This window comes from Pristiophorus japonicus, chromosome 20, assembly GCF_044704955.1.
Source record: "Pristiophorus japonicus isolate sPriJap1 chromosome 20, sPriJap1.hap1, whole genome shotgun sequence".
NCBI classification, from domain to species: domain Eukaryota; kingdom Metazoa; phylum Chordata; class Chondrichthyes; family Pristiophoridae; genus Pristiophorus; species Pristiophorus japonicus.
The window spans coordinates 34,370,052-34,514,230 of NC_091996.1; the positions used below are offsets into that span (position 1 = coordinate 34,370,052).

The 144,179-nt window shown below is 47.1% G+C and overlaps 1 protein-coding gene across 2 annotated transcripts; it reads right to left on the reverse strand.

Annotated features, from left to right (window-relative positions):
- Positions 1-18,891: 18,891 nt before the first annotated feature.
- LOC139232473 (prostaglandin G/H synthase 1-like) lies at positions 18,892-120,401 on the reverse strand. Of its 2 annotated transcripts, XM_070862720.1 has the most exons (11): positions 120,201-120,401; positions 120,023-120,085; positions 110,661-110,777; positions 108,195-108,338; positions 75,083-75,226; positions 59,506-59,687; positions 56,377-56,460; positions 43,108-43,354; positions 36,760-37,046; positions 25,974-26,121; positions 18,892-22,846 (listed from the first exon to the last, which is right to left on the reverse strand). In XM_070862720.1, exons 1-11 carry the CDS (start codon positions 120,205-120,207, stop codon positions 22,488-22,490), a joined length of 1,782 nt encoding a protein of 593 aa, XP_070718821.1. In that variant the 5' UTR covers positions 120,208-120,401; the 3' UTR covers positions 18,892-22,487. The 2 variants fall into 2 exon arrangements, with proteins under 2 accessions (XP_070718821.1, XP_070718822.1); XM_070862721.1 differs by lacking the exons at positions 120,023-120,085; positions 120,201-120,401 and adding an exon at positions 111,335-111,451.
- Positions 120,402-144,179: the final 23,778 nt, after the last annotated feature.

The window sequence follows — 144,179 nt, forward strand, 5'->3', positions numbered from 1 at the left end:
CGCGAGCCGTCCACAAACAAGGTTTGTTCTGTGGTTTGAAGGGGCGTGTCTTTTATTCTATCCTCTTCCATGTCCATATCCACGTCCCCGCAATCATGGGGCTCTCCCTCTTGCACTATGCCCTCCGCGGGGTTTTCCCCTACATCTCTAATTATAGTTACTGCTTTGTTGGGTGGCAAGAGGACTGCTTCCCACTTTGCTCGTCTCATATTAGAAACGGTTCTCAGTTTTCCTGTGTTTAACATTTCTACCAATGTGTGTTTGGTGTGGAGAATGATGTTTCTGGTCATTACCACGGGCTCGCTTATTTTTACTGCCCAAGCTGCGCAGTCTAGTGCAGCTATACATCTGGATAATCCGGTCACCACCGGACCTTCGGCGGTGGAGTAATAGGCTATAGGTTTCCTTTTATCCCCGTGATCTTGGGTGACCACGGCCGTATAGAACCCATCTTCATTGGTACAGTGGATGTGGAAATCTTTACCCATGTCAGGCAGTCCCAATCCAGGTGCGGAGACTAGTTCTGACTTGAGTTTACTATACGCCTGTTCTTGTTCAGGGCCCCACTCTATAAGGTCTAGGGCCAGTTTTCCTCCCTTTACTAGTCTTTGTATAGGCTCGGCAATCTTTGCAAACTCAGGGATAAAGTTCCGGCTGTAATTAAAGAGACCCAGTACCTTCCTCACACCCCTTACCGTTACTGGTCTAGGCATGTCCTTGACAGCCTTTTTCCTATCCGAGGGCATTTCTTTCAACCCCTTTGAAAGGCAGTACCCTAGGTACAGGACTTGGGTTTTCCCTACCTGGGCTTTCTTGTGGTTGACCTTAAGGCTTGCTGTCTCCAAAGCTCGTAACACCAGGTATAGGGTTGTCTGATGTCCCTCCTTGGTTTCTGAAGCTATTAATATGTCGTCGACATATTGTAAAATACTATTTACTGCCGGTACTTCTATTTGTTTTAGTACATCGCTCATGACTCGGTGGAATATGGCAGGACTATTATGGAACCTTTGTGATAATCGGGTCCAAGTATATTGTTTATCCTCCACCGTGAAGGCGAATTTCTCTTGTGATTCTGGGTCGAGGGGAAGTGCCCAGAAGCCATTGGCTATGTCCAGGACTGTAAAGATTTTATGTTCAGGGGATAATCCATTAAGGATTGTGGAGGGACTGGCTACTATCAGGTATAGTTTGGGGGTGACCTTATTAAGGGCGGTGTAGTCAATGGTTAGTCTATAACTCCCATCTGGCTTCCCTACTGGCCATGTTGGGGAGTTAGTGGTGCTAACAGTTTCTCTTAAGATACCTTTTTCCACTAGTCCCTTTACTATTTCTACAACTGCTGTTCTGGCGTCGGGTCTTATAGGGTATTGCCGGTTTGGTTTATGAGATGGTCCAGGGACCTTAATAGGGTCCATGTCCGCCTTTCCGGTATCCAATTTTGTCTGTGCCCAAACCCCGGGCACAGAGGCACAAATGCCTCCATATCCTCTAGTCTCGGTATGCCAGTTGGTTTTTGTGGCTGTTGCAACACCTAAACTTTCTATATGGTGAGCTATCTGTCCCAAATCTCTCTTACTGCCATCTGCCTTTGGTCATGTTAATTTCCCCTTGCCACAATCAATCAGGGGCTGAAATTCCTTCATTACGTCATTCCCCAATATTGTTCCCTCACGATTCTTGCATATGTAAAATCTCATGGGTATACATAAATTATCAATTTCCACCACTTGGGTAGTGCTTAGGTAGACCGGTGTTGGTCGTCCATCTATTCAGTTTATTAAAGCCTTTTTGTCGGTTTTGGGAAGGGGTAGATTGGTAATGGATATTGAGGCTCCTTCCCCCTTTTGTTGTTTGGTTGTAGTAATTTTACTCCAATTAGTAGGGGCATTACCTAAAACTCGTTGGATCTCGGTTTTAAAAGGGCCAAAGGCCGCCTGTTGACCATTTACTTCGGTGGTTAAAGGTACCACGTGTGTCCAACGTCCCCCTGAAAAGTCGGCATTGGCTGCTACCGCGGCTCCTCCGGCCACTACTCTCCACAGATCTGCCGGGCAAACCACTCGGACTAGTTGGTGGCTATCTCTGAGGTGTAGTTGGTGACCCACCCAAACTGTATCTGCCCAAAATTTGGTATTCGCACACCGGGGTTGTAATTTACCCAGGGATACCAGTATCTGCTGTCTCTCGCCGGGGGTAAATGGTTTATAGGTTACAGTGGGATTCGCTGCAGTTCCTCCCCTGGTGACTGGCGCCGCCAGGAAGGTTTCTAGATCTTCCTGACCCGGGCTGTTGCCTCACCTTGGTAATCTTCGTAAGGGGACAGTGAGGCTGTTTCTCCCTCCCATTGGGAACGGTTCTGAATCTGTTGTTCTAACGCCAGGCATTTCTTTTCCCATTCCCTACATTTTCCTTGTGTCTGACTTAATTGTTTACTTTTCTCTTCCCTTTTCTCCCTAACGTCCTTTACTTGCTCAATTAGTCCTGCTAACTGATGTACTAATAATACTCCGGCCTTTTTGGTTTTATCTTTCTTTTGTTTTGCCATCCAATTTCATTTTTGTTCGAATGTCTGGGATATATCCCAGCCGTCTTTCTGCATTTTTTAAATTAAGACTTGTCGATCGGTCATGTAAGAGTTAATTAGGGACCCGGGCGGTCCACATTTTACTTCCGTTTCCTTACCTGCGATTGAAGATATTTACTCTATGTTCCTGTATTCCCCTCTAGTTTATGGAATTTCCGAACTTAAATACTCACGGCCAAGATTCACCTCGCAGAGACCTCTTGTCTTGCTCGCGAAGATTAACGTGTTTCCTTACCACTGGAGTCCGGCTCTTGATTGGAGTGATCAGCTCCCTTCCGCACCGATTTCTATATCACCTTCTATGAACATTGGACTAAAATAATCAACTCCCGCATCACTAATTACTTTACTTTCAGTCTGCGTTGTACGCCACTACAGTCTGAATTTCTTAACTCTTATCACATACTATCACATACTATCAAGTTATGTCTCTTTCCTCACTTAATCTATTTTATTCGTTTAATACCACTTCGCTGGCCAGCCGCTTCCCCCAGTATAATTTCTGGGTGGTCAGAAATTGACTACTGTCCCGTTCTACTGGGTCATATGACTATCCAGCTCCGCGGTATCCTGTATGTGACGCCAATTTGTTTGTGAAAATAAATTCACATAGACTCTGGTAAAGTAAAAGAGACAACTTTATTGCAAACAGAGCTCTGGGAGAAGAATTGAGGTCCCGCGACCTACGAAGCACCTTCTCCCCGAGTGCCTGGTGCCACGGAGTTATAAGTAGTTTACAGAGGGTGGAATACAATCATTTAAATTCATTTACATACAACCAATCAATCCATATGGCAACGCAATTCATTTACATACAACCAATCATATTGTTGCACAACTTTTTAGCCCTAGTGAAACCTGATAGCATGGCGCGAGTTTGGGGGCCCTTCCTCTGTATCTTCTTTTGTGGTTAGTTATTCTGTTGCAAAGCTTTCTATGAAACAGTGGCCTGCACCTGGCCATGAGTCACTTGTTGCTGCAGAGTTCATTAGGCTTCTTGGTACAAAGTTCATTTAGTGAAAAGGCAGATAGTTGGCTTACCCCATCATGCTTTGCTATGTCCGAAAATCCACTCCAACACACCTTACAACTGAGTGTCTCACTGGGCCATTTCGGAGGGCAGCTAAGAGTCAACCACATTGCTGTGGGTCTGGAGTCACATATAGACTAAACCGGGTAAGGACAACAGATTTCCTTCCCAAAAGGGATAAATATTGACCCCAGGATAGCAGGGATAACTACCTTGCTCTTCTTCAAAATAGTGCCGTGGGATCTTTGACGTCTACCTGAGAGATCAAACGGGGCCTCAGTTTATCATCTTATCCGAAAGACAGCACCTCCGACAGTGCAGCTCTCCCTCAACACGGCACTAGAGTGTCAGCCTAGATTTTTGTGGGTTCAAGTCTGGGGTGAGACTTCTGACTCAGAGGCGAGAGTGCTACCCACTGACACACTGGCTGACACTCTAAACCAACTGATTTGACATCAACCATTCACTGTTCACTTTGTGTAACTCAGCAGTCAATTAACATTCTGCTTTACATAGTATAAACATAGAAACAGAGAAACATAGAAAATAGGTGCAGGAGTAGGCCATCCGGCCCTTTGAGCCTGCACCATCATTCAATAAGATCATGGCTGATCATGTAACTTCAGTACCCCATTCCTGCTTTCTCGCCATACCCCTTGATCCCCTTAGCTGTAAGGGCCACATCTAACTTCCTTTTGAATATATCTAACGAACTGGCCTCAACAACTTTCTGTGGTCGAAAATTTCACAGGTTCACAACACTCTGAGTGAAGAAATTTCTCCTCATCTCGGTCCTAAATGGCTTACCCCTTATCCTTAGACTGTGCCCCCTGGTTCTGGACTTCCCCAACATCGGGAACATTCTTCCTGCATCTAACCTGTTCAATCTGGTCAGAATTTTACATGTTTCTATGAGATCCCCCCTCATTCTTCTAAATTCCAGTGAATATAAGCCTAGTCGATCCAGTCTTTCTTCATATGTCAGACCTGCCATCCCGGGAATCAGTCTGGTGAACCTTCGCTGCACTCGCCCAATAGCAAGAATGTCCTTTCTCAGATTAGGAGAACAAAACTGTACACATGGCTGTAGTGTCGATGTGACAAGTGACATATAGAAGCAAACATCAAGGACTATTTTTGTGCAAAGTTAGAGAGATGTCTGTTTTTCTTTGCTAACCATGAACTACCAGTGAAATTACAGAATGCCCAGTTTTTAAAGTTGCATATTCTGTGTAAAATCTTTGGTGGAATATCAGCCAATCAGATGCACTTTCAGTATTGTCATTTTCAAGCAAAGGAACATTGGAGCAGGAGTCGGCCATTCAGCCCTTCTGGCCTGCTCCGATTAAATTAGATCATGGCTGATTTGTACCTCAACTCTAATTAACCTTCGTCGCTCCATATCCCTTGATACCCTTACCCAACAACAATCTATTCATCTCAGTCTTCAAAGCATCAATTGTCCCAGAATCCACAGAGATTTGGAGAGAATTTGCCACTACTTTTTGGGGGAAAAGTGCTTCCCAATTTCCTTCCTAAATGGCTCAGCTCTAATGTTATTGTGTCCCCTCATAAGAAATAGGAGCAGGAGTCGGCTATCTGGCCCCTCGAGCCTGCTCCGCCATTCAATAAGATCATGGCTGATCTGATCATGGCCTCAACTCTACTTCACTGCCCGCTCCCCATAACCCTTCACTCCCTTATCTCTCAATAGTTTGTCTATCTCCACCTTAAATACATTCAACGACCCAGCTTCCATAGCTCTCTGCAGTATAGAATTCCAAAGATTCACGACCCTCTGAGAGAAGAAATTCCTTCTAATTTCCGTTTTTAAATGGGTGATCCCTTATTCTGAGACTATGCCCCCTAGTTCTAGATTACCGCATGAGAGGAAACATCCTCTCTGCATCTACCCTGTCAAGTCCCCTCAGAATCTTATACGCTTCAATAAGATCACCTCTCAGTCATCTAAACTCCAATGAGTATAGGCCCAACCTTTCTTCATATGACAATCCCTTCATCTCAGGAATCAACGCCGTGAACCTTCTCTGAACTGCCTCCCATGCAAGTATATCCTTTCGTAAATAAGGAGACTAATACTGTACGCAATACTTCAGGTGTGGCCTCGCTAATACCCTCTATAGTTGTAGCAGGACTACCTACCTCTTTGACCAAGCTTTTGGTCACCTGCACTGATATCTCTTTCTGTGGCTCAGTGACAGAAATGTTTTGCTGAAGATGTTCTGGTGAAGCACCTCGGGCTGTTTTGCTATGATAAAGGCAAGTTGTTGTTGTTACATAGAAACATAGAAACATAGAAAATAGGTGCAGGAGTAGGCCATTCGGCCCTTCGAGCCTGCACTACCATTCAATAAGATCATGACTGAGCATTCCCTCAGTACACCTTTCCTGCTTTCTCTCCATACCCCTTGATCCCTTTAGCCGTAATGGCCATACCTAACTCCCTCTTGAAGATATCTAATGAACTGGCATCAACAACTCTCTGCGGTAGGGAATTCCACAGGTTAACAACTCTCTGAGTGAAGAAGTTTCTCCTCATCTCAGTCCTAAATGGCTTACCCCTTATCCGAAGACTGTGTCCCCTGGTTCTGGACTTCCCCAACATCGGGAACATTCTTCCCGCATCTAACCTGTCCAGTCCCGTCAGAATCTTATACGTTTCTATGAGATCCCCTCTCATCCTTATATACTCCAGTGTATAAAGGCCCAGTTGATCCAGTCTCTCCTCATATGTCAGTCCCGCCATCCCGGGAATCAGTCTGGTGAACCTTAGCTACTCTCCCTCAATAGCAAGAACATCCTTCCTCAGATTAGGAGACCAAAACTGAACACAATATTCTAGGTGAGGCCTCACTAAGGCCCTGAACAACTGTAGTAAGACCTCCCTGCTCCTATACTCAAATTCCCTAGCTATGAAGGCCAACATACCATTTGCCTTCTTCACCGCCTGCTGTACCTGCATGCCAACTTTCAATGACTGATGAACCATGACACCCAGGTCTCGTTGCACCTCCTCATTTCCTAATCTTCTGCCATTCAGATAATATTCTGTCTTCGTGTTTTTGCCCCCAAAGTGGATAACCTCACATTTATCCACATTATACTGCATCTACCATGCATTTGCCCACTCACCTAACCTGTCCAGGTCACCCTGCAGCCTCTTAGCATCCTCCTCACAGCTCACACCGCCACACAGTTTAGTGTCATCTGCAAACTTGGAGATATTACACTCAATTCCTTCATCTAAATCATTAATGTATATTGTAAAGAGCTGGGGTCCCAGCACTGAACCTTGCGGTACTCCACTAGTCACTGCCTGCCATTCTGAAAAGGACCCGTTTATCCCTACTCTCTGCTTCCTGTCTTTCAATCAGTTCACTATCCACGTCAGTACATTACCCCCAATACCATATGCTTTAATTTTGCACAACAATTTCTTGTGTGGGACCTTGTCAAAAGCCTTTTGAAAGTCCAAATTCACCACGTCCATTTGTTCTCCCTTGTCCACTCTACTAGTTACATCCACAGAATATTCCAGAAGATTTGTCAAGCCTAATTTCCCTTTCATAAATCCATGCTGACTTGGACTGATCCTCTCACTGCTTTTCAAATGCGCTGCTATTTCATCTTTAATAATTGATTCCAACATTTTCCCCACTACTGATGTCAGGCTAACTGGTCTATAATTCCCCGTTTTCTCTCTCCCTCCTTTTTTAAACAGTGCTGTTACATTAGCTACCCTCCAGTCCATAAGAACTGATCCAGAGTCGATAGACTGTTGGAAATGATCACCAATGCATCCACTATTTCTATGGCCACCTCCTTAAGTACTCTGCGATGCAGACTATTAGGCCCTGGGGATTTATCGTCCTTCCCTAACACAATTTTCCGCTGAATAAGGATATCCTTCAGTTCCTCCTTCTCACTAGACCCTTGGTCCCCTAGTATCTCCGGAAGGTTATTTGTATCTTCCTTTGTGAAAACAGAACCAAAGTATTAGTTGAAATGTCATCGTGACGAAAGGTCACCGACCTGAAACGTTAACTCTGTTTCTCTCGCTGCAGATGCTGCCCGACCCGCTGAGTATTTCCAGCATTATCTGTTTTCATAACAAATTAAAGGTACACGTTCAATATGAGGAACCATTCCTACCGAGCATGACACAGCCCAAATGTGCTAGAATTTAGATAGCAAGAACTCCTTGGTCATTCTATCTCTGCTCTTTTTCAGGTCCCAGACATAAAAACTGTTGGTCCTGATATTAACCGGAGCAGACAAGATTAGTGCGGGATGTAATCGAAGTGGTCACAACCGAGAAAGGGTTTGAAATGGTAACCAAAGGTAGTTTATTTCCACTGGCCAGTGATTCAGTAACAAGCAGGCAAAACTTTAGGATTTAGCAAGAAGCTCATCCAGGACAAAGCAGCCCGCTTGATTGGCACCCCATCCACCACCTTCAACATTCACTCCCTCCATTTCAAGCGCACTGTGGCTGCAGTGTGTATCATCTACAAGATGCACTGCAGCAATTTGCCAAGGCATCTTCAACAGCACCTCCCAAACCCGCGGCCTCTACCACCTAGAAGGACAAGGGCAGCAAGCGCATGGGAACACCATCACCTCCAGGTTCTCCTCCAAGTCACACACCATCCTGACTTGGAAATATATCTCTGTTTCTTCATCGTCACTGGGTCAAAATCCTGGAACTCACTCCCTAACCAACTGTGGGAGCACCTTCACCACATGGACTGCAGCGGTTCAAGAAGGTGGCTCACCACCACCTTCTCAAAGGGCAATAAATGCCGGCCTTGCCAGCGACACCCACATTCCCAGGAACAAATAAAAGAAAATTAGTACTCGGAGATTAGATACATTTTTTTACACACAATTGATTATTACGCTATGGAATGCATTATCGCAAGTGACTATTGAAGTTGTGTCAATCACAACATTTAAGAGGGAATTCGATAACAACTAAAGAAAATAAAGGGTACAGGGAAAAGCATGGAAATGAAATTCGAGTAGATGGTTTCACTGGTACACGGACGATGGGCCAAACTGCTACTTTCTGTACTGAAATTGCAGTTGCTGAATGAATGAGAACAAATGAAGTTTCTTTTAAAAGTGTTAAATCCATTTCTAAAGAAGGATCACAATAAGACACAAGCAATTAGATAAGTTAGCAGAAAGGTGCAGAATCTGTGAAACTAGATGAGAAAAAATGCTTTCCTGTAATTTCAGAAGTCCCGGATTAGAGGAGTGAAGCTTACTAGAAATATATTTTTATAATCTGTGTTCAATCCCCCACTTGGTTCAGAAGATTTCTCACACAATGTGAATTGTTGGGTGTGCTTTTAAAACAACGTATACAAACTTCAGTCACTGTTTTAAGGTGATTGTAAAAGGGAATTCTGTGACAGTTGGGGATTATTTGAAGATAACATTTTGAGAGGAAGACGTTACATGAAAGTCCAAATAGAAAAGATGAAACTGTGCAAACGATGGAAGTACACAGTTGGCCATTCTTTAAAGTGAAAAGACACGTTAATGTTTCAGATGCCAACTGACTTGCTGTGTACGTCCAACATTTTCTGTTCCTGCGGCATAAAAGTCTACCACAGTTAAGTTTAATCAGCTTGTCTAGCCCTGCAGTCAACCAGTTTCCAAACCAACATTCCCAGCAGAAGCAAAAGCTTTCAAAAATTGAGAGAGCCAGTCAGATGAAAGTATTCTTGACTTGCAAATCTTTTAGTTCCATCAAGCAAAGGAACAAGTTGGTTGCAAACGTCACAATTTCCTCTTTGCTTTAGTGATCTTTCTTCACATACAGTTTAAAACATTACAAAACCTATTGCAGCATGGTAGTGATGTACTGAGATAGATCTGCTTATCTGGGTTTCAGAACCTTCAATGCTGTTGTTTAAATCTTGGCTTCATCTTAGTCCTGAATGAATAGTAACGTCCCAAACCTAACAGTTCAATTCATTACTGGCCAACTAACATTTCACTGTTTGATCTGTAAAACTATAAAAATACTGTTTGAAACTTAAGTCCAGGTAATCAGCAGCACTGGGTACTCTTAAAGGCTAATATAATATCCGCCTTGGTCACAAACTCCAACTCTGTTCACTTGAAGGCATTTTCCAATATTGAAAAATAGCCGATTTATTAAAAGAGTAATATGGCATAAGGCTTTTTTTCCACTTGAGAAACTGTTGGATAATATCCTTTGCATTGTTCATCAACAGAGTCTCCCTGTACGTAAAACATTAACATTACATTAATAGCGGTTATCTGAGCATTGACTGATAGAACAGCTGATTGCAAAAGTAGGTTAGCGAAGATCAGGTCAATGAATCAACCCTTCTCACAGGATCAGGGCAATGAATCAGTAAAGCTACAGTGAGTCTGTCATGTATGTAATCACAATGTAACACCACTGTATTACTGTATACACACAACCTAGATGCACACCTTGACCACAAGGGGTGAACTTGTGGGAGACACTGCTTACCTGAGCACCGAGGTATATAAAGGGAGGTCCCACGCAGGGTCATCACTTGTGGAGTGCTGTGAATAAGTGTTAAGGTCACAGAGTGACCTTGTCCCCAGAATGTGCCTCGTGTGGTTTCATGCTGTAGAGTAAGGACTTTACATTGGCGACGAGAAACGGGAAATCACGACCCACGAGAATGGCCACTGGTAGCACAGAGGAACGGTACTGTGTTGGGGAAGACTGGGACAATTTTGTCGAGAGGCTTCAGCAAAGCTTCATTATGAAAGAATGGCTGAGGGATGCAGCGGCCGACAAGCGAAGGGCTCATCTTTTGACCAGCTACGGACCAAAGACTTACGCGCTCATGAAGGACTTACTAGCACCCGAAAAGCCGTCGGACAAAACCTTTGAAGAACTTAGCAAACTGATCGGGGAGCACCTCAAACCGGCGAGTAGCATACATATGGCCCGACACAGATTCTACACCCACCAGCGTCGTGAAGGATAGAGCATACCGGACTTCGTAGCGGACCTCCGTTGTTTGGCCAGCCTCTGTAAGTTCACAGACGCCTGCAAGGGGGAGATGCTAAGGGAGTTCTTTATCTAGGGCATCGGTTATGCGGGAATTTTCTGCAAATTAATTGAGGCCAAGGATTTGACCTTGGAAGCGGTGGTGTTGTTAGCTCAAACTTTCATGGCGGGGGAGGAAGAGATGAAAATAATATATGCGCGCAATTCTGCCTCTAACACGGCGATGGAACAGGGAGTCAACATCATCAATGCGACTCAGAGCCCCGCAGGCAGGCAGGGGCAATCCAACATTCCCCAGACAGCAATAGACCCCAGAGTAGGACTTCAACAGAGACAATGGCAGGCTGAACGGACATTCACGCCATCACAGTGGACAATGCGGCCCGGGATGGGGCCATTGACATCCACTAATAGGGTGCTTAAGAGCAGTCAAAGGAACAGTCACTGCAGAATGCCTGGTCATAGTCCCTTTGTCCCCATCAATGGAAACTTTAACTCATGCTGGAGGTGTGGGGGAAAACACTCAGCCAGAACTTGCAGATTTCAACAGTTTGTCTGCAGAAACTGCAATCTCAGTGGCCAATTAGCTCGAATGTGCAGGAAGCCTGCAACCAGACTAATATATGAGGCGGAGGGACCAGAAGAGGGTCCTTTGAGGCAGGATGACTTTTGGGGCAAATCGATGGACGCCGAGGTTCATTGGGTCCATGCGGCGAACAGTTCATACACCAAAACACCACCAATGATGATGAGGGTTTTATTAAATGGTATCACAGTATGCATGGAGCTCGACACTGGGGCCAGCCAGTCACTCATGGGCATTCAGCAATTTGAGAAGCTATGGCCACTTAAAGCCAGCAGACCCAAATTAGCACGTATTGAGACACAATTACGGACTTACACCAAAGAAATCATTCCGGTGCTAGGCAGTGCAATGTTGGCTGTCACACACAATGTGTTAGTGACTCCGCTGCCGCTCTGGATTGTCCCGAGCAATGGTCCCGCACTGTTGGGGAGGAGCTGGCTAGCCGAGATAAACTGGAAATGGGGAGATGTTCACGCAATGTCATCTGTGGAGCGAAGTTCGTGCTCACAAGTCCTACAACAATTCAATTCACTATTCCAACCTGGCGTCAGGACTTTCAAAGGCACCAAAGTAGGAATACACATCACCCCGGACGCCAGGCCAGTGCACCACAAAGCCAGAGCGGTGCCGTATGTGATGCGGGAAAAAATCGAGAGCGAATTGGACTGGCTGTTGTGAGAGGGTATCATCTCGCCTGTTGAATTCAGCAACTGGCAAGCCCCATCGTTCCCGTCCTAAACGCGGATGGCTCTGTCAGGATCTGTGGCGACTACAAGGCCACCATCAATCGGGTATCCCTACAAGATCAATACGTGCTCCTGAGAGCGGAGGACCTCTTCGCCATGCTGGCAGGCGGCAAGCTGTTCATCAAGTTGGACCTCACTTCAGCCTATATGACCCAGGAACTGGCCAACGAAGCTAAACTACTGACCACCATCGCCACGCACAAGGGCCTGTTCGTTTATAACAGGTGCCTGTTTGGCATTCGATCAGTGGCTGCGATTTTTCAACGAAACATGGAAAGCCTGCTTAAACCCATTCCTGAAATGATCGTATTCCAGGACGACATCCTTATCACGGGTCGAGACACCGAGAAACACCTCCACAACCTGAAGGAGGTGCTACACCGACTGGACCGGGTAGGCCTGCGACTCAAGAAGTCTAAATGTGTGTTTTTAGCTCCTGAGGTTGAATTTCTGGGCAGGAGGGTTGCTGCCGATTGGATTCGGCCCACCAAATCCAAAACAGAGGCGATTCGACGAGCACCCAGGCCCTGCAACACATCGGAGTTGCGTTCATTTCTTGGACTGTTGAACTATTTCGGGAACTTTCTGCCGAACTTGAGCACTTTGTTGGAGCCGCTACACGTGCTCCTGCGTAAGGGTTACGATTGGTTTGGGGGGGAACTGTCAGGAACGGGCTTTTGATCGGGCGCGAAACCTACTTTGTTCAAACAAGTTGTTGACCCTGTACGACCCCTGTAAAAAATTGATTCTGACATGTGATGCATCATACTATGGGGTTGGGTGCATGTTGCAGCAGGGCAATGCTGAGGGTCAACTACAACCTGTGGCTTATGCCTCCAGGTCGCTCTCTCAAGCAGAACGGGATATGGGATAGTCAAGAAAGAAGCGCTTGCATGTGTCTATGGTGTAAAAAAAATGCATCAGTACTTCTTTGGTTAGAAGTTTGAATTAGAGACGGACCACAAGCCATTAGCATCCCTGTTGTCAGACAGCAAGGCTGTCAATGCCAGCGCATCAGCTCGCATACAGCGATGGGCTCTCACGCTGGCTGCTTATGACTACTCCATCCGGCACTGGACCGGCATTGAAAATTGCGCTGATGTGCTCAGCAGGCTTCCACTGGCCACCACCGAGGGGGCAGCGGAGCAAAGCGCCGAGATGGTCATGGCTGTCGATGGCTTTGACAGTGCAAGCTCCCCCATCACAGCCCGCCAGATCAAAATCTGGACAGAGATCCCCTCCTATCCCTGATGAAGAATTGTGTCCTGACTGCGGATTGGGCGCCCGCACACGGAGCATGCCCTGAGGAGGTCAGACCGTTCCACAGATGGATGGATGAACTCTCCATCCAAGCTGACTGCCTACTATGGGGCAGCCGGGTAGTTATGCCCCAGAAGGGCAGGGAGGCATTCATCAGGAAACTCCACAGTGAGCACCCAGGCATTGTGCTGATGAAGGCCATTGCACGGTCACACGTTTGGTGGCCCGGAATTGATTCAGACCTGGAACACTGTGTTCGCAGGTGCACGACGTGTACCCAGCTGGGTAATGCCCCTAGGGAGGCCCCGCTCAGCACGTGGCCCTGGCCCACCAGGCCGTGGTCATGCATTTATGTTGACTACGTGGGCCCATTCATGGGAAAGATGTTCCTTATTGTGGTAGATGCGTACTCGAAATGGATCGAGTGCATCACTCTGAATTCATGTACGTCATCCACCACCGTGGAAAGCCTACGTGCGATCTTTGCAACCCATGGCTTGCCGGACATCCTGGTTAGTGATAATGGCCCATGTTTCACAAGCTACGAATTCTGGGAGTTTATATCGGGCAATGGCATCAACCATGTCAGGACTGCGCCGTTCAAGCCGGTCTCCAATGGCCAGGCAGAACGTGCGGTCCAAATCATTAAGCAAGTTATGCTCAGGATTCAAGGACCCTTCCTACAATGCCGCCTATCGCGCCTCCTGCTGGCCTATAGATCCCGACCGCACTCGCTTACAGGGGTCCCACCCGCAGAGCTACTAATGTAACAGACACTCAAAACCCAGTTGTCCCTCATTCACCCAGTCCTGACCGACATAGTTGAGGGCAAGTGCAAGTCACAAAACGAGTACCATGACCGTAATTCAAGGGGGCGATGTATAGAAATAAATGACCCTGAATTCGTCTTCAATCATGCCATGGGGCCCAAATGGCTTGAGGGCACTGTAATTGGCAAAGAGGGGACTTGGGTCCTCGTGGTAAAACTCAACAATGGTCAAATATGCTGTAAGCATCTGGACCAAGTAAAAAAAAGGTTCAGCATCGACACGGAGGAACCTGAAGAAGACCATGAGATGGAGCTCACACCACCGCCAGTGAACGAGCAACAAGAGCAATCAGAAGAATGCACAGTCCCTGCGGTCAGCCCGGACTCACCACAGATGACAGACACTCACGTCAGTGTCCAACAACCAGAGCCCCAACTGCGGCGCTCCACGAGGGACCGTAGACCACCTGAAAGACTAAACCTATGATCCTAATAAGATTTTGGGGGGGAAGGTGATGTCATGTATGTAACCACAATGTAACACCACTGTATTACTGTATACACACAACCTAGATGCACACCTTGACCACAAGGGGTGAACTTGTGGGAGACACTCCTTACCTGATCACCGAGGTATATAAAGGGAGGTCCCACGCAGGGTCATCACTTGTGGAATGCTGTGAATAAAGAGTTAAGGTCACAGAGTGACCTTGTCCCCAGAATATGCCTTGTGTGGTTTCATGCTGTAGAGTAAGGACTTTACAGAGTCCAAAAGCATTTTTTGCTCCTTTATGTAACGACAAATATAATTTTGTCAAAACGGGGTAAAAATTTGCCTGATGTTGCGAAGGCAGCGGTGCCCGAGGAGCGATGGAAATTGGCCCTCGGCCCTGACCTGAATTTACATGATCAAGGGGCTTAATGCCTGTTTTAGGCATTTGCCCAGCATGCCCAAAAAATAGCTCCCACGAACTTGGTAGCGGAACCAATGGCTGGGCAGATTGGGCACAAATCATCACACTGCAACTGTAAGGGGAGGATAACTGATACCCAAGCTGAATTGTAGGGCTTATCAGTATTAGGAGGTTCTGAGGAATCGGGAGTTCCTCTATCTTTATAGCGATTGTAATTATATGTAAAACTCGCTTATGTATGTAAAGCACACTTATACACGCGCTTGAATGGGTTTTAAAAAGGGGAAGCTCCGAAACTTGCTATGCTGCAAAGCTTGATGGTTAATGAACCATCATAAGTAGCCAACACAGCATTGACTCTGAGCATAGACTGAGTACTGAAGGGCCATGGAGAGTCAACAGCCTGGAAAGATAGCATACCCTGGGAAGCAAGGTCAATTCACATGTCATGAGAAAGTGAGGCAAAGTTGACACCATGGGAGATGGATAGGTGGGGGAGAACCAATCAGAGCCAGTCTAAGCAGTCGACCAATCGGTAGTTTTGTAAGAGAGTCGCACCCCTCGAAAAACTGTATCATTGTAATTGTAAAACCTCTGATCGGGGAAGTGTTCATCGGAGCCTTCCCGAGCATGTTCGATAAAAACCGGTTAACCGAGGATTCGTCTGAGTGATTCCGTGGTCGCTATACAATACGGGCAGGGAGTCTACCTCGAGGAAGAGAAGTCTTTTTACACCAACAGCAACACATACTAATTCCTACTCCAATGTGTGCATCAAAGATGAAGCATAATTCTATAAGAAATAAGCTAGCCGGTTAATAAGAAATGGTTCCTATCTGGGTGATATGAAAGAAGCACTTTTGCCTGTAAAAGAACTCCGATTTGACTCACTTCCTGTTGCTGATTCTACTTACCTCGGCGCTTGTCAGACTGTTTGAAAAATAAATACATTGGATTTCCACGACCACCAGTTGTTTGAGAAAGAATGCTTTATTTTTTTGGGGGGGGAGTGTGCAGGTGAACAAAATATAAAAGAGAAACACAATTTAAGATCGCTCGCCACACGTCAATTAAGATCGAAGCTTGAGTGGAAGGATCCCTCAATAATGAAATGTTCATCCTTTGTTTAAGGAATAAAGGTGCCAGCTTTAATAGTTCAAGTATCGAAGTACAAGCAACAGGCACTGTGCGGCCAGCCCGTAGCTTTCATAATGTTAGCATTAAGGCAATTAAAAAAATCTACATTTAAAAAATAATGTTATAGTTGCGTAGGATTTTCAGCAGAGAAACTGGCCGTTCAGCCCAAAGATCCATGAAGTTCCTAATGGTGGATTACACAGACGCTGTCGGGGAGAGAGTCAACTCTACCAGTACATGGGCCCAAAGATGTTGGCCTGACGTCCGATCGAATTTGGGCCTCAGGCCCCATTTGCAATAAACCGGCGGATCATACGTTAGAATTTTGTCTTCGAATGGGCCATTCCACTAACTCAGACTAACAAATTAAACAAAAGCAAAATACTGCGGAAATCTGAAATTAAAACAGAAAATGCTGGAATTCTGGAATTCTCTCCCTAAACCTCTCCGTCACTGCTTCCTTTAAGATGCTCCTTAAAACTGACCTCTTTGACCAAGCTTTTGGTCACCTGCCTGATAACTCCTCCTGTGGCTCAGTGACAGAAATGTTTTGCTGATGATGTTCTGGTGAAGCGCCTCGGGCCGTTTTGCTACATAAAGGCGCTATATCAATGCAAGTTATTGTTGTTGAAATACTCAGCGGGTCGGGCAGCATCTGTGGAGCGAGAAACAGAGTTAACGATAACTTTTCATCACGAAAGGTCACCAACCTGAAACATTAACTCAGTTTCTCTCTCCTCACAAATGCTGCCCGACCTGCTGAGTATTTCTAGCATTTTCTGTTTTCATTACAAATTAAAGACACACGTTCAATATGAGGAAACATTCTTAACAAGCAATGCACAGCCCAAATTTGCTAGAATTAAAATAGCAAGAACTCCATAGGCATTCTATGGTCATTCTACCTCTGCTCGTTTTCAGGTACCAGGCATAAAAACTGTTGGTCCTGATAGTAACTGGAGCAGACAAGATTAATGGGGGTCTAATCAAAGTGGTCACAACTGAGAAAGGGTTTGAAATGGTAACCAAAGGTAGATTATTTCCAGTAACAAGCAGGCAAAACTTTAGGATTTAGCAAGAAGCTCATCCAGGACAAAGCAGCCCGCTTGATTGGCAGCCCATCCGCCACCTTCAACATTCACTCCCTCCATTTCCGGCGCACTGTGGCTGCAGTGTGTATCATCTACAAGATGCACTGCAGCAATTCGCCAAGGCATCTTCAACAGCACCTCCCAAACCCGCGGCCTCTACCACCTAGAAGGACAAGGGCAGCAAGCACATGGGAACACCATCACCTCCAGGTTCTCCTCTAAGTCACACACCATCCTGACTTGGAAATATATCTCTGTTTCTTCATCGTCACTGGGTCAAAATCCTGGAACTCACTCCCTAACCAACTGTGGGAGCACCTTCACCACATCGACTGCAGCGGTTCAAGAAGGTGGCTCACCACCACCTTCTCAAAGGGCAATTAGGGATGGGCAATAAATTCCGGCCTTGCCAGCGACACCCACATTCTCAGGAACAAATAAAAGAAAATTAGTACTCGGAGATTAGATAAATTTTTTTACACACAATTGATTATTACGCTATGGAATGCATTATCGCAAGTGACTATTGAAGTTGTGTCAATCACAACATTTAAGAGGGAATTCGATAACAACTAAAGAAAATAAAGGGTACAGGGAAAAGCATGGAAATGAAATTCGAGTAGATGGTTCCACTGGTACACGGACGATGGGCCAAACTGCTACTTTCTGTACTGAAATTGCAGTTGCTGAATGAATGAGAACAAATGAAGTTTCTTTTAAAAGTGTTAAATCCATTTCTAAAGAAGGATCACAATAAGACACAAGCAATTAGATAAGTTAGCAGAAAGGTGCAGAATCTGTGAAACTAGATGAGAAAAAATGCTTTCCTGTAATTTCAGAAGTCCCGGATTAGAGGAGTGAAGCTTACTAGAAATATATTTTTATAATCTGTGTTCAATCCCCCACTTGGTTCAGAAGGTTTCTCACACAATGTGAATTGTTGGGTGTGCTTTTCAAACAACGTATACAAACTTCAGTCACTGTTTTAAGGTGATTGTAAAAGGGAATTCTGTGACAGTTGGGGATTATTTGAAGATAACATTTTGACAGGAAGACGTTACACGAAAGTCCAAATAGAAAAGATGAAACTGTGCAAACGATGGAAGTACACAGTTGGCCATTCTTTAAAGTGAAAAGACACGTTAATGTTTCAGATGCCAACTGACTTGCTGTGTACGTCCAACATTTTCTGTTCCTGCGGCATAAAAGTCTATCACAGTTAAGTTTAATCAGCTTGTCTAGCCCTGCAGTCAACCAGTTTCCAAACCAACATTCCCAGCAGAAGAAAAAGCTTTCAAAAATTGAGAGAGCCAGTCAGATGAAAGTATTCTTGACTTGCAAATCTTTTAGTTCCATCAAGCAAAAGAACAAGTTGGTTGCAAACGTCACAATTTCCTCTTTGCTTTAGTGATCTTTCTTCACATACAGTTTAAAACATTACAAAACCTATTGCAGCATGGTAGTGATGTACTGAGATAGATCTGCTTATCTGGGTTTCAGAACCTTCAATGCTGTTGTTTAAATCTTGGCTTCATCTTAGTCCTGAATGAATAGTAACGTCCCAAACCTAACAGTTCAGTTCATTACTGGCCAACTAACATTTCACTGTTTGATCTGTAAAACTATAAAAATGCTGTTTGAAACTTAAGTCCAGGTAATCAGCAGCACTGGGTACTCTTAAAGGCTAATATAATATCCGCCTTGGTCACAAACTCCAACTCTGTTCACTTGAAGGCATTTTCCAATATTGAAAAATAGCCGATTTATTAAAAGAGTAATATGGCATAAGGCTTTTTTTCCACTTGAGAAACTGTTGGATAATATCCTTTGCATTGTTCATCAACAGAGTCTCCCTGTACGTAAAACATTAACATTACATTAATAGCGGTTATCTGAGCATTGACTGATAGAACAGCTGATTGCAAAAGTAGGTTAGCGAAGATCAGGTCAATGAATCAACCCTTCTCACAGGATCAGGGCAATGAATCAGTAAAGCTACAGTGAGTCTGTCATGTATGTAATCACAATGTAACACCACTGTATTACTGTATACACACAACCTAGATGCACATCTTCACCACAAGGGGTGAACTTGTGGGAGACACTCCTTACCTGAGCACCGAGGTATATAAAGGGAGGTCCCACGCAGGGTCATCACTTGTGGAGTGCTGTGAATAAGTGTTAAGGTCACAGAGTGACCTTGTCCCCAGAATGTGCCTCGTGTGGTTTCATGCTGTAGAGTAAGGACTTTACATTGGCGACGAGAAACGGGAAATCACGACCCACGAGAATGGCCACCGGTAGCACAGAGGAACGGTACTGTGTTGGGGAAGACTGGGATGATTTTGTCGAGAGGCTTCAGCAAAGCTTCATTATGAAAGAATGGCTGAGGGATGCAGCGGCCGACAAGCGAAGGGCTCATCTTTTGACCAGCTACGGACCAAAGACTTACGCGCTCATGAAGGACTTACTAGCACCCGAAAAGCCGTCGGACAAAACCTTTGAAGAACTTAGCAAACTGATCGGGGAGCACCTCAAACCGGCGAGTAGCATACATATGGCCCGACACAGATTCTACACCCACCAGCGTCGTGAAGGATAGAGCATACCGGACTTCGTAGCGGACCTCCGTTGTTTGGCCAGCCTCTGTAAGTTCACAGACGCCTGCAGGGGGGAGATGCTAAGGGGCTTCTTTATCTAGGGCATCGGTCATGCGGGAATTTTCTGCAAATTAATTGAGACCAAGGATTTGACCTTGGAAGCGGCGGTGTTGTTAGCTCAAACTTTCATGGCGGGGGAGGAAGAGACGAAAATAATATATGCGCGCAATTCTGCCTCTAACACGCGATGGAACAGGGAGTCAACATCATCAATGCGGCTCAGAGCCCCGCAGGCAGGCAGGGGCAGTCCAACATTCCCCAGATAGCAATAGACCCCAGAGTAGGACTTCAACAGAGACAATGGCAGGCTGAACGGACATTCACGCCATCACAGTGGACAATGCGGCCCGGGATGGGGCCATTGACATCCACTAATAGGATGCTTAAGAGCAGTCAAAGGGACAGTCAGTGCGGAATGCCTGGTCATAGTCCCTTTGTCCCCAACAATGGAAACTTTAACTCATGCTGGAGGTGTGGGGGAAAACACTCAGCCAGAACTTGCAGATTTCAACAGTTTGTCTGCAGAAACTGCAATCTCAGTGGCCAATTAGCTTGAATGTGCAGGAAGCCTGCAACCAGACTAATATATGAGGCGGAGGGACCAGGAGAGGGTCCTTTGAGGCAGGATGACTTTTGGGGCAAATCGGTGGACGCCGAGGTTCAGCGGGTCCATGCGGCGAACAGTGCATACACCAAAACACCACCAATGATGATGAGGGTTTTATTAAACGGTATCACAGTATGCATGGAGCTGCAGTGTGTACCATCTACAAGATGCACTGCAGCAACTCGCCAAGGATTCTTCGGCAGCACCTCCCAAACCTGCGACCTCTACCACCTAGATGGACAAGGGCAGCAGGCGCATGGGAACACCACCACCTCCACGTTCCCAGCCAAGTCACACACCATCCTGATTTGGAAATATATCGGCCGTTCCTTCATCGTCGCTGGGTCAACATCCTGGAACTCCCTCCCTAACAGCACTGTGGGAGCACCTTCACCACACGGACTGCAGCGGTTCAAGAAGGTGGCTCACCACCCCCTTCTCAAAGGGTAATTAGGGATGGGCAATAAATGCCAGCCTTGCCAGCCACGCCCACATCCCAGGAACAAATTTTTAAAAATTAGTACTCGGTGATAAATTTTTTTTCACACAATTGATTATTACGCTATGGAATGCATTCTCACAAGTGGCTATTGAAGTTGTGTTAATCACTACATTGAAGAGGGAATTCGATAACAACTACAGAAAATAATAAAGGGTACAGGGAAATGGAGGGAATTGAAATGTAAGTAGATGGTTCCACTGTGAAGGGGTCACTGGTACACGAATGATGGGCCAAACTCTCTCTCTCTGTACTGAAATTGCAGTTGCTGAATGAATGAGAAGAAATGAGGTTTCTATTAAAGGTGTGAGGCATTAGGCCCCTAATTTACATGATCAAGGGGCTTAATGCCTGTTTTAGGTGTTTGCCCAACATGCCCAAAAACTAGCTCCCACGAATTTGGCAGCAGGACCAATAACTGAGCAGATTGGGCACAAATCATCGTACTGCAACACATGCTAATTCCTACTCCAATGTGTGCATCAAAGATGAAGCACAATTCTATAAGAAATAAGCTATCCGGATATTAAGAAATGGTTCCAATCTGAGTGATATGTTTGAAGTCTAATTGTTTCCAGCCTGTGTTTTATGCTGCCAAACATTGCGTATTGTTTTCCTGTTAAGACCTAATGCAGAGTCTAATACTACTATTGTCACTTGGGAAATATGCCCTTTATAGCTAACTGAACTTAATAGTTCAGAATTGGGACCTGGGGGTACTTATGGATGAAACACAAAAGGATAGTATGCAGGTACAGCAAGTGATCAGGAAGGCCAATGGTATCTTGGCATTCATTGCAAAGGGGATGGAGTATAAAAGCAGGGAAGTCTTGCTACAGCTATATAAGGTATTTGTGAGGCCACACCTGGAATACTGTGTGCAGTTTTGGTTTCCATATTTACGAAAGGATATACTTGCTTTGGAGGCAGTTCATAGAAGGTTCACTAGGTTGATCCCAGGGATGAGGGAGGTTGACTTATGAGGAAAGGTTGAGTAGGTTGGGCCTCTACTCATTGGAATTCAGAAGAATGAGAGGTGATCTTATCAAAATGTATAAGATTATGAGGGGGCTTGACCAGATGGATGCAGAGAGGATGTTTCCACTGATGGGGGAGACTAGAACTAGAGGGCATGATCTTAGAATAAGGGGCCACCCATTTAAAACAGAGCTGAGGAGAAATGTTTTCTCTCAGAGGGTTGTAAATCTGTGGAATTCGCTGCCTCAGAGAGCTGCGAAAGCTGGGACATTGAATAAATTTAAGACAGAAATAGACAGTTTCTTAAACGATAAGGGGATAGGGGGTTATGGGGAGCGGGCAGGGAAATGGAGCTGAGTCCATGATCAGATCAGCCATGATCTTATTGAATGGTGGAGCAGGCTCGAGGGGCCAAATGGCCTACTCCTGTTCTTATTTCTTATGTTCTTATGTTAATTACTAGGAGCGTAATTCCATACAGCATTTTCTTATGTACGACGCTCTATAAATACAAGTTGTTGTTGTTGTTGTACGCAAAACCTCTATTGCCCTGACCCAATATTTTCCCTGGAAGATTACAGCTCAGTAGATGTCTTTCTTTCTTCGCTCTCACCATCATTGTCTACATCATAGGGGACATGGAAACTCACATATGGGCATTTTTTAACATTGAGACAAATTAGCTTTTCAAATGTTGCTGTGTTGACTATGTCAAACCCTGTCTTCCCTCCAAATGTGCTTGGCTTCCAATAATCTGGAGAGCAGATTGGGTTTCCCATGAGTCCTTTGAGGGAAAAGGGAGCACCCATTTCCACCATACTTTCCCCAAAAATGACATTTTTGTGCGGTAGTTCCAGTAATAGCGCAGGGTAAAATTCCAGAGCATCGATGTGTCCGTACAATTTTTCCAGCTTAACTGCTACTTCTGTTTCACCTACAATGAAGGAAAAAAAATCAGATTGAGTTTATTTAGCAAGTTGAGTTTATCGAAAAGTTCTATAAATGAAAAGACACTTTGCATGTTTTTTTGTGTGTCAAATAAAACAAGAACAACTCGCATTTACACAACATACAAACAATGTCGGACAGGTAAAGAACATCTGGACCATTGAGCCTGTCCTACTGCCCACAGCCTGTTGCAGTGCGATGACTCGTGCCCAATCTGCCCAGCCATTGGTCCCGCTGCCAAATTTGTGGAAGCCATTTTTTGGGTATGCTGGGCGAATGTCTAAAAAATGGCATTATGCCTCTAGATTATGTAAATTAGGGGCCTCATGCCTAACACCTTTACCACAGAGAAACTTCCCAAAGTGCCTCACATAGGAATGTGAGGGACAGGAACAGACACTGAACCAAAGGAGAGATTAGGTGGTGTGAGCAAATGCTTGATCAAAGAGGGCCTTAACTGAGAAATAAGAACATAAGAAATAGGAACAGGAGTAGGCCATTCGGCCCCTCGAGTCTGCTCCGCCATTCAATAAGATCATGGCTGATCTGATCATGGACTCAGCTCCACTTCCCCGTCTGCTCCCCATAACTCCTTATCCCCTTATCGCTCAAGAAACTATCTATTTCGGTCTTAAATTTATTCAATGTTCCAGCTTCCACAGCTTTCTGAGGCAGCAAATTCCACAGATTTACAACCCTCTGAGAGAAGAAATTCCTTCTCATCTCTGTTTTAAATGGGCAGCCCCTTATTCTAAGATCATGCCCTCTAGTTCTAGTCGCTTCCATCAATGGAAACATCCTCTCTGCATCCACCTTGTCAAGCTCCCTCATAATCTTATACGTTTCGATAAGGTCACCTCTCATTCTTCTGAACTCCAATGAGTAGAGGCCCAACCCTACTCAACCTTTCCTCATTTGTCAATCCCCTCATCCCTAAATATGGAAACCAAAACTGCACGCAGTATTCCAGGTGTGGCCTCACCAATACCTTGTATAGCTGTAGCAAGACTTCCCTGCTTTTATACTGCACCCCTTTTGCAATAAAGGCCAAGATACCATTGGCCTTCCTGATCACTTGCTGTACCTGAATACTAAACTTTTGTGCTTCATGGACAAGTACCCCCAGGTCCCGCTGTACTGCAGCACTTTGCAATCTTTCTCCATTTAAATAATAATTTTCTCTTTGGTGCTTTCTGCCAAAGTGCATGACCTCACACTTTCCAACATTATACTCCATCTGCGAAATTTTTGCCTGCTCACATAGCCTGTTTATGTCCTTTTGCAGATTTTTTGTGTCCTCCTCACACATTGTTTTTCCTCCCATCTTTCTATCGTCAGCAAACTTGGCTATGTTACACTCAGACCCTTCTTCCAAGTCGTTAATATAGATTGTAAATAGTTGGGGTCCCAGCAATGATCCCTGCGACACCCCACTAGTTATTGGTTGCCAACCAGAGAATGAACCATTTATCCAGACTCTCTGTTTTCTGTTAGTTAGCCAATCCTCTATCCATGCTAATATATTACCCCCAACCTCGTGAACTTTTATCTTGTGCAGTAACCTTTTATGTGGCACCTTGTCAAATGCCTTCTGGAAGTTGAAATACACCACATTCACTGGTTCCCCTTTATCCACCCTGTTCATTACATCCTCAAAGAACTCCTGCAAATTTTCAAACATGACTTTCCCTTCATAAATCCATGCTGACTCTGCCTGACCGAATTTTGCTTATCCAAGCGTCCTGCTACTGCTTCTTTAATAATGAACTCCAACATTTTCCCAACCACAGATGTTAGGCTAACTGGTCTATAGTTTTCTGCTTTTTGTCTGCCTCCTTTTTTAAATAGGGCCGTTACATTTACACTTTTCCAATCTGCTGGGAACTCCCCAGAATCCAGGGAATGTTGGTAAATTACAACCAATGCATCCACAATCCCTGCTGCTACTTCTCTTAGGAGCCTAGGATGTAAGCCATCAGGTCCAGGGGATTTATCTTATCTTTAGTCCCATTATCTTACTGAGTACCACCTCCTTAGTGATTGTGATTGTGTTAAGTTCCTCCCCCACTATAGCCCCTTGAAAGAGGTGGAGAAGTTCAGCAAAGGAATTCCAGAGAGTGGGAAAAAACTATTTGTCTTTTAAGTGAGCTTTTACGAATACAATTAAATATTTGAATAAAAAAATGGTGACTATATTGCATTAAAGTACCATAAAAATGCAAAAGCTTGTTAGCGACATGTCCATTCAGTGTTTGGTCAATGAACTTCCATGCTGTCACTCCAGAGTGTGGCTCAGTGAGTTAGTGCACCAGCACCGACTGCCTTCTAACATGGTACATGAAACTTGATTCAGATACTTCAGCTGTGGCCGGCTGTGGGACGGGAATGGCTATGAATCCTTTCGGTAATGTTGCCTCTGTCTATGATAGTCCAATGAGATGGGTAATGGAGGTGGCATGCATCTGTGGAAAGCAACTCAATGGAGTGGGAGGTTGCGGGGGGTTGGGGAGGAATGGGAGATCGCGATGGGGGACGGTTTGTAGGAGATCGCGGGGAGGGGTGGGAGATCATGGGGGGGGGGGTGTGGTTTGTGGGAGATTGCGGAGGAGGGGTGAGAGATCACGGGGGGAGCGGTTTGTGGGAGATCGTGAGGTGGGTGTGGGAGACGCGGGGAGGAGTGGGAGATCACGGGGGGGAGATAGCAAGGGGGGAGGAGTGCAAGATCGCGGGGGGGAGGGGGGAGATCGCGGGGGGAGGGGGGAGATCGCGGGGGGGATGTGGGAGATCGTGGGGAGGGTGTGTGGGAGATCGTGGGTGGGGTGGGAGGAGGGAGATCGCGGGGGGAGATCGCGGGGGGGGGGGATATGGGAGATCGTGGGGAGGGGGTGTGGGAGATCGTGGGGAGGGGGTGTGGGAGATCGTGGGGGGGGGAGGAGGGAGATCGCGGGGGGTGGGGGGTTGTGTGGGAGATCGTGGGGAGGAGGGGGGAGATGGCGGGGGGAGGGTGATAGGAGATTGCGGGGGTTAAAATGGCGCCCATTGTGTTTATTCGCTACATTCCCACAACACCCCTGGAAACTATGAATGCAACAACTCATTCTTCAGCTCCTTACCCGTTAGCTCCTGGAAGGATTTGTATGGGCTGAGACCAAACTTCTTCCTGTATTCATTAAATGGCTGAAGTCTTAACAACCTCCCATGCTCGATGAGGGCAATCGCGACAGGCAGAAGGCTATGGTGGATATTCCTCCCTCCACCGATCTGTAATAACAATGTTGGTCATTTGTAAACAGGTCCGCTGCTGCTTTCCGGCCTTATTCAGATTCCTTATTTTGTAAAAAGGAAGTAGTTTACATTGAGGATTTAGTGAGGAGTTGTGGGGTCGTGTTGCAGTTTGCAGGGTCACATAGTTTGAGCTGGCCCTCTTGGTAATGAACAGCATGACACTGGGACATTCCACAAAGTGAATTCAGGGATATCACCTCACACTTAGCTCACAGGTATGTTTGAATTACAACCAAAGAAAGGTCTTCATCATCTTCTGTGTTGTTATATATTATGTCCTCATCAATCTATGTCTGACAGGAATTCAGTAATTGTATAAACTGCTCATCACTACAAGTTAGGACCAAGCAAGTCCACGTTTATTATGTCACCAGAACTCACTCTTGTGTAACTGAGAACAGTAAACAAATGATATATTCTGATAAGAGTGCTGGCAGAATTTCTGTATGTTTTTATGACAAAGAAAGACTTGCATTTATATAGCGCCTTTCACGAGGACGTCCCAAAGCGGTTACAGCCAATGAAGTATAGTCACTGTTGTAATGTGGAAAACGCGGCAGCTAATTTGCCCACAGCAAGCTCCCACAAACAGCAATGTGATAATGACCAGATTTTTTCGTCATGTTGATTGAGGGATAAATATTGGCCAGGACACCGGGGATAATTCCCCTGATCTTCTTCGAAATAGTGCCATGGGATCTTTTACATCCACCTGAGAGAGCAGACGGAGGATCGGTTTAATTGAAACACAGCACCTCAACAGTGCAGCATTCCCTCAGTCCTGCCCCTCCGACAGTGCAGCACTCCCTCAGTCCTGCCCCTCCGACAGTGCAGCGCTCCCTCAGTACTGTCCCTCCGACAGTGCAGCACTCCCTCAGCACTGCCCCTCCGACAGTGCGGCACTCGCTTAGTACTGCCCCTCCGACAGTGCAGCACTCCCTCAACACTGCCCCTCCGACAGTGCAGCGCTCCCTCAGTACTGTCCCTCCAACAGTGCAGTGCTCCCTCTGTACTGCCCCTCCGACCGTGCAGCGCTCCCTTAGTACTGCCCCTTCGACAGTGCAGCACTCCCTCAACACTGCCCCTCCGACAGTTCAGCACTCCCTCAGCATTGCCCCTCCAAGAGTGCAGCACTCCCTTAGCACTGCCCCTCCGACAGTGCAGCACTCCCTCAGTTCTGCACCGGAGTGTCAGCCTAGATACATGTACTTAAGTTCCTGGAGTGGAACTTGAACCCACAACCTTCTGACTCCGAGGCTAGTGTGCTAATCACTGACACATGTGACTTTACATTAATAGCATAACAAATATATTGAATTGAAGAAGACGCTGGCTCTGCACAATCACACAGGGAATAAACAAATCCATATATTAACATCTTCACATCTAAAGATTGGTGCTCTGCGCTCTTCCAGTCGCTCCCACCTGTGGCCTAGGCCACTGTTGGAAGATCCAGGCTTGGAATAACAAGTGGAAGGTAACATTTATGTCGCGTAAGCCAAGCGAAGGTCAAGCATCACCCCAGAGACTTCAGCATATAATCTAGCCTGACACTTCAGTGCAGTACTAAAGGAGTGCTGCATTGTTGGAGGTGCCGTCTTTTGGATGAGACGTTAAACCGAGGCCTCGTCTGCCCTCTCAGGTGGACATAAATGATCCCGTGGCACTTTTTGAGGAAGAGCAGTTCTCTCGGTATCCTAGCCAACATTTATCCCGCAGCCAACATCATTAAACAGATTTTCTGGCCACTATCTCATTGCTGTTCATGGGACCAAATTGGCTGTACAGCAGTGACTACACTTTAAAAGTACTTCATTGGCTGTAAAGCACTTTGGGACATCCTGAGCTCATGAAAGGAGCTATTTCTTTTATATACCGCCTTTAAAAACACCTGGGGCCTAGAAATTCAGGGGTTTAGCACTGGCGGTCAACGTCTGCTTTGAAGAAAAAATGGCGGCCTCCTCGCTTGCGCCCGCTTCCGGTGGGTCCCGCGGCGGCTGCTATTTCCGGCAGGTCGGCAGCGCTGCTGTTGCCAGTGCTCGCTGCAGAAATGGAAAGGAGGCAGATTGTGACGTCAGTGTGTGTGCAACGCTGATTCGGTGCACAATCTGCTCTTTCCCCCGTTCCACCTAGTGCCCTCTCTGCATCACGAGCAGCTGAGCAAACGTTCAGCAGGAAGCAGCCTCCAGCAGCGGGAGTTAACGCCATCATCAGCAACTTGCAGCTGACATGGTTTCTCAGTGTGACTGGCTCCGTGTAACTTTCTGAACTCTTGCAGCTTTCTAAACTTGTTTAAAGTTCCTGAGGTGACGGGGAATATTGGTGCAAGTGGAGAAAACCTTCATTCTCACTTAAAGGCTTCTGCTCACAACACTTGCTCACAGTCGTGGGGCTCTACTGGCAAACCCCCTCGTGCTCGAGTACCTTTGGGAGAGGGAGCGGGGAGCGAAGAAGAGAAGATGCTCATAGAGGGATGAGGAAGACCAACAGGGCTCTCAGAAGGAGGCCTTACCCACCTAGAATCTTCCGAGAGCACTTCTCTTATCTCCACTGAAATGAGGCGCAGTGTATTAATTAGGAGGCTCCGCTTCACAGAATTCTGCGACCTCCTGCAACCAGACCTGCAGCCTAAGCAGGGTGACCACGGCTCTCCCAGGAATCCTCAAGACCACTGTGGGACACAGATAATATCCCCCAGTTCGCTATCCATCGCTACATCTGGAAGGTCACGAATACTCTCTACCCGAGGGGAAGGGACTTTATTGTCTTCTCTCTGAACAGGATGAGTGCGCATGCGGCTTTGCCAGGATAGTAAGCTTCCCTATGGTGCAGGGCGCCATTGACTGCACATACATGGCTTTGCAGGCACCGTGTAATAATCCTGAGATGTTCGGTAACCGCAAAGGCTCCCACTCACTTCATGTGCAGTCGGTGTGTGACCAAGCCCAGCGCATCATGATGCGTTTATCTTGCGCCAGCCCGGTGAGCCAGCAATCTTCCAGCCTCCACGTCAAACCCGAGGATGGCTACTCAGAGACAAGTGCTATCCGCTCTTCACCTGGCTCGTGACTCCCCTCCACAACCCCACCACTCATATAATGACAGCCACACTGCCTCCAGGAACGTCATCGAGCAGATCATCGGGCTGCTCAAGCAATGGTACCGCTGCCTTTGACTGCTTGGGAGGAGCCTTCCACTACTTGCCAGAGTGGATGCCCCATGTCGTGGTGGTCTGCTGCATGTTCCACAACTTGGCTCCTTGCCACCATAGACTGCGGGACCACCTCAGGGGGAGGGGGAGGGAGCGGAGGAGGAGGAGGAGGAGAAGGAGGAGGAGGGAGAAGAGGAGGAAGAGGAAAAGGAGGGAGGAAGGAAGAAGGCAGCAAACCTCGGTTACGGACGGGCTGTCCGTGAGCACCTCATCAGACTGTGATTCAAGTGAATGAAAGCCCAGATCCCCATTGCTCACCACTTCTCCATCATACCATCCCTCTGACACTGACCATCATCGCATCCTCCTGGGCACAAAGCTGAAATGAGAGCCATCACAAAACACACACTCCAAACAGAAATCATCAATCCGAATAGAATCAGCATTACTGCAATGTCTGTAAGCTTGTAATGTTTGTAGCCCCACACTGTGGATGTGGACGTATTGTGTACTGCAACCACAGAGTTAATAATTAAACAGAAGCAGGAGGTTCTGGAGACTTCCGAGAACTGCCTGCCATTTAGAAAGCTGTGTTGTGTGCTGGTGCTTTGTGAATATATCATATTTGGTGGCGAGATAGGATTTTTCGAATGATTTAAAGCTGAAATTTTGTTGGTGAAGGATTCACCAGCCGACAGAGAGACTTTGGAAGCTTCTCTGTCTTTGGAAATAGCGACAAAATCCGAGGTAAAAAACAAGCACACTAATTACTGCAGAGTTTAAAATGGCGGCATCCATAGCAGTAATGGAACACTTCGGTGAATATAAACATGACCAGGAAAGGTTTAAAACATATGTGTATCGGTTAGAAATGTATTTCACTGCAAATAACATAATCGAAGTTCCAGAGAATGCAGATCAGAACCGGGCTCTGTTGGAACGGAAGCGAGCTATCTTCTTATCGGAAGCGGGTCCTGAATTGTATGAAACCCTGGTAAATCTATCTATTCACTGTAATTTCGGAAACTTTCAAAACCGAGCATTGCGGGACTGTTTTGTTTGTGGGATGAAAAATGATGCGATCAGAAGAAAGTTATTGACAACGCCTGACTTGATATTGCTTATCAGACAGCGAGGTCGATGGGCATGGCCGACCAATATTCTCGAGAATTTCATAATAATTACGGTTGTCAGTCAACCGAAGTGAATCGCCTGCAGGTTCAAAGTAAAAGGTGGTGGGGGCCCAAAGTCTCAGAAACTGGAAATTCTAACAGAGCACCAAAGTCATGCTTTGGGTGCCTGGGACAACACATTGCTCAAAGTTGTCCATATGCGAAGGCAGAGTGTTTCTTCTGCAGGAAGACTGGACATCTTGCGAAGGCATGCCGACTGAAGGGTAAACCAGCTTTCAAAGCTATGAGACCAGCTTTTAAAGTTATGAGTAGAAATCCCCAGCGACTACATAACATGGAAGAACAACAGGACGAGGAGATGTTAGAGTTAAACGTCATCAGGAGCACGAGGTTAACGGACAGCGATTCGAAAAGTATCAAAATCCACATAGATGTTGCGGGATGCAAGATACCAATAGAAATCGACACTGGTGCATCCGTGAGTGTAGTACCGGAGTCGCTGTACCTTGACAAATTGCGTGATTTCCCATTGGAGAAATCCAAGATAGAGCTGCGCGCTACTCGGGAGAGAAAATTCCTGTAGTAGGTGAAAGGAGACAAGCCTGCCTTACTAGGAAGAAATTGGTTGAGATCAGTGAAGCTGGATTGGAGTGAGATTTTCCGTGATGAAACGAGATTTGCATCAACGGATGATGTTATCAGGAGTTATCCGAAGGTGTTCTGCGAAACGGCAGTCCGATCCAAGGCTTCAAGGCGAGTGTCAGGGTACAGAAGGACGCTAGATCGGTTTACTACAAGCCACGTTCCATACCATATGCACTCAAGGAGAAAGTTGAGCAAGAACTCAAAAGACTAGAGACTAAGAATGTTATTTGTAAGATAGATCGATGTAATTGGGCTACACCCATTGTTGTTGTACCTAAGTCTGATGATAAGGTAAGATTGTGTGGTGATTATAAAGTAACCGTAAACCAGGTTCTAGAGGGTAATGTCCCCAATACATTGCTGAATATAGAAGATTTGTTCACAACACTGACAGGTGATCAGATCTTCTCAAAACTGGATCTTACGAATGCCTACTTACAGCTTGAACTAGATGAGGAGTCCATCTAGATGCTTGACTATAAATACTCATCTAGGCTATATCAATTTAATAGGCTGCTGTGTGGAGTGTCTTCTGCCCCTGCCGTATTCCAAAGGGTGATGAATCAGATTTCCCAAGGTATTGACAAGTAGTATGTTATTTAGATGACATATTTATTTCAGCACCAAACAGGCAAATTCATAATAACATATTGAATGAAGTCCTCAAATGGCTAGAGAAGCACAGAGTACAAGTGTCTGCTGGTAAGTGTGAGTTACTTCAAAACTCAGTGGAGTACTTAGGGTACAGAGTAAACAAAGATGGTTTACATCCAACCAAGGGAAAGCTGGATGCAATCAGAAATGCACCCACTCCCAGGAATGTCATTGAACTGCGTTCATTCTTGGGTCTTTTGAACTATTATGGGAAGTTCCTACCAAATTTGGCTACAGTATTACATCCACTGAATGAACTATTGAAAAAACAGGTCCATTGGTCGTGATCAAAAGAATGCGATACAGCATTCAAGGAGTGTAAAAGCAAATAGGTAGAGAGCACCATGTTAGTTCACTATGACGTATCTAAGGAGATTAAGCTAGCATGTGATGCCTCTCCGTATGGAGTTGGGGCAGTGATCTCTCAGGTATCACGTAGTGGTGAGGAGAGACCAATTGCTTTTGCTTCACGCACTTACAGTGCCAGTGAGAGTAATTATGTGCAAATCAAAAGGGAATCTTTGGCATTAATTTTTGGGGTCAAGAAGTTTCTCAAATACTTGTATGATCGTAAGTTTACCATCATTATGGACCATAAACCCCTAACAGCAATCCTTCATCCAAAGTCCCCAGTTCCAACATTAGCTGTAGCCCGAATGCAGAGATGGGCTTTGATTTTGTCAGCATATACATATGATATTGAATACAGACGATCAGCTGATCACAGTAATGCTAATGCTATGTCTAGATTCCTTCCCCATCAGCCTAATCCAATTTCTAGGCCTTTGTCGATAAAGTTCCACAGAAATGGAATGTGAGTCACCAGCAACATTTTTTGTATTTCTATCGAGATGTGTTTTGGCAATGTGTTGTAGAGGTGGTATCATGACAACTTAAACAGAAGTATTCAAACTGTTAAAATTCTGACGGGATTGGACAGATTAGATGCAGGAAGAATGTTCCCGATGTTGGGGAAGTCCAGAACCAGGGGTCACAGTCTAAGGATAAGGGGTAAGCCATTTAGGACCGAGATGAGGAAAAACTTTTTCACTCAGAGAATTGTGAACCGATGGAATTCTCTTCCACAGAAAGATGTTGAGGCCAGTTCGTTAGATATATTCAAAAGGGAGTTAGATGTGGTCTTTACAGCTAGAGGGATCAAGGGGTATAGAGAGAAAGCTGGAATGGGGTACTGAAGTTGCATGATCAGCCATGATATTATTGAATGGTGGTGCAGGCTCGAAGGGCCGAATGGCCTACTCCTGCACTTATTTTCTATGTTTCTATGTCTCTGTTTCTATGATGTCATTAGTATTTAGATCTTATTAATGGGAGTCTTTTTGTTGGCAAGTCACTATTTATCAGTTGGTCATCCATTTTCTAAAATGTTGTTTTGTTTAAAAATAAATGCAGCCACCTTGTTCCAACCAGGAAAACCAAATAAAACTTGGATGGCAAGTCTCCAAATTCAAATGGGTGCTGTGTAAATAAAGGGGCCTGACATGTTTTAATTGCAACCACAATGTGGATAGAAACATAGAAAATAGTTGCAGGAGTAGGCCATTCGGCCCTTCGAGCCAGCACCACCATTCAATATGATCATGGCTGATCATGCAACTTCAGTATCCCATTCCTGCTTTCTCTCCATACCCCTTGATCCGTTAAGCCGTAAGGGCCACATCTAACTCCCTTTTGAATATATCTAACGAACTGGACACAACAACTCTTTGGTAGAGAATTCCACAGGTTCACAATTCTCTGAGTGAAGAAGTTTCTTCTCATCTCGGTCCTAAATGGCCTACCTCTTATCCTTAGACTGTGACCCCTAGTTCTGGACTTCCCAACATCGGGAACATTCTTCCTGCATCTAACCTGTCCAATCCCATCAGAATTTTATATGTTTCTATGAGATCCCCTCGCATTCTTCTAAATTGCAGTGAATATAAGCCTAGTCGATCCAGCCTTTCTTCATTTGTCAGTCCTGCAATCCCAGGAATAAGTCTGGTGAACCTTCGCTGCACTCCCTCAATAGCAAGAATGTCCTTCCTCAGATTAGGAGACCAAAATTGTACACAATATTCAAGGTGTGGTCTCACCAAGGCCCTGTACAACTGCGGTAAGAACTCTCTGCTCCTATACTCAAATCCTCTCGCTATGAAGGACAACATGCCATTTGCCTTCTTCACCGCCTACTGTACCTGTATGCCAAGTTTCAATGACTGATGTACCATGACACCCAGGTCTCATTGCACTTCCCTTTTTCCTAATCTGTCACCATTCAGATAATATTCTGCCTTCCTGTTTTTGCCACCAAATTGGACAACCTCACATTTATCTACATTATACTGCATCTGCCATGCATTTGCCCGCTCACCTAACCTGTCCCAGTCACCCTGCAGCCTCTTAGCATCCTCTTCACAGCTCTCACTGCCACTCAGCTTAGTGTCATCTGCAAACTGGGAGATATTACATTCAATTCCTTCGTCTAAATCATTAATGTATATTGTAAATAGCTGGGGTACCAGCACTAAACCTTGCAGTACCCCACGAGTCACTGCCTGCCATTCTGAAAAGGATCCATTTATTCCTACTCTTTGCTTCCTGTCTGCCAACCAGTTCTCTATCCACGTCAATACATTACCCCCAATACCATGTGCTTTAATTTTGCATACTAATCTCTTGTGTGGGACCTTGTCAAAAGCCTTTTGAAGTCCAAATACACCACATCCACTGGTTCTCCCTTGTCCACTCTACTAATTACATCCTCAAAAAATTCTAGAAAATTTGTCAAGTATGATTCCTCTTTTATAAAGCCATGCTGACTTGGACTGATCCTGTCACTGCTTTCCAAATGCGCTGCTATTACATCTTTAATAATTGATTCCAACAGTTTCCCTGATGTCAGGCTAACCGGTCTATAATTCCCTATTTTCTCTCTCCCTCCTTTTTTAAAAAGTGGTATTACCTTAGCTACCCTCCAGTCCATAGGAACTGATCCAGAGTCTATAGAATGTTGGAAAATGATGACCAATGCATCCACTATTTCTAGGGCCACTTCCTTAAGTACTCTGGGATGCAGACTATCAGGCACTGGGGATTTATCGGCCTTCAATCCCATCAATTTCCCTAACATAATTTCCTGACTAATAAGGATTTCCTTCAGTTCCTCCTTCTCTCTAGACCCTTGGTCCCCTAGTATTTCCGGAAGGTTATTTGTGTCTTCCTTAGTGAAGACAGAACCAAAGTATTTGTTCAATTGGTCTGCCATTTCTTTGTTCCCTATTATCAATTCACCTGATTCTGACTGCAAGGGAGCTACATTTGTCTTCACTAATCTTTTTCTTTTCACATATCTATCGAAGCTTTTGCAGTCAGTTTTTATGTTCCCGGCAAGCTTACTCTCATACTCTATTTTCCCCCTCTTAATTAAACCCTTTGTCCTTATCTGCTGAATTCTAAATTTCTCCCAGTCCTCAGGTTTGCTGCCTTTTCTGACCAGTTTATATGCCTCTTCCTTGGATTTAACACTATCCCTAATTTCCCTTGTTAGCCACGGTTGAGCCACCTTCCCCGTTTTATTTTTACTCCAGACAGGGATGTACAATTGTTGAAGTTCATCCATGCGATCTTTAAATGTCTGTCATTGCCTATCCACTGTTAACCCTTTTAGTATCATTCGCCAGTCTATCCTAGCCAATTCACGTCTCATACCATCGGAGTTACCCTTCTTTAAGTTCAGGATCCTAGTCTCTGAATTAACTGTGTCACTCTCCATCTTAATGAAGAATTCTACCATATTATGGTCACTGTTCCCCAAGGGGCCTCGCACAACAAGATTGCTAATTAATCCTCCCTCATTACACAACACCCAGTCTAGGATGGCCAGCTCGCTAGTTGGTTCCTCGACATATTGGTTTAGAAAACCATCCCTTATACACTCCAGGAAATCCTCCACTGTATTTCTACCAGTTTGGTTAGCGCAATCTATATGTAGATTAAAGTCACCCATGATAACTGCTGTACCTTTATTGCACGCATCTTTATTTCCTGTTTGATGCCATCCCCAACCTCACTGCTACTGTTTGGTGGTCTGTGCACAACTTCCACTTGTATTTTTTGTCCTTTGATGTTCCGCAGCTCTACCCATCCAGATTCCACATCATCCAAGCTAATGTCCTTCCTTACTATTGCGTTAATCTCCTCTTTAACCAGCAACACTACCCCATCTCCTTTTCCTTTCTGTCTATCCTTCCTTAATATTGAATACCCCTGGATGTTGAATTCCCAGTCTTGTTCACCCTGGAGCCATGTCTCCGTAATCCCAATTACATCATATCCGTTAACAGCTGCCTGCGCAGTTAATTTATCCACCTTGATAAACTCATGGAACAAAATGGCTATGTATTTGAATCTGTCCACACAGGGTGTTCTTTGGTCTAGGTGAGGTTACATTGCAAAAACGTACATTATTGTTCTGTCGTGAGGGATAAATTGCAGCCAGTTATCCACTTGCTCTGTTTTCAGCGCACAACCTGTGGCACTAAATCCAACTGTTGATAATCTTGTGCCTTTGCTCTCGACAGGCAGAAACATTGCGGATATCCTGTCAGAGATGTGGTCAGAATTTTATGGCTTTATGATGAAACTGTGCATAAATCGTAGGAACAGATTTCTGTGCTGTTGGAATGTTGATTATCTGTATGTATCTAACCCTAGTACCTTTTTTTATTTTAGTTTGTCTCAAAATGACAATTTTAATGTTTGTTTTCCATTTAGTTAATTGCAAACATGGTGACAGCCCAACATACAAGTAGTTGCCCTGGAGATATGCTGGGTCTCACCTGTATAATACACATCTTCTCTGGAGCATTAAAGTGCAGTACCATGGAGAACCACGAGTTACTAATGTTTCAGGCTCTGTGCTATGCTTTGACTAATCTACATAATGAGTCAAAGTATATATCCAGTTCAGGATATGTGCATGTCAAGTGTCTTCTATTTCAGTCACTGTTAACAAAAAGACATGTTTACCTGTCCTGCATGCTGTTTCGAAAATGATTCTACTAAAGCCTCCACTCCGAAATTCAGCAGGATTTCTGTGTTGAAAAGAAAGTCTTTGTAGCTGAACTCTTGGTCTTTTACGATGAAGGATTCGGGCATTAGCGGATGCCAGTGGTAGAGGTGGTCAAACTCGACTGCAATCCGGTTGCTGTACTGAAAGTGCTCGGTGAATAAAAGCTCGGGGTTAAACGACAACTTGAAATGATAGCCGCTCAGGTGTTGCACATAGTCCTCGATAACTATTTTGATTGTTTCGCCTGTGAAGCAGAGAAATAGACAGCTGTACAGAATCAAAATCGTAGGTTTACTTAGTCAGGTTCCAAACACTTCATATTGTAACATCAACATTAAAGTATTAATTGTACGCAATTTAACAGCATTGAGCTCGATTGGTTTTCTAATTTGACATGCATATGGTTTTGGATTTTACATTTGCATCCAAATGGCATTGGTTCGAATGGGTAGAAAAAGAAGTCACAGCACTCGCAGCCTATCAGAATATCAGCAAAATCCACGATGGGATTTGACCCATCGGAACTCATCCCTGTGCTGCCTTAGATCTCTTGTTATAACAGCCAGCGCATGATAACGTGCCTTAAATTTAAAATTCGCATCCTCTTGTTTAAATCCATCATCTCCATCACGTTCTTTATCTCTACAACTTCCTCTTCCCTGCAGCCTCTACAAACTCTCTGATCATTTGATCCTGGCCTGTTGTACATTCTCCCACCCCCCTCCTTTCAACCCCACCATTGATGGTTGTGCCTTCAGGGTCTCTCCCGATACCCCTCCAGCTCCCTCTCCTCTTTTAAGACCCTTCTTAAAACATTCTCTTTGACCAAGCCTTTTGTCACCCCTCCTAATGTTCTCTTCTTTGGTTTGGTGTCCAGTTATTGATTACACCTCTGTGAAGAGCTTTACGATGTTACCCTGTGTTAAAGGTGCTATATCATTGCACCTTTATTATTGTTGTAATATTATCTCTGTTTCCCCACCCACTAAATTATTCAAAGCACTTACAACTCATATCTAGGCCACTGCCATCACAGAGTGTGTTTTATTTTTTTGACACCAAAAGGTAACAGGACTAAGGGCTCAAATTTCCCCAGGAATTGCCCCGCTTGTTTTGGAGGAAGTAGCTTTTTTTGGAGTAACTTAAAAATCGCAAATTTCCCCATTTAACTTGCTCCAGTGTAAGTCAGTTAGTTAGTTTTTTTTTTAGTTTCTCCAAAAAGAGGTGTGACCAGCCACTTATGCCTGTTTTGGCCATAGAAGCAAATTTGGCCATCTAAAAGTTACTCCAAACTAACTTAGGCCAGTGTATGTGGCCACTTTTGTCAGCACAAAAAAACCTTACCTACATTTAAGAAATCAGCACAGGAAGCCAGAGATAGGGTGGGGGGCAGGGGAAAGTGAGTTAGAGGATTCTGAAGCACTAAACTCCTTCACAGCATCAGCACAACATCTTCAAAAATAAAAGAAAGATAAATCAGCTACTGAAAATAGAGCAGTCCTGCCTTGCCGACTACAAAATGCACCGGCTAGCCCGCCCGCCAGGGCTAGGGGCGGCAGGCACACATGACTGTAGGGGTGAGGGATGTTTTTTTTTTACAGTTGTTCCTAAATGTGTGGTGATAATGGAACATGATTCAGTCTTAATGCAAAATATCTTTTATTGGAAAGTTTACAATGCACTTCAACAACAACAACAGCAACAAAGAAAGGCTGCACCCATCCCCCACCCATATCTCGGGGAAAGTGCACTTCCTCATAGGGTCGGTGATGGTGGTGCTGGGGGGTTGGGGGCCCGGCTTGGGTCTCACCGGTGGCTGGTGCGTGGATTGAAGTGGGAGTGGCATTTGAGTATCCGGCCTTTGTGCCCTTATTGCAGCAGCTAGCTCCCTCATGGTTTCTGCCATCGTTTGCACACCCTCTGAAATGCCCGCCCTCAGTTCACATCTCAGTGCTGATATTTCTCCCGACAGTGTCGCCATCTCATCACGCACCCCACTGATGGCCTCCACGAGTGATCTTTCGAGGGCATTGGTCTCCTCACCCAATTACATAACCTGATTAACATCTGATGAAGGATGCATTTGAGGAAAGACTGGTCGGCTTCTCCTTCCCCTCGCCATGGGTCTGCCTAGTGGCACCCCTCCAGTGCGAGGCGCAGGCTGGGACGGTGAGGTACTAGGCGTTCCAACATGTATTTCACCCACTGGGACCCGCAACCTCGGAAGGTGTGAAACCATGGAATGTTGCCGAGGAGCTCGTGGAGGTTTCTGGCAGTGTGATGCCCTGTACTATGGAGATCAGCATTCTCCTGTGAACACATTTCCATGGACCCCTCCTCCCCCCACCCTGCCTTGGTCTGGAGTGCCCGTATCGGGATCTTCTAGTGGATCCTCAGAATCTTCAGGATTGTCCTCTTCTTCTGCAAAAGAAACCGGAACAGTCAAATGGTTAGCAGCACAGGAGGGGGCAGGATGGGTGGCATGAGTAATCTCACACGTGGCAGGCCAGTCAGCAGGTTGATTTGAAGGGCGACGATGCATTTTAATGACTCGCCCTCATCCTCGCGTGTGGATCCAGCTTGTGCAGAGCTGATTCTTTTTCTGCTGGTGCGACTCAGCAAGGCAGCAACCCTCTGGTCCAGGGGTGACAGTTAATGCAGGTTTGGAGGACCTCCTCCTGTTCTAAGTCTTTCCCTTTTGTTGTGGGCCAATTTCTTCTGCAAAGATGAAAATATAACTTTTCACACATGGTGCGCTTCTGATGGGTGGGACATATACAGATGGTCATATTTACAATTGCAATCCCATTTAAAGATGAAGATATTACTTACACTCACTACTTGACCAACGTCCTGCCATTTCTTTTTGCACTGGCTTCCCAATCTTGCGGTATTCACCCCAGCGGAGAATTCTTCTGCAACTAGGTTCCATCATCTTCTCATTTCTTTGGGTGGAACTTTTGTGGGACCACTCTTACTGATATCCAGCTCCAGCCATTTCTCCTCAATGACAGTGACTAATTTCTCCACTTCCTCATGGAGGAAATTCTTTGTTCTTGTTGCATACTCTTGTGCCATTCGTCTATTGGACTTACACTCAGGTAATGTTCAAACATCACAGTTCTCACCTTTCTTCCACCTATGCAGCACTCCTTTTCACTCCCTCAGCCACACAAAAATCACTATTCACACCTTACCTTTATATATGGTCCATTGCCAATGCTGCTGAGGCACTGAGGATGCTCTCCCTTTAATTGGCCGATTGACAAGCTTCCTGCTCCATTACCTATGACGCTGAAATGCGCATTGCGCATGCGTGCACGGTTAAACGGACATTGCGCACGCGCACGTTGAAACGCACATTGCGCATCGCTGAAACGCGCAATGCGCATGCTCAAACGGACATTGTGCATGCGTGCATGCTCAAATGCGCACGCGCAAGCTGAAACAGACATGCGTCCCCCTGTCGGCACTCGAGGAGACGCTGGGCCCAAGCCCCACCCCTCTGCCGGCTGCGCTGAGCAACGCGGCTGAAGCTCCAATCCCGCAGTCTCTGCAGCGCCACGCCACGTACCAGAGCGATGAAAGAGCGGCCAAATTGAAAGGTAAATTTTCGGCGCGTTTTTTGCCCCATAAGGTCGGCGTACGATGGATAACTACGCCGCTGGTGAAATTTGACCCCTAAGATCCATGATTGCAATCCATTCCTGATAATCTTGTATTCCTCTTGGGACAAGGTTACAGTTCTTAAAGGACAGCGTGCTAATCCACAGCACCATCTCATTTTCTAAAGTCAAAAATGTATAAAGAGATTAGTTACATCTAGTGAGCGAAAATAGGCAAGGAAACACATTTAACAAGGCTCAAAAAAACATTTTAAAAATGGAAGGAGGGAAAGACCAAGGGGGAGAAGTTCCCCAGCGCCCCGACTGGGTGTGGTATCCGGCTCGGGGCAGGACTTCCTGCTCCACGTAGCGCTGATGCCTTTCCACGGCCCCTCCCAACTCCATTAAAGGGGAGGGGCCACTGCACACTCTGCCGGGCCTGTGATGGCCTCACTGGGCCACCAGGGCGGCGTGGTGCTGAGGCCGCAACCCGCCACCCAAATGGTGTGTCCCGCACCAGGCAACGGAGGCCGAAGTCGGGCCGACCGATGAGCCGGCCAAACCTGCAAACGGATGTCGGCCTGGTTTGGGACCCAGGAGGCTGGTGCTGACACCGCTCACAGCAGCCTGGCAGAGTACGGGCCAATTTCCTCCGTGAGGCGGAAAGTGGTTGACGCACACAGTGATGACATCATCGGCAGTTGTGCGGCGGCCTGGGGCACCAGCGGTGCTAACTCCCGGGCAATTTTGTGGAAGCTGGTAGCATCCCCCTCCACACCTCCCCCCACACCCAGGTGAAAACAGTTTCGCACCCCATTATTTCCCCCAGAGGCGCTAACAGAAGGTGAAAAATGGGGCAATTTCAGCCCCCAAGATAACAACAAACAAGTGCCCAGCAGTCAACCAAATCAGGTAACCCAAGATCAGATGAGAGGACCCTTGAAATCCGAAGAACCATAGACTGTGAAGAGGTTTTCTTGTTGGTGATGTCAAAGATGACATTGAGAACATGAGAATTAGCAGCAGGAGTAGGCCATTCGGCTCCTTGAGCCTGCTCTGCCATTCAATAAAATCTTGGCTGATCTTCTACCTCAACTCCACTTTCCTGCCCGATCTCCATAGCCCTTGATTCCCTTAATATCCAACAATCTATCGATCTCTGTCTTCTGGATTTTTGGCTCATTTGCATCTGGTGGGGCGTTAAATGCTGTTTTTGGGCGTTATGCCGGGCATCCAGGATTTACCGCCCAGCCGGAAGATTCGGCTATTGGTTTGCGCCGGTGCAAAAACTTACCGTCCTGTCCTCCGTTTTTCATGTGATGATGATGTCAACTGTCGTGCAACGCTGCGCTAGTGCCCCGGATGGAACATTCGGCCTTAACGCCTCATTTAACGCCCACCTCAAGAAACGGGTGGTCCCAGGGTGCGGCAGGTGGTATTGGCAGCATTTTTAAATGGAGGGATGAGGATCCTCCATCGCAAGTCATATTGACTACAACGATTGTTCACATAATGCTGCGTGAAGCTCCAGCGTGCAAACTTCACTTTTATCTGACATTACAGTGTCCTTACAACCTCAGTGAGAACATTTAATAGGGGCATTACTAGTTCGCCAGCGTATCATGCTCCGCGCTATTGCCTGGCGGTGTCAAGCTAGAGGAAGGACTCTTGGCCATGTCGGCCCATGGATGATGAGAGGCTGAAGACTTCCCGGGAGGAGGGCTTAACCCCCCCATGGGTTTACAGGCACCAACCTCCAGCTCTCTGAGGAACAGTGTGTGAGAAGGCTGCGATTCCAAAATGAATTGCTGACAGAGCTATGTTATCTCCTACAGGCAGACTGATGCCTGCAACGCTCTGGAGGCAGCCTTCAATACTCCCCTCTTCAGGTTTCCAAATTCATTGTGGTGTGCTGCATGTTGCACAGCTTAGCCACCATGAGGGGCCAGGCATTGTCAATGGGGATTGCAGGCCCACCTCAGGAGGAGAAGGACGATGAAGAGGAGCCTGGCGAGGCCCCCATTGGATAGCTACACCACCCACGGGGGAGGCAGCATGGAGATGCTGCTGGACCAAGAGTTGCATGTCGCCAGCTCGTAATGGACCAGCTCCTAAATGGAGGAAACTGAGGGATGGAGCTAAGCCTGGACACGCGATGTGCCCCCATAAAGGCACATCTCCGGTGAATGTTGGAATGATGCACAAGGCCCTAATGGCAAATGATGAATCCGAAATTTTACTGCAACAAAGTCACAAAAACAACCCCCCACCAAAATAAGCGCATACAATATACAACGTTATGTTGCAGGGCACTAAACAACAATTAAACTTCTTTACCGCCGAAAGTTTCGGCTCGGCGCACAAAGTACGTTGTGTAATGCCTGACTTAACACCAATGCTCCTCCAACTGACATTTTCGCTGAAACTTGCAGTCGGAGGCGCAATCAATTTTCAGGCGCTAACTTTAACGTCCCGCCTCGATTAACGCCCCGAAATCCAAGCAGCCCAAAATCCAGCCCAAGGACTGAGCTCCAAAAATTCACCACCCTCTGAGTGAGAAGCACCTTTAAGAAAACAATCTAAGAGACAATGCTATCTGGAAGCAGTCCGATATTATAACACCAGAGCCCCAGATTTTGGGTACGGAAACCAATGCATGTACAATTTGTTAAAGCGAGAGATAAAATGATAGTTTTATACCTGTAAGTATGAGCCTAGTGGTTTGGAAAAGCTGTTCGTCACTCCAAGTTGGATGCTCTTCTTTCAGGATATCACAGACTCGGTTATGTTCTCGAAGCCAAATGGTAGCATACATCATCAGTCCAGGTATCAAGCCAAATGTATCGTGGCCAATGGCAAGGCGTTTTCCCTCTGGTAAAGTGCTTGGATATTTCATTTCGATGGGTGCATCCTTCACTGAGGGAGGAAAGACCCCTCCATCCAGTACCTTAATGTGCAAATCAAATAATTAAACTTTTCCCTTTTATTCCTTTACCTAGTTGATTTTTAACTCTTCAATGACACTTTAATAAAAACAAAAAGCAAGACAATAAGGTATTTCAGCGATATTAGCAGCACACTGCATCTATACCCGCTGTCGACTAAAAATAAAACCAAGAACAAATTTCGACGTATGAAATACATGGCGTCTTGAACGGTTTTGAAGGCGGTGGGACTGACAATGACATTGTCTGATGCATATTCTGCAGTGTGGGTTCCAGGAGTGTGCTATCTTGAAGGGATATTTGATACTTGGAAAAGGAAATAAGCATTTTCAGTCAAATTTTATCGTATTTACTGGAAATATTTGATACATTATAACATTTTCTAAAATAATCCCCAAAGGGTAAAAGTGGGATTGCTGGGTTGCAGAGGGCCTGCTTGTTTAATCGCTGCCTGATGATTAAAGTCATGTCATGCAACACCTAGACGGTTTCACTTCTGAGAACCAGATGTTTCAGTCTTAAATAACTGTAAAATTTTATAATTGGATTGCATTTGTAGTAAGCTCATAAGTGTCTTTGGATCAAATATATTTGATCCAAAGAGAGTTAGATGTGGCCCTTACGGCTAAAGGGATCGGGGTATGGAGAGAAAGCAGGAATGGGGTGCTGAGGTGAATGATCAGCCATGATCATATTGAATGGTGGCGCAGGCTCGAAGGGCAGAATGGCCTACTCCTGCACCTAGTTCAGCCCTCACACCTACGAGCTCAATGATGGAACTCGATGGAATGCTCGTAGACTGATCCCAACTCACAGGCCAACAGACCAGCAGAATGGAACCGTTCTGTTTCCCAACTGAAAACCTTAATCAAACACCGCAAGCTCCATGCCGGTTGGTCTCAGTGTATCAGAACATGGCCTGGCTATCTCAAGGACTTTGTTCATAGATTGTGTTTTCAGAGGGGGGATATATGTTGTGTTCATACTCTTTTTGTTTGTTACATTGACCATCACTAGACAGGCATTAGGACCCTGCGGGAGCTATTCACACACTGCTGTGAACAAGCTGGTTTATGCTGGTTTTGGGTCACCATTTTGGATGTTGCTATAAAGGACACAGTAAGTTACATTACTCCTGTTTCAGTTAGTCTGTTTATTTACAGACACAACACAATGCATTGAAATGCAACCACGCCACAAAGTTTGAAAGCCACTGGTATTGCTGGTGTTGGGAACGTGGCCTTGCCTGGGCTGGGTTGGGTAGTGGAGGGACAGACCACCTTTTCATACAGTAAGCATCACTGCGTCAAATAATGAATATTAAATTGACGTTGGAAATTACACAATTATCAGCGAGGTCGCCTAGATAGCGATTGAAAGGACGAGTTGTAGAGGGACACAGGGCTGGCAAATTGGCCAAAAGCACCACCGTCACCATGGCTGTGCTGTAAAATGGAACATTTCACCACATTTTATGCCCAAACTGCAGAAGGATTGGATGGGGTGTGTAACGGACGTTCGATCCTCGACCGCTTCGCTTATGTCCCCTTGTTGAAAGTTGAAGTTGTATGTTTTGACCAATGTTATTTTGCAGTTGAGAAGACATATTCTAACACAATATATTGCAATATGTTTGCTCCTACATTATGATGTTTTTATTATCAGAATCTATTAGCGATTGTTCAATGATCCTGAAGGGCCTTTGTCAGTGTAACACACACACATGCATGCCCACCTCAAAACAGCACCAGCCATTTTATTCACTTGTTATTGCTGCACTGTTGTGCACTTCAATCACCAGGATCCAGATTCACTGAGGCCTAATCACGCTCTCTCTCTCGCTCTCTCTCTCTCTCTCTCTCTCTCTCGGCGAACAGTTCAGTTCACTATCGTTATATTAACCTGGATTTGGAGCATTTAATGTTTTCTTTAAACCTCAATGATGTGTTTAGAACGTGATTTTAGCCCTTATACTGTCATGTATGCAAACTCTTTGTATTCACTATGTAACTATGTACAATGTACCACCTGGGGGCGCTGCTGTTGGAGGCCCCAGGGGTTACCTGCCCAGGTGAGCAGGGCATATAAAAGGCGGTCAGCCATGCTGCCCCTCACTCTACAGTCGTATTAAATGGACTGAAGTCACACAGCTCTTACTCACAGTACAAGACCTCGTGGAGTTATTCAATGGTAATTCCAGACATAACATATACGTTCAAATATGTTTCACAGACTGAGTTTTTCAGCCAAAACATGCAGATTTGAAGTGAAGTATATCTATGTTACTGGCAATTATCTGAAGCTCCGATTGAAAAATAATACATTTTAATACCTCCAAGCCCATTGATTCAGATATCGAAACATCTATGCAAAGTTATTAGTAACAAACAATATTTTAGGGGCATTGTTAGTTGTGGGGACTGAAGAGGCGTCTTGTTTGAGTGCATACAGTAATGCAGTGGTGTTACATTGTAATTACAAACATGACAGACTGCAAGATATCTTAAAAGTGCATTCACTGTATTAGTTCATGCAGTGCTAGTGGTGCACATGCTAACAACTTGTTGCTGCCAACAAAATCGTATTCTCAGAAATCCCGTTTCAAGGCCAACCATTCCTGAGATTTCCACGGCAGTTTGTTAATAAGGAGGAAAACAAAGAGGAAAGCTGATCCTAAACATATTCCAAAATAAAATAAAAAATCTGGCATGTTTGTGTGTACACTTATCAGGGTGGGTGATTAATATCAGGAAATTAAACATTTTTTTTGGCATAAAGCATGTTCACTGCTAGGGTTACCATAGTTACCTTGCAGGACAAATCCTAGCACTTGTGTTAATAAACTCGATTGTGCTGACTGGGTTACAGACACCACACATGCTGAATGCTCCGACTTCCTCTGAGACCTGGAGCATCACTGAGGAATGGAGTTGGGGAAACCAAATAAGAACATAAGGATTAGGAGCAGGAGTAGGCCTTACGGCCCCTCGAACCTGCTCCGCCATTCAATAAGGTCACAGATGATCTTCGACCTTTACTCCACTTTCCTGCCCGATCTCCCCTTGACCCCTTTAGAGTCCAAGAATCTATCTATCTCGGCCTTGAAAATACTCAACGACTGAGCACCACTGCCCTTTGGGGCACAAAATTCCAAAGATTCACAACCCTCTGAGTGAAGAAATTCTTCCTCATGTCAGACTTAAAAGGCCAGCCCTTTATCCTGAGATGAGATTCTCCAGCCAGGGGGAAACAATTTCTCAGCATTTACTCTGTCAGTTAACCTCAGAATCATATGTTTCAATGAGATCACCTCTCATTTTTCTAAACTTCAGAGAGTATAGGCCCAATCTACACAATCTCTCCTCATAGAACAACCCTCTCATCCCAGGAATCAATCCAGTGAACCTTTGTTGCACCCCCTCGAAGGCAAGCATATCCTTCCTTAGATAAGGAGACCCAAACTGTGCACAGTACTCCAGGTGTAGTCTCACCAAGGCCTGGTACAATAGCAGCAAGACTTCCTTACTCTTATACTCCAACCCCCAGCAATAAAGGACAACATGCCATTTGCCTTCCTAATTGCTTGCTGTACCTGCATGCTAACTCTGTGTTACCTGTACGAGGGACACCTAAATCTCTCTGAACACCAACATTTAATTCTTTCTCACCATTTAAAAAATATTCTGTTTTTCTATTCTTCCTACCAAAGTGAATAACTTCATATTTCCCCACATTATACTCCATCTGCCACCTTATTGCCCACTCACTTAACCTGTCTATATCCCTTTGCAGGCTCTTTGTGTCCAGCTCACAGCCTACTTTCCCACCTAGCTTTGTATCGTCAGCAAACTTGGATACATTACATTCGGTTCCTTCATCCAAGTCATTAATATGGATTGTAAATAGCTGAGGCCCCAGCACTGATCCTTGCGGTACCCCACTAGTTACAGCCCGCTAACAGGAAAATGAACCATTTATCCCGACTCTCTGTTTTCTGTCCATTAACCAATCCTCTATACATGCTAATATATTACCACCAATCCCATGAGCCCTTATCTTGTGTAATAACCTTTTATATGGCACCTTATCGAATGCCTTTTGAAAATCCAAATATACTACACCCACTGGTTCCCCTTGATCTATCCTGCTATTTCCATCCTCAAGAAACGCTAATAAATTTGTCAAAGACAATTTCCCATTCATAAAACCATGTTGACTCTGCCTAATCATATTATGATTTTGTATGTGCCCTGTTCCCACTTCCTTAATAATGGATTCTAGCATTTTCCTAACAACTGATGTCAGGCTAACTGGCCTGTAGTTCCCTGCTTTCTCTCTCCCCCTTTTCTTGAATAGCGGGGTTACATTTGCTACCTTCCGTTCCACTGGGACTATTCCTGAATCTGGGGAATTATGGAAGATCACCACCAATGTACCCACTATCTCTGCAGCCACCTCTTTTCGAACCTGAGGATGTAGGCCGTCAGGGCCAGGAGATTTGTTGACTTTTAGTCCCATTAATTTCTCAAATATTTTTTCTCTACTGATATTAATTACTTTAAGTTCCTCACCCTTACTAGCCCCCTGGTTCCCCACTATTTTTGTGAAGACAGATACAAAATATTTGTTTAAATTCTGCTATTTCCTTGTTCTCCTATATATTTTCTCCTGTCTCAGCCTCTAAGGGACCAACACTTGCTTTTGCTACTCTCTTCCTTTTTACATATTTGTAGAAGCTCTTGCAATCTGTTTTTATATTTCTTGCTAAATGCAGATCGCTTTGCTGAAATCCTTCGTCGTGAGGGTGGCCGTCGGCTACCTGTAGCTCGTCACTTAACTCTCCTTCCCAATCCCACTCTGACCTCTGTCACTAGCTTCGTACACTGTACAATGTGAGGATCGACATCATGTGGAGGATTGACCCGTTGACTTATCTGTTAAGTCCTGACTCTAATGTACTGACTCACACAAGACACATGCTGAAGTCAAGTTCACTCAGGACCTGCACCTTTAATTCCAGCTCTCCAGTGCTGCACTTGCCTGAGACCTCCCTTTATATAAGTCAGTGGGACAGGTATTTAATGTCTCCTGCAAGTGCACCCCTGGTGGTAAGGTATACTTATTGTTACAGGTTATATCCAGTTACATTCATGTATAGCATGGTAAAATATAGTTATATACAGTAATGTGAGATACATGACATTATCGAAGGTTGTCTGCCTAATTTCAGGCTGACTTTAATTTAGGAAGCTGCAGCTGCCACTGGAAATAGGTGGGGGTCTCATTAATACAAGAAAATCTGGGTAAAATGACTTTGTTAAGAGCCTTGGCGCTATCTTCTCTCTCTCTCTCTGTTGTTGCTGCCAGCTCCTTAATCTGTCCACAGATTATGGCCGTTACAAGTTGGGAGCCAGTGATTCCCAGCAGTATTTAGAAGCATCCTCAGCTGCATTAAGCGACAGCTGGTAGCAGATCTGCAGATTCAACATACTCTGCCATTATAAACCACTGCTCCCTTTCAATCCTGATACTACTGCTGCGCAGCCCGCCAGATGTCTGGCTCACCCAAATGGCGAGCTGGCTATGAAGAGTGCGATTAGTGCTGGCAGCTCCCGGATTCAATGTCAGTGAAGCCCGACTAATATTGATTGGGCCTCCGGCTGACTGCGTCGTGTGGCTGGAGCATGGCACCGCCCACTGCCCGCCTCCAGTGTGTGCAAACTGAAAATCGCCCCCAATATTCCCGGTGAAACCTCGCGCCCGGTTTTTTGACGATATTTCGCCATTTTTGGTGAAAAACGAAGGATCGGGATATTCGGTGAAGTCTTTCGCCGGCGGTTTTTAAATACCGCTGGGGAGCAGACCGCCGGCGTGCAAGACTCGAAAGAGTGCGTTCGGCCGATATTTGGCTCGCAGCACGCCCCTAAATAGGACGAGAAAAAACGCCCGGGAAAAACCTGCATTGCAGCCCCTGGAACAGCGGTAAGGATGAAGACCTGCAAAAAAGGTAAGTTAAAGTTTTTATTTTTTAATTCTTTTGCAGTGATTCGATAGTTAAGTGTCTTGTGAATGTTTTGTGATTTTTTTTATATTTTGCTTTTTGCAATTTATTTTTGGTGTTTGCCCCCCTTCCCTCGGCCCAACTCGCAGCGGTAACGGCCCCGGAGAAAAGATGCACAAAACTCGTGGTTTGCGCCAAGAATCCTCGTGCAACAACGATTTTTACCGCTGGCCGCCTTTTATCCCGAATGTTAGGCCTCGGAGCGGTAGCGGAGTCATAGCGGTACTTTTGGCGGTAAAATACCGCTGTGACCAAAAATTTAATTTTTAGCCCTATAGAATCATAGAAAAATTACGACACAGGAGGCCATTCGGCCCATTGTGTCCGTGCTGGTTATAATGGGCCAAATTAAGCATGTTTTAATCTGGAATGAGTCGATTTATATGCATTTTGTTTGTGAAAGTATCAAATCCCACCAAGCAACCAACACCTGTCCACGGAAGTGCCCTGCGGAAAAACATATTCTTCTAATTTTCCCTCTCAAGTGCTTCCAAACTCAGGAACCCAGTGACACAGGAATTTTGAAGCTGCTTTCAGCTGATGCCATGTGTTGTAGAGAGTCGAAAGATATATATAGACTTAGGCATTAGGCACCTGCTGGATATTTAGAACTCACATAAGCTTAAATGGACACACACATAAAATGGCTGCCCAGGCATTATGGGAAATCAGGTAGTCAAACTGTGAACTGTTGAACGTTCACTGACCGAGCAATAACCCTGTGAGGCCCACTGTAGGAATGCCTGGGAAGACAGAGATAAGAAGGAAACCATCTCCTGTGAACAAGGCCATGAAACCAATTATTTCAGGAAGAAAGATAAGAGGGAAACCATTTGCTGTAAACAAGGCTATATACCAATTATTTCTCCCAGATGAAAGAACTAGGGAGAGAACCTATAAAGCCATCAATCAGCCCAAGCTGACAAAAGACGAACACATGGTTCCTGAGACATAAGGGGAATTCTATTGGGTTAAAATAACCTATATGTAATCTATAATCATTGTGATTGGCTTGTGTCCAGCCGTGATGGGCTGTGTAGCTGTAGTAAAATGTTTTGTAACTGTTGTGAAACATATAAAGGTGCATGTAATCCTTTGTTCTGTGAAGAGAAACCTGGATACGGTCCTGAGTTTTTCCTTCCCGCTGAGCGTAATAAAAGCTGCTTCAGCATTGGAACCGACCCTGAGTGTTGAGTGATTCTTCTAAGAAAACACTAACGCTAACAATGGCGTAGTCGACGGGATTTCCCGGAGTCGCTGGACGCCCTTGGGAAAAAAAAACCCGGGTGAGTATAAAATGCAATAAAGGGTGCGGAAGGTGGAAGCTGGTTGATCGACATGAGGAGACGGTCTAATATCTCAAACGCCTAGCCTGAGCCTGAATTAAGAGGACTTTTGTCCCACGTGACGGCCAGGAACCAAGTAGGCGTAGGGAACACACTTAGACCGTGGGATCGTGATACCGAGAGACATCTTCCGGACTCAGTAGTGTAATTTGAAATACCCCGGGATAGAACCAAGCGGTGTACAGCGGCTAACGGAATCCAAACCTGTGAACAGGGTCGGACCAACGGGCTGAGCGGTGGTAGGTAGTCGTTAAGGATACGTAGAGCACTGCGGGAATTGCTTAAACGCGTTTTTAAGAATTGTATAAGTTTGTGCAACAGCAGAACTTGTGACCTGACAGTAGCCAAGAGACAGTTTACTACAAGTCGCGCTAGAAAGAAAGCGGACCTCTGAGAGTAGATTCCTAACGGTAGTAGTCCTACCCAGGAATGGCCATGAAAACAAGTAAACTCGAGTGGGGACCAGAAGGGTCGCTTACCCGCCACCTGGCGGAAAAACAAAAGAAGCTTATTGAAAATATGATTAAAGCAGGGTGGAATCCTCAGGAATTAGTTATGTGAGGAATTATTTAGATAAAACTACGAATTCCCTGAAAGGTCATGGATCCAAAAATAGAGCCGGCCAAAACAAGAAGAGAGACTGTTGTAAATCGTTGAGTGAGAAGTGTCTGTGTGATTTTTGACTGCAGAATGAATTTTTTATGTTTTCATGTTCCGAAAGCCTGGTTGGAAGAGGAATGCAAGTGTCTGTTTATTTTAGAAACAGAGTGAAAGTCTTTTTTTAAACCCTTTGTAATGTTGTCCTGTATGTGGGAAGTTTTAAGACATTTAAGTTAGAAACGCAGGTGTGGATTTATTCGGATGATAAGTTACGGAGCTAGGAAAATAAACAAATAAAGAATAGGTTTGTTGAGCAAAATATTTATTTGACATGCTCACTTACTTGCCGAAAGAAAACATGCAATGATTGATTGGGTTGAAAGACATAAATTTAGTCTCGGAATGAGATAAAGAATGCTTTAAAAAAAAGAGAGCTTCTAAAAAAAAAAGTTTTAAATAAAGATTGAAATTACAACGTTTGAATAGGGATTTTGAGATATTCAGAGAAGGCACAGGAAATACTGAGGTGGATTTTAAAAAAAAGAGAAAGATTAAATTAAATCTGATCAGGTCAAACTCCTGGGCAAGTGGCGAGCTATCTGCGAAGGTGTAAAAGGAACTTTTGGAAAATGTTAAAAAACAGCAAGCTTTAGTAACGACTTTGAAACTGGAGCATTTTGAGATAACGAAAGGCAGCACTCAAAAGCTGGACTCCATTCCAGTTATGGAGAAAAAGAAAAAGATAAAGACGCCACTTTGAAAGTAAACAAATTATTTTAAATTAACAACTTTATGGAGTTACGAACCCTCCGTGTAAAATACAAAACCTAATTTGAAGAAAGAAAAAAAAAGATGTAACAGACTAAATGGAAAAAGACATAACTTACTAAATACTAGTTGATGTTTGCTGTGAAAAAGATATTGGTTTAATTAGAAGAGGAAAAAAAAATTGGAATAAGTAAAAAAACACTCTACATGGATTCGAATTTTCAATTATGAAAAAGTTTCAATGCAGTTTGAAAAGATTTCCAAAATGTCCCGAACAGTCTAAACAAGCAGGAGGGTTTTGAAGATAACGAGGAGAAAGAGAGAAATAAAAAAAAACAGAATTGAATTTCAGTAAACAAAATTGCTATTGTATGTGTGGTCTTGTTTTAAAACAATTTAAAAAAAAAAAATTCTTTGGCAAGTACTTGAATTAGAAGTTAAGAAAACATTGGAGTTTACTCTAATGATTTATGCTGTTTAACGGATTCCTAATTTCGAAGCCAGTTTTGAAGGCACAAAGACTTTTTTTTTCAGATGATTACGTGAAGTCACGTAATGACATCAGGTCTTCTTACAAACCTGGAAAGGAGTTAACCCTTTCCATTGACAGCCGTTTTATACTGAACATTATTAATTTGGATTTCTTAATAGGGAAAAAAAAAGACTCACCTAACAGAGGAAACAAAAATAAAAACAGAACTAGCTTATGTAATAATACTTGCCTGATACAATAAAGAAATAAAGAAATAGATATTCAATAAAACAAATTGAAGAGTTAAAAGCTAAGATAAACAGGCTGGAAGAGATAACGGGACTAGACGGATAGTGCAGTGCGCAGCCATAGCACCATCACCTCTGGCAATAGAGCCAATGTACCCCACGTTGGGTAGGTGTAGTCCACAAACCCAACCTAACGGTAAAGCAGACAGCGATGTTTGGAGGAATAGCTTTGGCCTTGGTCATAATAGGAGTTTGGGTAATATTTAAGTGAGTAAAGACACGGGCGCACGCCCTACAGATTCAGCTCGAAATGGTTCGATTATAACCTTGTGCTTCTGATTTTGCAGGGTGACAGGGACTCTCGTAGAGCAAAAAACTTAACCCCTGGTGACGACCAGGCCGTCTGTTTAAAATTACAGATAATACTTACCGGAATGGGAATACGAACGGCGCTACTCGTAATATGGATAGCCGTGCGACATGCACGTACCCTGGGCAACACCGACGGACAGCAGAGCACGCTGGAAATAAACAACTATATGAACTATGGAGTCTTGTTTAATTTAACGGACGGAATGTGCATCCCAGCAGCCAAGGACTGGAGCAAGGACAGGACTTATTTTAATGCATGGTTACAAGTGAATCCTAATAAGAATCCTAATAAGAATAAGAGTATGTGTACAGTGCTCCACGGGTATAAGGAGCAGATGCATTAAACGGAGGGATGTCAAAGGGCCTGATGAATGTACTTTCGGCATAATTTGCGCGCCTCCGGGACAATCCCAGCAATCAGTCATCCGCAAGAAGGGAATGGGGCTGTGTGGGTATTACGAGGAGGCGGGGGCGGCTGCAATATAATTGTATGTATGTTTCTCACCCCCTCCGACACCGCGCCCCATAAGAATCACTACATTGCCCGAAGAACTGCCTTGTCCCATAACTACTAAGGGACCAGAAAATGGGATTGCAATGTACAACGAAGGGGAATTATTGTATGATAATGTTAAACATGAAATTGTGCCTGTTCTGATCAATATTTCAGGCATCCAGATGCCGGAATATTGTACCGAACAGTCAAGGAAGATGTACAATGTATTAAGTAAAGTCGTAATGCAGCAGGCTGCCGATGCAATGGGTGCCAGTAAGTTCCGGGGACAGGGGTTAGCACCCAGGGTGAAGAGGGAAATAGTAAATGATGTTGCTACCATTTTCAATACAGGAACCTCCGTAGTGAACTCGATAGACATACAAGGGCTAAATGAGAGGGTAGAACAGCTTAAAGGGGTGATGAAGGGGTTATTGGAGAGGGTGGAGCAAAACCAGGAAGACCAGGCCAACCTAGGAAAGGAGGGTGCCGAAATCCAGTTGGATGGCATCTCAGTCCTGGAAGCTCACGCTAAAACCATCAATCACCTCATTGATAGAGAACAAGAAGATACAATAAAGCAAAGACAGGGGCAACTCTGTCATGCTTATGGTCTGTGGATGGTGGGACAGATCCGCCACAACCTCGACCAGATCCAACGCGGGGAAGTACCCGATTGGATAGACAGTTCACATTTGGCTCAGTTGGCGAACCAAAGGGGGACACTGGATAATTGTACTCTGAAGGGACTGACCCGAGTATACCCCGCAATTCCAGATTGCCAGATGGGTAGGACTACCGGGATAGGGATAGTCCTGTTGATCCCCATAGCAACGCCGGACTCAGGGCCGTTCCCCTTATACCAACTGGAGAATATCGGAGTAATACGGGAAAATGTCTCCATACGCTACTACCTAACCACCACCTCTGCCGTTCGTCGAAACAACATACTTACTGGGATTTCCCTAGCAGATTGCAAGCAAAGGGGGGAAATCACAGTACGCCCTCACCCGGTGGGCCGAGGGGAACTAGACGAGTGCGGGTTTAACCGAACCAACGGGTGTGTACTAGAAATAGTGCCCGCACACATGCACTTCGCGAGGGCAGGCTACGGAGGGAGGGGAAGATACTGCGTCTCTACTACTGAGCGTTCATACCAGTATAATGACCTGCAGTGCCCTATACCGCAGCCAAACTTTTGCTTTACACCACTACGACCTGTCGCGATCGGGCAAGCGCATATCACCCAGGTTAGGCGCCGGAAGTCCGAAGTTATTGAAGTAACTGATCAGCTCCATGATCATTTGCAGGATTATGACGAGCCAGAGCAGGTCCCTATCCCACATCTAACCGAAGTATTACGGGAGTTGAGGCTCAGAGTGGGTCAATCTGTAAAACTCTATCACCAGCTACAAACTAAAATCAAAGAAGATACCGAGGTAGACTTACAAAGTCAGAGTTGGTGGAGAAAGGTCTGGGACTGGGGAATAAATGTGAACATCCACCCATGGATCCGAATTATTTCACACACACTGGTCGGAATACAATTAATCTTAGCAATAACATGGGGCGTGATGGCCTGCCAGGTATGCAGGCGCCACAAACGGCGGAAACGGACCAATCACCGTTCCCTGGATATTAAACAGGCCTGTTTGATAAGGGGACGGGAGGAGCTAGCCTTTGTTAATTTGATTTAAGCAACCGGAACTCCTGAAACCGCGTGACTGGCCATCACGTTGAGGCAAGGAATACCGGGCCGTGCACAAATATCAGATAAAGGCAGTATTTCGGTTAAAAGGGGACTAGGACTAGTCCCTTTACCGAAAGGGGGAATTGTTGTAGAGAGTCGAAAGATATATATAGACTTAGGCATTAGGCACCTGCTGGATATTTAGAACTCACATAAGCTTAAATGGACACACACATAAAATGGCTGCCCAGGCATTATGGGAAATCAGGTAGTCAAACTGTGAACTGTTGAACGTTCACTGACCGAGCAATAACCCTGTGAGGCCCACTGTAGGAATGCCTGGGAAGACAGAGATAAGAAGGAAACCATCTCCTGTGAACAAGGCCATGAAACCAATTATTTCAGGAAGAAAGATAAGAGGGAAACCATTTGCTGTAAACAAGGCTATATACCAATTATTTCTCCCAGATGAAAGAACTAGGGAGAGAACCTATAAAGCCATCAATCAGCCCAAGCTGACAAAAGACGAACACATGGTTCCTGAGACATAAGGGGAATTCTATTGGGTTAAAATAACCTATATGTAATCTATAATCATTGTGATTGGCTTGTGTCCAGCCGTGATGGGCTGTGTAGCTGTAGTAAAATGTTTTGTAACTGTTGTGAAACATATAAAGGTGCATGTAATCCTTTGTTCTGTGAAGAGAAACCTGGATACGGTCCTGAGTTTTTCCTTCCCGCTGAGCGTAATAAAAGCTGCTTCAGCATTGGAACCGACCCTGAGTGTTGAGTGATTCTTCTAAGAAAACACTAACGCTAACACCATGACTCCAGGCACTGATGCTCCCATGCATTAGACCACCCAATCGCAGCTAATTTAGAATTTTCCATTCTGGTGATGAATCAGCTCCACAGCAAAAAGTCCCGATAGTCGTAATTTGGATAAAATCCAACCAAGGTTTTGTGTAAGTTACCTGATATTTGAGTTTCCCATCCTTGAAAAGCCTCAGATGATGTTGTCGTTCCAGAGAGTCTCCGTAAATATGGGTCAAATCCACCTGGGTAAAATTAAAGCAGTTTAACTTTCGGCCAGTGTTTCTTAATCAATATCACTCAAACTCACCCAATAAACTACGTTTCTTCAGCAACTTTCTCCATATAACAATTGTTCAAAAGCAAGCCATTTCAGTTGTTTTCTTTAATTTTCTGGTGCTAATAGTTTTGGGTGAATTTTAAGTGCTGTTGGTCAATGTTTATGCTTTCACGACCATTTATAGAAATGATGCGTGTGATTAGATTGTAAAAAGCCTGCTCAACGTGCTTTCCAAGTGACAGATCGGCCCAGAGATTCTATTTTTATCATGTAAAATAACCTCAGAGTGTGAATGGCGGATCCCTTTCATGCCTCATTCACTCAACCTAGAATAATCAATTCGACCCGTTGGCTATGTTGAGATTGTTTGTAATAAAGCATCTTGGGGCGGATTTTCAGCTCCTCTTCGCTCCGTTCTTCGCCCCAGAGCAGCGGCAATGGTGACAGTGAGGTGTTCCGTCCGGGGGCTCGGGCCCCAGCGCCCCGCAGCGATCCTCGCATCTGGTTTTGTGGCGATGTGGAGCAGCACTGCCTGGAACATAAGAACATAAGAAATAGGAACAGGAGTAGGCCATGCGGCCCCTCGAGCCTGCTCCGCCATTCAATAAGATCATGGCTGATCCGATCATGGACTCAGCTCCACTTCCCTGCCCGCTCCCCATAACCACTTATGCCCTTATCGTTTAAGAAACTGTCTATTTCTGTCTTAATGTCCCAGCTTCCACTGCTGTCTGAGGCAGCAAATTCCACAGATTTACAACCCTCTGAGAGAAGAAATTTCTCCTCATCTCTATTTTAAATGGGCGGCCCCTTATTCTAAGATAATGCCCTCTAGTTCTCGTCTCCCCCACCAGTGGAAACATCCTCTCTGTATCCACCTTGTCAAGTCCCCTCATAATCTTATACGTTTCGATAAGATCGCCTCTCATTCTTCTGAATTCCAATGAGTAGAGGCCCAACCTATTCAACTTTTCCTCATAAGTCAACCCCTCATCCCCGGGATCAACCTAGTGAACCTTCTCTGAACTGCCTCCAAAGTAAGTATATCCTTTCATCAATATGGAAACCAAAACTGCACCAAAACTAGAGCTGGGCTGGTGTGCTGCATGATCGGATCAGCCATGATCTTATTGAATGGCAGAGCAGGCTCAAGGGGCTGTATGGCCTACTCCTGTTCCTATTTCTTATGTTCTTATGTTCTTGCCCGACCCATAGGCCCCAAAACGTGCCGCGCAATGAATGCCTGGGAAATCAGGCAGTGCAACGATACCGACCGCGGAGAGGTGAGTAATGGACTCCTAAGGTAAGTGTCAATGTTTTTTCTTTTAATTTTTATTGCGATTTGTGTTGTGGTGGCATAGGCAATGTTTTGGGAATGTTTTTGTGGATTTTATTTAAGGTTTTTTTTTTCCTCCCCAGGCGTCTCTGGGAGTGCTCCCGACCAGGCTCTCCAGCTCGGGAGTTTCCCATCCTAACGCCCCGAGAGAGGTGTACAACGCCTCCCTTAGCACTGCACCCCCTGACTCACCGCCCAGCTGCCCAATGTTACTGACTGAGGCACAAACTGTTCCCGGGCGCTAACTTTACCGCCCCGCCACCATTACCGCCCCGAAATCATCAAAGCTGAAAATACAGCCCATAATGTCTAAGAGAGGGATAATGTATCCATCAACACTCACTGCACTCAGCTAAATGCAACGGCTCAGAAAGACAAAAAGGTGAAAAAAATGACAATGTTAGGATTCTGGTAAAACCCAGTAAGAGCCAACAAATAATGGGGTAAATTTTCACGTGGCCATTTCCATCCAGTGGGAAGTGGGATTTGGGAGTGCACCACTCATCCCATGGAATCAATGCAAGGCCTGAACAATTTCAAAAACAAGAAATTTTGCCAACTAAATTTCAAAATGGCTACTAAAGTCCAGTTGTACATGACACACAGGTCAGCTTGTTCGATTTGTAAATTAGTCAAGATATTGAGGCTTTGCTTTAGGTGCTATTTAGTGTCAGCTGTGGCTCGGTGGGTAGCACTCTCGCCTCTGAATCAGAAATTTGTCGGTTCAAGTCCCACTCCAGAGACCTGAGCACATAAATCTAGGCTGACACTTCAGTGCAATGCTGAGGGAGCACTGCACTGTCGGAGGTGTTGTCTTTCAAATGAGATGTTAAACTGAGTCCCCGTCTGCTCTCTCAGGTGAGTGTAAACGATCCCATGGCACTATTTCGAAGAAGCGCAGGGGAGTTATCCCTGGTGTCCTGGCCAATATTTATCCCCCAATCAACATAACAGATTATCTGGTCATTATCACATTGCTCTGTGTGGGAGCTTGCTGTGTGCAAATTGGCGTTTCCTACATTACAACAGTGACTACACTCTTATATTACTTCATTGGTTGTAAAGTGCTTTGAGACGCCGGTGGTCGTGAAAGGCGCTATATAAATCCAAGTATTTATTTTCTTTCTTTAAGTTGTACTCTGTCAAAGCATATAGAGGTCCTGTGTAAAGGGATAATGTGAAAATGCCTGCGTGTTAGTCATTCTAAGCATTGATATGCTCCACTGTGTCTTTGGTCTTAGTACATTGATAGTTTGCCTTTGGTCTTTGGTCTTAAATAAATATTGGAGATTTCTTGCAGGACCTTTACCTCAGTTCTGAATCCTTTTCATATCTAGTCACTCTCTGTAATGGCAGGATGCTTTGTGTTAACTGTTTTGAACAACATTCTCCTGGAATATGTTGTGGATTGAAAAGGACAAAAAAAATACAAACGGGCTCTTGCCATCAACAAAAAGTTCTGAAAGTTCCACCAACCTTCTTAGAAGAATATGAATTTCACTTTGGAATAATCAGGAATCCTCCAAGTAACATCCCGAGAGAGAAAACATACACGTAACAATGTGAGGAGCTAACACAAAAACCATTATTTCAAACCTCAGTTTTACAAACGGATGGTTACTATAATGGCTATGGTCAGATGGTTACGTAATACCTTTAAATTGTGTTGCTTACCCCGTGACCAAGAGCTTTGGTAAATCCTGGGCCCCTTTTGAGATCTGTCCTGAAAAACTGGTGAGTAAAGTGCTGAGCAAAGAAAGCAAACATCAAGTTTGTTCCCTGAGGATCAGGAATGAACTTTCTCCTCAACAGAAACTCATTGGCTAACTCTTTTGCATCAGGAAGTGTCTTGTACCCTGTAAAGTTGCACAGAAAACTTGGTTATTCATGTAGCCTTCACACATTGTCCATTATTATCCTAATATACACTGTTGTAGAATCTCCCTGTAATCAATTGCAAGCTATTACTTGATAAGCTTTCAGTAGTGACGTCAAAATCATTAATCCTTCAATGCTACAAATCAGTGACATGAAACAGGCTGGCAATCGTTAGCAACACATGAATAGGCCAAACCAATGCATCCCCTCCATAACATGGACAGCATAGATTATTACAAAATAGAAGATACACTTGAGAATTTTAACACAATAACCATAGAGTAGAATCATAGAACGGTTACAGCACAGTAGGAGGCCATTCAGCCCATCGAGCCCATGCCGGTTCTCTGCAAGAGCACTTCAGCTACTCCCACTTACCCGCCCTTTTTCCATTACTCTGCAATTATTTATCTTTCAGGTTCCAATGTTTTAGCATGATTCAGATAATGGTTATAAAGTACCCATGCTCTGCTTGTTTGAAATCCCTTTCATTAATTTGTGGCCTTGCTTTCAGCAAGTGTCCAATGTTCTCGACGTAAATACGATTTATTTGAGCCTGTTTGCTTTATGATGCAAATGCAACATTCTAAGCTGCATTGTGGAATTCACAGACTGCGTATTACAATGCAAGTCACACCATTCCATGCACTTTCCTTGGCAAGAACATACAATGGAGGCCACCTTCCAAGCCACCTTTAATGTAGTTCTTCAGCCAGCTACTAGAGGGTGCAGAAAGACAGTCTGTTCTTCTAGCTTTCGCACGCTTGCCAGAGGAAAGTGCTGAGCCTCTGCTTAGCATTCCTCCCAGTGCAATGAGGACCCAAAAGTGAATAGTTGTGAGTGTAAACCTGTATCCCGGCATTCGTGGTCAAGAGAGCTTACATACGTTGCAGAAATGTTGTCAAACCATATTTCAGGCCTATTATTTCCCTCAACGCAGACATGCCTTGTAGGGATAACTGCAACCCGACTGCCTGCCTCTCTTCCGCGGTTACATCCGAGTCAGCGTGTCCATGGAGATGGAGCATGCGGTGTCCACTGGTACGCTCGCGGCATTCTGAGAGAGGTAGGCTCCGGAGGGACTGGAGTGTATCATCATCCCCGGCAACCAAATTTTAATTTGATTTAAGTTGACTGTCTAAAGTTTAATTTGTTGAAATTGTCGGTTTTAGTGCCCCTTCAATAAGGGGGCATTTGATTTATGTTTTGATTTACAGATGCAACAAAATAGTTGTAGGGATAACTGCCCCCAGTCAATAGAAAAAAGTTGATGTTTAACATGTGGTTTGTATGCGGCTGGAGAATGCACAGGAACAGGGTGAGAGAGAAAAATTATTTCTGGAATATTTATGAAATTTACTTAAAGAGCCCTGCTTGAAATTTCACGGTTTCCTCATGAAGTCAACAAGTCACTGGACACAATTGAGTGAATAATCACACGTTATAGCGGGTAGAAAACAAGATTTGTATAGTCATCAAAGACGGTGACAAACTCTCAATCTATTGTTTGAATGTTGTTTTCAATAGAGTTACACAATACTCACCACCTGTTCCAGCCATTCCCGTTACTACTTCGCTGAAGCCCTCAATCTGGCCTCTGCCTATTTGGATTGCTGTAATATTTCAGTTCCTTTGCTCTCTCTTTATTTGAGGCTGTTATCACTGGAGCAACAAGGCATCAAGAGCAGATGGAATCCTCGCTGAGGCACTAAAGTATGGCGGAGAGGCACTATTGGCACGAATGCATGACCTCATCTCTCTTATCTGGAAGGAGGAGAGCATGCCGGGAGATCTCAGAGATGCCGTAATCATCACCATTTTCAAAATGGGGACAAGTCCGACTGCGGTAACTACAGAGGAATCTCCCTGCTGTCGGCCACTGGGAAAGTCATTGCTCGAATCCTCCTCAATCACCTTCTCCCTGTGGCTGAGGAGCTCCTCCCAGAGTCACAATGCGGATTCGTCCACTAAGGGGTACAATAGACAGGATCTTCACCATGCGACAACTACAAGAGAAATGCAGGGAACAGCACCAACCCTTGTACATGGCCTTCTTTGACCTCACAAAGGCCTTTGACACTGTCAATCACGAGGGACTATGGAGCGTCCTCTTCCGTTTCGGCTGCCCCCAAAGGTTTATCGCCATCGTCCGCCTGCTCCATGACGACATGCAAGCCGTGATCCTGACCAAGTGATCCACCACAGAGCCAATCCACATCCAGACCAGGGTCAAGCAGGGCTGCGTCATCGCACCAATTCTCTTCTCGACCTTCTTTGCTGCAATGCTCAACCACATACTCAACAAGTGGAACTAAACTATAGAACCAATGGAAACATGTTCAACCTCCAGGCTAGATCCAAGACCGTCCCTGTAAAGTCCTGTCCCCTCAGTACAGATTCACACGAGGCATGTAGTGAAGTCAAGGTCACTCTGGACCTGCACCTTTATTTCACAGCTCTGGAATGTTGCACTTGCCTGAGCTCTCTCCTTATATACCTCTCTCTTGCAAGTGCACCCCTGGTGGTAAGGTATGCTGGTGGTTACAGGTCATATCTTATTACAGTCATGTATAGCATGTTAGGATACAGTTATATATAATAATGTAAGATACATGACATCACCCTCCCCCAAGGTCTTATTGTCTTTATAGGTTCAGTCTCTCAGGTGGTCTACGCTCTCGTGTGGAGCGTCTGAGTTGTGGTTCAGTTGTTTGCCTTGGTGTCTGTTTTTCTTTGGGTGTGGTTGCTGGCATCTCGTCTGGGCTGTCTGTTTCGATTGGTGTGATTGTTGTTGACTCGCCTGGGCTGTCTGTTGGGATTGCCCTTTCCTAAGGTTGTTCCTTCTGTCTGTCCACCAGGTGTGATGCGAGTTCCACATTGTAGTCTGCCTCTGGTTCCACAGTGTTGTTGGTAAATCTGCTTTTGACTTGGTCGACATGCCCCCGGCAGGTTTTGCCATTGTCCATTTGTACTACCAACAGCCTGTTTCCTTCCTTGCCCGTTACTGTCCCTGCAAGCCATTTGGGAACCCTGCCATAGTTTAGTACAAACACTTTGTCCCCTATCTCATTCCATCTCCCCCTCGAATTTCTGTCATGGTACTCAGTCAGCTTACGGCTCTTTGCCTGAACGATTTCGTGCATGTCTGGGAGGATTAATGAGAGCCTTGTTTTTAAAGTCCTTTTCATCAACAGTTGCACGGGGGGGATCCCAGTCAATGAGTGCGGACGAGATCTGTATGCTAGCAGCAATCGTGACAGGCGACCCTGCAGCGTGGGACCTTGGATTTTAAGCATGCCATGTTTAATGATTTGCACTGCTCTCTCTGCCTGGCCGTTGGAGGCCGGCTTGAACGGTGCCGTCTTGACGTGATTTATGCCGTGGTCAATTGTAAAGTCTTGGAATTCTGCGCTGGTGAAGCACGGACCATTGTCACTGACCAATATGTCAGGGATTCCGTGCGTTGCAAACATGGTTGCGAGGCTCTCCACAGTGGTGGAGTTTGTGCTCGAGTTTAAAATGGTGCATTCGATCCACTTTGAAAATGCATCTACAACTACGAGGAACATTTTGCGCATGAATGGGCCCACATAGTCTACGTGCACCCGCGACCACGGTTTGATAGGCAGGGCCAGGGGCTCAGTGGAGCCTCCCTGGGGGCATAGCTGAGTTGGGCACAAATGGTGCACCTTCGGACGCAGAGCTCCAAGTCCGCGTCAATACCAGACCACCAGACGTAGGATCTGGCTATGGCCTTCATGAGAACGATCCCCGGGTGCTCGCGGTGGAGCTCCCGGACAAATGCCTCTCTGCCTCGCAGAGGCATGACTACTCGGCTGCCCCACATCAGGCAGTCTGCTTGTAGTGATAGCTCATGCATGTGCCTGTGAAAGGGTTTTAATTCCTCGGGGCAGGCATCACGAGCCTCTGCCCAGTCATCGGTTAGGACACATCTTTTTACTAAGGATAACGTGGGGTCACTGGCCGTCTAGGCTCTGATTTGGCGAGCCGTCATGGGCGAACCTGTGGACTCAAAGGCATTGATTGCCATGACTATCTCACAGTCCTGTTCGTCAGACCCTCCCGTGGTCGCCAGGGGTAGCCTGCTGAGCGCGTCGGCACAGTTGTCTGTGCCTTGTCTGTGCCTTATGGTATAGTCGTAGGACGCCAGCATGAGTGGCCACCGTTGAATTCGCCTGGCGTTGCCGTTTATTGCCTTGCTCTCGGATAGGAGGGACATGAGGGGCTTGTGGTCAGTTTCTAACGCGAACTTGGCCCCGAAAAGGTATTGGTGCATCTTTTTGACACCATACACGCAAGCGAGCGCCTCCTTCTCTACCATTCCGTACCCGCGCTCCGCCCGTGAAAGTGACCTGGAGGCATAAGCTATGGGTTGTAATTTGCCCGCACTATTGACATGTTGTAAAACGCACCCAACCCCATATGCTGACGCATCGCATGTGAGAACTAGCTTTTTACCTGGATCAAAGAAAGTCAAAACACTGTTGGAACACAGAAGGTTGCGTTCCTTATTGAAGGCGCGTTCCTGGGCGTTCCCCCAAAACCAATCACACCCCTTCCTGAGTAGCACGTGGAGAGGCTCCAGCAGCGTGCTTAAGTTCTGCATAAAGTTCCCAAAGTAATTGAGTAGCCCGAGAAAGGTGCGCAGTTCTGAGACGTTCCGAGGCCTGGGTGCCAGGCGAATTGCTTCTGTTTTGGACTCTGTTGGGTGGATTCCATCAGCGGCAATCCTTCTGCCCAAAAATTCAACCTCGGGTGTGAGAAACAGGCACTTGGATTTCTTGACTCGTAGGCCTACCTGATCCAACCGCTTTAGTACTTCCTCCAAGTTACGGAGATGGGAGTCGGTGTCCCTGCCCGTGATAAGTATGTCGTCTTGAAATACAACTGTCTCCGGGATGGACTTGAGCAGACTCTCCATGTTGCGCTGGAATATGGCAGCTGCCGACCTGATGCCGAATGGGCATCGATTGTACATGAAAAGGCCTCAATGTGTGTTGATGGTGGTGAGTAGCTTGGATTCCTCGGTCAATTCTTGTGTCATATACGCAGATGTGAGGTCTAATTTTGAGAAAAGTTTACCTCCAGCCAATGTGGCAAATAAGTCCTCCGCTCTGGGCAGCGGGTACTGGACCTGTCGGGAGATTCTGTTTATGGTAGATTTGTAGTCCCCACAGATTCGTACGGATCCATCAGGCTTCATGACTGGGACGATGGGACCTGCCCAGTCGCTAAATTCCACAGGTGATATAATGCCTTCCTGCAGAAGCCTGTCTAGTTCGTGTTCAATCTTTTCCCTCATCACATAGGGTACAGCTCTGGCCTTGTGATGGACCGGTCTAGCATCCTGTGTGATGTAGATTTTGACTTTGGCCCCTTTGAAAGTGCCCACACCTGGCTGAAAGAGATGTTCAAATCGCTTGACAACTGTTGAGCAGAAGGTCCGTTCCTCTAATGACATGGCATGGACATCATCCCATTTCCAGTTTAGTTTTGCCAGCCAGCTTCTCCCCAGCAGTGCTGGGGGGTCTCCGGGGACAATCCACAGGGGAAGTCGGTTCACTGTCCCTTTGTGTGTGACAGAGAGCATGGCGCTGCCGAGGACTGGTACGATTTCTTTGGTATAGGTCCTTAGTTTGGTGTCGACCCTTGTGAGTTTTGGTCTGTCTCTTTTATGCGGCCACAGTTCAAATTGTTGAGCGCCCATGAGAGATTGACTCGATCCCGTATCCAGCTCCATGTTGACAGATATCCCGTTGAGTAGGACCCTCATCATTATAGGAGGCGTCCTGTTGTAGGAGCAGCTGTATTGATCGTGTTGACCCGCTGTACATCGGTGTCCCAGGTACTGTCCCCACCATTTTCTGGTCCGCTTTCCAACCCATCCGATTCGTATACCAGCCGAGCTGCCATTTTTTTTGCATATGCGGGCCAAATGCCCTGTATTTTCACTTTCTGCAAACAGCCTGCTGAAATTGACATCCCCTTGACAAGTGCCCACCCCCACACCTCCAGCACAGACCTGTTCCATTGTTCAAAGTGTTCCCAAAGAATGAGCTACGCCTGGCTGATCTCTCTTGAGCTTCTCTCAGTTTGTAGTTGATTGCTCACATTGTGGGTTGATGAGGTGTGAACGGCCGTTCCTGTGGCCCTTGATGGCTTCTGCCTGCTGTTGAGAGCCTGTTCTCCCGGTTTTGTCTGTGTTTGGGGGTAGCAGCTTGTTTAGTGCTGTGAACTTCTTGATCCGATATTTCGTTAGTTGTCGTACCTGCATTGTAAATCAACCTCGTTTCTTTTTTCCCTGCCAAGAATGTCTGTGCAACCAGTGCTGCTGCCTCTAAGGTCAGGTGCTTGGTCTCTATGAGCTTTCGGAATGTGTCTGCGTGGCCTATTCCTTCAATGAAAAAGTCTCTCAGCATTTATCTCCTCAGTTCATCGGAGAACTCACATAAACTAGCCAACCTCCGAAATTCCGCCAAGAAGTTGGGTATGCTCTGGCCCACACAGCGTCTGTGGTTGTAGATCCTATGTCAGGCCATGTGTAGGCTACTCACTGGCTTCAGGTGGTCTCTTACCAGTGTGCTCAATTCTTCAAACGACTTGCTTGCCGGTTTCTCGGGTGCCAACAGATCCTTCATTAAAGCGTATGTTTTCGAGCCACAGCTGGTCAAGAGATGGGCTCTTCTCTTGTCTGCCTTATCGTCACCTAACCAGTCTTTGGTTACAAAGCTTTGCTGGAGCCTTTCTATAACGTCCTCCCAATTGTCTCCCGCATTGTACTTTTCATCTGATCCGTTATTCGCCATTCTGTGGATTCTGTAATCCCATAACTCGTCGCCAGTGTAAAGTCCTGTCCCCTCAGTACAGATTCACACGAGGCATGCAGTGAAGTCAAGGTCACTCTGGACCTGCACCTTTATTTCACAGCTCTGGAATGCTGCACTTGCCTGAGCTCTCTCCTTATATACCTTTCTCTTGCAAGTGCACTCCTGGTGGTAAGGTATGCTGGTGGTTACAGGTCATATCTTATTACAGTCATGTATAACATGTTAGGATACAGTTATATATAATGTAAGATACATGACACTCCCATCTTCTGTCATCGAACTACAGTACGCGGACGATGCTTGCATCTGCACATATTGAGGCTGAAGTCCAAGCCATCATCTACATCTTCACCGAGTGTACGAAAGCATGGGCCTTACACTAAACATCTGTAAGACAAAGATCCTCCACCAATCTGACCCCACCACACAGCACTGCCACCCGGTCATCAAAATCCACGCTGTGGACTTGGATAACGTGGACCATTTTCTATACCTTGGGAGCCTACTATCAGCAAGGGCAGACACCGATGACGAGGTCCAACGCTGCTTTCAGTGCGCCAGCGCAGCCTTCGGTTGCCTGAGGAAGAGAGTATTTGAAGACCAGGACCTCAAATCTGGCACCAAGCTTATGGTTTAAAGGGCAGTAGTGATACCCGCCCTCTTATATGGCTCAGAGACGTGGACCACATACAGTAGACACCTCAAAACGCTGGAGAGATACCACCAGCGCTGTCTCCACAAGATCCTGCAAATCCACTGGGAGGATAGATGCACCAACGTCAGTGTTCTTGCTCAGGCCAACATCCCCAGCATCGAAGCACTGACCACACTCGACCAGCTCCGTTGGGCAGGCCACATCATCCGCCTGCCCGACACGAGATCCCCAAATCAAGCGCTCTACTTGGAACTCCTACATGGCAAGCGAGCCCAAGGTAGGCAGAGGAAAAGTTTCAAGGACACCCTCAAAGCCTCCCTGATAAAGTGCAACATCCCCACTGACACCTGGGAGTCCCTGGCCAAAGACCGCCCTAAGTGGAGGAAGAACATCTGGGAGGGCGCTGAGCACCTCGAGTCTCATCACCGAGAACGTGCAGAAAACAAGCGCAGACAGCGGAAGGAGCGTGCGGCAAACCAGACTCCCCCCCCCCCCCCCCACTCTTTCCTTCAACGACTGTCTGTCCCACTCTGACAGAGACTGTAATTCCCGTATTGGACTGTACAGCCGCCTGAGAACTCACTTTTAAAGTGGAAGCAAGTCTTCCTTGATTTTGAGGGACTGCCAATGATGATGATTTATGATCAAAGTAGGATTGTGACTTTTCTTCTAATGGAGTATTACTTGTGTTTTTTTTCCGGTTTGAGCCCGATTGCTTCTCTTGAGCCTGTATCTGAACGTCACAGCATTCGATTGCATTATGACTCTCAGCCAACGGGTCTTTGTACGAATAGCAAATCAACGGCAAGCGCAAGATGACGCACAGTGCCGTGACGTACAGGCCGCTGCACCATACAATCTGGCAGGATAGGCTTTGGACTTGAGCCATGATTTGCACACAGTGTCAGCCAAGCTCGAAAGCTGGAGGGCAAATCACTGGGAAACCTGCTCCTTTCATTCTCACACCAGCTGGCACCTTTGGCTGGTGCCGTGCAGTACATTGTCTCTCTTCTCTCTCAAGTTTCTGAATGGATAATTACATAGGTGGAGGGGAGGTCAGTAAAAAGACAGTATAGCTCTTCAAATGTGTGTGTTTATTTGCTGTTTAGTGAAACCAAGGTTTTTAAAAAAAATTCTTGTGTGTTGTTCGAGATAGATACCGATTCCATTCTTACTACTTCATGACGGCTTTGTACCGCTTTTCTCTTTTGCCTCTTTGTAATCTGTCTCTCTGCTGTCTTTTTAATGGCCTCTCTCCACTCAGCAAGTCTGCAGTGGGGCTTCAGTGACACAGCCCCTGTTCACCTGCCTGAAGGCAGTGTCGCCCACAGCCACTCTGCCTGAAGTGACTCCAGGCCCCTCTGGCCCAAACAGTATGCATGCCAGATACGAGACTCCCTCAGCAAATGCTTTATGCGGAGCTCCTTCATGGTAAATGAGCCAAAGGAGGACAGCGGAAATGTTATAAAGAACACCCTCAAAGCCGCCCTGGTAAAGTGCGACATCACCACTGACACCTGGGAGACCCTGGCCGCAGACTGCCCGAGGTGGAGAAAGTCCATCCGGGAGGGCGTAGAGCTCTTTGAGGCTCGAAGCAAAGAGCATGAAGAGGCCAGGCACAGGCAGCGCGTGGCAAACCAGCCCCACCGACCCCTTCCCCCGACGAATATCTGTCCCACTTGTAACAGGGTCTGTGGCTCTCGTACCGGACTGTTCAGCCATCAAAGAACTCACTTTGGGAGTGGAAGCAAGTCCTCCTCGATTCCGAAGGACTGCCTATGATGATGATGATGATGGGCCAAACAATACTTTGCTGGCAGCAGAGCCCTTTCCCCTCCAGACTCCAGGCCTCAACGGGCCTCACACCAGATCTCCTTTCAGGAAAGTTGAGCAGCGTGTACAACAGGCGGCCAAACATGTGCTTTTCACACGGTCAAAATGCCTCAACAAACTAAAACCAGATAGTACGAATTGTCCCATTGTGAGCTCATGCATTAAATATTGTTTTTGTAATAATGTGCCACATTTTACTTTCTGTAATTGTCATTAATTTTTTGCCAATGTATTTGTTTTCATTCAGTGTAAACCTTGATTTCCTTTTTCATCCCTGCATTAGTCATTCTCGCCTATTATATGCCCTCACCAAAGTTGAAAGTTCGACCAAATTGAGTACATCGCTCTGTTATTTCAGTTTTGCCCAGCATCCAAATGCAACCTGAAGTCCTGTAGCACCTTTTTAGTCAAAACCTTTTTACGACCATCGGTCGCAAATTTGCATTTCACTAATTTAAATTTATGTCCTCTTGTTCTAATAGTCTGATTAATATTAAATTGGATCTGGGTTCACTTTATCTTTCTTCAAATCATTGAGGCGCTATTAATCCTGTTGCTATACAGCACATAATGGCCCGGATTTTGCAGTCAGTGGCGAAGGAACGGCGCTCACCATTCAGTACATCAACAGCTGCCACAGAGTTTTCGCCACTTTTGAATGGAGACTTGCTCTAATCCGGTGTTTGATTCAGCACGGCGCTGTCGACAGTACAAATGTGGGATCTGTGAGCAGGCCAAGAAAGAGTGAGGCTCTTCAACCAATCAGATTGAAGAAGCCTCACTAAGACCCGCATGCCGGACTTTTGCCGGAGCTCAGAGGATGGGATTGGAGGAGGGTCAGCTGTCAAATTTGCGTTGATTGACACTATCTCACCTATCTCAGAATCCCACCATGATCAGCCCCAACACCAGCATCACCAGGCACACCAGCAGCACCAACAACAACACCAACCTTCTCCACAATCACCTGATGCTGCACAGGACACACGGCATCAGCACCCGACCACATTGGTGCCCGGGACGCCAGGGATGGCCTCACCATGGCTAGATTTATTTCCCTTGACGCTTGACGGAGCAGGCTCGAGGGGCCAAATGGCCTATTCGTGCTCCTATTTCTTATGTTCTTATGTACACCCTGGCTGCCACATGATGTGCCAGGTTGGCGCCACCCCAACTGACACCATAAAGCATCCCTACAATGCCCAAGCCATTCCTTTCACACTCATCAGCACCCTTATGTCTCACCATTCACTGCAACTCACTAAGTCACCTCCAAAGTTGTCCAAGAACGCAAAGTGGTGAAAATAAAGATTTCAATGTTTGACAACACATTAACAGAAAATTTACATGAACATTGGCGAAAACAGTCAAGTGCTAATCCATGTGTGTTGTTAGTTGGGATACTTGCACAAGGATGGGGATGAGTGTGAGGGGTGGCTAGTGAGATGGGGATGTGATAATGTAGATAGAGAGGGATGGGTGGAGGTGCAAGGTTTGTTGGTGTGAGTAAGGATGTGCAGTAGTAGGGTAGGGAAGGCAGAGTGATGGGGATATGATGAGTGGCACAGCAGGATGAGGTTGAGTGTGGCTTTGTAGTAATGTTTCGTGATCTACTGAGATCGTTGAAAGGTTTGCGCCACTGCAGCCAGGTCCTCCTGACGCTATCCCTGCTTGTGCCCTTCTGTACAATGTGCAACCAGGTTGCGTTGGTCTCCTGGGGATTTGAAGGGAAGAGAACCTCCCTGCATGCTGTGACTCCCTGTGCAGCGCTTGTCAGTGTTTGCAGCAGCTCAATGCTGCAGAATACTGAGAATACAACTGTCAAAATAAATTTTCCCATGGTCCCTTTAAGGAAACCGACTGATGACACCTCATCAAATGATGTCATTAGACCCGCTTCCTTTTAATTCACCGGAAAACTCACTGGACGGGCTTAACAAGCCCAGTCACTTCTACAGAACGGGATGGAGCCGGCCACGGGTTGGGACCCCGCTCCCGCCTCCATAGGCAAAATCATGGCCGCAGAATGTAAACCAGGAAGTGTAAAGCAGGAAATATAAATTTAATTTAAATCATGTACAGAAAGTGAAATAAAGATTGGGAAAGACAGATGGGATTTTGATTTTTAAAAAAATCTCCAACACTAATTAACTTCTCAAGGAATGAGACTACACATTTGTAAAATTACATTTTCAGGGATAGAGAGGTTGTTTGGCAGTAATGATCACATTTGTGCCATTAAACATTTACTTCTGAATACACAAGGCCTAACATTTTCTGGCACCTTTAGTGGGGAACTAGTCTGGAACTACTGGGCAACCAGTGGGTAAATACCCCAACTTCTTGCCATTGCATTGATTTCAGTGCCGGTTCTATCGGCGAGGACTGCAATAGCACACGCTGTGGAGGAGCAGGGTACCTCTGACAGCAGCTTCCTGATTTCTGTGTATAGCTGCGGATGTGTGGATGTCGCAAGTTGCTGTCCGATTATGCTATCACAGTATAACAACGGTGATAGCTATTAGCCTCACCATTATTCCTATCGCAAAATCCGGGCCATTAAGTTTTGGTAATATTTCCTCACAATTCCTCATGGGATTATTTTTATTACTCTTTTCTACACCCTCTACTGTCCAGGTACGTCGCTATTTAATTAGGGCGACTAGAATGTCACAGTACTTCAAGTGAGGCCTGACCAGTGTATCATAGAGCCTCAACATATTCTCCATAGATTTAGAATGAAATTTTGCAAAGCTGCACTCCTGGTCCAGAACCTCGTTGGATAAGACTGCAGGTCACAGGTAGGTAGGTAATGGTTTACGGCTATTTTTGCAATCTGCACTCCTGTCCAGTGTAGGATTTGACCGGTGCCAACATCAGTGTGCGTATGGGCCGGAGGATTTTTAGACTTTTAAAATGGAGACGCACATAGGCTGCGTTTCAAAATGGAATTTGGACTTTAAAAAGGACTGATTTTTGATTTCTGTGAAGTATAGTAGCAGGAATTGTCTGGCTTTTCGGTTGCCATGGGACCAGTTCCAACACTGATGTCATGAAAGGCCTTTTCATTTTGAACTTTGTGTGATTTGTAGAAAACCACCTTTTGTCCATGGGGCCGGAATGTCTGGATGGACAATACGGTTTGCAGGCCAAATGTAACACCTCTGGACTCTTTCAATGAAGGAGCAGTCAAGAGCTCAACAAACAGTTAGCACTTCGAGAACTGCTCATTTACAAAAATTGGGCTACCATTGTGTTCATCGAGATGACCAATCCAGGACAGAGGCGTCACCAGGAAGACCAACTAGCATCTCTGCAACCATGGTAACCAGGAATCGCCCAGCCAGTTTTGTGTATTATACGGGGTATAAATCTGCTGAACTTTGGGGAATTCAAAGGCTTACTTTCCTTCACCATCTGGAACGGGGTTCCCCGCATCTCTAAGTGTCTGTCAGCTCTCCAGGAATGCCCGATGTGAGTGCCTCGCTGTACCGCCTGAACGTAACTCTCTAGGCCTCATCACATGTCTCTGTTAGGCACAGTTTTGTCTTTAGAGTCGAACGGACCTGGGACCGCATGAATCAACAACAAGGGCTGGTAATTACATCCAGCATACAGCTCTGCCAGCGTGTTTGGCTGCTGAGGAACTGCAAGTGTCCAAGATGCAGGCTAAGACGTGTGTGTGTGAGGAGGCTTCCAAGTGTGGGTTCTGACCGAACTGGGAGAGGGGTTTAGTTAGAAGGGTTTCCATTATCTGGGCTTAGATTCTGGGAAGGAGGTTGGTTCGGCGGGTATTTAGTCTAAGGTTTTAAGCTAGTGTCCACAGTCACTTACTCTTTAAGCTACAAGTGAGTAGGGGTTGTCGTTTTGTGAGTGTAATAAAAGGAATTTATCTTTGACCAACCTGAACCGTTTCATTTTGTCTGAGTCAATTATAATCTATCCATAGTAACTCCTTGTGTCCGAACTTGGGGGTTGTGGGGCTCGTGGTTTGCGGTATAATTCGGAAGACCAACCGGGTGGCATCCGCTCACGGCCGGGTTACACTGTAATCCCGCTGGGGACGCTACGCATCAGGCATAGGAAAACATCTATCTGACCTTGGTCTTTCTCTCTCTCTCTCTGTGGGATTCATCATCATCGTAGGCAGTCCCTCGGAATCGAGGAAGACTTGCTTCCACTCTTAACATGAGTCCTTAGGTGGCTGAGCAGTCCAATACGGGAGCCACAGTCCCTGTCACAAGTGAGGGAAAGGGTGGTTGGGACTGGTTTGCCGCATGCTCCTTCTGCTGCCTGCACTTGATTTCTGCATGCTCTCGACGACGATACTCGAGACACTCAGTGCCCTCCCGGATGCACTTCCTCCACTTAGAGCGGTCTTTGGCCAGGGGCTCCCAGGTCTCGGTGGGGATTTTGCACTTTATCAGGGAGGCTTTGAGGGAGTCCTTGTAACGTTTCCTCTGCCCACCTTTGGCTGGCTTGCCATGAAGGAGTTCCGAGTAGAGTGCTTGCTTTGGGAGTCTCGTGTCTGGCATACGAACTATCTGGCCTGCCTAGTGGAGCTGATCAAGTGAGGTCAGTGCTTCGATGCTGGGGATGTTGGCCTGGTCGAAGACGCTAATGTTGGTGCGTCTGTCCTCCCAGAGAATTTGTAGGATCTTGCAGAGATATCGTTGGTGGTATTTCTCCAGCGACTTGAGGTATCTACTGTACGTGGTCCATGTTTCGAGCCATACAGGAGGGTATTATTACAGCCCTGTAAACCATGAGCTTGGTGGCAGTTTTGAGGGCCTGGTCTTCAAACACTCTTTTGATCAGGCGGCCAAAGGCTGCAATGGGGCACTGGAAGCAGTGTTGGATCTTGTCATCGATGCCTGCTCTTGTTGATAGGAGGCTCCTGAGATATTGGAAGTGGTCCACTTTGTCCAGGGCCGCGCCATGGATCTTGATGACTGGGGGACAGTGCTGTGCGGCGAGGACAGGCTGGTGGAGGACCTTTGTCTTACTGATGTTTAGCGTAAGGCCCATGCTTTCGTACGCCTCAGTAAATACGGGATTACCTGTGTGGGATTACCCGCTAATCGACAGGCTCGGCAGGAACTATTGGCAAAAGCTCCTGCCATCCAAAGGGAAACAACCCGAACCAGGGAGTTTAAAGCATGTGTCGACTCAAGGGAGAGTCAGAGAGACACGGGGTACACAAAACACCCGACACCAGCAAAGCTCTGAATCCATCGGAGAGCTGCACAAAGTCTACCGTTTATATTCCATTGTTTTGGCTACGTATCTCAAGATTGTGTTTGATTTCTAATTGTTTCTCCACATTGTTTTGATATTGAAAGTGATGAGATGACGGTCATCTCAAAAAGGCTCATGGACTGTTGGCCTTTATCACAAATGGATTGGAATACACAGAGGGGGAATGATGCTTCAGTTGGACACAACTCTCCTGAAGTAATGCGCCAGTTTTGGGCACCTGAACCTCAGGAAAGCTATACAGTGCGGATTCACCAGAATGATACCAGGGCTTAAAGGGTTAAATTATGAGGACGGGTTGCATAAACCTGGGTTGCAGTACCTTGAGTTTAAAAGATTGAGGGATGATTTAATCAAGGTGTCTAAAATGATAATGACATTTGACATGGTTGATACAGAGGGCTGAATTTCCATGGGGAAGGCGGGTTGTGGGGCGGGGGTTACGAGGATGGAGGCACGAGGGGGCTCCGAGGTCGGAAAAGCCGGGAGAACAGGTTCCCCACAGGCTCTGCACAATTTAAAGCACCTCCAATGCCTTTCCGTAACTGGTTCGGAAGAAGTGTATAAGACACGACCAGGTGGATCTTTCCTATTTTATTTCTCCCTTTATTTCTCTGCTGAAATACTAGGGTTCTCCTTGTGCTCCTCACAACATGACAAATTAATTTTGTTTAATTAAATCACACACGCTATCTGTTCAGGCTGGGTGGCTCCATGTTCAATCGACAGAGTGAAGGTTAAATGGGTAAAGTAGCAGTTCAACTTGCATCTCTGTTCTTACCTCGTGTTCCGGTGGGGGTTGGACAGTCCTTTGGTACGGGTGGAAGTAATCGAGTCAGGTAACTTATGTTGGAATATCCCTCCCAAGAAAGATAAGTAGAGTCAGAGTTGTAGGTTGGAGGACTCGGGATTATATTTGCCCGTACTGTTGAAAGAAGAGATATTGCTATTAGTTATTTTGGTAAGAGATAATTTAATGTCTTGAATTTTATTTCTGCTGATTGACTGTTGGTTTAGGTGTTAACAAATCAATCATTTTGTATCCAGTTCTCACAGGAAAAAAACTAGACTTTTCTGTTTTTCAAATGCACCTTATTCATAATTTTCCACATTTCTTTTCTTATCAACCATTTTGTTTCTTAAAAAATATTAAGAACAGAAGTTTTCCCTTTTGATCTGACTCTACAACATCCAAACACATTGGATCAAAATGTGCACAGAGTGTCTGAACTGGAGTGCACTTAACCAGAAATTCCCAAATAAATCACTCTGGTTAAGTATTGGTAAGTAGAAGCTGTAAAAATTGAAATTTAGTTCAACATTTTGATTTAAACCTTGAACTTTAAAAACTGTAGCTGACAGAAGCGGCCTATCAGTGGCAGTTACCTGCCAGTCAGCTGTAACGGTTTGTTGTGAATCGGTGCTAATCACTGAGAGTAGGGAAGCTGAGTCGCCACTTGTACCTTGGGTGAGGCTGCAATAGTATGAAAGTAAACAGGTCTGCAGAAGCACAGAGTGATCTGCACAGAGTGTCTTATTTGAGAATTTAGAAAGAGTGGGAATTCGGGGAAGGACCAAATTGAAGGAGGTATCAGCGGCAGTGGAACCCTTGACGATTTCCAAAAAAAAAATGACAACAGGTAGGTGATTGGTTGGTGAGTGTTAAGGTTTGTTTTCTCTCTTTTCTCACTGAACCAGGACTGTAATTTAAACTAGGTGTGGGAATCTATAAAGTACTGTATCAAAATTATAGCTTAACTACTTAAACTAATTGCTATAACTATAAATAATCATTGAATAAAGACTTTAACTAATTAAATTAATAAAATAAGGCTAGACTAAGATATGGCCGGGCAGGTTGTGTGTCTGGACTGCAGTATGTGGGAGTCTGTGGATAGCGAGATTGTCCCGAGCAAACACGACTGCAGGAGAAGTCTCCATCTCAAATCTCTCCGGCTCAGAGTCATTGAGCTGGAGTGCGAATAGAAACATAGAAACATAGAAAATAGGTGCCGGAGTAGGCCATTCTGCCCTTCGATCCTGCACCACCATTCAATGAGATCATGGCTGATTATTCACCTCAGTACCCCTTTCCTACTTTCTCTCCATACCCCTTGATTCCTTCCGCCGTAAGGGCCATATCTAACTCTCCCTTGAATATATCCAATGAATTGACATCAATAACTCTCTGCGGTAGAGAATTCCACAGGTTATCAACTCTCTGAGTGAAGAAGTTTCTCCTCATCTCAGTTCTAAATTGCTTACCCATTATCCTTACACTGTGTCCCCTGGTTCTGAACTTCCCCAACATCGGGAACATTCTTCGTGCATCTAACCTATCCAGTCCCGTCAGAATTTTATATGTTTCTATGAGATCCCCTCTCATCCTTCTAAACTCCAGTGAATACAGGCCCAGTTGATCCAGTCTCTCCTCATATGTCAGTCCTGCTATCCCGGGAATCAGTCTGGCAAACCTTCGCTGCATTCCCTCAATAGCAAGAACGTCCTTCCTCAGATTAGGAGACCAAAACTGAACACAATATTCCAGGTGAGGCTTCACCAAGGCCCTGTACAATTGCAGTAAGACCTCCCTGCTGCTATACTCAAATCCCCTAGCTATGCAGGCCAACATACTATTTGCCTTCTTCACCGCCTGCTGTACATGCATGCCAACTTTCAATGACTGATGAACCATGATACCCAGGTCTCATTGCACCTCCCCTTTTCCTAATCTGCCGCCATTCAGATACTATTCTGCCTTCGTCTTTTTGCCCCAAAAAGTGGATAACCTCACATTTATCCACATTATACTACATCTGCCATGCCTTTGCCCACTCACTAACCTGTCCAAGTCACCCTGCAGCCTCTTAGCGTCCTCCTCACAGCTCACACCACCACCCAGCTTAGTGTCATCTGCAAACTTGGAAATATTACACTCAATTCCTTCATCTAAATCATTAATTATATTGAAATAGCTGGGGTCCCAGCACTGAGCCCACTAGTCATTGCCTGTCATTCTGAAAAGGACCCATTTATCCCGACTCTCTGCTTCCTGTCTGGCAACAAGTTCTCTATCCAGATCAGTACATTACCCCCAATACCATGTGCTTTAACTTTGCACACCAATCTCTTATGTGGGACCTTGTCAAAAGCCTTTTGAAAGTCCAAATACACCACATCCACTGGTTCTCCCTTGTCCACTCTACTAGTTACATCCTCAAAAAATTCCAGAAGATTTGTCAAACATGATTTCCCTTTCATAAATCCATGCTGACTTGGACCGATCCTGTCACTGCTTTCCAAATGCGCTGCTATTTCATCTTTAATAATTGATTCCAACATTATCCCCACTACTGATGTCAGGCTAACCGGTTTATAATTACGCGTTTTCTCTCTCTCTCCTTTTTTAAAAAGTGGTATTACATTGGCTACCCTCCAATCCATAGGAACTGATCCAGAGTCGATTGACTGTTGGAAAATGATCACCAACGCATCCACTATTTCTAGGGCCACTTCCTTAAGTACTCTATAGCATACAGACTATCAGGCCCTGGGGATTTATCAGCTTTCAATCCCATCAATTTCCCTAACACAATTTCCTGCCTAGTAAGGATTTCCTTCAGTTCCTCCTTCTCACTAGATCCTCGGTCCCCTAGTATTTCCAGAAGGTTATTTGTGTCTTCCTTCGTATAGACAGAACCAATGTATTTGTTCAACTGGTCTGCCATTTCTTTGTTCTCCATTATAAATTCACCTGATTCTGACTGCAAGGGACCTACGTTTGTCTTCACTAATCTTTTTCTCTTCACATATCTATAGAAGCTTTTGCAGTCAGTTTTTATGTTCTCGGCAAGCTTCCTCTCATACTCTATTTTTCCTCCTCCTAATTAAACCTTTTGTCCTCCTCTGCTGAATTCTAAATTTCTCCCAGTCCTCAGGTTTGCTTCTTTTTCTGGCCAATTTATATGCCTCTTCCTTGGATTTAACACTATCCCTAATTTCCCTTGTTAGCCACGGTTGAGCCACCTTACCCTTTTTATTTTTACTCCAGACAGGGATGTACAATTGTTGAAGTTCATTCTGGTGGTCTTTAATTGTTTGCCATTGCCTATTCACTGTCAACCCTTTAAGTATCATTTGCCAGTCTATTCTAGCCAATTCACGTCTCATACCATCGAAGTTACCTTTCCTTAAGTTCAGGACCCTAGTCTCTGAATTAACTTTGTCACTCTCCATCTTGATAAAGAATTCTACCATATAATGGTCGCTCTTCCACAAGGGGCCTCGCACAACAAGATTGCTAATTAGTCCTTTCTCATTACACATCACCCAGTGTGGGATACTCTGTCACATAGAAACATAGAAACCTAGAAAATAGGAGCAGTTGTAGGCCATTCGGCCCATCGAGTCTGCACCACCATTCTATATGTTCATGGCTGATCCTCTATCTCAACACAATATTCCCATTTTTTCACCATACCCCTTGATGCCTTTTGTTTCTAGAAATCTATCTATCTCCCTCTTAAATATATTCATGGACTTGGCCCAGCTGGAGGAAACATCCTCCCCACATCCAGTCTGTCCAACCCAGTCAGAATTGTATACGTTTCAATGAGATCCCCTCTCATTTTTCTAAACTCTAGTGAATACAGGCCTAGTCGACCCAATCTCTCCTCATACGACAGTCCTGCCATCCCAGGAATCAGTCTGGTGAACCTTCGCTGTACTCGCTGTATGGCAAGTATATCCTTTCTTCGGTAAGGAGACCAAAACTGCACACAGTACTCCAGGTGCGGTCTCACCAAGGCCCTGTATAACTGTAGTAAGACATCCTTGCTCCTGTACTCAAATCCTCTTGCAATGAAGGCCAACATACCATTTGCCTTCCTAACTGCTTGCTACACCTGCATGTTTACTTTCAATGACTGGTGTACAAGGACACCCAGGTCCCTTTGTACATCGACACTTCCCAAGCCACCACCATTTAAATAATACTTTGTCCTTATGTTTTTCCTACCAAAGTGGATAACTTCACATTTATCCATGTTATACTGCATCTGCCATGTGTTTGCCCACTCACTCAAACTATCTAAATTGCCTTGCAGCGTCTTTGTATCCTCCTCACAACTCACAATCCCACCTAGTTTTATGCCGTCAGCAAACTTGGAAATATTACATTTGGGTCCCTCATCCAAATCATTTAGATATATTGTGAATAGCTGGGGCCCAAGCACTGATTCCTGTGGTACCCCACTGGTCACTGCCCGCCTCCCTGAAAAAGACCATAAGGAAGGGGGAGGAATTTCTGGACAGTTTTATCCAGAATACAGTCACACACCAGAGGAAAGCACAGATTCAGGAAAGGGAGGGTGTGACTGTTAGGGAGCCGCGTAGCGTGGATTTTGGAGAGGTTGAGAAGGAGGTCCCGCTGGTCCTGTCCAAGAGGTACAATGTACTCGCTCCCTGTGAGGACAAGGAGACAGATTGCAGGGAGGACAACACAATGCAGACCAAGGCACCATGGCTCCAAGGGGGGAAAGGAGGGGGAGGAGAAGCAGAATAGAAATGTGGTAGTGATAGGGGACTCTGTAATTAGCGGGATAGATAGCATCCTCTGTAGCCAAGAATGAGAATCCCGAAGGGTGTGTTGCCAGGGTAAGGGAAATCTCATGGCAGCTGGAGAGAAACTTGGAAAGGGATGGGATAAATCCAGTTGTTGTGATACATTCTGGAACAAACAGCATAGGTAGGAACAGGGAGGAGATTCTGCTGAGACAGTATCAGGATTTAGGCTCTAAATTAAAAAGCAGGACCTCGAGGGTAATAATCTCTGGATTGTTGCCGGAGCCATGTGCAAATTGGCATAGCAGCAGACAAATCAGGAGAATTAACATGTGGCTATTGGGCTGGTGTGGGAAACAGGGGTTCCTTTTTCGTGGGACACTGGCACCAGTCCTGGGACAGGAAGGCGCTGTACCGATGGGACGGGCTCCAACTGATGGGACTTGTGTCCTTGCGGAAAGGGTAAGTAGGGAGGTGACAAAGGCTTTCCGTAAGATGGAGGGAGTGATCTATAAGAAATGTAACCAGCCTAAATATAAACAAAATAGGAAAAGAGAGCATAGGAAAGAATAAAGTATGGGAGAACATTGCTAGCAAGGGAATAAATAGAGTTATAGAACAGGGGGCTAAAAAGATAGTTAAACATAAAGTGAGAGGAAATCCTATTAAAAGTGAGTTAAACTGTCTATACAGCAATGTACACAGTGTCCATAATGAAACCGGGGTGCTGGAGGCAATCTTGCGCTGCAAGGAACCAGACATAGTAGGGATGACTGAGACACGGTTACAGAAAAATCAGGACTACAAGTTAAGCATTGCACGGTATAACATATTTAGAAAAGATAGAGAGGGAGAAAGGGGAGCTGGAGTAGCTGTACTTATTGGGGATAACATAATGGCAGTAGCAAAAAGTGACACAGCTATCAATAAGACAAAAATAGAATCCATATGGATAGAGATAAAAGATAATAAAGGATCAATTACACTAATAGGCGGAATCTACAGACCACCTAATAGTGGAAGGGAAGTGGAGGAATAAGTATGCATACAAATTAGGGAAATGAGTAAAAAACAGAATAATAATCATGGGGGATTTCAACTACCCCAATATTAATTGGACAGAAGAGGTCGGTAAAGGGGATAAGGGAATGGAGTTCCTACAATGTGTACAGGACTCCTTTCTAACCCAAAATGTAAAAAGCCAAACAAAGATTTGCAATTAGATCCAGTAATGGGGAATGAACCCGAGCAGATAAGAGAAGTAAACGTAGGGGAACATCTTGGGCAATAGTGACCATAATATAATACGCTTTAAGATGATAATTGAGAAGGGCATAAGTATGACGAAAACCAGGTTAATAGATTGGAGAAAAGCTGATTATGAGGGGCTGAGAATAGAACTTGGGCAAATAAAATGGGCAACAATATTGGCAAACAGCGATGTAGATCAGCAATGGGAAACATTGAAAACAGTGTTCAACAGAGTGCAGGAACAATACATTCCGCTAAAAGGAAAGAACAAACTAAACACTAATGAGACACCATGGATGAATAAAACCATAAGGGCACAATTGAGGGTAAAGAAAGAGGCATACATTAAGTGCATAGACAGCAGGGGAGTGCATGATAAGGGAGAATATGAAAAGATTAGGAGAGAAGTCAAAAAAACAATTAGTAAGGCAAAGAGGAACTATGAAATTAAATTATCAAGGAACATAAAACAAAATAGTAAAACAAATTACAGGCACATCAATTTAAAAAAAGGAAGGTTGAAATGAGAATAGGGCCATTACTATACAGTATAAATGCACACGAGGCCCATGCTTGAGAGAAGGTCAGTCTGTGACCTGTCCTTTATTCCTTTGCACTCAAAGTGATGAAGGTGGCTGGAGCTTCCCCTTTTGTACCTGAAGGCGCAGGTTAGGAGTGTCTCCCACCTAGTGGTCATTGTTCTCACAGAGTACAATTAGGTCAAATTATACATGGGTTACAATGCTGGTTGAATACATGATATCACCTCCCTCCCCAAAGTCTTATTGGGATCACAGGTTGAGTCTCTCTGGTGGTTTACGCTCTATAAGATAAGAACATAAGAACATAAGAATTAGGAACAGGAGTAGGCTATCTAGCCCCTTGAGCCTGCTCTGCCATTCAACAAGATCATGGCTGATCTGGCCGTGGACTCAGCTCCACTTGCCCGCCCGCTCCCCATAACCCTTAATTCCCTTATTGGTTAAAAATCTATCTATCTGTGACTTGAATAAATTCAATGAGCTAGCCTCAACTGCTTCCTTGGGCAAAGAATTCCACAGATTCACAACCCTCTGGGAGAAGAAATTCCTTCTCAACTCAGTTTTAAATTGGCTCCCCCGTATTTTGAGGCTGTGTCCCCGAGTTCTAGTCTCCCCGAGCAGTGGAAACAACCTCTCTGCCTCTATCTTGTCTATCCATTTCATTATTTTAAATGTTTCTATAAGATCACCCCTCATCCTTCTGAACTCCAATGAGTAAAGACCCAGTCTACTCAATCTATCATCATAAGGTAACCCCCTCATCTCCGGAATCAGACTAGTGAATCGTCTCTGTACCCCCTCCAAAGCTAGTATATCCTTCCTTAAGTAAAGTGACCAAAACTGCACGCAGTACACCAGGTGCGGCCTCACCAATACCCTATACAGTTGCAGCAGGACCTCCCTGCTTTTGTACTCCATCCCTCTCGCAATGAAGGCCAACATTCCATTCACCTTTCTGATTACCTGCTGCACCTGCAAACTAACTTTTTGGGATTCATGCACAAGGACCGCGGTCTTGAGTCTCCCGCTTGAGGAGGGCGGTCAGTCGTTGGTGTGCGTCAGCGCCCAGCTCGCGACTTTCCGTCTTCAGACCCTGCAGAGATACCTTTACGTCGAGCCCCCTCCTAGGTGGTGCGCTCTGGCGAGGTATTTCTTCCGCCAGCAGCGCGACCTCAATTATGACACGCAGCTCCTGTTTGTGAACTTGGGGGGTGCCAGGACCGCCCTCCGGGAGCTGCCTGTCTTTTACAGGGAACTCATCAGGGTCTGGAACAAAGTCTCCACCAAGCGCAGCTCTCCGCCGGCTGGAGTGGCGGCCGTCCTGCAGGAACCGCTGCTCGGGAATCCGTACCTCCACGGCCGTGGTTTTATGTGGCGGTCGGAAGAGAGGGCTGTGGCTGGTGAGGTGACCAGGGTCAGGGACCTGCTCGATGGCGGAGGAGCGGGCTGGATGGCGCCAGACACGCTGGCGCGGCGCCTAAACTCTGCCAACGTCCGCCACGCGGCCGATGCCATCGAGTCGCTAAAAACAGCTCTGGGCCCTGACTCCGTTAGGTGCATCGAGGAGGCTCAAGCACGTGGGGAGATCCCGTCCGAACTGACCCCCGTCCGGACGGAATTCCTCATCGGCGCCAAACCCCGGAACCTCCCTCGGGGGCCGGCGCCTCACAACTTGAGCCGCCTCGGGGAAATCCCCTCCGTGCCTTTCAGTTCCGCGCGGAGGGGTTTCCTGTACGGGCTGCTCCTGCACACCCTCAACTTTGCCATCCTCGCCGGCCGTCCGGACACGCCATGGCGTACCATCTTGCCGGCCGGAGGAGGCGGGGGTCCCCGATGGAGGGCACTCTACGCAGGGGTCCTCCCACTATTCATCGGGGACTTGGCCTGGAGGGTGGTGCACAGAGCAGTGCCGTGCAACAAATTTTTAAGCCGGTTCACGGACTCCCAGGCCGCCTGCAATTTCTGCGGTCTGGAAGAGTCCGTGTTCCATGTTTTTATGGAATGCACAAGGTTGCAGCCCCTGTTTTATTATTTGAAGGGGCTGCTCCTGAAATTCTGGCTGCACTTCAGTCCCACTCTCCTGATCTTTGGGCACCCTGTGCGGAGGGGAGCGGGTAGGTCCGAAGGCCTCCTCGTAGGACTGCTCCTGGGCACGGCCAAGGGTGCCATCAGCCGGTCCAGGCAGCGGGCGGTCGAGGGGGTCGTTCAACCTGACTGCCTGCCTCTCTTCCGCTCTTACATCCGGTCCAGGGTGTCCTTGGAGATGGAGCACGCGGTGTCCACCGGTACGCTCGCGGCCTTCCGCGAGAGGTGGGCACCGGAGGGACTGGAGTGCATCATCACGCCCGGCAACCAAATTTTAATTTGATTTTACGTTTTTAAGTTTAATTTGTTTTAATTGCCGGTGCTTTTAGTGTCCCCCTTCCCTTTTATAGGGGGCACTGGGGAAAATTGTGATTTTAGTGCCCAAAAAAAAAACCAAAAAAAAGAAAAACACAAAAAAAAAAGGGGGAAAAAAAGGGCCTTGTAAATGTCTGGAGTGTCACCCAGGTCGGGTGGCACCGTTTAATGTTTTATGTTTTTGCAGGTGAACTCCAAAAAGAGTTTCATGCACAAGGACCCCCAGGTCCCTCTGCACCGCAGCATGTTGTAATTTCTCCCCATTCAAATAATATTCCCTTTTACTGTTTTTATTTCCAAGGTGGATGACCTCACATTTTCCGACATTGTATTCCATCTGCCAAACCTTAGCCCATTCGTTTAACCTATCTAAATCTCTTTGCAGCCTCTCTGTGTCCTCTACACAACCCGCTTTCCCACTAATCTTTGTGTCATCTGCAAATTTTGTTACACTACACTCTGTCCCCTCTTCCAGGTCGTCTATGTATATTGTAAACAGTTGTGGTCCCAGCACCGATCCCTGTGGCACACCACTAACCACCGATTTCCAACCAGAAAAGGACCCATTTATCCCGACTCTCTGCTTTCTGTTAGCCAGTTAATTCTCGATTCATGCTAATACATTTCCTCTGACTCCGCGTACCTTTATCTTCTGCAGTAACCTTTTGTGTGGCACCTTATCGAATGCCTTTTGGAAATCTAAATACACCACATCCATCGGTACACCTCGATACACCATGCTCATTATATCCTCAAAGAATTCCAGTAAATTAGTTAAACATGATTTCCCCTTCATGAATCCATGTTGCGTCTGCTTGATTGCACTATTCCTATCTAGATGTCCTGCTATTTCTTCCTTAATGATAGTTTCAAGTATTTTCCCCACTACAGATGTTAAACTAACCGGCCTATAGTTACCTGCCTTTTATCTGCCCCCTTTTTTAAACAGAGGCGTTACATTAGCTGCTTTCCAATCCGCTGGTACCTCCCCAGAGTCCAGAGAATTTTGGTAGATTAGAACCAATGCATCTGCTATAACTTCCGCCATCTCTTTTAATACCCTGGGATGCATTTCATCAGGACCAGGGGACTTGTCTACCTTGAGTTCCATTAGCCTGTCCATCTCTACCTGCCTAGTGATAGTGATTGTCTCAAGGTCCGCCCTTCCCACATTCCTGTGACCAGTAATTTTTTCCTGTGACCAGCAATTCTCTTGTAGAGCGCCTGAGTTGGGGCTCCGGTTGTTGGGCCCTGGCCTGAGTGTCTGCTGTTTGCGGTGCCTCAGGCCTATCCAGACTGCCCACAGTGATTGGGCTCTCCTCCCTTTGGTTCCGGTGTGCGGTCACCTGTGGTGGAGGGAACTCTACATCGTATTCTTCCTCTGCTTCTTCTATGGGGTTGCTGAACCTCCTTTTAGTTTGATCCACATGTTTGCGGCAGATTTGTCCATTGGTAAGTTTAACTACCAGAATCCTATTTCCCTCTCTGGCAATCACAGTGCCTGCGAGCCATTTGGGCCCTGCAGCGTAGTTGAGGACAAAAACAGGATCATTTACATCAATACATCGCGCCCTCGCATTCCTGTCATGGTAGTCATATTGTGGCTGGCGCCTGCTCTCGACAATTTCTTTCATGGTGGGGTGTATAAGGAATAACCGGGTTTTAACCGTCCTTTTCATTAGCAGCTCTGCGGGTGGAAACCCTGTGAGCGAGTGTGATCGGGATCTATAGGCCAACAGGAGGCGTGATAAGCGGGTTTGTAGGGAACCCCCTTGGATTCTGAGCATCCCCTGTTTGATTATCTGCACAGCTCGTTCTGCCTGGCTGTTTGAGGCTGGCTTGAACGGTGCCATTCTGACATGGTTAATTCCATTGCCTGCCATGAAGTCCTGGAATTCAGTGCTTGTGAAGCACGGGCCATTGTCGCTGACCAAGACGTCCGGTAGACCGTGGGCGGTGAACATTGCCCGTAGACTTTCTACCGTGGCAGAGGATGTGCTTGAATTTAAAATGTCACACTCGATCCATTTGGAGTAGGCGTCTACTACAACCAAAAACATTTTTCCCATGAAAGGACCTGTGTCGTCCACATGGATGCGTGACCAAGGCTTTTCGGGCCATGGCCAGGGGCAAAGGGGGGCTTCCCTGGGCGCATTGCCCAGCTGGGCACACGTGTTGCATCTGCGAACACAAAGTTCCAGATCTGCGTCTATTCCTGGCCACCAAACGTGTGACCTGGCAATTGCCTTCATCATGACAATGCCCGGGTTCTCATTGTGGAGTTCTCTGATGAACACCTCTCTGCCCATCTGGGGCATGACTATGCGGTTTCCCCACAGTAGGCAATCAGCCTGAATCGAGAGTTCATCCCTGCACCTGTGAAATGGTTTAAATTCCTCAGGGCATGCCCTGTACGTGGCTGCCCAGTCCCCATTCAGGACACATTGCTTGACGAGACAAAATAGCGGGTCTCTATTTGTCCAGACTTTAATCTGACGGGCTGTCACGGGTGAGCCTTTGCTTCCGAAAGCTTCAACGGCCATGACCATCTCAGCAGCATGCTCGGTAGCCCCTTCAATGGTGGCTAGTGGGAGCCTGCTGAGTGCATCAGCGCAGTTTTCGGTGCCCAGTCTGTGCCGAATTGTATAGTCATAGGCGGCTAATGTGAGTGCCCACCTCTGTATGCGGGCCGATGCGTTTGCATTTATGGCCTTGTTGTCGGCCAAAAGGGACGTTCAGGGTTTGTGATCTGTCTTCAGCTCAAATTTCCTGCCAAACAGGTACTGGTGCATTTTTTTTACAGCATATACACATGCGAGCGCCTCCTTTTCTACCATCCCGTAACCCCTTTCTGCCTGGGACAGACTCCTGGAGGCATAAGCTACCGGCTGTAACTGACCCTTAACATTGATATGGTGCAACACACACACCCGACACCATAGGATGACGCATCGCACGTTAACACAAGTTTCTTATATGGGTTGTATAGTGTTAACAGAGTGTTGGAATATAACAAATTGCATGCTCTATTAAAAGCCCTTTCCTGGCTGTCCCCCCCCAGACCCATTCGCGACCTTTGCGTAGGAGTACGTATAGCGCCTCTAGCAGCGTGCTCAATTTGGGAAGAAAGTTATCAAAATAGTTCAGGAGCCCCAGGAACGAATGCAGCTCCGTCGTGTTACAGGGTCTGGGTGCTCTCTGGATCGCTTCCGTCTTGGACGCAGTAGGGCTGATCCCGTCTGCTGCTACCCTCATCCCCAGGAATTCTACCTCTGGAGCTAGGAAGACGCACTTCGCCTTTTTCAGTCGCAGCCCTACCCGGTCCAGTCTGCGTAGCACCTCCTCCAGGTTGTGGAGGTGTTCTTCAGTATCGTAACCCGTGATGAGGATGTCGTCCTGAAAAACCACCGTCCCTGGAATCGACTTGAGGAGGCTTTCCATATTTCGTTGGAAGATCGCGGCGGCCGAGCGAATCCCGAATGGACATCTGTTGTACTCAAACAACCCCTTGTGTGTCGTGATGGTGGTCAGCTTCTTCGACTCACTCCTGGGTCATGTAAGCTGAGGTCAGGTCCAATTTTGAAAACAGTTTGCCACCGGATAGCGTCGCAAAGAGGTCCTCCGCTCTCGGTAGCGGGTACTGGTCTTGGAGTGACACCCGATTGATGGTGGCCTTGCAATCACCACATATCCTGACCGACCCATCTGCCTTGAGCACCGGCACAATCAGGCTCGCCCAGACACTGATTTCGACTGGCGAGATGATGCCTTCCCTCAACAGGCGGTCCAATTCACCTTCTATCTTTTCCCGCATCATGTACAGCACCGCTCTGGCCTTGTGGTATACTGTCCTGGTGTCCGGGTTTATGTGAATCACTACCTTGGCCCCCATGAAAGTGCTGATGCCGGGTTGAAATAATGAGTCAAATTTGTCCAGGATCTGTGAGCATGATACTCGCTCCACAGAGGAAATTGCATTGCCATCGCCCCATTTCCAGTTCATGACAGCAAGCCAACTCCTCCCCAGTAGTGCGTGACCGTCCCCTGGGACAATCCAGAGTGGCAACCTGCTCTCCGAATCTTTGTGGGTCACGACTACCATGGCGCTGCCTAGCACCGGAATGATCGCAATAATTTTGGCCTCATGGCCTTGGACGCCCACAACTTTTCGAACTGTTTGATACCCATCAGGGACTGGCTGGCCCCCGTGTCTAGCTCCATTGATACTGGGATGCCATTGAGGAGCACTTTCATCATTATCGGTGGTGTCCTAGTGTATGAACTGTATACGTGCTCCACATGAACTCACTGAACTTCAGCTTCCAGCGATTACCCCCAGCGTTCATTTCTGCAATTTCTGCAGGTATTTTGCTCATCTCTGCAAACTCTGGCTGAGTGTGTGCCTCCACGCCTCCAACATGAGCTGTTGTTGGAAACAAAAGGTCCCTTGCCAGTCGATCGTCCCTGACTGCCCCTGTTATTGTCTTTGAGTGCGTCATTAACAGGTGTTGATGGCCCCATTACTGGCTGCATTATCCCTTGCAATGGTGTGAATTGCCGTTCAGCTTGCCATTGTCTCTGTCGAACTCCCCCTCTGGGTTCGACTACATGTTGGGGCATGCCCAATTGCCCCTGTCTGCCTGGAGAACTGTGTGCTGCTTTAACAATGTTGAATCTCTGTCCCAACTATTCCTTAACAAAGTACCTCTCGTCTGTTCTGCTAGTGGCCATGCTCGCGTGGTTTAAATCCCAGTTTCTCGTCGCCATTGATACGTCCTTACTATACAGTATAAATGCACACGAGGCCCATGCTTGAGAAAAGGTCAGTCTGTGACCTGCCCTTTATTCCTTAGCACTCAAAGTGATGAAGGTGGGTGGAGCTTCCCCTTTTGTACCTGAAGGCCCAGGTTAGGAGTGTCTCCCACCTAGTGGTCATTGTTCTCAGTGTACAATTTAGGTCAGATTATACATGGGTTGCAATGCTGGTTGAATACATGACAGGGTGAGTGTTGGATGTGATGAGGGTTTAAATGGCTATTTTGCATCACTCTTCATTCCAGCAGACCATGCACAGTTACCATTAATGCAATGTACATTCACCTCTAAACTTGTAACTGTCAAAACTGGATGCAGATATAATCCTGGAAAGGATAAGGTGTCTCACAACAGATCAGACACCATTCACCATTACTCTCTGCCTCCTATCCTTTGGACAATTATGTACCCGAGTTATCACCATCCTTTTAACACCATGTGCTTCTTTTTTACGAATAAGTCGATATGGTATTTTATCAAATGCTTTTTGAAAGTGCATATATACATTTACTGCACTATCTTCATCAACCCTCTCTGTTCATTCATCAAACAACTCAATCAGGTTAGTCAGACACGATTTGCCTTTAACAAATCCATGCTGGCTGTCCCTGATTAACCCATGCTTCTCCAAGTGAGAATTAATGTTGTCCTTGACAATGGTCTCTAGTAGTTTTCCCACCACCGACGTTAGACTGATTGGCCTGGAGTTACCAGGTTTATCACTCGCCCCTTTTTTGAACAGGGGTGCAACATTTACAATTCTCTCATCCTCTGGCACCACTCCCATATCCAAGGAGGAACGAAAGATTGTGCTCAGAGCTTCTGCTATTTCCACCCTAGCTTCGTTCAGCAAGTTAGGATGCATGGCAGATGCAGTATAAATGTGAGTTTATCTACTTTGGTGGCAAAAACATGAAGGCAGAATATTATCTGAATGGCGGCAGATTAGGAAAAGGGGAGGTGCAACGAGACCTGGGTGTCATGGTACATCAGTCATTGAAAGTTGGCATGCAGGTACAGCAGACGGTGAAGACGGCAAATAGCATGTTGGCCTTCATAGCCAGGGGATTTGAGTATAGGAGCAGGGAGATCTTAATGCAGTTGTACAGGGCCTTGGTGAGGCCTCAACTGGAATGTTGTGTTCAGTTTTGGTCTCCTAATCTGAGGAAGGACGTTCTTGCTATTGAGGAAGTGCAGCGAAGGTTCACCAGACTGATTCCTGGGATGGCGGGACTGACATATGAGGAGATACTGGATCGACTGGGCCTGTATTCACTGGAGTTTAGAAGAATGAGAGGGGATCTCATAGAAACATATAAAATTCTGACAGGATGGGACAGGTTAGATGCAGGAAGAATGTTCCTGATGTTGGGGAAGTCCAGAACTAGGGGTCACAGTCTAAGGATAAGGGGTAAGCCATTTAGGACAGAGATGAGGAGAAACTTCTTCACTCAGAAAGTTGTTAACCTCTGGAATTCTCTACCGCAGAAAGTTGTTGAGGCCAATTCGTTAGATATATTCAAGAGGGAGTTAGATGTGGCCCTGACGGCTAAAGGGATCAAGGGGTATGGAGAGAAAGCAGGAAAACGGTACTGAGGTGAATGATCAGCCATGATCTTATTGAATGGTGGTGCAGGCTCAAAGTGCCAAATGGCCTACTCCTGCACCTATTTTCTATGTTTCTATGTTTCACCCCACTTGGACCGAGTGATTTGTTAACTCTGAGTGATGCCAACCTATTTAGCACCTCCTTTCTATCTATTGTTTCCCTATCCAATATCTCTACTCCCACTCTTCTGCTGCAACATTAACTTCATCCTCTTCTTTTGTGAAGACAGGTGCAAAGTCCTCATCCAATACCACAGTCGTGCCCTCAACCTCCACATGAAGATTTCGGCCCCACCATTCCTTTCACTATCCTTTATATTTTTATATGTTAATAAAAGCCCTTTGCGTTCCCTTTTATGTTACCCGCTAATCGTTTCTCATACTATCTTTTTGTGTTTATTCTATCTTTTTTCATTTCCCCGCACTCTCTGTACTCTGCTTGAGTTTTGACTGTATTTTGTAGCTGACATTTGCCATAAACCTCATTTTCCTGTTTTATTTGAACCTCTTTTCATCCAGGGAGCTCTAGCTTTGGCTACCCCGTCTGTCTTCCGTATGCATGCTTTGGACCCAAGGTCTCTCCGCTGTGAATGCCTGCCATTGCTCGTTGAAGCAGATAGAAAACTTCCTGTACTTGACAATGTTACACCAATATTGATGCACAACTTAAACATGGCAGTGTACAACTTACACAGAATATCTTACAACTCAAGCAGGTATTGAGGTTGACAATGGTGTAGGTCATGGCCCTGGATGTGAGTAATATACCTTCCCCTCCCACATGATTTCCTGTAATTCAAACACTTTTACTGTGCGGGGACAGTTCTATAACTCCTTCGCATGAAAATAATTGTCATGGCAATACAATGGCCTAAATAAACGAGCACAGAATGTCCTGGCTAGAGGAATAGTAACATAGAAAATAGGAGCAGAAGTAGGCCATTCAGCCCTTCGAGTCTGCACTGCCATTCAATATGATCATGGCTGATCCTCTATCTCAACACCATATTCCCACTTTGTCCCCATACCCTTGATGTCTTTGTGTCTAGAAATCTATCTATCTCCCTCTTAAATATATTCAGGGACTTGACCACCACAGCCTTCTGTGGTAGAGAATTCCACAGGTTCATCACCCTCTGGGTGAAGAAATTTCTCCTCATCTCGGACCTAAATTTCCTACCCCGTATCTTGAGACTGTGTGACCCCTTATTCTAGACTTCCCAGCCAAGGGAAACATCCTCCCCGTATCCAGTCCATCCAACCCCCCCAGAATCCTACACACTTCAACGAGATCCCCTCTCACTCCTCTAAACTCTAGTGAATACAGGCCCAGCCGACCCAATCTCCCCTCATACGAGAGTCCTGCCTTCCCAGGAATCAATCTGGTGAGCCTTCACTGCACTCCCTCTACGGCAAGTATATCCCTTCCCAGGTAAGGAGACCAAAACTGCACGCAATGCTCCAGGTGCGGTCTCACCAAGGCCCTGTATAACTGTAGTAAGACATCCTTGCTCCAGCACTCAAATCCTCTTGCAATGAAGGCTAACATACCATTTGCCTTCCTAACTGCTTGCTGCACCTGCACGTTTGCTTTCAATGATTGATGTATAAGGACACCCAGATCCCTTTGTACATCGACACTTCCCAAGCCATCACCATTTAAATAATACTTTGTCCTTATGTTTTTCCTATCAAAGTGGATAACCTTGAACACAACTGACCACAGAATCATAGAATAACTGACACACTCGGAGAAATGGAATGAAAAGAATAACTCCACCATGAGGTTAGTTCACTCTCGTTATCCTCTCGCATATAAATGTCCATTTTTTTTTCTTTTATTTTATTCATTCACAGGATGTGGGCATCGCTGGCAAGGCCAGCATTTATTGCCCATCCCTAATTGCCCTTGAGAGGCTTCTTGAACCACTGCAGTTCGTATGGTGAATGTACTCCCACAGTGCTATTTAACAACTGGCGCATGTCTTCATCACAGAAAGGTACCAGCCCTACCAGCTTCTGCCCAATGGCAACCTGCTCTCTCCTGTGTTTGATGAGACAGTGTGGAACAGAGGTGAACTCCAATCTACTAAATTCAATCTACTATTGTATGTATATGTGGATTTTTAAAACTGCAGTTCGTCATTTTAAACAGATAAATCCGGTGGCTCAGTCAAAGGTTCCCATCAATGGGAGCAGGAAGGGAAGCTACAAGTCAGATTGTTGGACAATTGCAAATGCCTCCATTTATTTTGAGTAGATGAAGGCTGAATTCATGATTTATTGGATCTCAGCTCATTTTTAAATTGATACCATCATCATAGGCAGTCCCTCGGGATCGAGGAAGACTTGCTTCCACTCTTAACATGACTTCTTAGGTGGCTGTACAATCCAATACAAGAACCACAGTCCCTGTCACAGGTGGGACAGACAGTGGTTGAGGGAAGGGGTGGGCAGGGAGCCTGGTTTTTCGCATGCTCTTTCCGCTGCCTGCGCTTGATTTCTGCATGCTCTCGGCGATGATACGTGAGGAGCTTAGCGCCCTCCCGGATGCACTTCCTCCATTTAGGGTGGTCTTTGGCCAGGGACTCCCAGATGTCGGTGGGGATGTTGCACTTTATCAGGAAGGCTTCGAGGGTGCCCTTGTAACGTTTTCTCTGCCCGCCTTTGACTTGTTTGCCGTGGACGAGTTCCGAGTAGCGCGTTTGATTTGGAAGTCTCGTGTCTGGCATGCGAACTATGTGGCCTGCCCAGCGGAGCTGATCAAGTGTGGTCAGTGCTTCAATGCTGGCAGTGTTGGCCTGGACGAGGACGCTAATGTTGGTGCGTCTGATCTCCCAGGGGATTTGCAAGATCTTGCGGAGTCATCGCTGGTGGTATTTCTCCAGCGACTTGAGGTGTCTACTATACATGGTCCACGTCTCTGAGCCATACAGGAGGGCGGGTATTACTACGGCCCTGTAGACCATGAGCTTGGTGACAGTTTTGAGGAACTGATCTTCAAACACTCTTTTCCTCAGGTTGATAACAGCAAGTGCAAAATACAGAATACGCCCATCTACCTCGCAGAAAATGTCGCAACTTTAACTTCGATTGAATAGGGCAGAGTCCTCGGCAAGATAGATACACCCAAACCCTTACAGTCTGGGACAAATATACAAGTAACCTGATGATAAACACATTTGGTACTGAAGTACATCACAGGCAGTGCTGCGAGCTAATTAATAGTCCAGCTCTGAAGTACACAGCCCACATGCCCAGCCCTTGGCTCTGTGCCTGGCTGATAGCCGAAAATACATTTGACAGGGGTTAAAATTCCTCACTGCATGTTTTGTTGGCCGTACACCACGGCTAAACATTGTTCTGTGATCTTGCAAAACGGTTTATGTCGTGTTCCTGCACCTTACTACAAATTCACACAAGGCATGTATAGCAGACTAGTCACTCTGTAACCTTAACCTTTATTGCCCAGGACCAAAGAGTGCTGACCCTGGGTGGGACCTCCCCTTTTATACCTGGAAACCCAGGTGAGGAGTGTCTCCCACAAGTTCACCCCTTGTGGTCATGGTGTGCATTTCTAGGGTATAAGTGCAGTGTACAGGAGTTGCATGAAGGTTACAATTACATGACGATTACCATTGCATGATGGTTACATACATGACATCACCTACCACCTTACGTCTTTTTGTCTCAAAGGTTAAGTCTTTCAGGTGGTCGACGCTCTCTCGTGGAGCGCCGCAGTTGTGGCTCTGGTGGCTGAGCCTCGGCATGTGTCTCTGTCACTGAGGTGATTCCAGCCTGTCCGGGCTGGCCGCAGGGACTGTGCATGCTGTGGACCGTCCTTGTTGCTCGTCCATTGGCAGTGGTGTGGGTGACCTCTCATGCTCTTCCTCAGGTTCCTCCGTGTCTATGCTGAACCTTTTCTTTACTTGGTCCAAGTGTTTGCGGCATATCTGCCCATTGTTTAGTCTGACCACTATGACCCTATTCCCTTCTTTGCCAATTACAATGCCCTCAAGCCACTTGGGTCCCAAAGCATGGTTAAGAACAAATACCGGGTCATCCATTTCTATACACCGCCCCCTTGAGTTTCGATCATGGAGCTCGGTTTGGGACTAGTGCTTGCCCTCAACAATGTCTGGCAGGGCTGGGTGGACGAGGGTCAGCCGCGTTTTGAGCGTGCGTTTCATGAGGAGTTCCGCTGGCAGGATTCCTGTGAGCGAGTGCGGGCGGGACCTGTAGGCCAGCAGGAGGCGTGATAGGCGGTACTGAAGGGAGGGTCCTTGGATACGTAGCATGCCCTGTTTTATGACTTGGACCGCATGTTCCACCTGACCATTGGAAGCCGGCTTGAATGCCGCTGTCCGGACGTGCTTGATACCATTGCCCGACATAAACTCCTGGAATTCATGGCTGGTGAAACACAGGCCATTGTCGCTGACCAGGATGTCCGGCAAGCCGTGGGTCACAAAAACTGTACGCAGACTCTCCACGGTGATGGATGTTGTGCACGAGTTTAATATGATGCACTCGATCCATTTCGAGTTTGCATTGGCAACGATCAGGAACATTTTCCCCATGAACGGGTCCGCATAGTCTACGTGAATACGTGACCATGGCCTGGTGGGCCAGGGCCATGGGCTGAGTGGGGCTTCCCTGGGGGCATTGCCTAGCTGGGCACACGTCGTGCACCTGCAAACCCAGTGATCCAGGTCTAAGTCAATCCCCAGCCACCACACGTGTGACCGGGCAATAGCCTTCATTAACACGATGCCAGGGTGCACGCTGTGGATTTCCCTGATGAACGCTTTCCTTCCTTTCTGGGGCATGACTACCCGGCTGCCCCATAGCAGGCAGTCGGCTTGGATGTAGAGCTCATCCATCTCTGAAATGGTCTGACCTCCTCGAGGCACACCCTGTGTGCGGGCACCCAATCCCCAGTCAGGACACATTTCTTTATCATGGATAGGAGGGGGTCTCAATTGGTCCAGAGTTTGATCTGGCAGAATGGGGGAGCCTGCGGTGTCAAAAGCCTCAACGGCCATGATGATCTCAGCACTCTGTTCTGACGCCCCCTCAGTGGTGGCCAGTGGGAGCCTGCTGAGCGCGTCAGCGCAATTTTCGGTGCCTGTGCCGTATGGTGTAGTCATACGCAGCTAGCGTGAGGGCCCATCGCTGTATGTAAGCTGACGCATTGGCATTGACAGCCTTGCTGTCGGACAACAGGGATGTTAACGGCTTGTGGTCTGTCTCTAGCTCGAACCGGCTACTGAAAAGGTACTGGTGCATCTTTTTCACACCGTAAACACACGCGAGTGCTTCCTTTTCGATCATGCCGTAACCACGCTCTGCCTGGGAGAGTGACCTGGAGGCATAAGCCACCGGTTGGAGTCGGCCGTCGTCATTACCCTGCTGCAACACACACCCAACCCCATAGGATGACACATCGCACGTTAAAACCAGTTTTTTTACAGGGGTCATACAAAGTCAACAGTTTGTTAGAACACAGCAGGTTCCTCGCCTTATTGAAAGCCCGTTCTTGACAGGCCCCCCAAAGCCATTCACAACCTTTATGCAGGAGCATGTGTAACAGCTCCAACAATGTGCTTAAGTTCGGCAGGAAGTTCCCAAAATAGTTCAAAAGTCCCAGGAATGATCGCAACTCCGATGTGTTGCCAGGCCTGGGCGCCCGGCGGATCGCCTCCGTTTTTAATTCAGTGGGCCGGATCCCGTCTGCGGCAACCCTCCTGCCCAAAAACTCGACCTTTGGGGCCAAAAACACACACTTGGCCTTTTTCAGCCGCAAGCCTACCCGGTCCAGTCGGCGTAGCACCTCCTCCAGGTTGTGGAGGTGTTCCTCGGTGTCTCGACCCATTATGAGAATGTCATCTTGGAATACGATTGTTCCAGGAATGGATTTGAGCAAGCTTTCCATGTTTCTCTTAAAGATAGCTGTTGCCGAACGAATGCCAAAAGGACACCTGTTGTAGATAAATAATCCCTTGTGCGTTGTGATAATGGTCAGAAGCTTGGATTCTTCAGCCAGTTCCTGAGTCATGTAGGCTGAAGTGAGGCACAGCTTCGTGAACAGCTTGCCACCTGCCAGCGTGGCAAAAAGATCCTCCGCTCTCGGGAACGGGTATTGATCTTGCAGCGATACTCGGTTGATGGTGGCTTTGTCGTCGCCACAAATCCTGACCGAGCCATCTGCTTTAAGGACAGGAATGATGGGACTTGCCCAGTCACTGAATTCAACGGCTGAAATTATGCCCTCTCTGAGCAGCCTGTCCAATTCACTTTCAATTTTCTCACGCATCACATATGGCACCACTCTGGCTTTGTGGTGCACTGGTCTGGCGCCGGAGTGATGCGTATCACTACTTTAGTGCCCTTGAACGTTCCAACACCAGGTTGAAACAGTGACCTGAATTTTTGTAGGACCGGTGAGCATGAACTTCACTCCACAGATGAAATGGCGTGCACATCCCCCCATTTCCAATTCATCTTGGCTAGCCAACTCCTTCCCAAGAGCGCGGGGCCATTTCCCGGGACGATCCAGAGTGGCAGCCGGTTCTGTGATCCATTATGTGTTACCACCAAGTTTGCACTGCCCAGCACTGGGATGATCTCTTTGGTGTATGTCCGTAGCTGCGTGTCAATGCGTTCCAGTTTGGGCCTGCTAGCTCTGTGTAGCCATAGTCTCTCAAATTGTTGGGCGCTCATAAGTGACTGGCTAGCTCCCGCATCCAGCTCCATGTGCACTGGGATGCCATTCAATAAAACTTTCATCATCATGGGTGGCGATTTAGTGTATGAGCTGTGGACGTCAGCCACGTGAACTTCAGCATCCATGGCTTTCCCCAGGCATCATCCTGCATTGCAGACCCCTCGTCTGGTTCTTCTGTCTCGCAGATTAGCCTTGCTACAGCCTTTTTGCACATCCTGGCCAAGTGTCCACTGACCTTACAAATCCTACAGGTATATTGCTGAAACCTGCAGTATGTCTACCCCTGCAGCTCCAGCATGAGCTGAGATTGTTGTTAACAAAAGGACTGTTACCAGGCATTCCTCTCTGATTGCCCATTTGGTTGTTTCTAAGCACTCTGATGTTGGGTGTTAATGGTCCCATCGTGGGACGCATTGTTCTTTGTGATGGCGTGAATTGCCGATCCCCTTTCCATTGTCCCAGTTGCGAGCCCACCCTGGAGTCTGTTGCTGCCTGGGTGGTTTCGAAATGCCCTTGCCTGCCTGTGGGGTCCCGGGCCGCATTCACAATGTTAACTCCCTGGTCCATCGCCACGTTGGTACCAGGGCTGTGCTTAGCTTGGTCTCCTCTTCCCCTGCCATGAAAGTCTGAGCTATCAATGCCGCCCCTTCTAAAGTCAAGTCCTTGGTCTTTAATGAGCTTCCTGAAAATCCCCACATGATTAATGCCCTCAATGAAAAAGTCCCTTAACATCTCCCCGCTGCAGGCGTCTGTGAACTTACAGAGACTGGCCAAGCGCCGCAGGTCCGCAACGAAGTCCGAGATGTTTTGTCCCTCCCGACGCCGGTGTGTGTAGAACCGGTGCCGGGCCATGTCAACGCTACTCGCAGACTTAAGATGCTCACTGATCAGCTGGCTTTTGTGGTGCGAGCAGGTCTTTCATCAGCGCATACGTCTGTGGTCCGCAGCTGGTCAGTAGATGCGCCCTGTCGCTCCTAGCCAGTCCTTCATGACAAAGCTCTGCTGGAGTCTTTCCACGATATCGTCCCAGTCCTCACCCACACAGTAATGTTCCTCTATGCTACCGGTGGCCATCCTCGTGGTTCGGTGATTCCCGTTTCTCGTCGCCAAATGTGGTGTCCCTGCACCTTACTACAAATTCACACAAGGCATGTATAGCAGATTGTCACACTGTGACCTTAACCTTTATTGCCCAGGACCAAGGAGTGCTGACCTGGGCGGGACCTCCCTTTTTATACCTGGAAACCTAGGTGAGCAGTGTCTCCCGCAAGTTCACCCCCTGTGGTCAGGGTGTGCATTTCTAGGGTATAAGTACAGTGTACAGGAGTTGCATGAAGGTTACAGTTACATGAAGATTACCGTTGCATGATGGTTACATACATGACAGTTTAGATCATTTTTGCATAATCAATGCACCCAGGATAGAAAAGGACTGGCATTTAAAGCTGTAGACTTTTACAGGAATGTCAGTGGTTTGGGTAAGAGTTGAAGTTTGAGGGGATGGGATCAGTTTGGGACAAAAATAAATACTGACCCGGGGATCCCGTCGACGTGATTTGCCAAAGGGGATTAACACAGATATGTTTCTGTTATCTTACCGCGCCTCGTCTAAAGGTGTTGACTCCGTGCTGGGATACGGTTCCACAGGTGTTAGGTGCCCACCTGTAACTCGCCAACGTACCTCACCTTGACAATAAATGCTGAAACCTATTCGATCACTGGAGCCATCACAATTCAGCCTGATGAGGTCCTCCTATTAACACATGCTCTCGGCCTGCAGGGGCCACTGGGTAGTGATCAAGAGCAGGAAGCCTGGCTGATGTTTCTGTTCCTAGCCCAGGGCCACTGTAGTGACTCAAACACTGCCCCCTTTGGCATCAGCCGAGCCCTTGGATCAAATCTGGGACCCGAGGTGGACTCTTTGCTCAGGCCGGAGTTAAAATTACAGTCGGGTCTCGATGATGCCATTGGGCCGCAACATGCCCATGTAAAGAAGGACCATGTTGGCTTCGGATGCCTGTTCTTGCTGCCTGCTCAGGAGAGCGGGTTAAAATTGCAGATGTTGCGATCACGGCAGCTTTCAGACAGGTAAGAGCCGGGGCGATTTTAACTGCCAGGTTCCTGCTGAGCGAGTAGGGTTAAAATCACCCCCCATAATGTTATACGTCTCAAAGAGCTGAATTTAGCAGTGGCCCAGACGCAAATCGGGTACTGGCCTTTCCAGTGCTAAATCTGTCATCATTACATCTGTTTTACACTCTTAAATCAGGCATAACAGTGTTGAATTTAGACTTCAATGTGCCGTTAAGGTCCTGCAACTTTACATCAAAAGGCCACTGTCGTCCTCTTGGCAACAATACAAGATCGATGGAAGCAATGAAGCATCAATGTTTCTGACAAGTTCCTGGAGGATAATTAAAGTATGATGAAAATTTGAGTCAACGTATTCTTTTCAGTGAGCCTACTTTTGCTGTGTTCAGACGTGACGGTATTTTTACAGAAGCCCACATGTGTTGATGGCACAGTTTAAACATTTGGAAAACAGTACTATTGAACAACTGACAACAGACTCAAAGGCCTGGATCTTATCAGGGGTGGGTTATGTAGGCGGGCGGGTGGGAGGAGGCGGGAATGGAGTTTCAGATGTCCAGGGTGTCTCCGCATGCTGTCCTTGGCATGTTCCCAGCCCGGACAGGCTTGGTGTCCAGTGGGGTGGAGAGCACTCCGGAACAGACCGCAGGAGCAGGCAGGTCCGATCCACAACCTGGCGGGATCTGATCTCGGGGGTTGGTCCGATCCCTGACCCGATCTCGGGGGTGGTCCGATCCCTGACCCCTGACCCTCAGAGGGCGTTGCATGTAGGATGGGGGGGGGGGGGTGGGGCATCTGATCCTGGGGGTGGTCTGATCCCTGACCCCCAAAAGGGTGCTGTCTGTAGGTTGGGGTGGGGGGCTGTGATCAGGGGTACATGGTGGGCTGGAGGAAGAACTCCTGGCCCACAAGCAGTGCTGTGAAGCACTTAACCTTCTCCCTGAAGCTGTCCTCGCCTCTCTTCCGCTGCCGGGTTTCCCGAGGTTTGGGAAACCCGGCCGCCCACTGTAACACCTGCAAAGCAGGTTCAATCACAGACTGCCAGCCTCACTAACAGATTTAAATTGCCAACCCTGGGAGTGGATTGGGTACCTGCCCCTTGTCCCGTTTCTGTAAAACCCGGAAGTGGGCGGGTTGAAGGAGGGCTGTGGTCGTGGTTCAGAATTTTAACACTTTTATCCTCCACCTGCTCCCACTTTCATGCACTAAAATTCCCCCTAAAGTCCACCACCATGTTGGATACTACAGGATAACTAGTGTGCTTCCATTACAGGGAAGATGTGCTGACATCTGTGCTTCTTCACAGCAAAGGCTGTGCAACAAGCTTTGTACCCACATATAATGCACACGGCTCACCTCATTTGGTCTTCTGGTGTAAGCCCTAATTACATATTCATGGATGTCTCTCAGCACAAAGTGTGCCCACCATTGGGAGCTCACAAGGTGGTGGTATGGTGGAAGATCTGGTATTTCTGTATGACCTGTAAAGGGCTGCAGCAGCCATTATAAGGGACGTGGCCACTGAAAGGTAAGTCGCTGTAAATTCTGGAGATTTTTTTTTACAGCTGTTGAAAATAAGTGGCGGGCAAATATTGAAAACAGCAAAAGGCCCTAGAGGTCAAAATTATTATTTCGGCAGGGAAAAATCTAGATCTAGATGGAGAAAGAAGCAGCTGGCATAAAAAAACAAAACAGTGGATGGCACAAAAAATATGGAAGTGGGAAATGCAGTGTGTGGGCAAACAATGGTCCTGCACAGCCTTTGATGGGTGGTGAGGTGATAAATGGGAGTAAGGTGGGCAGTGCAACATGGCTAGCAGGAGGTGGTGACCACGGTCAGCCCGGTGTACAGAACCTGCACAAACCGGGAACAACTGTGGAAATATCAGGCAGATCATAAGCCCTGGAACGGATACTCTGCACGCCCATATACCAGGGTAGGTTGCTAAAGTAAAGTACAAAATGTCACCTGTCCATCTGTTACACATTTACTGCCTGACCATGCAAAGTTTTCCGACTTACGTGAGTATCATTAAAATCATACTGCATAGGCAGTGAAATTAGCGACATCTTTAAACCCAAAGGCCGCCAATGAAATGAACATAGAAATATAGAAAGTAGGTGCAGGAGTAGGCCATTCGGCCCTTTGAGCCTGCACCACCATTCAATATGATCATGGCTGATCATACAACTTCAGTACCCCATTCCTGCATTCTCTCTATACCCCTTGATCCTTTTAGCCATAAGGGCCACATCTAACTCCCTTTTGAATATATCTAACGAACTGGCCTCAACAACTTTCTGTGGTAGAGAATTCCACAGGTTCACAATTCTCTGAGTGAAGAAGTTTCTCCTCATCTCGGTCCTAAATGGCTTACCCCTTAGCCTTAGACTGTGAACCCTAGTTCTGGACTTCCCCAAGTGGACATTAGCAGGCACACCCTACTATGTAGGTTTAAAAGTTCACCAGCTCTTTGAATTCCTGTTTAGTAAAACATGATGGGCTAGACTTTCCACTTTGCTGTCTATCGCCCAAAAAATGGGCGCTTTTCCAGCAATGTTCGATGTCTCAGCGTTACCGATCGCTGGCTCATGGCCCATTTTTTGGATGCCGATTTTCCACCCGGCGATCGGCCAGCGATGTCAAATGGGTGATGCAAAAGGTCACCGATGTGACGCTCGCCCAACAAACGGCCAGTGATGTGGTAGGCAAAAGCTTCCCGAGCAACGGCCTTCTGCACACGCGATCTTAAACATTTTTTCTGGTTTCGCACATTTGAGGAGGTCAAGGGTCATCCACACATGCGCAGAAGGCAAATGGAGGGGTAAAGAGAGAGAGGATAGAGAGAGAATGAGGAAGGCAGAGGAGAAAGAAAGAGCAGGTTGACGGTAGAAAAAGCAGGTAAATAATAGTTTTCAAAATAATAGATATTATTAACAGTATCACTTTAGAGGACAGAGAAAGAGCAGAGTGACAGTAGAAAAAGCAGATAAATAACAGTTTTCAAAATAATAGCGAGAAATAATAGTAATATGTCTGACTCTGATCAGAGTTTACATGATGTGGAGGGGGTGAGGAAGAGGGCCAAGCTGTTTTCTGACAAGGCCAACGAGGCCCTAGTCATGGAGGTGCACTCCCGTGGACCCAATTAACCCAGGCTGCTAAGGGGAAACCCGCCCCCCGGGCATATCGGAAGATATGGGGCGAGATCGCTGATGTCGTATCCTCTGCGTCGCATGAGGTGAGGGGCGCCGACCAGTGCCGTATGCGATGGAATAGCCTGGTTGCTTCGGCAAGAGTAAGTAGGATTTTTTATTGTAAAGATTCAAATTGTCTTTAAAACTATGCTCCTGAATTTAAGCTTGTTATTCCTACATATATCACATATATTCTCTAAGATCCGTTTTTAAATCTGTCATATTGCTCGCACTTACACTGGGGGGAGATCTGTCCTTGCTCACTGTCTGCCATGGGAGACTTTGGGATATCAGCTCCTGTCATTGTAATCGCCGAGTTCAGTGGAGATCAATTATGGATAAAATTCCGATTAGCATACAGGTTGAGCATCCAAAATCCGGAGTTCCAAAATTCAGAATGTTCTGGAATCAGGACTCCGGGCCTATCCGTGGCGGGGTCATCCAGAAACTGGAAAATGTTCCGAAATCCAGACTACCCCCGTCTCGCCCCGGCCCAACCTCGCTTCGGCCCTCGATCCGGCCCGACTTCGCCCACCCCGGCTCCCCCCCTTCTCCCCCCTCTCCCGCCAGACCCCACCTACCTCGGCCCAGGCAAAGACTTTCCAAAAGCCTGAAATACCTGGAATCTGGAACGGCCTCTGTCCCGAGGATTTTGGACGCTCAACCTGTATAACTATGGAAACTGTTGACTATCCATTTTAGTATCTTAGCTCATGCCATGCTCTTGTCACTTTTGCAGAGGAAGTTATCGAACAACAGGGGGGAGCAGAGGCACACCGGAGGCGGCCTCGCTCAGCTCCAGGAGCTGTCATCGATTGAGGAGAGCGCAGCAGTGCTTGTGGGGACTGACAGTCACTTGGCCACAACCTGTGGTCTTGTAGAGCCCACGCATGCACCACGTAAGTGTTTTAAGCAATGTTAAAGTAATGTAAAAGTAATGTAATGCAATTTAATTATAAAATATGAATGATGTCATGTTATGCATGCTGTCTCTGTGCTACTCTCAGATTGACAACGTAAAAACATAAGTACATAAGAGCAGGTGCAGGCCATCTGTCCGTTGTCCCCTTCTCTGTTTGCTCTCCATGCAGCCCCTTATCATTGGGGGGTGGGGGGGTCAGGTGGTGGGGTGGGGTGGGATGGGGGTGGGGTGTGTGGTGGGGGGTGGGTTGGGGGGTGGGTGTTTGGGCGTTCTTTTAAAGTATTTAAGACATTTCGTTATTGTAATAAAACATTTTTATTTCGATTCCCAGCAAGCCCCATCTTGCAATTATTGTTCTCTCCTTAAGGCCAGGTTATGCAACATACAGCACACCACAATAAACTCAGCGGCCTGGTCAAGGTGGTACTGTTGGCTGCCTCCAGAGTGGTCCAGGCATCTGAAGTGCTGCTTCAGCACCCCAACTGTCTTTTCGACGATGTTGCGTGTCGCTATGTGGCTTTCGTTGTAAGGCTTCTCAGTTTCCGTGTGGGGATTACGTAGAGGGGTCAGGAGCCAACTGGCAAGGCCATATCCCTTATCTCCCAGCATCCAACCATGACCTTCTGGCTGATTGACAAACAGGTCAGGGATAGCACTCTCATGCAGGATGTGCGCATCATGGATGCTGCCTGGAAATGTAACATTTACTGTCATGATAACTTGGTTGTGGTCGACAGCGAGTTGCACATTCAGGGAGTGGAATCCCTTTCGGTTATGAAACACCTCTGGGCGCTGTAAAGGGGCTTTCAGGGCAATATGTGTGCAGTCTATTGCTCCCTGCACCTTGGAGAAGTTTGCTATTCTTGAGAAACCCAAAGCCCTCCCAGTCTGAGCCTCCCTGGTCATAGGGAAGCTTATAAAGTCCATCCTGCGAGCGTAAAGGGATCAGTCAGCAGTTATGAGTAATGGTAGAAAACCTACAGCCCCCATCACTATCACTAATATTATCACTGTTGATATAACTGCCTTTTCTACTTCTACTAAACTGCCCTTTCTACAAAAATAAATGCAAATATAATTATATTTATAAATATGGATAAATTTGAATGGCTCCATCTGTAAAAGACCCTTAAATAACTCACAAATTATAAGCCCCTTGTTTTAGCAGCCTCCTCCCTTCTAACGTTCAAAATGATGTCCGTAGGGCCGCGCTCTATGAGGAAGGTCAGGGAAAAGCAACTATTCTGCAGCGATGTTCTCAGCGAGCGATCAGCCCGGTGATGTGCCGAAAGTTGCACCTGGCGATGTGATCACCTCAGCGATGTGAGCCAAAAGTTGCACCCGGCGATGTGCAGGCGATTACCTCGGCGATGTGAGCTGACAGTTGGAGGGACAATTTTCTGGCGATATTCCAGCCTAACTTTCCACTTTTCAGTCATGGGCAATGAAAGGCTGTTTTGGGCGATATATGGGTGATGTATCGGCGATGTGAAGTGGAACGTCTAGCCCGATGTGATCTTTCATTCAAATTTTCTGATGGAATCCAGCAGCCCTGAGTAAGCAGCACACACACACATGGAAAGGATATTAGGCAATAGTGGAAAACACTTCACTTCTGGCCTGCTCTGTGTTACAAATGCCGTGGATCTTTTAGTGTTATGGTGCCCAAAAATGGGGATGTCATTATTAACACTCCGAGTCTGCGTACACTCTGTATTCTGCATCAAATGGCATTGAATCATGAGAGGTCACTTGTGGGTTTTATTTTGTGGAATCGATTGCAATCTGATACTTCAATTTAATTTCCAGCCCGTTCAGTTGCTGACCATCTAGACGTATAGCACTAAGCAGCTAGAACGTATGTCAGAAGGGCGTTGACTTGTTTGCGGTACCATTGCTGTTTGCAATAGTTTGTCATATCTTCGTGAATCTCATTCAGAGATTCACACGCAAAAATGTTGGCGCTTAAAATGTTTAAAAAGGGACACAGCCATCGGTTTGAGGCCTTCTGCCTTCTGGTTCAGTCCTTGGAAGTTTAGCAACGAACAGCCTGCACCACAAAAGCAGCCAGAATGAGCATAAGGAAATAATTTCAATCCAATTGTCTTGCCGCAATGAATTCCCCAGCACTGTACTCATTTCACTTATTATCGGATTTGCACTCCATCAAGTGTCAAATGTAAACGTGGTGGGAGTCTCGGAGTGCCAACTCTGGTTGGGCGTTTTCCAGGAGGAGGTCTCATAAGAACATAAGAAATAGGAGCAGGAGTCGGCTATTTGATCCCTCGAGCCTGCTCCGCCGTTCAATAAGATCATGGCTGATCTGATCTTTACCTCAACTCCATCATCATCATAGGCAATCCCTCGAAATCAAGGAAGACTTGCTTCCACTCCCAAAGTGAGTTCTCAGGCGACTGAACAGTCCAATATGGGAATTACAGACTCTGCCACGGGTGCGACAGACAGTGGTTGAAGGAAAGGGTGGGTGGGGAGTCTGGTTTGCCGCACGCTCCTTCCGCTGTCTGCACTTGATTTCTGCATGCTCAGCGCTCTCCCGGATGCTCTTCCTCCACTTAGGGCGATCTTTGGCCAGGGACTCCCAGGTGCCGGTGGGGATGTTGCACTTTATCAGGGAGGCTTTGAGTGTGTCCTTGTAACGTTTCCTCTGCCCACCTGGGGCTCGCTTGCCGTGTAGGAGTTTCGAGTAGAGTGCTTGCTTTGGGAGGATCGTGTCGGGCATGTGGATGATGTGGCCTACCCAGCGGAGCTGGTCGAGTGTGATCAGCACTTCGATGCTGGGGATGTTGGTCTGAGCGAGAACACTGACGTTGGTGCATTTATCCTTCCAGTGGATTTGCAGGATCTTGCGGAGGCAGCGCTTTGAGGTGTCTACTGCATATGGTCCACGTCTCTGAGCTATATCGGAGGGCGGGTATCACTACTGCCCTGTAGACCATAAGCTTGGTGCCAGATTTGAGGTTCTGGTCGGCCCACCTGGAACCTCAACTCCACTTCCTGTCTGCTCCCCATAACCCTTGACGCCCTTCAGCTCATCACATGACCTCCCACCTCAACCGCCCCACTCCCATTATTGGCCACCCAGCACGTCCATCCTCACAGAGCACCACCTTCTCGACCAATCGGAAAGCAAGCAGACTCTTTGTTACCAGATTGGATGAATCTTGACCGTCAACCAAACAACTTCGTTCCCCAATTCAAATATCTTTACAACTAATAAAGAAAACGTTCAGAGAAAATGAGAAACAAAACACCATTATTTTTAATGCCGCGATGATTTTTCTCCAGGGCTGCTCCCAGCAGTGCGCTGTAGATTTATCTTTGATCCCTGGAGATTCCGGGACAGTCCAGGAGGGTTTGCCACCCGATGGCAGTCTTTTCTCCAAGGAGTTTCCCCTTGCTCCTCTGTGGAGTCAGGTCTGGGCCTGCCTCTGGATTTACACTGCAGGCTGAGCACAGTGCAGAACAGAAACCTCTTCACACCGACGCTAAGCTTGCAGTCTGAATATACCCTTCAAATCCACTTACCTGCAGCATGACTGACAGGGATTGGATGTACATTCTCCAGTTGCACAATTGTACGCGTTTCAAAACAGCGATTGAAATTGTACAGTGGGCTGGTCAGCATCGGTGCGAGGAAGATGGGTTAATGTTTTGGCTAGAGTCATTCTGCGAGGGCAGCCGTTTTGAAATACCAGCCATTGGGCCTGCAGAATATTCTATTTGTCTTTCAGCTTTACAGCATTTGCAATATTTTCCTTTTTTTGCTCAATTACCCCCTCTTCTGAAAACACAAACATACTGGGGAGCAATTTTATCTCAACATCATGTATGTACTTTGCCTCCAAGAACAGTTTATCTGAGTGCTGCACTCCTTAAAAATATCAAACATACTAAGCAATTATTGGCCACACAGAAAAGCATACTAAACTGTAGGTGAAAAAAATTGTTTCCACTTGTAGGTGAGTCCAGAACAAGGCGACATAAATAAAAGATAGCCATGAACAGGTCAAATAAAGAATTAAGGAGGAATTTCTTTATGTAGAAAGTGAAGGGAATGTGGAAATTGCTGCCACATGGAATGGTTGCAGCAGGTAGCATGGATACATTTAAGGGGAGGATTGATGCATACACGATTGAGATGCAAATAAAGGAATATGGGGAGGCGGGGTGTGGGGGGGGGGGCGGAGAGATATTTGGGAAGAGGCTAATGTGGAGTATAAACACAGTCATGGGTCAGTTGGGCCTAATGTCCTGTTTCTATGGTGTAGATTCTATGTAATTATCTGTAAATCCTTATGACTACATTTATAATGGAAATGGGCTGTATAAACATGTCACGCTGTAATTACACCCTCCAACCAGTGGTGGTGCTGTTGCATCTCAGTTTTGCATCTCTCAGCTCTTCAGCCTGTAATGCAAGGCAACTCTTAAGCTCTGACTAACTTCTTTGTTTCTCAAATTGCTGTAAGATTTGCCATTTGCCTATAATTAATAATATAAAATCTAAGTATTATACATAAATAAGGACAGAACGCATAACTTTAAAATGGGGACTAAATTATATATCTCTGTGTCCTGATCCACTTATCCTTTACCCTCTGACCCCAATTCACCTGAAGACTTGGTTTTCATTCCCCACTATGTAAGATCAACTGGTTTATGTATATACTTTTGATACACAATCAAATCAGTCAAAAAACAATGTTGGCTTACAAGTGCCAATGTTTAGACACTAAATTTAATAAGTGTAACATACCTGTTAAAACCAGCCGCATGAATGTATTGCTGATGAATGAAATGTTGTTTATAATATACCACAACCATTTATATTGCGTCAGGGTATGATACGTAAAACTGGAGCTTGGCTTCAGAAACATTTGAACTCGCGACCAGAAAAAAGCTGCAATTAAAATTACTATATTTAGATCAAATCAAACGTAGCAAATACCAGCAAACATTGTTAATAAAATGCTACCTTTCACCCTTGACTATTTTATTATTTGTACCACATTCCACATTTCATGCCACCAATATTTCAGGTAACTTTTTTCTTTGTTTTGCTAGAAGGACGAGAAGTTGTATCAATTTTTCTGTCTGTCAGTTAGGCTTTTTATAAATTTTAAGAGATGGTTGGATGGGCACTTAAAGTGCTGTAACCTGCAGGGTTACGGACCTAGAGCTGGTAATTGCGATTAGACTGGATGACCTTTTGTTGGTCGGCACAGATACGATGGTAAGTACTGCAGGGAATAGAATACGGCCAGGGTGATCTCCTGGACTAGTTTCGATTGCCTGGATGGGTCGGAGAGGAATTTTGCCAGATTTTTTCTGCTTAAATTGGCCTGGGTTTGTATCTGGTTTTGCCTCTCCCAGGAGATCACATGGCTCCGGTTGGGGTGGAATGTAAAATGTTTCAGTATAAGGGATGTTGCAATGGTGTGAGGCGGACTGGTTGGGCTGGGTGCTCTTTGCCTTTCCGTCATTGTTCATAGGTTTATATATAAACTTTAGGGCTGCTGGCCAAGGGCCGTGCGGCTCTTTGTCTGCCGGCGTGACACGATGGGCTGAAATGGCCTCCTTCTGCGCTGTAAATTTTTATGTTTCTATTTAGGAAAATATGAACCTCTATAGATAAGGGAATATTCACATCCTGTCTCAGGGTTTTAGAAAAATACTTAAAATAATGTACATCTATCACAAAAATGGGTTACAAATCATTAGCTGCATTATTGCAGTTACTGTAAACAGGGTTTCAAATTACTGATATGTTTGCAAAACAACCGTGATGGAAACATTATTTCCGATGGGTATGGTAGTCTAGCAGTTATGGCGCTGAGACTGTGATTTCCCAGCCCACCAGAGCATGTTGTAAAACTGAATTCAACTCGTTTGTAATTGGTGGGCGAGAACCAGAAAATAACCTTAAAAACTGTTTTCATCCCAACTAGTTTATTGATGACCTTCAGGGAAGGGAACCTACTGCCCCTACCTAGTCTGGCCTACACGTGATTCCAGTCCCACACCATCTGGTTGATTTAATGCCCTCATGGCAGCCAGAGATGGGCAATAAATACAGTTAATGTTTCCCACATCTCAAGAACAAATGAAAATGAACATTAATTGCCCAACAAATATGGCTACCGTGCGTCATGAGAAACATGTGCTACACTGAGTTTTACGGAGTTGGGGCTGGGTCAGGTGAACAGGTCTCTCCTTTACACATTTAGAATTACAGTACATTTCAGGAGAAGAGCAGATCTTCTACAAGAGATACTTCTGCCATCAAAGGCTTATGTTTCACAGCGTGGAGGCCCCGATCTGCGTGCGAACACCAGGGGAAGGTCGGGGCCATAAAAGGAGCAGCGTGGAGGCCTCGGGGAGCAGCGGTAGGTATACTACTCCAGGGGGCAGCGCGAGCTGGTGCGGGAGGGTGACAGCAGTGAAGAGTGACGTCATCAAGGTCCAGGTCGGTGATTGGAGGTGGGCAGATACAGCAGGAGCGGTGAGATCGGAGCAAAGGAGCAGCGAGAGACTGTGGAGGGATGTGATCGGGGCCCGGGAGAGGCGTGAGTTCAGGGCCAGGGGCAGCACGGGGCCAGTCCACACTGCGATATGTGTGCGCACTAGGTCCGTGCAGCAGTGCTGGTCTCCAGTTGTCTTGGGTAATCCTTGCCACTGGACCAAACCTAGCTCTGTCAAGCCCGTGTGGTGGCTGGTGTGCAACGGCCACCACACGTTAAAAAAATCCACGCACAGGCATCTTCCATCCTTCAGGATGTAGTTCGGGTCCTTCATTGAAACACTAGTGAACTTATCCTTTCTTGGCGTGGAAGCAAGTCATCCTCGCTTCGAGGGACCGCCTATGATGATGATGGTGACATTTCAGATAAATAAAGTTCCTCTTGAACACATAGTTCCAGAGTAAGCGCACTCAAAAAAGCAGAACATTCATCGATGGAATAAACCTTTCCTCAAAAGAAATAGCTGCTCAATATCACAACTTATGTGTGGTCAACATACCAAACCAGTGTGCTTGGGTTGAGCAATTAAGGGATTAATAGGAATGTTTTGAGATAAATCCTTCACTTGCTTGATAGCAATTGGGTACCAGTGGCGCTGATGCATTTAAATTGGAGTTTCAATCCGCTGCCTTGTGATTAGGGCCTATAACCGTTTCTCCAATAAAATCTGACTGAACAAAGTGAGCAATGAAGCAACTTACGGGAAGAGCAGTTAACTCCATAGTAACCAGTGCGTGTGCAGTCGCATTCGTAATCTTCCATCCCGACGTTAACACATACTCCATTATTCTGGCACGGGTAATAACAGCAGGGATTTACTACAGAAAGAAACAGCACAAATTTAGAGTCAATGTTCAGAGAAATGTCACTTTTTGGCAAAACATTTGACTGAATTTTCACGCTTCACGAAGATCACCTGCAGTTCTTAAAGGGACAATTTTGTGAAATACATTTGAGGGAGGTCGTTTTTGGACACCTCAATGCTTGGAACAACCAGGAGAGGCCTCGACAAGTGTTCTGGCTCAGCATTCAGTGTCAATGTAGGAGCAGATTTATGGTATGGCCATAAGAAGCAGATTGAGACCGACCAAACTCATCTCGTGTCGGGCCTCTACGGCCAGCAGACAGAGAAGACTTTCATTCCTAGGTCTCAGAGGTCAAAGGCCAGTACCAAACCCACTGCATCACCCAATCTCCCACATTTTTACAGATTTAATATGTAAGAACATTTTGATGGCAACCACAATCTGCACTATAATGGCAGATGCATCATTTAACTGATCTGTGCTCTCTTTACAAGCCTAGAAAAATGGTATGTAAATAAGGTTACATTGTTCTATTGGAACACTATAGGGTTTCAACAATATACTGTTACCTGTATGGATATATAATTTTGATCTGAAATGTTAAATATATATATAATGATGCTAAAAACAACTTTTTCATCATAAAGACCCAACTAGTGTACTGATGACCTTCAGGGAAGGGAACCTACTGCCCCAACCTAGTCTGGCCTACATGTGACTCCAGTCCCACACCATCTGGTTGATTCTTTGGGCTGGATTTTCCGGTCGTTTGGGCTCCGGGTTTCGCACGGAGCAGCGTGAAAGTTGGCGTTCAGGTCTCTTGCGCCCTGCCGCGATCCTCCGGTCAGGTCTTGCAGGCAGCGCCGTCAGGAAGAGCTGTGCCGAGTGTGCAACGTTCCTGGTTTGGACTCTTGCCCGATGCATCCGCCCGGAACTGCGCCTGCAATGACCGCCTGGGAAATCAGTGTGGTCCAGCATAGCCGACGGCGGTGAGGTAGGTATAGCACTCCGAAGGTAAGTGCGAGCGTTTGTACTTTTAATTTTTTTTTACCAATTTGTGATGTGGTGGCGTGCGCAATGTTTTGGAAATGCTTTTTGTGTTTTTTTTAAGGTTTCCCTTCCGGCCTCTCTCGGGACGCACACGGCCCGGCACTTTAGTTTGCGAGTTTCTCATCCTTGCACCACGAGTGATGTATAATGCCTCCCTTCGCGCTGCGTCCCCTGAGGCAGGGCCCAGATGCCGAAACTTCATTACACAAATACGATCGGTAACTTTCCCGTCCCACCTCCGTTTTCACCCTGAAAACTGAAAAGCCTAAAGTCTGGCGCTTAATATATATATATATATATACTGATGCCAAGGTTTACAAAACAGGGATTGAGAACTATAATAAGCTGCATAGAATGCGTATCATTGTCAAGCACCAAATAAAACATAACAACATAGACTGTTAAGCCCGATTATAATGTAAAGAATTACAAACAACAATTAATAAGATGACAAGATATTCATGACAAAAAAAAAGCTCGTATCAGCAACTGAATAACTAGCACACCAAATAAGTTGGGCATCTTCCAATATGTGTAAAAATAAGATGTGAACTCTTTAAGCAAACTAAAACAGACTGCGTCAGGGAGAATGACGAGGGGCAATATCTCAGCGATAAAAAAAAACAGGTGTAAAAATAGGAACGGGCAAAAGCAAACAGCTGGATGGAAATCCCAAGGCTAACTCCAAAAGGGTAAGAGGCAGAAGCCACAGGGCCACCCCACAACGTCAATCAGCAAACTGACCAATGCAGTCAACTGAAAACCCTGTAAGTGGAAGTCTGAAGACCACACCAATATTTCCAGAAGGTGGAAATTGAGCTAGAGAGTACACATGGTCAGGTCTGAGTGAGCTACTTTTCACAGTCGCTCAACCCAAGCAGAGTTACAAGCAATTCTAGTCCGAGCCAAAGGATTGGGATGCAGCATGCAGTGGGCAGTCGACAAGATGACCAGTTCAGAGTTCAGGGAGATTACAGCCAATAGATCCAATCCAGAGTGAAGCAAATTAAAAGTGCGAAGAAACCGCATGAGAAGCCGCAACAAAAAGTTATGGATTTTTTCTGCACTCTGCCACCTCCCCCTTTAATTTCCACCCCGGTAACGGCCGGCCGGCCGGTACGCGTCCCCTGAAGCTGTCGCTGCTATCGCCCTGCACTGCTTCAGGGGGCGAAAGCCAATTTTGTGGCCGGGGTGCTCACGGGGCGATGTGCATGGCGATGATGTTACGATCTCCGGGCGCAGAAGATCGAGGCGCAACGCCGTAGCACCGCCGCTAAACTCCCGCCCAATATGGCGGGTGTCATTGCCAGTGTCGCGCCCGGGCGATGAGGCGTTTGCGCCCCGTTAGCATAAACCTGGAACTTGTGGGGCATTTACGTCCGCGTGTGCGGCGTCCATGGCCATAGGCCCCCGGGAAATCCGGGCCATTGTTTCGAAACGCTGTCTGATTGGCTGGTTCATGGCAGATTTTGCGTTCGGCGATATGCAGATGTGATTGAGCGGAAACGCAGGGGGGGGGGGGGTGGTTTGGGGCGGGGTGGAGAGAAGAAAAAACACTTTTCAAAACGCTCGTAATGCTGAGTGCAATTTGCAGCGGAATCGCTGATTACGCCCGAAGAGGAAACTTTACCCCATCAACTCTTCCTCACCACCTCCAACACAAGTTTCAGAATGACATCTCTGAAGATGGACAGGTATGTTATTAGTACGATACAAGGTCTTAAACTGGAACTCCCACAACCGAGTCCAAAATTTTGGAATTATCAACCAAATGCCCTCCTGTTCTCCATCTGCGATTTCAATACCTAATTCGGCAATCCACCATTCGTGTCAAACAGATGAGTGCTTATTCACTCCTGCCTTGCACCCTATCACAGACCGTGCCTTTTGTCCATTCCTCCCCTCCCCCTCTCCCTGCCCCTGCACTTGTTTAAAATCTGTTACGTCTCCAACTTTTTCCCGTTCTGAGGAAGGGTCATCGACATGAAATGTTAACTCTGTTCCTCTCTCCACAGAGGCTGCCTGACCCGCTGAGTATTTCCAGCCTTTTCTGGTTTTAGTTTGGATTTCCAGCATCTGCAGTATTTTCCTTTTGTGCGAGAGCTTTTTGTTCATAGAATGCAAGGACACAACTGTGGCACATTTTCTCAGCAACTGGGACTGTCACTGAAAACTGGAGTCGCTCATCAATATAGATGGCTCGCAATAGTGAGAGAAACGAGAGGTGTAACAGGAATACCCTATCCAAACCCACCAGAAAAATGGCATACTCTGAGGGATATCAGTCCCTCCCTTGCAAAGGACAGAAATAACCTCTCAGTATGTAACTTGATCACTGTCATTCAGGGAAATGAACTTCAGGAATCATATCAAAAATTCAAATCTAAAAATCCCCTCCCCACCCCCGCAAAATAGGTATTCTCAGGGTACACCCTCATTTGTTTAGGAATCAAGCTCTCAAACCACCTATTCTACTGCAGTGGTTCAAACTTCTTGTAGTCGTTGTTCAGCAGTTTGGCTACTGGAAGAGAATTTTAAAACGGGGAATAAAAAGGATCGATCAACTGGCGGAATTCAAAACTTGGTATCTGCCAGCTTGTAATACCACCCCACGCAACACATGTCCAGACAAAGAAAACTGGTGCTCGGAGAAGGAATTGCTCTCTCCAGCATTTTCATTTAATGCGTTTCAAGCGTCTACACGGGGAGAACAGAGACAAACTGCTCCTCCATTGTTAATATTGAGCCTGCGGTGCCCACGCCAAATGACTCAGTTACCTCGCCGGAGGTGGTTCATTGTCGTCCGCTGGCTGCTCACTGCACAGCTCACTGATGAGGGGCAGAAGTGCCCCTGCAGCGGGTCGGCCGACGCAATGAGCCATCAGCGCCGCGCTGACGCGTCACACTGTTGGCCGCTCCGCTCCTGCACGGCAATTTCCCACGCAGGGCGGAAAGGGGTCGCCGCCGGTCGGTGGGGGGTCAGCACGTGCCCGACGGGTGGCACGGAAACCCGTGCCCACCGCTCCTGGCCCGGAGACAATTTAGGATGGGTCGGTTCATCCGTCGGCCCCCGGTCGGTAAGGCCTATCTGCTTAACGGGGGGGGGGGGGGGGGTAATTTCAGCCCCCAGATCTACAGCATATTCTGAGAACTTATCAGTATTTTTAAAATATTCATCAATGGGATGTGGGCATCGCTGGCAAGGCCAGCATTTATTGCCCATCCCTAATTGCCCTTGAGAAGTTGGTGGTGAGCCGCCATCTTGAACTGCTGCAGTCCGTGTGGTGTCTCTTGAAAGGATACCAGTGTCTGGAATTTAATTTCCTGGCCTTCACTGAAGAAATATTGACTTGGGAAGAGACTACAGCCTGGTTCCTGCCATCACCTAAGTGTTCATCTATTCTTTAAACTGAAATCCCTTTTCTCAAGATTCACTGTTGATTAAATATTTAAAAATAATCAAGGCAACAGGAGAGCAACTGATTGTACCTTCAACTAAAAAACACACTTCCTTTCCACAAATCCTTACTTCCTGTTGTGTTAACATTTACCATTAGAATTTCCTATGTCCGATGTTATATATGTAAACTTTACCAGTGTGTAAGACTTGCTGCTAGGGGGCACACCTGTGGGAGACCCAAGGGTCACCTGCACACCCTGGACGAGCAGGTATAAAAGGCAATCTACCATGCTGCCTCCTCACTCTGGAGTTACATTAAAGAGACCAAGGTCACAACAGTTTGAGCTTACAGCATACAGTCTTGTGGAGTTATTCTGAACATAACATCCATCTTTACACTAGCCTGTGGAAACTCAAAACTGATATTTGAGTTTAACCGCACATCTGCCCCTCACCCAAAGTCGCAGTGCCATTTGTGCATAAATAATGGCGAGCACCATAAGCACCACCATTATTTTGGCAACAAAATTGGTCAATTTAATGCCAAAGCAAAATACTGCAGATGTTGGAAATCTGAAATAAAAACAGAAAATGCTGGAAATACTCAGCAGGTCAGGCAGCGTCCGTGGAGAGAGACAGGGTTAACGTTTCAGGTCCAGTTCTGATGAAGGGTCATCGGCCTGAAACATTAACTCTGTTCCTCTCTCCACAGAGGCTGCCTGACCCGCTGAGTATTTCCAGCATTTTCTGTGATCAATTTAATGGCCTTGCGTATATTTTGATGACTTCATTAAAGTCCTTACACCAAGGCCACTCAGAGCACGTGCAGAATATCTAATTTCCCAGGAGGCATCAGTAACAATCAGCTGTACAGATGTTTCCACTTGTGGGGAAGACCAAAACTACAGGACATCAATGTAAGATTGTCACCAAGAAATCAAATAGCGAATTCAGAAGAAACTTTTTCACCCAGAGTGGTCAGAATGTGGAACTCGCTACCACAGGGAATGGCTGAAGCAAATAGTATTGATGCATTTAAGGGGTGGTTAGATAAGCATATGAGGGAGAAGGAAATAGAGGGTTAAGCTGATAGATTTAGATAAGGAAAGACGGAAGGAGGCTCGTGTGCAGCATAAACGCTGGCATCGACTGATTGGGTCGAATGGCCTGTTTCTGTGCCGTACCTCCTGTGTAATGCTACAAATAGCTTTCTGTAGAATCTAACAGTTTCTACTCAGTTGTTTTTCCAAAATAATTTGAAGAAAAGCTCGAGGGAATATTTCAAAATCTTTGTTCCAGTAAAATTTTGAATTGAGTTTTTTTTCTTGAAACAGGGAGGATGTATTTTTAAGTTAACCTGCCTGGACAGGATTGGTTTGACCGATTTTACTTTCCATTGTCAGCAAAGGGTGAGGTGTAAAGTGAACGGCTAATCTAATCCTGTCAGTTAGTCTCAGAGACTACACAAAGTGTGTATGTGTGTGAGAGAGAGAGAGAGAGAGAGAGAGAGTACTGATCACACAATGGCTGTAGCTTTGCGTTTGTGTTCTATAAAGTTTAGAAAGTATGTTAAACTGAGAGAGCCTGGGACCAGCGAGAGGGTGAATGATGGGGAGAGAGAGAGTGTGTGTACTGACCACATAACTGTTGTCGCTATTGGTTTGTGCTCTATCAACTTTAGAAAGTACATTAAACTGCGAGAGAGCGAGCGTGGGCTCAGCGAGACAGAGACAGAGAGAGAGAGAGAGAGAGAGAGAGAGAGAGAAACAATGGGATCGGCCGGCAGAGCGAGCTGGAATACTGCCTGGTCCGATAGGCAGGGGGCTTTGTCCGTTTAGAGGGCCACGCCTCATTACCCTGGTACTGGCGGCTGTTGCCCAGAAACCGGGCGTCCTGGAGGCTGACCTGGCCAGCAGGAAGGTAGGGTCTGTGGTGGGGTGGGGGGTGGGGCGGATAGGGTTATCAGGGAAGGGGAGGAATCCAGGGCGGCAGCAACCTGCAATATTCTTGGTGAGACTTCTTCTGGACCCACAAAAATAATTTGAAATTTAATGATTTGGTGCCTCTTCTGCTGTACAGCTGGATAAATCTTTCATAGGACCCTGGTTTGCACATTACGAGGGTCTACCACCCAAACACAGGTCTCTCAACAGAAAGCCGCTTTGGGAATGGTGTCGGTGTGAATGGGGTGGTAATATTGTTGGGGCTGCTACCAGCCCCACTTACATCAGGTGGCCCAAGTTAAGATCTATCCCCATATCATCCCTCGGGATACTATTAGTTTCAATATTCTCACTTCTGTTTTGTTAAAAATGGGAAATGATGAATGCTCAAGTTGCTTGCACCTGTCAGACTGAGACGGAAATGCAGTCCAACTGCTGGCTGAAGGACATCATTACAGTGAGAAGTTTATCCATTCATAATGGATTCTATCAAACATACAGCAGGAAAACATAACTTTAAGGTGGGGACTGAATTATATCCGTATGCCCTGTCCAATTATCACCCACCCACAGACTCCAGTTCACCTTAGGACAACACTTGATTTTGTCTTTCCCGATTGATTCCCTGTGGTGTTGCACATGGGGAACTGATGGGAGGGTGTAATTATGGGAAGACAGGTTTGAATAAGCAGCTTCCAGAATAAATGTGAATGTAGAATGGAAGACGTTGGCAGGAAATTTCACAAACATAAGATATATATAATATAGATAAAATAAAATCCCCGAGTTATTTTGAGTTTGTCATAATTGTAACACCTGCTAAAATGCTGTAATGTCTGCAATGATTAGTGTCAAAGTGCCAGCCCAGGCTCAGTGGGCAGCACTTTCGCCTCGGAGTCAGAAGATTGGGGGCTCAAGTCCCACTCCAGGAACCTGAGCACATAAATCTAGGCTGACACACCAGTGCCGTGCTGGGGGAGTGCTGCACTGTTGGAGATGCCATCCTTCAAACATTAAACCGAGGTCCCGCCTGCTCTCTCAGGTGGTCGTAAAAGACCCCATGGCACTATTTTGAAGAAGAGCAGCGGAGTTATCCCCAGTGCCCTGGCCAATATTTATCCCTCAACCAGCATCACTAAAAACTGGTCATTATCACGTTGCTGTTTGTGGGAGCTTGCTGTGTGCAAATTGGCTTCTGTGTTTCCTGCATTACAACAGTGACTATACTTTGTAATGTACTTCATTGGTTGTAAAGCGCTTTAAGACATCTGGTGGTCATGAAAGGTGCTATATAAATGCAACTTTTTCTTTCAATCCACTGAAAACAATTGCTAATGTTGTTATTACACAGGATACACAGCACAGAAACAGGCCATTTGGCCCAACCAGTCCATGCCAGTGTTTATGCTCCACTCCAGCCTCCTCCCGTCTTTCCCCATCTAACTCTATTAGCATAACCCTCTGTCCCTTCTCCCTCATATGCTTATCTAACCGTCCCTTAAATGCATCGATACTATTCGCCTCAATCACTCCCTGTGGCAGCAAGTTCCACATTTTCAACACTCTTTACCCAAAGAAGTTTCTTCTCAATTCCCTATTGGATTTCTGGGTGGCGATCTTATATTGATGGCCTCTAGTTCTGCTCTTCCCCACAAGTGGAAACACTCTGTGTCTACTCTATCAAAACCTTTCATAATTTAAAAGATCTCTATTAGGTCACCCCTCAGCCTTCTCTTTGCAAGAGAAGAGACCCAGCCTGTTCATCCTTTCCTGATATGTATACCCTTGCATTTCTGGCATCATCCTTGTAAATCTCCTCTGTACCCTCTCCAGTGCCTCTATATCCTTTTTATAATATAGCGATCAGAATTGTATACAGTACAAGTTTAGGATAACTTCTCTTCTTTTGAATTCTATCCCTCTAGCAATAAATCCGACTGCTTGGTTTGCGTTTTTATGGCCTTATTAACCTACACCGCTACTTTCAGAGAGATGTTACAGCCCCAGTCCACTGAAATCTATGGGTAAACTAAACACCCTTGGAAGATGATCCCAGGTCAGGGAACAACCTTTTGGGGGTCGCTGTGTGACCCTTCTGAAGATGTGCTCCAATTCCCTAACAATGGGAGATCTGGGACCATCACCAACTGTTAGCAACATCACATGGGCAAGTAGATCATTACAGAATATGGTGACATCAGTTAAGTATTTTATGTTTCCTGGTAAAGTGCGACATCACCACTGACACCTGGGAGACCCTGGCCGAAGACCGCGCGAGGTGGAGAAAGTCCATCCGGGAGGGTATTGAGTTCTTCAAGTCTCAACACTGAGAGCGTGAAGCGGTCAAGCGCAGGCAGCGGAAGGAGAGCACGGCAAACCAGCCCCACCGACAGCTTCCCTCGACGAATGTCTGTCCCACCTGTAACAGGGTCTGTGGCTCTCGTATTGGACTGTTCAGCCACCAGAGAACTCACTTTGGGAGTGGAAACAAGTCTTCCTCGATTCCGAGGGACTGCCTGTGATGATGGTTTTATGAACTAAAAGTTATTTGTAAATCTCAATTAATTGAACCAATGTCGCCATGTTTACTAAGAATAGCTCTCCAAGAACTTTCTGTGTTACTGCTCAGACAATCGTTGCACCGTTTGCCCCGACTTTCTCTGCTATTCACCTAACGCCACCTGTGAGCAGGTCTCTCCCAGTCACGGGCTACCGCTGTTGTTCCAATTTGGTTCGGTTTGTGAGATTGTTGAACAAAAGTTAGCGCAAACACAGACGGCCCCGGCATGCTGGCGCTCGCTCGAGAAGTCGAAGCGTTAGTTTGGGGAAGGGAGAGACAACACAAAGTGGAATAGTAAACTTACTGGCTGTGGTATCTGCCACCTTCAGGAAACCGAGCGGGAGAAACAGCGAGATAATCCTGGCAGCTGCGGGGTGAAGCCACAAACATGGTGAAGGAACTGTTTAAACATTACACTCGGTTAAAGCAGAGAGAGAGAGGGGGGAATAAAGTTAGTCAGTAAAGTGTAGCGTTCCCTTCACCTTCCATTGCAGAAGACCAGGCGATGTCTCTGGACTTTCTCCAAGTTTAAACAGGACAAACTGCAAGCAGCTTCAGTTTCTGGGGAAATGGCATTTGTCAATTGCTGTCCGCACCTGCCGAGGGAGGCAACTTGCCGGAGAGCCAGGGTGCACCGTTACTGCCCAAACTCTGCTCAGATCGGGCACTGCGTCAGCTGGGCTTCTCCGTGACCGCTCACGACATGACTGGAAGTAGAGATGGGTCTTAAAAAAAATACCACCGACCGTCTGGATGGGCGGAGATTAATGCAGAGCCGCCAAGTCTCACTCATTTACAAATACATCCTGCTCAAGCATTTTGATTTGTAAATGTGACCTTATCTAATACATCACGTCAACTGGCAAAAGCTGACAGCCCCTCAAAAGGCTGATAGCTGAGATAGCTTCTCAATATAGACAGGCCTCTGACATGACAAAGTGTAGGTTGAGCAGAGGGTACGCCCACTATGGCCCACAGTATGGCCCATGGGGCTGAAGAGAGCCGAGGGCCCAGGAGCAGCACGGGCCAGCCCACACTGCGATATGTGTGCGCACTAGGTCCGTGCAACAGAGCAGGTCTCCAGTCGTCCTGGTTAATCCTTGCCACTGGACCAAGACCTAGCTTTGTCAGGCCCGTGTGGTGGCTGATGTGCAACGGCCAACACACGTTAAAAAAATCCATGCACAGGCATCTTCCACCCCCTCAACTGGAGTTCAGGACTGGAACATCGGGTCCTTCATCGAAACATCTGTGAACTCGTGTGGAAGCAAGTCATCCTCGTTCGATGAGCCCACAGGTACACTCAACATCCCAGCAATTAGAATGCAGAAAGGATTGTTTCTGAAGTGAGATGTGCTGAGCGCTGGACAGCATTTGTGAATAAAGAAACAGAATTAGCAGTCGCAATATTTCCTCTAATAAAAGGGTGGGTTTGGAGTGTAGGGGGTGGTTAAAGTGTTAAAAATGGGATTCCCGACCAGATCCCGCCTCCAACCCGCCAACCTTCGGTTTTAACGGAGGCGGGACGGGGGCGGGATGCAGGGGGGTGGCGGGGTGGTGGTGGGTGTGGACGACCAACCAGCTCGCTGGGGGCGGGGTGTCAATTTAAATATTATAATGAGGCAGGAAGCCACATGTTGCTGAAGGGCTGGTGTGGGAAAGGGGGGTTATTGTTCACGGGACACTGGCACCAGTTCTGGGACAGGAAAGAACTGTAGCCATGGGACGGGCTGCACCTGATGGGACCCGTGTCACCGCGGAAAGGGTGAATAGGGAGGTGGCAAAGTTTTAAACTAGTAAGATGGAGGGAGGGATCTACAAGAAACAGAAAAAGAGAGCATAGGAAAGAATAAAGTAAGGGAGGACATTGATGGCAAGGGATTAAAAAAAGTTGTCGAACAGGAGTCTAAAAAGATGGTTAAACATAAAGCTAAACATCTATAAGACAAAGGTCCTCCACCAGCCTGTCCTCGCCGTACAGCACTGCCCACCCCAGTCATCAAGATCCATGACATGGCCCTGGACAACGTGGACCATTTCCCATACCTCGGGAGCCTCTTATCAACAAGAGCAGACATTGATGATGAGATTCAACACCGCCTCCAGTGTGCCAGTGCAGCCTTCGGCCGCCTGAGGAAAAGAGTGTTTGAAGACCAGGCCCTCAAATCCGCCACCAAGCTCATGGTCTACAGGGCTGTAGTAATACCCGCCCTCCTGTATGGCTCAGAGACATGGACCATGTACAGTAGACACCTCAAGTCACTGGAGAAATATCACCAATGATGTCTCCGCAAGATCCTGCAAATCACCTGGGAGGACAGACACACCAACATTGGCGTCCTTGACCAGGCCAACATCCCCAGCATTGAAGCACTGACCACACTTGATCAGCTCCACTGGGCAGGCCACATTGTCTGCATGCCAGACACGAGACTCCCAAAGCAAGCGCTCTATGCGGAACTCCTTCACGGCAAATGAGCCAAAGGTGGACAGAGGAAACGTTACAAGAACACCCTCAAAACCTCCTGACAAAGTGCAACATCCCCACTGACAGCTGGTAGTTCTTGGCCAAAGACCACCCTAAGTGGAGAAAGCACATCCGGGAGGGCGCTGAGCACATCGAGTCTCATCGCCGAGAACATGCAGAAATCAAGCGCAGGCAGCAAACCAGACTCCCCACCCACCCTTTCCTCAACGACTATCTGTCCCACCTGTGACCGGGACTGTGGTTTCTTGTATTGGACTGTTCAGCCACCCAAGGACTCATTTTAAGAGTGTAAGGAAGTCTTCCTCGATTCCGAGAGACCGCCTATGATGATGAAAAAGATGGTTAAACATAAAATGAGGAAATCTTATTAAAAATGAGTTAAACGGTCTGTACAACAATGCACACAGTGTCTGTAATAAAACAGGGGAGCTGAAGCCAATCAGGTGTTGCGAGGATCCAGATTACTGACTAGTAGGAACTAATAGGGATTACTGAGACATGGTTACAGAAAAATCAGGACTGAGAATTAAACATTGCACGGTATAACATATTTAGAAAGATAGAGAGGGTAAAAGGGGAGGTGGAGGAGCTGTACTTATTGGGGATAAGATAATGGCAGTAGATAAAAGGGACACAGCTATCGGCAAGACAAAAATAGAATCCGTATGGATAGAGATAAAAGATAATAAAGGATCAATCACACTAATAGGCAGAATCTACAGACCACCTAATAGTGGAAGGGAGGTGGAGGAATAAATATTCAGACAAATTAGGGAAATAAGTAAAAAACATAGAATAATAATCATGTGGGATTTCAACTTCCCCGATATTAATTGGACAGAAGAGGTAGGTAAAGGGGATAAGGGAACAGAGTTCCTACAATGTGTACAGGACTCCTTTCTAACCCAAAATGTAAAAAGCCAAACGGGATGATTTGCTATTGGATCCTGTAATGGGGAATGAACCAGAGCAGATTAGGGAAGTAAAAATAGGGGAACATCTAGGCAATAGTGACCATAATATAATATGCTTTGAGATGATAATTGAGAAGGGCATAAGTATGACGAAAACCAGGTTAATAGATTGGAGAAAAGCTGATTTTGAGGGGCTGAGAATAGAACTTGGGAAAATAAAATGGGCATCGATATTGGCAAACAGCGATGTAGAACAGCAATGGGAAACATTTAAAACAGTGTTCAACAGAGTGCAGGAAAAAGTTATTCCGCTAAAAGGAAAGAACAAATTAAACACTAATGAGACTGAATGGATGAATAATGACATAAGTAAGAAGAAAGACTTGTATTTATATAGCGCCTTTCATGACCACCGGATGTCTGTACTTATAAGGGAACAATTGAGGGTAAGGAAAGAGGCATACATCAAGTACATAGACGGCAGGGGAAACCATGGTAAGAGAGAATATGAAGAGATGAGGAGAGAAATCAAAAACCAATTAGGAAGGCAAAGTGGAACTATGAAATTAAATTATCAAGGAACATAAAACAAAATAGTAAAATATTTTACAGGCAGATCAATAAAAAAGGAAGGTTGGATGGGAATAGGGCCATTAAGGGATAGACCAGATAATACCACAGGCAATGATAGGGAGATGGCAGAAATATCACTGTCATTATTCACTTTGGTATTTACCAGGAATATAGAACAGGTGGACTTGGACTTGATGAGATTAGTAATGAGATAAGAGCATTTAAAATATAAAAAAGGGTATATATTAAATAAACTAATCAAACTCAAAATGGATAAAATCTCTGGTCCGTATGGATTGCATCCACATGTTTTAAAAGAATCTAGGGAAGAGATAGCAGAAGCATTATTACACATATTTAATAATTCGTTAGAAAAAGTTGCAGTGCCAGAGGACTGGCGGATAGTGAACGTAATACCGATATTTAAGAAGGGGGATAGAACATGTCCAGCGGATTATAGACCAGACAGCTTAACATCGGTGGTAGGGAAATAAAGGAGAAAATAGAAGAACATCTAGAAATGAAAAATACAACAATGAATATTACCCCCAATCTCAGGACCCTACACCCCGTTATCATCACCCCAATCTCAGGACCCTACACCCCGTTATCATCACCCCCAATCTCAGGACCCCACACCCCGTTATCATCACCCCAATCTCAGGACCCTACAACCCGTTATCATCACCCCCAATCACAGGACCCCACATACTGTTATCATCACCTCAATCTCAGGACACTACACCCCATTATCACACCCATCTCAGAAACCTGCACCCCGTTATCATCACCACCAATCCCAGGAACCCACAACCCGTTATCATCACCCCAATCGCAGGACCCCACATCCCATTATCATCACCCCCAATCTCAGGACCCCATACCCATTATCATCACCCCAACCTCAGGACCCTACACCACGTTATCATCACCCTAATCTCAGGACCCTACTCCCTGTATCACCCCAATCTCAGGACCGCATACCCCGTTATCATCACCCCAATCTCACGACCCCATACCCCGTTATCATCACCCCAATCTCAGGACCCTACACCCCATTATCAACACCCCCAATCACAGGACCCCACACCCCGTCATCAACACCCCCAATCACAGGACCTCACACCCTGTCATCATCACCACCAATCTCAGGACCCCACACCCGTTATCATCACCCCCAATCTCAGGACCCCACACCAAATTATAATCACCCCAATCTCAGGACCCTACATCCCGTTATCATCACCCCAATCTCCGGACACTACACCCCGTTATCATCACCCCAATCTCAGGAGCCCACTCCCCGTCATCAACACCCCCATTCACAGGACCCCACACCCCGTTATCATCACCACCAATCTCAGGACACCACACCCGTTTCATCACCCCCAATCCCAAGACCCCACATCCTGTTATCATCACCCCCAATCTCAGGACCCCACGCCCATTATCATCACCCCAATCTCAGGACCCTTCACCCCGTTATCATCACCACAATTCCAGGACCCTACACCCCGTTATCATCACCCCCAATCTCAGGACACCACACCCCGTTATCATCACCCCAATCTCAGGAACCTACACCCCGTTATCATTACCCCCAATCCCAGGACTCCACATCCCGTTATCATCACCCCAATCCCAGGACCCCACATCCCATTATCATCACCCCAATCCCAAAACCCCACATCCCATTATCATCACCCCAATCTCAGGAACCTACACCCCGTTATCATCACCCCCAATCACAGCACCCCACATCCTGTTATCATCACCCCCAATCTCAGGACCCCACGCCCATTATCATCACACCAATCTCAGGACCCTACACCCCATTATCATCAACCCAATCTCATGACCCCATACCCCGTTATCATCACCCCAATCTCAGGACCCTACACCCCGTTATCATCACCCAAATCTCAGGACCCTCCACCCCGTTATCATCACTCCAAACTCAGGACCCTGCACCCCGTTATCATCACCCCCAATCCCAGGACCCCACATCCTGTTATCATCACCCCCAATCACAGGACCCCACATCCTGTTATCATCACCCCCAATCTCAGGACCCCACGCCCATTATCATCACACCAATCTCAGGACCCTACACCATGTTATCATCACCCCAATCTCAGGACCCTACACCCCGTTATCATCACCCCAATCTCAGGACCCCATACCCCGTTATCATCACTCTAATCTCAGGACACTACACCCCGTTATCATCACCCCCAATCACAGAACCCCACATCGCATTATCATCACCCCAATCTCAGGACCCTACTCCCTGATATCATCACCCCCAATCACAGAACCCCACATCCCGTGATCATCACCCCCAATCTCAGGAGCCCACACCCGTTATCATCACCCCAATCCCAGGACCCCACATCCCGTTATCATCACCCCAATCCGAGGACCCTTATACCCGTTATCATCACCCCAATCTCAGGACCCTACACCCAGTTATCATCACCCCCAATCACAGGACCCCACATCCTGTTATCATAACCCCCAATCACAGGACCCCACATCCTGTGATCATCACCCCCAATCTCAGGACCCCACGAACATTATCATCACACCAATCTCAGGACCCTACACCATGTTATCATCACCCCAATCTCAGGAGCCTTCACCCCGTTATCATCACCCTAATCTCAGGACCCTACACCCTGTTATCATCACCCCAATCTCAGGACCACATACCCCGTTATCATCACCCCAATCTCAGGATCCTAATCTCAGGACCCCACGCCCATTATCATCATCCCAACCTCAGGACCCTACACCACGTTATCATCACCCTAATCTCAGGACCCTCCACCCCGTTATCATCACCCCAAACTCAGGACCCCACATCCTGTTATCATCACCCCCAATCACAGGACCCCACATCCTGTTATCATCACCCCCAATCTCAGGACCCCACGCCCATTATCATCACACCAATCTCAGGACCCTACACCATGTTATCATCACCCCAATCTCAGGACCCTACACCCCGTTATCATCACCCCAATCTCAGGACCCCATACCCCGTTATCATCACTCTAATCTCAGGACACTACACCCCGTTATCATCACCCCCAATCACAGAACCCCACATCGCATTATCATCACCCCAATCTCAGGACCCTACTCCCTGATATCATCACCCCCAATCACAGAACCCCACATCCCGTGATCATCACCCCCAATCTCAGGAGCCCACACCCGTTATCATCACCCCAATCCCAGGACCCCACATCCCGTTATCATCACCCCAATCCGAGGACCCTTATACCCGTTATCATCACCCCAATCTCAGGACCCTACACCCAGTTATCATCACCCCCAATCACAGGACCCCACATTCTGTTATCATCACACCAATCTCAGGACCCTACACCATGTTATCATCACCCCAATCTCAGGAGCCTTCACCCCGTTATCATCACCCTAATCTCAGGACCCTACACCCTGTTATCATCACCCCAATCTCAGGACCACATACCCCGTTATCATCACCCCAATCTCAGGATCCTAATCTCAGGACCCCACGCCCATTATCATCATCCCAACCTCAGGACCCTACACCACGTTATCATCACCCCAATCTTAGGAACCTACACCCCGTTATCATCACCCTAATCTCAGGACCCTCCACCCCGTTATCATCACCCCAAACTCAGGACCCTGCACCCCGTTATCATCACCCCCAATCCCAGGACCCCACATCCTGTTATCATCACCCCCAATCTCAGGACCCCACGCCCATTATCATCACACCAATCTCAGGACCCTACACCATGTTATCATCACCCCAATCTCAGGACCCTACACCTCGTTATCATCACCCCAATCTCAGGACCCCATACCCCGTTATCATCACCCCAATTCCAGGACCCTACACCCGTTATCATCACCCCCAACCTCAGGACACCACACACCGTTATCATCACTCTAATCTCAGGACCCCACACCCGTTATCATCACCCCCAATCTCAGGACCCCATACCAAATTATCATCACCCCAATCTCAGGACCCTACATCCCGTTATCATCACCCCCATTCACAGGACCCCACACCCCGTTTTCATCACCCCCAATCTCAGGACACCACACCCGTTTCATAACCCCCAATCCCAGGACCCAACATCCCGTTATCATCACCCCAATCCCAGGACCCCACATCCCATTATCATCACCCCAATCCCAGGACCCCACATCCCGTTATCATCACCCCAATCTCAGGACCTACACCCCGTTATCATCACCCCCAATCACAGGACCCCACATCCCGTTATCATCACCCCCAATCTCTGGACCCCACACCCATTATCATCACCCCAATCTCAGGACCATGTTATCATCACCCCATTCTCAGGACCCTGCACCACGTTATCATCACCCCATTCTCAGGACCCTGCACCCCGTTATCATCACCCTAATCTCTGGACCCTACACCCTATTATCATCACCCCAATCTCAGGACCCCTACCCCGTTATCATCACCCCAATCTCAGCACCATACACCCATTATCATCACCCCAATCTCAGGACCCTACACCCCATTATCATCACCCCAATCTCAGGACCCGACACCCCGTTATCATCACCCCCAATCCCAGGACCCCACAATCTGTTATCATCAGCCCAATCCCAGGACCCCACATCCCGTTATCATCACCCCAATCCGAGGACCTTACATCCAGTTAACATCATCCCAATCTCAGGACCCTACACCCCGTTATCATCACCCTAATCTCAGGACCCTACACCCTGTTATCATCACCCCAATCTCAGGACCCCATACCCCGTTATCATCACCCCAATCTCATGACCCTACACCCATTATCATCACCCCAATCTCAGGACCCCCCATACCCGTTATCATCACCCCAATTCCAGGACCCTACACCCCGTTATCATCACCCCCAATCTCAGGACACCACACCCCGTTATCATCACCCCAATCTCAGGACCCTACACCCCGTTATCATCACCCCCAATCACAGGATCCCACATCCCGTTATAATTACCCCAATCCCAGGACCGCACATCCCGTTATCATCACCCCAATCCCAGGACCCCACATCCCGTTATCATTACCCCAATACCAGGATCCCACATCCCGTTATCATAACCCCAATCTCAGGACCCTACACCCCGTTATCATCACGCCCAATCCCAGGTACCCACATCCTGTTATCATCACCCCAATCCCAGGACCCCACATCCCGTTATCATCACCCCAATCTCAGGACCCTACACCACGTTATAATCACCCCATTCTCAGGACCTTGCACCCCGTTATCATCACCCTAATCTCAGGACCCTACACCCTGTTATCATCACCCCAATCTCAGGACCCCATACCCCGTTATCATCACCCCAATCTCAGGACCCTACACCTCGTTATCATCACCCCTTATCTCAGGACCCTACACTCCGTTATCATCACCCCAAACTCAGGACCCTGCACCCCGTTATCATCACGCCCAATCCCAGGACCCCACATCCTGTTATCAGCACCCCAATCCCAGGACCCCACATCCCGTTATCATCACCCCAATCCGAGGACCTCACATCCCGTTATCATCACCCCAATCTCAGGACCCTACACCCCGTTATCATCACCCCCAATCAGAGGACCCCACATCCTGTTATCATCACCCCCAATCACAGGACCCCACATCGCGTTATCATCACCCCAATCTCAGGACCCTACACCCTGATATCATCACCCCCAATCACTGAACCCCACATCCCGTGAACATCACCCCCAATCTCAGGAGCCCACACCCGTTCTCATCACCCCAATCCCAGGACCCCACATCCCGTTATCATCACCCCAATCCGAGGACCCTTATACCCGTTATCATCACCCCAATCTCAGGACCCGACACAGCATTATCAACACCCCCAATCACAGGACCCCACATCCTGTTATCATCACCCCCAATCACAGGACCCCACATCCTGTTATCATCACCCCAATCTCAGGACCCTTCACCCCATTATCATCACCCTAATCTCAGGACCCTACACCCTGTTATCATCACCCCAGTCCCAGGACCCTACACCCCGTTATCATCACCCCCAATCTCAGGACCCTACACACTGATATCATCACCCCCAATCACTGAACCCCACATCCCGTGATCATCACTCCCAATCTCAGGAGCCCACACCCGTAATCATCACCCCAATCCCAGGACCCCACATCTCATTATCATCACCCCAATCTCAGGACCCTACACCCCGTTATCATCACCTCCAATCACAGAACCCCACATCCTGTTATCATCACCCCCAATCACAGGACCCCACATCCTGTTATCATCACCCCCAATCTCAGGACCCCACGCCCATTATCATCACACCAATCTCAGGACCCTACGCCATGTTATCATCACCCCAATCTCAGGACCCTTCACACCGTTATCATCACTCTAATCTCAGAACCCTACACCCTGTTATCATCACCCCAATCTCAGGACCCCATACCCCGTTATCATCATCCCAATCTCATGACCCGACACCAATTATCATCACCCCAATCTCAGGATCCTAATCTCAGGATCCCACACCCATTATCATCACCCCAATCTCAGGACCCTACACCACGTTATCATCACCCCAATCTCATGTCCCTACACCCCGTTATCATCAACCCCAATCCCAGGATCCCACATCCAGTTATCACCACCCCAATACCAGGACCCCACATCTTGTTATCATCACCCCAATCTCAGGACCCTACACCCCATTATCATCACCCCAAATCCCAGGACCCCACATTCTGTTATCATCACCCCAATCTCAGGACTCCACATCCCGTTATCATCACCCCAATCTCAGGACCAGACACCCTGATATCATCAACCCCAATCACTGAACCCCACATCCCGTGATCATCACCACCAATCTCAGGAGCCCACACCCGTTATCATCACCCCCAATCTCAGGACCCCACACCCGTTATCATCACCCCCAATCTCAGGACCCCATACCAAATTATCATCACCCCAATCTCGGGACACTACACCCCGTTATCACACCAATCTCAGGAGCCCACACCCCGTCATCAACACCCCCAATCACAGGACCCCACACCCCGTTTTCATCACCCCCAATCTCAGGACACCACACCCGTTTCATAACCCCCAATCCCAGGACCCCACATCCCGTTATACCCCCCCCAATCCCAGGACCCCACATCCCATTATCATCACCCCAATCCCAGGACCCCACATCCCGTTATCATCACCCCAATCTCAGGACCGACACCCCGTTATCATCACCTCCATTCACAGGACCCCACATCCTGTTATCATCACCCCCAATCTCTGGACCCCACACCCATTATCATCACCCCAATCTCAGGATCACATTATCATCACCCCATTCTCAGGACCCTGCACCACGTTATCATCACCCCATTCTCAGGACCCTGCACCCCGTTATCATCACCCTAATCTCTGGACCCTACACCCTATTATCATCACCCCAATCTCAGGACCCCTACCCCGTTATCATCACCCCAATCTCAGCAACATACACCCATTATCATCACCCCAATCTCAGGACCCTACACCCCATTATCATCACCCCAATCTCAGGACCCCATACCCCGTTATCATCACCCCCAATCTCAGGACACCACACCCCGTTATCATCACCCCAATCTCAGGACCCTACACCCCGTTATCATCACCCCCAATCACAGGACCCCACATCCCGTTATAATTACCCCAATCCCAGGACCCCACATCCCGTTATCATCACCCCAATCCCAGGACCCCACATCCCGTTATCATCACCCCAATCTCAGGAACCTACACCCCGTTATCATCACCCCCAATCACAGGACCCCACATCCTGTTATCATCACCCCCAATCTCAGGACCCCACACCCATTATCATCACCCCAATCTCAGGACCCTACACCACGTTATCATCACCCCATTCTCAGGACCCTGCACCCCGTTATCATCACCTCAATCTCAGGACCCCATACCCCGTTATCATCACACCAATCTCAGGACCCTACACCCCGTTATCATCACCCTAATCTCAGGACCCTACACCCCGTTATCATCACCCCAATCTCAGGACCCTACACCCCGTTATCATCACCCTAATCTCAGGACCCCATACCCCATTATCATCACCCCAATCTCAGGACCCCATACCCCGTTATCATCACCCCAATCGCAGGACCATACACCCCGTTATCATCACCCCAATCTCAGGACCCCATACCCCGTTATCATCACCCCAATCTCAGGACCCTACACCCCGTTATCATCACCCTAATCTCAGGACCCTACACCCTGTTATCGTCGCCCCAAACTCAGGACCCTGCACCCCATATCATCACCCCCAATCCCAGGACCCCACATCCAGTTATCATCACCTAAAACCCAGGACCCCACATCCCGTTATCATTACCCCAATACCAGGATCCCACATCCCGTTATCATAACCCCAATCTCAGGACCCTACACCCCGTTATCATCACGCCCAATCCCAGGTACCCACATCCTGTTATCATCACCCCAATCCCAGGACCCCACATCCCGTTATCATCACCCCAATCTCAGGACCCTACACCACGTTATAATCACCCCATTCTCAGGACCCTGCACCCCATTATCATCACCCTAATCTCAGGACCCTACACCCTGTTATCATCACCCCCATCTCAGGACCCCATACCCCGTTATCATCACCCCAATCTCAGGACCATACACCTATTATCATCACCCCAATCTCAGGACCCCATACCCCGTTATCATCACCCCAATCTCAGGACCCTACACCCCGTTATCATCACCCCTTATCTCAGGACCCTACACTCCGTTATCATCACCCCAAACTCAGGACCCTGCACCCCGTTATCATCACGCCCAATCCCAGTACCCCACATCCTGTTATCAGCACCCAATCCCAGGACGCCACATCCCGTTATCATCACCCCAATCCGAGGACCTCACATCCCGTTATCATCACCCCAATCTCAGGACCCTACACCCCGTTATCATCACCCCCAATCAGAGGACCCCACATCCTGTTATCATCACCCCCAATCACAGGACCCCACATCGCGTTATCATCACCCCAATCTCAGGACCCTACACCCTGATATCATCAACCCCAATCACTGAACCCCACATCCCGTGATCATCACCCCCAATCTCAGGAGCCCACACCCGTTCTCATCACCCCAATCCCAGGACCCCACATCCCGTTATCATCACCCCAATCCGAGGACCCTTATAACCGTTATCATCACCCCAATCTCAGGACCCGACACCCCATTATCAACAACCCCAATCACAGGACCCCACATCCTGTTATCATCACCCCCAATCACAGAACCCCACATCCTGTTATCATCACCCCAATCTCAAGACCCTTCACCCCATTATCATCACCCTAATCTCAGGACCCTACACCCTGTTATCATTACCCCAATCTCAGGACCCCATACCCCGTTATCATCACCCCAATCTCAGGACCCCATTCCCGTTATCATCACCCCAGTCCCAGGACCCTACACCCCGTGATCATCACCCCCAATTTCAGGACCCTACACCCTGATATCATCACCCCCAATCACTGAACCCCACATCCCGTGATCATCACCCCCAATCTCAGGAGCCCACACCCGTAATCATCACCCCAATCCCAGGACCCCACATCTCATTATCATCACCCCAATCTCAGGACCCTACACCCCGTTATCATCACCCCCAATCACAGAACCCCACATCCTGTTATCATCACTCCCAATCACAGGACCCCACATCCTGTTATCATCACCCCCAATCTCAGGACCCCACGCCCATTATCATCACACCAATCTCAGGACCCCAATCTCAGGACCCTTCACACCGTTATCATCACCCCAATCTCAGGACCCCCATACCCCGTTATCATCATCCCAATCTCATGACCCGACACCAATTATCATCACCCCAATCTCAGGATCCTGATCTCAGGACCCCACACCCATTATCATCACCCCAATCTCAGGACCCTACACCACGTTATCATCACCCCAATCTCAGGTCCCTACACCCCGTTATCATCAACCCCAATCCCAGGATCCCACATCCAGTTATCATCACCCCAATCCCAGGACCCCACACCCATCATCATCACCCCAATCTCAGGACCCTACACCACGTTATCATCACCCCAATCTCAGGTCCCTACACTCCGTTATCATCAACCCCAATCCCAGGATCCCACATCCAGTTATCATCACCCCAATACCAGGACCCCACATCCTGTTATCATCACCCCAATCCCAGGACCCCACATCCCGTTATCATCACCCCAATCTCAGGACCCTACACCCCATTATCATCACCCCCAATCCCAGGACCCCACATCCCGTTATCATCACCCCAATCTCAGGACCCTCCACCCCGTTATCATCACCCCATACTCAGGAACCTACACCCCGTTATCATCACCCCCAATCCCAGGACCCTACATCCAGTTATCATCACCCCAATCCCAGGACCCCACATCCTGGTATCATCACCCCAATCTCAGGACCCTACATCCCGTTATCATCACCCCCAATCCCAGGACCCCACATCCTGTTATCATCACCCCAATCCCAGGATCCCACATCCTGTTATCATCACCCCAATACGAGGACCCTACATCCCGTTATCATCACCCCAATCTCAGGACCCAACACACCGTTATCATCACCCCCAATCACAGGACCCCACATCCTGTTATCATCACCCCTAATCACAGCACCCCACATCCTGTTATCATCACCCCCAATCTTAGGACCCCACGCCCATTATCATCACCCCAATCTCAGGACCCTACACCCATTATCATCACCCCAATCCCAGGACCCCACATCCCGTTATCATCACCCCAATACGAGGACCCTACAACCCGTTATCATCACCCCAATCTCAGGACCCTACACACCGTTATCATCACCCCCAATCACAGGACCCCACATCCTGTTATCATCACCCCTAATCACAGGACCCCACATCCTGTTATCATCACCCCTAATCACAGGACCCCACATCCTGTTATCATCACCCCCAATCTCAGGACCCCATACCCCGTTATCATCACCCCAATCTCATGACCCCGCACCCATTATCATCACCCCAATCTCAGGAACCTACACCCATTATCATCACCCTAATCTCAGGACCCCATACCCCATTATCATCACTCTAATTCCAGGACCCAACACCCCGTTATCATCACCCCCAATCTCAGGATACCACACCCCGTTATCATCACCCCAATCTCAGGACCCTGCACCCCGTTATCATCATCCACAATCACAGGACCCCACATCCCATGATCATCACCCCCAATCTCAGGAGCCCACACCCGTTATCATCACCCCCAATCTCAGGACCCCACACCCATTACCATCACCCCAATCTCAGGACCCTACACCACATTATAATCACCCCAAACTCAGGTCCCTACACCCCATTATCATCAACCCAATCTCAGGACCCCACACCTGTTATCATCACCCCAATCTCAGGACGCTACACCACGTTATCATCACCCCCAATCAGAGGACCCCACATCCTGTTATCATCACCCCCAATCACAGGACCCCACATCGCGTTATCATCACCCCAATCTCAGGACCCTACACCCTGATATCATCAACCCCAATCACTGAACTCCACATCCCGTGATCATCACCCCCAATCTCAGGAGCCCACACCCGTTCTCATCACCCAAATCCCAGGACCCCACATCCCGTTATCATCACCCCAATCCGAGGACCCTTATAACCGTTATCATCACCCCAATCTCAGGACCCGACACCCCATTATCAACACCCCCAATCACAGGACCCCACATCCTGTTATCATCACCCCCAATCACAGGACCCCACATCCTGTTATCATCAGCCCAATCTCAGGACCCTTCACCCCGTTATCATCACCCTAATCTCAGGACCCTACACCCTGTTATCATTACCCCAATCTCAGGACCCCATACCCCGTTATCATCACCCCAATCTCAGGACCCCATTCCCGTTATCATCACCCCAGTCCCAGGACCCTACACCCCGTGATCATCACCCCCAATTTCAGGACCCTACACCCTGATATCATCACCCCCAATCACTGAACCTCACATCCCGTGATCATCACCCCCAATCTCAGGAGCCCACACCCGTAATCATCACCCCAATCCCAGGACCCCACATCTCATTATCATCACCCCAATCTCAGGACCCTACACCCCATTATCATCACCCCCAATCACAGAACCCCACATCCTGTTATCATCACCCCCAATCACAGGACCCCACATCCTGTTATCATCACCCCCAATCTCAGGACCCCACGCCCATTATCATCACACCAATCTCAGGACCCCAATCTCAGGACCCTTCACACCGTTATCATCACCCCAATCTCAGGACCCCCATACCCCGTTATCATCATCCCAATCTCATGACCCGACACCAATTATCATCACCCCAATCTCAGGATCCTGATCTCAGGACCCCACACCCATTATCATCACCCCAATCTCAGGACCCTACACCACGTTATCATCACCCCAATCTCAGGTCCCTACACCCCGTTATCACCAACCCCAATCCCAGGATCCCACATCCAGTTATCATCACCCCAATCCCAGGACCCCACACCCATCATCATCACCCCAATCTCAGGACCCTACACCACGTTATCATCACCCCAATCTCAGGTCCCTACACTCCGTTATCATCAACCCCAATCCCAGGATCCCACATCCAGTTATCATCACCCCAATACCAGGACCCCACATCCTGTTATCATCACCCCAATCCCAGGACCCCACATCCCGTTATCATCACCCCAATCTCAGGACCCTACACCCCATTATCATCACCCCCAATCCCAGGACCCCACATCCCGTTATCATCACCCCAATCTCAGGACCCTCCACCCCGTTATCATCACCCCATACTCAGGAACCTACACCCCGTTATCATCACCCCCAATCCCAGGACCCTACATCCAGTTATCATCACCCCAATCCCAGGACCCCACATCCTGGTATCATCACCCCAATCTCAGGACCCTACATCCCGTTATCATCACCCCCAATCTCAGGTCCCTACACTCCGTTATCATCAACCCCAATCCCAGGATCCCACATCCAGTTATCATCACCCCAATACCAGGACCCCACATCCTGTTATCATCACCCCAATCCCAGGACCCTCCACCCCGTTATCATCACCCCATACTCAGGAACCTACACCCCGTTATCATCACCCCCAATCCCAGGACCCTACATCCAGTTATCATCACCCCAATCCCAGGACCCCACATCCTGGTATCATCACCCCAATCTCAGGACCCTACATCCCGTTATCATCATCCCCAATCCCAGGACCCCACATCCTGTTATCATCACCCCAATCCCAGGATCCCACATCCTGTTATCATCACCCCAATACGAGGACCTCACATCCCGTTATCATCACCCCAATCTCAGGACCCTACACCCCGTTATCATCACCCCCAATCAGAGGACCCCACATCCTGTTATCATCACCCCCAATCACAGGACCCCACATCGCGTTATCATCACCCCAATCTCAGGACCCTACACCCTGATATCATCAACCCCAATCACTGAACCCCACATCCCGTGATCATCACCCCCAATCTCAGGAGCCCACACCCGTTCTCATCACCCCAATCCCAGGACCCCACATCCCGTTATCATCACCCCAATCCGAGGACCCTTATAACCGTTATCATCACCCCAATCTCAGGACCCGACACCCCATTATCAACAACCCCAATCACAGGACCCCACATCCTGTTATCATCACCCCCAATCACAGAACCCCACATCCTGTTATCATCACCCCAATCTCAAGACCCTTCACCCCATTATCATCACCCTAATCTCAGGACCCTACACCCTGTTATCATTACCCCAATCTCAGGACCCCATACCCCGTTATCATCACCCCAATCTCAGGACCCCATTCCCGTTATCATCACCCCAGTCCCAGGACCCTACACCCCGTGATCATCACCCCCAATTTCAGGACCCTACACCCTGATATCATCACCCCCAATCACTGAACCCCACATCCCGTGATCATCACCCCCAATCTCAGGAGCCCACACCCGTAATCATCACCCCAATCCCAGGACCCCACATCTCATTATCATCACCCCAATCTCAGGACCCTACACCCCGTTATCATCACCCCCAATCACAGAACCCCACATCCTGTTATCATCAGTCCCAATCACAGGACCCCACATCCTGTTATCATCACCCCCAATCTCAGGACCCCACGCCCATTATCATCACACCAATCTCAGGACCCCAATCTCAGGACCCTTCACACCGTTATCATCACCCCAATCTCAGGACCCCCATACCCCGTTATCATCATCCCAATCTCATGACCCGACACCAATTATCATCACCCCAATCTCAGGATCCTGATCTCAGGACCCCACACCCATTATCATCACCCCAATCTCAGGACCCTACACCACGTTATCATCACCCCAATCTCAGGTCCCTACACCCCGTTATCATCAACCCCAATCCCAGGATCCCACATCCAGTTATCATCACCCCAATCCCAGGACCCCACACCCATCATCATCACCCCAATCTCAGGACCCTACACCACGTTATCATCACCCCAATCTCAGGTCCCTACACTCCGTTATCATCAACCCCAATCCCAGGATCCCACATCCAGTTATCATCACCCCAATACCAGGACCCCACATCCTGTTATCATCACCCCAATCCCAGGACCCCACATCCCGTTATCATCACCCCAATCTCAGGACCCTACACCCCATTATCATCACCCCCAATCCCAGGACCCCACATCCCGTTATCATCACCCCAATCTCAGGACCCTCCACCCCGTTATCATCACCCCATACTCAGGAACCTACACCCCGTTATCATCACCCCCAATCCCAGGACCCTACATCCAGTTATCATCACCCCAATCCCAGGACCCCACATCCTGGTATCATCACCCCAATCTCAGGACCCTACATCCCGTTATCATCACCCCCAATCCCAGGACCCCACATCCTGTTATCATCACCCCAATCCCAGGATCCCACATCCTGTTATCATCACCCCAATACGAGGACCCTACATCCCGTTATCATCACCCCAATCTCAGGACCCAACACACCGTTATCATCACCCCCAATCACAGGACCCCACATCCTGTTATCATCACCCCTAATCACAGCACCCCACATCCTGTTATCATCACCCCCAATCTTAGGACCCCACGCCCATTATCATCACCCCAATCTCAGGACCCTACACCCATTATCATCACCCCAATCCCAGGACCCCACATCCCGTTATCATCACCCCAATACGAGGACCCTACAACCCGTTATCATCACCCCAATCTCAGGACCCTACACACCGTTATCATCACCCCCAATCACAGGACCCCACATCCTGTTATCATCACCCCTAATCACAGGACCCCACATCCTGTTATCATCACCCCTAATCACAGGACCCCACATCCTGTTATCATCACCCCCAATCTCAGGACCCCATACCCCGTTATCATCACCCCAATCTCATGACCCCGCACCCATTATCATCACCCCAATCTCAGGAACCTACACCCATTATCATCACCCTAATCTCAGGACCCCATACCCCATTATCATCACTCTAATTCCAGGACCCAACACCCCGTTATCATCACCCCCAATCTCAGGATACCACACCCCGTTATCATCACCCCAATCTCAGGACCCTGCACCCCGTTATCATCATCCACAATCACAGGACCCCACATCCCATGATCATCACCCCCAATCTCAGGAGCCCACACCCGTTATCATCACCCCCAATCTCAGGACCCCACACCCATTACCATCACCCCAATCTCAGGACCCTACACCACATTATAATCACCCCAAACTCAGGTCCCTACACCCCATTATCATCAACCCAATCTCAGGACCCCACACCTGTTATCATCACCCCAATCTCAGGACGCTACACCACGTTATCATCACCCCCAATCAGAGGACCCCACATCCTGTTATCATCACCCCCAATCACAGGACCCCACATCGCGTTATCATCACCCCAATCTCAGGACCCTACACCCTGATATCATCAACCCCAATCACTGAACTCCACATCCCGTGATCATCACCCCCAATCTCAGGAGCCCACACCCGTTCTCATCACCCAAATCCCAGGACCCCACATCCCGTTATCATCACCCCAATCCGAGGACCCTTATAACCGTTATCATCACCCCAATCTCAGGACCCGACACCCCATTATCAACACCCCCAATCACAGGACCCCACATCCTGTTATCATCACCCCCAATCACAGGACCCCACATCCTGTTATCATCACCCCAATCTCAGGACCCTTCACCCCGTTATCATCACCCTAATCTCAGGACCCTACACCCTGTTATCATTACCCCAATCTCAGGACCCCATACCCCGTTATCATCACCCCAATCTCAGGACCCCATTCCCGTTATCATCACCCCAGTCCCAGGACCCTACACCCCGTGATCATCACCCCCAATTTCAGGACCCTACACCCTGATATCATCACCCCCAATCACTGAACCTCACATCCCGTGATCATCACCCCCAATCTCAGGAGCCCACACCCGTAATCATCACCCCAATCCCAGGACCCCACATCTCATTATCATCACCCCAATCTCAGGACCCTACACCCCATTATCATCACCCCCAATCACAGAACCCCACATCCTGTTATCATCACCCCCAATCACAGGACCCCACATCCTGTTATCATCACCCCCAATCTCAGGACCCCACGCCCATTATCATCACACCAATCTCAGGACCCCAATCTCAGGACCCTTCACACCGTTATCATCACCCCAATCTCAGGACCCCCATACCCCGTTATCATCATCCCAATCTCATGACCCGACACCAATTATCATCACCCCAATCTCAGGATCCTGATCTCAGGACCCCACACCCATTATCATCACCCCAATCTCAGGACCCTACACCACGTTATCATCACCCCAATCTCAGGTCCCTACACCCCGTTATCACCAACCCCAATCCCAGGATCCCACATCCAGTTATCATCACCCCAATCCCAGGACCCCACACCCATCATCATCACCCCAATCTCAGGACCCTACACCACGTTATCATCACCCCAATCTCAGGTCCCTACACTCCGTTATCATCAACCCCAATCCCAGGATCCCACATCCAGTTATCATCACCCCAATACCAGGACCCCACATCCTGTTATCATCACCCCAATCCCAGGACCCCACATCCCGTTATCATCACCCCAATCTCAGGACCCTACACCCCATTATCATCACCCCCAATCCCAGGACCCCACATCCCGTTATCATCACCCCAATCTCAGGACCCTCCACCCCGTTATCATCACCCCATACTCAGGAACCTACACCCCGTTATCATCACCCCCAATCCCAGGACCCTACATCCAGTTATCATCACCCCAATCCCAGGACCCCACATCCTGGTATCATCACCCCAATCTCAGGACCCTACATCCCGTTATCATCACCCCCAATCTCAGGTCCCTACACTCCGTTATCATCAACCCCAATCCCAGGATCCCACATCCAGTTATCATCACCCCAATACCAGGACCCCACATCCTGTTATCATCACCCCAATCCCAGGACCCTCCACCCCGTTATCATCACCCCATACTCAGGAACCTACACCCCGTTATCATCACCCCCAATCCCAGGACCCTACATCCAGTTATCATCACCCCAATCCCAGGACCCCACATCCTGGTATCATCACCCCAATCTCAGGACCCTACATCCCGTTATCATCACCCCCAATCCCAGGACCCCACATCCTGTTATCATCACCCCAATCCCAGGATCCCACATCCTGTTATCATCACCCCAATACGAGGACCCTACATCCCGTTATCATCACCCCAATCTCAGGACCCAACACACCGTTATCATCACCCCCAATCACAGGACCCCACATCCTGTTATCATCACCCCTAATCACAGCACCCCACATCCTGTTATCATCACCCCCAATCTTAGGACCCCACGCCCATTATCATCACCCCAATCTCAGGACCCTACACCCATTATCATCACCCCAATCCCAGGACCCCACATCCCGTTATCATCACCCCAATACGAGGACCCTACAACCCGTTATCATCACCCCAATCTCAGGACCCTACACACCGTTATCATCACCCCCAATCACAGGACCCCACATCCTGTTATCATCACCCCTAATCACAGGACCCCACATCCTGTTATCATCACCCCTAATCACAGGACCCCACATCCTGTTATCATCACCCCCAATCTCAGGACCCCATACCCCATTATCATCACCCCAATCTCATGACCCCGCACCCATTATCATCACCCCAATCTCAGGAACCTACACCCATTATCATCACCCTAATCTCAGGACCCCATACCCCATTATCATCACTCTAATTCCAGGACCCAACACCCCGTTATCATCACCCCCAATCTCAGGATACCACACCCCGTTATCATCACCCCAATCTCAGGACCCTACACCCCGTTATCATCATCCACAATCACAGGACCCCACATCCCATGATCATCACCCCCAATCTCAGGAGCCCACACCCGTTATCATCACCCCCAATCTCAGGACCCCACACCCATTACCATCACCCCAATCTCAGGACCCTACACCACATTATAATCACCCCAAACTCAGGTCCCTACACCCCATTATCATCAACCCAATCTCAGGACCCCACACCTGTTATCATCACCCCAATCTCAGGATGCTACACCACGTTATCATCACCCCCAATCAGAGGACCCCACATCCTGTTATCATCACCCCCAATCACAGGACCCCACATCGCGTTATCATCACCCCAATCTCAGGACCCTACACCCTGATATCATCAACCCCAATCACTGAACTCCACATCCCGTGATCATCACCCCCAATCTCAGGAGCCCACACCCGTTCTCATCACCCAAATCCCAGGACCCCACATCCCGTTATCATCACCCCAATCCGAGGACCCTTATAACCGTTATCATCACCCCAATCTCAGGACCCGACACCCCATTATCAACACCCCCAATCACAGGACCCCACATCCTGTTATCATCACCCCCAATCACAGGACCCCACATCCTGTTATCATCACCCCAATCTCAGGACCCTTCACCCCGTTATCATCACCCTAATCTCAGGACCCTACACCCTGTTATCATTACCCCAATCTCAGGACCCCATACCCCGTTATCATCACCCCAATCTCAGGACCCCATTCCCGTTATCATCACCCCAGTCCCAGGACCCTACACCCCGTGATCATCACCCCCAATTTCAGGACCCTACACCCTGATATCATCACCCCCAATCACTGAACCTCACATCCCGTGATCATCACCCCCAATCTCAGGAGCCCACACCCGTAATCATCACCCCAATCCCAGGACCCCACATCTCATTATCATCACCCCAATCTCAGGACCCTACACCCCATTATCATCACCCCCAATCACAGAACCCCACATCCTGTTATCATCACCCCCAATCACAGGACCCCACATCCTGTTATCATCACCCCCAATCTCAGGACCCCACGCCCATTATCATCACACCAATCTCAGGACCCCAATCTCAGGACCCTTCACACCGTTATCATCACCCCAATCTCAGGACCCCCATACCCCGTTATCATCATCCCAATCTCATGACCCGACACCAATTATCATCACCCCAATCTCAGGATCCTGATCTCAGGACCCCACACCCATTATCATCACCCCAATCTCAGGACCCTACACCACGTTATCATCACCCCAATCTCAGGTCCCTACACCCCGTTATCACCAACCCCAATCCCAGGATCCCACATCCAGTTATCATCACCCCAATCCCAGGACCCCACACCCATCATCATCACCCCAATCTCAGGACCCTACACCACGTTATCATCACCCCAATCTCAGGTCCCTACACTCCGTTCTCATCAACCCCAATCCCAGGATCCCACATCCAGTTATCATCACCCCAATACCAGGACCCCACATCCTGTTATCATCACCCCAATCCCAGGACCCCACATCCCGTTATCATCACCCCAATCTCAGGACCCTACACCCCATTATCATCACCCCCAATCCCAGGACCCCACATCCCGTTATCATCACCCCAATCTCAGGACCCTCCACCCCGTTATCATCACCCCATACTCAGGAACCTACACCCCGTTATCATCACCCCCAATCCCAGGACCCTACATCCAGTTATCATCACCCCAATCCCAGGACCCCACATCCTGGTATCATCACCCCAATCTCAGGACCCTATATCCCGTTATCATCACCCCCAATCCCAGGACCCCACATCCTGTTATCATCACCCCAATCCCAGGATCCCACATCCCGTTATCATCAC

Excerpts from the sequence above, each read along its gene's own strand:
- LOC139232473 (XM_070862720.1), bottom strand. Across the intron at positions 75,227-108,194 it reads CATGCGGCTGGTTTTAACAG|TACGGGCAAATATAATCCCG; the intron begins GTATGTTACACT and ends TTCTTTCAACAG. Across the intron at positions 59,688-75,082 it reads AACCCCCACCGGAACACGAG|GGTACAAGACACTTCCTGAT; the intron begins GTAAGAACAGAG and ends GCAACTTTACAG.